Source organism: Thunnus albacares, chromosome 3, assembly GCF_914725855.1.
Source record: "Thunnus albacares chromosome 3, fThuAlb1.1, whole genome shotgun sequence".
Lineage (NCBI taxonomy): Eukaryota > Metazoa > Chordata > Actinopteri > Scombriformes > Scombridae > Thunnus > Thunnus albacares.
Window position 1 is genome coordinate 5,214,891 of NC_058108.1, and position 140,919 is coordinate 5,355,809.

A 140,919-nucleotide genomic window follows, 5' to 3' on the forward strand; every position below is an offset into this window, starting at 1 on the left:
ATCAACACGGGGAAATGCCACTGGGCCGATAACCAGCCAGCCTTGTAAACCAATCTATAACCAATGGCCAATTTAAAACACGTGTTATTGGCTATTTTACGACAGGTCCGCTCCTCTACTTGACTGAGATGTTTTGGTGTGTAACGAGGACCTTTTCAGGTTTAGACAGTAACACTTTCTGATTGACAGCTTGACAAATACAGAGGTGGCAGTAAGAGTTGAGACATAGTGTGGTTGTTTTATTTTCAGTGTGTATTTTAACTGTCGGAGAAAGTTACTTTTAAAAGTTACTTTTCCTTTTTACATTAAAGGGCCATTTCAAGAAATGTAAATCTTTTAAATATGAATATTTCTCTAGAGCTGCAACGTGTAGTCGATTAATCGATTAGTCAAATGACAGAAAAGTAATCATCAACTATTTTGTTAATAGTTTTTAAAGCAAAAATGTCAAGCATTCTCCAGCTCCAGCCAGTCATTTGTGAGGATTTCCTGCTTTTCTTAGTCTTGTGTGATAGTAGACTGAATGTTTTTGGACTTTCTTTTGGACTGTTGGTCTAACAAAACGGGCAATTTGAAGATGTCAACTTGGATTTTAGGAAACTGTGGCAGACTTCTTTCACTGCTTTCAGATGTTTTATAGAAGCAATGATTGACTGATAGATAATATATAATGATTGATGATAATGATAATGAAAAGAATCGTTGGATGCAGCTCTAATATAGTTTTGTGGTTTTAAGATATCTATCTATTTATGGTGCTCACAGCTTTGAAAAGTTAGTCATAAAAATAGTAGAAAGAAGGAGGATTTGCTAAATTAACACATGAAGTAAATAACAATCATTGATAGCCTTTATCTCGACCACTGATTTAGAAAAAAAGCATCTGTGCTACCTTTGTATTAATAGTGACACGTTGGTACAGCACATGCTGTTAACATGACGTGATGAAAAGACACAACTGAAAGGTCCGGCGCGTTCTCACAGTGCCGGTATTCACTGAGCAACTGAGGTTTTCGCAATTGGCTTCAAAATTTATGCCATAAAATTTCTGAGTGAGTGTGACAGGTAGTGATCAAAACCAGCTGCCAATTAACATAATGACTGAATCCATCACATTCAATTAGAGGGAGTCCATGAGCTGTCAATCCGGCTCTCGGACCGTTCGTTAAACAAAAACACAAGCGGGGTGATCACTTTAGAAGGCATGTCTCTGTCTTTGTGATCCTTATCTGACAGGACCTGTGTCGTATTTGAAGCATTCGGCCCTGACAGGTCCCACGGATAAACTGCCGTATGAAAGGGGTCACCTCAACCTCTGGAATCCATCGTCAGCTTTCTGTCTTGCACAACTGACAAATGGTTTCAAACAGAATTCAGGGAGCTTTACAGAGGTATTCCCTGATGTGTGTCTGCAGAAAGTGCAAGACAAACGTAGAAAGGAACAGAGAAACAGAAAAAAAAAAAAATTAGATAGAAGAGAAAAATCTGAGTGAGATAAATGAACCAAAACAAAACAAAGAACGAGAAGCACTTTCCCTCAGTCGCCTCCTTGCTCTGGCAAAGGGCCTACTGTAATCCCCCGGAGGAGCAGCTATCTGGCAGGAGTTTGCTCCATGGTCAGTGTCTTTAACCCCAGATGATAACACTTAGCCCGGCCATAAAGAATAGGACCCTTTAACTGATCCATTAGCGTCCAATCCCCGAGAGTGGACCCGCTGGTGTCTACTGAAACTTACCAGGAAGCCTTGAAGGAAAACAGCATGGCAGACATGCACCGAGATCAAAGACAAACCCACCCCTCCTCCTCCTCCCTCCCTCACCTCCTCCTCCTCCCCCCTTCAGCTCTCTGTCTCTCTATCTCTCCTTCTCTTCCTCCGTCCAAGAGTATGTCCACACTCTAAAGTCATTTCTTATGAAAAATTCAATTTAATTCATCTCTCATAAGAAATACACATATGCTGTATATCTGTAGTGTTTGTCTTGATGTGTGCACTTATTTGGTCAAAATTGTAAAAAGAAGAAATTGAACGTCAGTGTTGACGCTGGATATTTGATTGGTGCAATTTCTATGTAGGCAGACACTAAAAATAGTAAATGGTCATAAAAATATTTTTTGTATATGTGTGTATGTAACGGTTTTCAAGATATCTTATTGTTCTGCCGATCATGAAAATGCTTATATGTGTCGTTTTGGAACGTAATGACAACATGTAGCATGTATAAGTCATTTCTGTTGTCTAACAACAGAAACTGAAAACTATGTAAATGAGAGAAATATTGAGTTTGATTGTATTAAACACAGTTTTAGGTGATCAAAGAGAGCAAGATGTTAACTGTTCAGTTTTGTTGTTTCAGTCAGATATTTAGACAGATGTTCTTTGTTCAGGTGTTTTAATGTGGGCAGAGATTAACCTGGAAACACTAGTGTGATAGTTTTTATAGTGTTTTAAAATTTAACCAGCTTAATGTGGATGCAGTCTAAACCTCCTCCTCAAATGCCTTTCCTGCTTTATCTTGCTGAAACTGCCCCTCCTCTCCTCTCCCGTCCCGTCTCTTTTCTCCTTGAACTTCCTCCTCGGGAACCTTTCCTCCCTTTCTCCTATCGGCATCCTTTCGTCTCCCTCTCCTCTCTCCTCTATCATCAAAACCTCTTCCTTTCCCTCCCTCTCTCTGTCTCCACCCTGACATCCTCCCCCCCTCCGCGCTCTGTCTCTCTCCTCTTAAACTTTTCCTCCCTCTCTTTACTACCAACATCCCCCTGTCTTCCTCCCCCAGTGTTTTCAATTTAGCGCCACTATGAACCAGTTCAGATTGTAACGGTATCAATTAGTCAGCGACTCCAGCACGTTTATTTAATGGGCCTGGGAGTGAGCTTTGGTGATTTACAGGCTGTGAGGGAGATGTAAGGGAGAGATGTGCAGACATGGGCTGATATGGGTTTTTTAAGTCTGTGGGAACTGAGCCTATATGTAGTGTGTACCTTGAGGATTCGGTCCTGCGGTTTAAGGTCCCTGTAGTAATGCGGTGAAACCTCCATAAGATGAAAAGATCTGCAGAGGAAAAGAAGAAATGCAAAGGAAAGAGAAAATGTTTGAGATTTTCTGGAGGGCCTAATGCCTCTTTTCATATGTATTGGGTTTCAACCGCAGCCTTTTTTGTGCTTGAGCTGCATTCTTCTGATTCGCTATGAAAATGCTTTAAGACAAAGAACAGAAGGTATAAATGTTGTTGATTTTGGATTTTGATTTCAAAGAAACACCACAACACTGTTTAAAAACTGCCAACATGATGTACCTTGCATTTTTGGGTTTGTTTTGTTGTTCGGTGTATTTTTCTTACTAATCAAATGTTGATTGTGTGATGGCATATGAAGGTATTTCTAGTGCAGCGATAAATAAACTAAAACAACAGTAAATGGTTTGATTTTGTTTGGCTTTTGGCAAATACCACAATCATTTCTCTACTTCAATAGTTGATCATTTAATTCTGCTACAAGACATGTTGTATTTTATCTAAGTTCATACAAAACCCGAACACACCTTAAAGACTTCTCCTTTGCACAGATGAACTCATTTTAACCCTTTTTGATTTTGTTTATTTCTTTATATGTTGTATTTATTTATTTATTTATTGCATATGTTTTCCAGTGACTTAAAAGCACAAAGGAAGTTGCACAGCAGCGCACGTGAAACACATGCAAGAAATCACCTGCTAAAAGTTTGAACACATTTTGCACGGATTCTGAGCAAAGTTACAAAACTTTGGCGAAAGAAAATGCCACCTTATCAGTGTGTGTCTTTTCAACAATGTTAAAATTCTGAAGAGAGCACATTATGTAGTCACACTGTCATGAATAATTTGTCTTTTCTGTCCACTTGAAGGTGAAGTGGGTGGAAGCAACATGCTGATGTCTACCCTGCTGGAAATAAAAACTCTTTGGCAGGTTCCTAAACTCATCTTTTATTCAGTGTCTTCCCTTTATAAATATGCCAACTTTTGCACCTCGTATGCATCACTTTTTTTTTTTTCATGGTCATTTTGAATTTGTGCATAAATACATGTGAATAAACACTTTCCTTCAGAGGGCTGATTTTTACTTAAAGAGCAGACATGAGAACAACCCGCGTGTATTCTATGTGTTCGCATATCAACATGCATTAATACACACACACACACATACACACACACACACACACACACACACACACACACACATTTTCCAGTGATAGGATCTCTTTACACTCACAGGTGTTACTCATTGCCCTCTTGCAGACGGTAATTGTTAAACACCAACGGGTCAGCGTTTACACACGTTGTTGTCATACCTGGAGATGTGAGATTTATTAAAAAGATGGAGTGTGTTTCGGTCTAACAGCGCAGGGAGCATGTGGCTTCTTATCATCTGATATGTAACACATCAGTGCCTCTTCTGTCCTTTATTCAGGTGCACAAAGGCCTCAGTTTGGCACCGCCCCCCCCTCTTCCCCCACAGACAGGGAGAGAGAAGCACTGGGTCCCAGTTCAATACAACTGTGTATTATTACTGTAAAGTAAAAACACTACACACACATGTTGACACTGTTTTGTACAAATAGGAAATGATAGAAGAAAAAATAAAATGATGAGATGATGATGAAGTGCTTGTACTTACTGAGTTAAAGGAATAGTTGAACATTTTTGGGAAATATTCTTATTTGCTTTCTTACCAATAAAATGAGATGAGAAAATCAATGCCACTCTCATATCTGCCTGTTACATATGAAGCTAGAGCCAGGAGGTGGTTAGCTTAGCTTAGAATAAAGACTGGAAGCAGATGAAACCAGTAAAAAAAAGTAAAAGTAAAAACTTTGCATACCAGCACCTCTAAAGAACACTTTCTCTAATTTCATACACAAACAAAAACATAAACAAGACAGTTTGTAGAAATGACTGCGTATATATTGAGTGTAACTATTTCTTGGCAAACGACCAGGAGCTGTCACTTCCAGAGACTTGTCGTCAAGGTGAGGTTGCCGAGCAACCAGCGGAGATGCAGCACAGAAGTTTTGGGCAGATATCAAGATTGTTGTTTGTCAAGAAAACAGTCAGAGCAGTAACTCCGCAGAGCTTAGCTAGCTGGCTACTTCTTATCAAACGTTCAGCAAGAAAACAAATTAGTGTATTTCCAAAAATGTTGAGCTATTCCTTTAACTGCTGAGTTCCCAGAATACATCGATAAAAAGAAGTCAAATGGGGCGAGAAACAGATGATCACCAAGGTTTTCAACAAATCTCAGGCCAAAAACTTATTAGGAAGAGAAAACAAAGAGGAATGGTAAAAGTATGACCTAAACTGTGTGTTGTAAACATCAATCACAGTTTACAGACAACTTTGACCTTCCGTACTTGCCATAGTTTTGCGTGCACACAGTCTTCTTGCACGATTAGTTATTATTACCATCATTTTTTTGTGTGCTCACTTTAGTTTTACCTCCAAATAAAGTGGCTTAGATAATCTGGCTAAACTGTTGGCCTGTATACAACCTGACTGTCTGACTGCTTGTGTTGTTTGCCATGTCAGACGACGATGTGGCAATGTTGTCCAAAACTACAACCAAATAAGTTATAATAAACCAGAAATATCTTTTAGGTATACTTAACATAAGTATAGTTAGTTATTTTCATTTTTCGAGGGTTGAAATTCTACATACTCAGAACACGGTTAGAATTAGTATGTGGTCAGTAGCTAGGACAGCGGGTCAAGTGTGTGTATGTGTGTGTGTGTGTGTGTGTGTGTGTGTGTGTGTGTGTGTGTGAAACAGAGCGGGGGACCAGTCTGTTATGGGAGAACCAGAGAAGGGTTTGTTGGCTTGTTGGCACACACAGCCAATGGCCTGTCGCCTGTCACTGAGCCCCCGTCGTGTCTCTCAGTGTCTTCCTCTTAATTACCCATCATTCCTCTCGCGGCAAGGCCCCTCACAAATTACAGCGCATTGTCCCCCGCCGATCGGCCTGTCATCACACGGCTCCACGTTTCAGAGCACGGCTCATTGTGGACGGAGAGCAGAGCTGGGGGGCCGGGGAGTGACTCACACACACACACACACACACACACACACACACACACACACACACACACACACACACATATGCAACAAAACCATTAGTGTATGCACATTCACACACACACATACACATACACACACATACACACACACACAGGCCTGGCCCATTAGCTCTGGTGCCAGCTGACTCTGTGACCCAGACGGTTTTCTGCCATGTCAGCAGGACCAAATGACAGTGCTATGGTAGTAATACCCTCACACACGCACACACACACAAACACACAATAGCTGAGCAGAGAGAAAGTGTGTGTGTGTGTGTGCGTCTCGGTGGAGAATTAGACATCTTCTCTGTCGATCAGTTGAATGACTGCGTCGCCCACGGAGATGAGCGGAGAAGAAGAAGTGACCTCCTGTTTGTCTCGTCAGGCTGAGAGCAGGACGCTCCTCAAAAGGATGAAAAGTTTATATAATGCAGTAGATGCAAATGTTATATTTGAAAATCCAAGTGAGCGATATAGTGATACTCTATATGTTTCTTATTGTGAGTAAATCCCATGAAAAGACCAAAACCAACAATGCGTTTCTCAATAGTTTTAAAGACGTCTGTCTGGGGCATCTTCATCCCTCCTGAAAAATATACTTTCATTTTTAAAAAAAGGTCCAGTAATTCCCTAAAACATGTGGTCACTGGAGTTTATGGCAAATGCTACTCAAATATGGGTAAACAGTATGTTTGTCGGGGACTATTTTTGGCTGTGGATTAATACACATTTGGCGCTCTAGTGAATATTTACAACAGCAGGACTCAAAATAAACTACAATGCTCTTTTTCATTGTAATGAAGGAACATGTCACCCGGCGCAACTGTGCGGCTCACTGATGTGTTTTTAATAGTTTTCGGAACAATGGAGCTCTGTGTCACAAAGGAATCATTTATTAGCAGGCTTTAGTAGGATGTTAATAGTTTTAGAAAAAGATTTTATTCAATTCATCGAAAACTATTAATAATATCCAAGGTGTCAATATATAAGTATTTTTTACACTGAAAGTTTATCGGCTACTGGAAAAACTTGAAAATATAGAAATCTTTAAGATGATCATATATTATCAGTCTGTTTATACGTCTAATATTTTGTGTTACAGTACCTTTAACTTCCTTGTTTTGATCACATACTGAATTGGATTTTTTTTTTTACACATTAAGCTCCTTTTTTCTACTGAACTTTCGTTTTATTTTTTGCTGAGACAATCTTTTTGACTAATATGCTCCTCTTTATTCTCTTTAAAGTTGTTCTCTCCTCCAGCTCACCTTGACCAGTTCACAGACGCAGTGAGGAGGCTGATTGTGGCGACACCGTCCTTCAACTTCACTGCAGCTCTGTTTGTCTCGCAGGAGGAACTATAGCTGCTGCTCCGAGTCTGTGCGTCTGCCAAGTCGTTGCATCAGCCAGACATTAAAAACCTATTGAAAAACAAACACGTAGTAAACTTTAATTGTAGGCATTCGCCTTGGGTATGAGGGCTCACAATTTTACTGGTTCTCTCTCTTATTACCTAAAATGCAGGCAAAACACTAATTAATAATCACTAGCATATGCTGCGCAAAGTGTGGAATTCTTTTACTGTGGCATTAGGTGCAAATGAGATTAAAAGTGCAGTAATGGCTGTTCAGACCCTCCATCCAATATGTTTGTTTTAAACAGCACCTCTGACAGCCAGTTTTTCTTGAAAATATTGAAACAACTTTACTTGTATTTAATATTCTAAATCACATTCAAATCTCCTAAGAAAACATGAAGCTCAAACTCTCTTTGGTAGAATATTGAGCTCAGTTTTTATATTAGTATTTGAGATTTTGTCCTATAGTGCTGCTAATATGATAAAAAAAAAAAAAAAGTGCCATGTGGATGAAGAATTTAGCACCCTGCAGCTCCCAAACAAATACCTCTTAATTATAAGCAATTGGCCCTCCTTCCCCACTGACCACTGACTGGGACACATGAAAGTAACTGTAAGAGTTGCAGTTTATGTGGAGGGGGGGGGGAGAGGAGGATGAATGTGACGCGGTTGTAAAAAATGAAAATGGAGGGCTCTCATTGAATACAATGACTTCCTTCCTCTCTCGCTCCTTGTATCGCCCAAGCTGGGGAAGACGGGGGGAAGAAAAAAAAAAATCTCCATTTGGCACTGATTAGGGAAGACGCAAATTTGAAGGAGGGGGTTTGGAGACCACAGGGGTTACACACATGTATCTGAGGCCACGACACTCCAGGCCCCCTCTAATTTAGATGTCTAAGAATTTGCTGTATGTGTTGCCTCATGCCAGTAAGTCTCAGCCTCACTGTAAATAAATGGCACAGGGCAGTGTGCAGTCACCCCCATTTGTAAGTCATTAAAATATTTTCTCTGTGACATATTAATTAGAGTGTTGGGTTTTTGTCTTCTCGCCTGCGCACGAGGAGTGTTGAAGTTCTCCATGTGTGCTCGGAAACGTGCGTACGTGTGTTTGTGTGTCGCTCCGTTCATGCTGCATCACGCACCAGACAGAGACAAGACTGTAACTCATCAGCTTATTTAAAACAAAGGCAAAGAGAAGGTCTCTATAAATGAAACAACAAAATATCTTGTTCATAACTGCGCACCAGAGCGACATATGTACTCTGATCTTTCAGATGGATGACATAATTCATCTGTTTTCTCATCTGACACCACTATGGTTAAAGTTTGGTTAGATTTAAGCATAAAAACGATGACAAGGATCATGAACATGATTAAAAGAAGTCAATATTTACTTTGTGGTTCTAACTTCACACGATTTCCTCCTTTACTGCTGACAGACGGGATCATGATTTCAATGGCCGCTTTAAGGCCATGGATCTTTTATTTATTTAGGCAACTATTCAGTATTACTTTCTTGAATTAGATGAAGGTCTAAAGGGAATGCTGATGCCTTTATTTATTTATTATTCTGATGGCCTAAAAGTAGTCAAACCCTAACATACAGAGACCCACTGTGTTTGTGTCTTTTATCTAAACAGGGAGTGTCACTGAGATTAAAATGTCTTTTTAAAGAAGAGACCTGTGCACAAGAACAAACATATATAAGCATAAACAAACACACATGTATGATACTGTGGTTCCACGTTAAGCTTTCAAAATGCTCGAGTATAGTGTTTTATAATAAGAATACAGAGGAAGGTGTTCATACAGATGCTGCGTGCTGTAAAGTAAAACTTTTTTTTATATGTATTCTATTATCAAGGTCACTCTGAGGAAAAAGCTGCTATTATATATTCACCTTTTCCTCGTCAGCATTTTTGCAAAAAAAGAAGGAAAAAAAAAAAAGTGAGCCAGAGCAGCAGGTTAAAGAGCAACACATGAATTAGAACAGCAAAGACAAATCAATTTCAGCTTTACTTATTATAACTGAAGCTAATTGAAAGTGAATTTGTGAATCTCCGAATCTCTTTCTGCGACTGATACAAACACAGCGTTGATTTCCCTCTGGCGTATCTTCTCCCTCTTCATGTGGATTATCTTTGTATCTCTTGGCTCGCTGGGAGAATTATGGCTCTAATAACTTTCATTCCCGGCCCCTGTAGCATCAGTAAAATGTTTACTACAAGAACGCAGAGAGGTCCTTTGGTGAAGCCATGCGTTCATTACAGAGCCTTTGACTCAATTCAATGTGTATAAATATATCCATTTCATTATGGAGGCCAGTCAAATATTTGTTTCAGCGGTTTTCCCCCCATATAATGTAAATTGCTGCAAGCTGTTGCACTTGGAAAATGTTTTCTCATAATGCTTTTCTCCCTTCACATAAATCACAGCTAAATGTTGCATTCAAATGACTACAGACAGGCAATTTATTCTTGGCTTCCCTCGTCCCCCTCGAGAGAGGCTTGTGGTAAGGGGTCGCTTCGGTTTTTAATAGCGACTGTCATTATTTGTTGACAGTTGTTCATCATCGTTTCCAAATTTATTGCGCTTTCTTGAAAGTATTTCTTTGTTTTTTCTGCAGTTATGACCAGTGTCAAATGAAGTGAGGGGTGAAAACATGTCAAGAATTAGGCCACTGTGAGGCAATGAGCACATGACATGACATCTTTTTTTTTTTCAAATATTTATGGTGTAGTTTGGGGGGGTAGGAAGGGGCTGTTTTGCTAAGAATCTTACTTAAGAGATACTCTCATAAATATCAATAACTTTTTTTTTTACGTTAGTTTCTTGTCTCACATTTGGCTTCCATGCTGCACCCACGAAACCAGACCAAGAGATCTGGAATACCACCTCAAATCGACAGAGACGTTTTCACTCCCTTTTTTAAAGGAGTATAACTTAAATGATATATCATCTCTGGGCAGCAAGAGAAGCCAGAGGTGTATAGAAATCGTACAGTTTCAGTTTGAGTGAATACTGCTGCAGCTGAGCAGCTCCGTGTCAGCTTTAACCGGATCTCAGCGGGTTTGCTGACAGTTGGCTCGGTCAGTAAGTGGCCTTCAGTCGCCCACTGAGGGATTTTGGGGAATCTGTCAGCAGTGGCAATCAAAGTTAATCCTGCAAAAATCTGCATTTTAGCAGCCTGTTAACTGAAGTCCCTACATGATAATGACAATGTAGAGCAAAAGCGCTGTTGATAGCGTGAGTTGAGCCTGTAGAGAGTGTAACCACCTCTGAAGCTGGGCGTAGCGGAGTAGACCCACCTGTCAGCCTAATGATGGAATTACTGTTAATACAAGCTGCCAACTGGGAAAAGACCTTCATGTCATGCTTCTTGTGGTAATTACACGTAGGATATGAGGGATTTTCTGCAGGCTCTGTGTAACAGCCACAGCAGCAGACTAATATTGTGAGTAATAGCTGAACTAATAACCTTTCTCTCATTTCTCATTTAGCTTCACATTCCCTTAAACCGTTTCCATAATTAAAACAATCAAAACAATTTGATTTTGGATTAAGTTTATTATCATTTTTGACATGCATACTTTCCAGATGACGCATATGCACATTTAGTTAATTTTGTATTCTCAACACTTAAGTGCTGTTATCTCTACCGACAGGTTCAGACTACACAATATTTTTGTTTGATAAGATGTTACTGTGTCAAATTAGGTGATTATAGAGTCATAAATTCTCGCCGTGACTTGGCTGAGAGACATGACATTACATGCTGGTACCTGGCCAATCATATCCAATCAGTTGTCAGCCCACTATGATACACCACACGGGATAAAATGATCTGTTTTTCCACCCGATGTCCATTTTCGCCCTACGTCTGTCGGGTCAGGCTATTAGTGGGCTGATAGCATGTAGTTTGAACTTGACATAAGTTGCACTAATACCATTACTTCAGGTGATGTCATACCTACACATGGGCCCTGGCAGTCAATTTTGTAAGTTTCATTTATAATTTAAAAAATTTTTTTGAAGCAAACTGTCTATGTAGTGTTTATTTGTTCTGTGGTTAAAATAGTTATTGTGTTTAATCCAAGTTGAGTTAAATGGTTTGGTCAGCCAGTATACATGTTCCCCTGGTGTGTCATCAGTGAGGTCTGTTTTGTCTTTGTTGACTTCCTTTAGGGCCCGATTCAGTTAGTTACCACACCTTTTGGGTAAATAAAAACACGCTTTTTAAAAAAATCTATCACAGTCTGATATCTCCATCACTGACGCAGGACACAGTCTCCCTGCACATATCAAAAGTATGCATCTAAACTTCTGACATCTTAACATTTTTAACATTTATGAGTTTTACTGCAGTGGAGAGATGTCACTTAGCGGCTGTGCCAGCATTATCATATGACATGACATACAAAAATGTCACATAAATAAATGGCTGTTTGGTTTTGGAGCACGTGTGACGGTTTAGAAATGTTTCTGGGCTGTGATGGCTTTTTTCAGGAAGTCCAGATACTCTGGAACTTGTCAAGGATTAGGAACTTGTTGGGGGTTGTGAGATGTTGCCAGGGCTCCCAGAATTTCTAGCCGCGCCCCTGTTCATATACCTCAAAACTGTCCCCCGGATAAATGAAATTAAAGCTATGCAAACTTAAATTGCCCAATTTGAAAGATTATGGCGATGGGAGAGCTGACAGTAAGTCGTAATTCAGTTTCATCATGAAAAGTTGGCTGAAAGAGGCTCAGAGTGAGATCAGTTTGTAAAGTGTGTTTAAAGCAAAGCAGCGGTTTGTTAACTAATTATGCTGGAATGAAAACCTGGAAAGAGACACGTTTGTTTACATGGGATCACCTGGTCCTTGTGTATTTTCATTTACAGGTTTACTTTAGAGTTTCTTGGCAAACTACTGTGAAGTCTTCACTTAAAACATGTTTATTGTCATTGAGAGTCAGTTCTTGTAGCTACAGCAGGGTTGTTGCAGTGATGATTGGTTGTGGCAAACAAAGGGGTTTGAAAACATGGCAACGACGACGCGTAATGAAATTAACGCTGTGTCTGATCTCACTCCCTCATTCATTCATTCACTATTCCCTACACAGTAAAAAGCCAATAGTTAACCCTATAGTGAGCAGTAAATTGAGATTTCAGACGCTGATGAATCTTTTAACATCTATCAAATAAAATGTGAGAAAGTAAGCTTCTATTTTATGGACTGTTTCATCAGCTGAAAGAGGAATCGAGGAGAATCGACAGTCGGTGCTGCAGTACAGTGAAGCAAATGAGTAACTCAATATGAACATTGTGTTCCTTTAATTAAATGATGGAATTCCAAACATGCTTTGTGTGTCAACACGGACCCCAGCAGAGAGCTGAGATGAAGTCACCCAGAGGGAGAGAAAGACAGGTCAGTGAGGACATCCTGAAATAAAAGAGGAGAGAGAGAAATACCCTAAACTGAGAGGGAGACGCTCAAACACTCCGTCACGTAGCGTTTCTCATGTTGATGTTTTAAGACAGAGATAGCAAAAGTGTATCAGCACATAGGAGCAGAACTCTTAAATAAGATGAAAATGATTTTATTGAGTGATGCAAGTTACAGACAGGAGTATTGTCTTCTGTAGGGGGGAGGGGGGGTTAAGGTTTATTTGAATTTGAGGATATAAAACTTCCAGCATCTAGAAGGATAAGGCTGGCAATCTTCTATACATTTCTTATTTTATTGTCAACAAATCTCATGAAAAGACCAAAACACACACTGCATTCATTTGTCTCTCAGCACTTTCTGAGTTTCCCGGCCTGCCTGTAGCTCTCAGTCCCAAACACATCGAGTCCTACCAGATAAATCTATAAATCTTTAAAAAACTGTTCTTAGATTTAAAGTTTCATTAAAGAAAAAAAAGTGTAATAATTTCCACAATTAGCTGGACACTTAAACTTACTCAAACAGGAGTAAATACTGCATTTGTTGGGAACTATTTTCAGCTGCGGATAAATACACACTGTTGAGTATTTACAGCAGCAGGACAATATGTGTGTTTGTGTGTGTGTGTGTGTGTGTGTGTGGGATAGACATAAAATAAACTACAGTGTTCATTATGATGAAGGAACATGTCACCCAGTGCAACAGTCTGGCTCACTGATGTTTTTCTAACAGACAACAGTGGAGCTCTGGCACAGAGTGTGAGACAGACAACACTTATTAGTGAGATCAATTCATTGTTGGTTTTAGTCTTTTCATGGAATTTGCTGACACTAAGAAAAATATAAATATCACCAGACTCATCATTTAAAACGTACGAACATTTCAGCAATGAGATTTCATCTTGTTTGTTTTAGTGCTCCGCTATGATATGAACATGCTATAATTATCAGTGATTACAATGAACAGTAGGCTCACAGACAGTAGCCTATATACATCTTCATAAAACTCCTGATACCACAGCGCTGGTATTACATGACACAGAAACCAGACCTCTTGTCTGGAAACTTTCAGAAGTCATGTTGATTGAAAAACAAATGTACTGTTTGGTAAACCCCCCTCGGTTTTAGTAACTGTTTGACATTAATTTTGTTTTATACTCTGTGTTCGGTCTCAGATCTCAGACTCAAACTGCATTTCTGCTGCATCATACTCTACATTTCCCCTGCAGATGTGCGTTTGCTGATAATTCATCCCTTGCTACATCTTAGCCGGCCGAGTCATGGATTCAATAGATCCCCATTAATCACGCGGTGACCTTCCTCTCCACTAGGCCCATCTAAGGCTCATTCATCCCCATTTGCCATGCAGCTCTGCGGGTCGATAATTGGCAAAGCAAAACACAAATTAAACCCAATTTGGATGGTTTCAACTTGAAGCTTAGCAGAGACAGCCGGGCTCAAGCTGAACTGGAGTTCACTCCACTCTGGTCCTCTCTGCCTGTCTGAGGCTTCAGCGGGAGGGGACCGCAAAACCTAAATCAAACCAGTCTGTTCTCTGTGTGTTTGTGTTTGCATGTATGTGTGTGTGTGTGAGAGAGAGAGAGAGAAAGAGGAAAAAAGTGTGTGTGTGTGTGTGTGTGTGTAGAGCATGCAACAGTGCACTTCTCCCTGCAATGCCATCACTAATAGAAACCAACTTCCAGCATTCAAACTCCATTTGTCTCATTAACCTATTAGCTTAAAGTTTAATTGCAGGATGTCGTAAAATGATTTGGTCTATGAGTAATGACAATATTTCGGCTCCGTAATGGCCAGAACAAAGCAAACTAAAGCTAAGCAAAGCAGAGCGGGTTGTTTTTCTTCCTCATGGCATGTCTGGGCTGCAGCTTTGGGCCTTTACCTTGCTGTGTCGGTCGGATAATTGTTTACTGGTGAGGTTTTTGTTGCATGAGGGCAACATCACGGCAGGATAAAAAGCTAATGACTAATTTCATGGCTACTGAGTCATTTTAAAAAGACCATCATGAGGATCAGCTTTAAAGAGCAACTGTGACTAATCCAATAGCAGGTATTCAAGGTATGGTCAACAAGGTATAATCCCCTAGTAAAGTGAGAGAAAAAAAGAGAAGCATTATGATGTCTCCACTCATCAGATTTTTAGTTACTTTAATGGATTTTAAGAAAACATAATCCACTTAAATTCTGTTTATCAAACTAGTGGTTCAAAATAAGCAGAGAGGGGATGCAGCCTGGTGCCACATTCCTCTCTGCAACCATGGGAGATGACCCCTAGGTGGCGGTGTATCTCACGAAACCTCCACCTCTGTTGCAACAACATCACTCCAATTACAAAACCTCTTCAATTGTGCTCACTTTTATTTGCTCTGCGGGCAACGAAACTGGATGACAGTACGTCCGAACACTCGATAAGTTATGATCAGCTGCCCCGGCTCTCGCTCCCGCCCTCTAAACAGCAGCTTGATAGGATCTGTGAGGCGCGCTGGGCATGTATAGTGTTACTCTCATCAAAGGGGACTGAATGGGGGTGAATGGAGGATGATGTGTGTACTGCCTCTGCTTAGTGGAGGCATTTCCAGCTGGCGCCAGGGCAGAGGAAACCCACTGAGACACACAACAACACACACAGACACAGGGGTCAGCCTGGATTCACCCTCCTCCTCCTCCTCTCCTCCTCCTCCTCCTCCTCCTCCTCCTCCACCTCCAGGCCTCTTGGCCTCCACCGGCTCCTCTTCTCCAACTCAAACCCTCACCCCCTGCCTTCCCTTCCCAGGCCCGGCCGCCTCTCATCTGCTCCTTCTCTTATGCTCATCCTTTTTCTTCTTCTGCTTTTCCTCCCGTTTTTTCTCTTTTTTTTTCTTCCTCACCAGCCCTGGTTCCATCTTATGTCAAGCGAATTTTAAGCAAACTTTTGAAATGACACAAAACAAGACAAGGAGGAAGAAAACGCGAATGAGGTGCGTTTCCATCGACTGGTTTGGAGCAAATAAACTAGGCTACGCAAAGCATAGTTTGGTCAGAAGTTAGCAGTATAGGCTGTTTACACATGACGGTAATAAACAGGATAGAACCTTGGCCGTCTATGAGATAAAAATGAAGAGAGGTCTTAGGGAATTTGTTTCAATTGGGCAGGTTATAATTGTTCTTTCATGTCAGCTAGTATTGGCCATGTGTTTGCACGTTCTGGGAATATCAAGGAAGACATTGACAGTGGAAACAGCTGACCAGTCATGTGAGTTAAATGTTCCCTTTGGAGAGCTTATTTGGCAAAGGTGTTTCCATCTCCCATTTAGCACATTAAGTCTTTTTCGAAAAAAAGGCTTTTTTTGCAAAACTGAGGAAGTTTTTTGGAATTTTTCTGTTTCCATCAACCTTTTCTGATACTTCAAAATGCACATCTTTTTTCTTTTTATCTGTTTCATTTGGTTTTATTTTCTTTTTGTAAAGCACTTTGTAACATTGTTAAGAAAGTGCTATATAAATAAAGTTTATCATTATTATAATGATTATTCAAGATATGTTGATGGAAACACGGTTACTCTCTGTTATGTCCAGGCTCATATTTACCAAACTAATAATTACACTGAAGATTTCTCTAAAGTTCAAGAAAGTTTTTATCAAGACGCTTAATCCTACTTGTAGAGAACAAGAGTAACATTAACAGCAACGCTCAAGCGATCACATGATTGATCTCATGTATGTTCTGTGCAGGAACAGCCAATCAGAGACAAGGATTTCCCTACATCTGCCATATTGTCCTTTTTACACAGTTTTGTGTTTTTCTAGAAATAAAAAAATAAAAAACACAACACCCCACCCCCAACAAAAAATAAGTTTATTTTAATTATAAATTAATTATTTAGATTATTTATCTTGCTGTGAAATCCTTGATATTACTACAAGCTATTAACATGTAGAATTAAGAACAATCTAATATACTTACACGTATAAGGATGCAGTAATTGGAATTTGGCTTAAATGGAAACAAAATGAAAAAAAAACTGAAGGAAATAAATCCTGCTGCATCAGATAAATCATATAATAAGGAGATTTAAGCGCCGCACTGACACGTGCAGAGAGTGAAGATGTACTGACAGTGACTGCTAACAAAATCCATATACAGTAAGCATTATTCTTGTTGTTTGCACTCCCCGATAAAAGCAAAGAAAAAGAGAGAGTGGTGTAAGATATCGAATGTTAAAACTATCATGTTCACAGTACGTATTGCTTCAGCTAACATAGTATGTATCATGTTTAATGATCTGCTGAGAGAACATGTCTCAGAAGGTGTATTCAGTCATCTACTCTTAGACCTCGAGAGCTCTCTTAAATCTAAGAGCCTTTTTAAGTTGTATGAAATTTTATAGCTAGCCTTTATTCTTTACAAGAGTAAAAGTGACATTTTTAAAGTGACTTTAAACTTTTATCTTTCACTTTTTTTATTTGTGTTTTCCATTGTGTTGAAACGCTGACACTGTGTCAGAGGGAGCTGCGCAATCTTAACGCCTCCTGTGTGATCAGCCACAGGAAAAAGAAAAACAGGAAGACGGTACTTGCATCACCATACAACCTCCCTCCTTCTGTCCAAGATTTGAGTGACATCAGGGTTCGGAGGAATTCGATTCTGGGGGGATGTTAACGGCTAAATGACTCTTGGCACGGCTCTCCCTCACAATCTTCAGGGGGAATGCTGGGGAAGAGGAGGTGGGGGTGGGAGGGGGGACGACGACTCTGAATGGTCAGGACAAATTAAAAAGCCAACCTGCTATTTTACTGTTCAGATCTGTTGGTGCTATAAAGCAGGGAAACGGGGCTGGCAGCCTTTATGTGACTACTCGGGTGATTTTACGTGATTTTCCCCCGGCCCTGAATCTAAGCCTCTTTGGCACAACATGCTATGCCTTGACCAAGCATGGGCTCTGTAAATGCCCTAATAAATATTTTTAGCACTTTATTTAGTTCCATGCCCTGGGCCAACAGCATCTAAAGTATGTCACCCAGTAACAGTGGGGAGAAAAAAAAAAAAAACAACCCTAAAGGCTAAACAGGGCGTAATGTAGATTTAATTAACAAGCTAAGCATGGGCACACACACACACACACACACACACACACACACAACCTTCAAGCCACACATCCCTGGGTTTAGAGCAATGGTGTGAAAATATGTGAGTGTAAATGAGATGCAGACAGGCTCACAGCAGTGAACAGAGAGACAGAGAGAGAGAGAGGATGTGGCTTGGCTTTGAATTGCTAAACTAAACTTTTGAGGAGATGGAAGGAATCATATTTTGAATTCTGTGCATACTGATCATCTCTGAGCAACAGAGTGTAAAAGGAGCTGTAGGTTTTTCTTCAGCTGGTAATTTAGGATTAGATCTTTTAGACTCTGAATAACAAATGTGTCACAAACACACGCGTGTGAGTGAGTCTTCCCTCCTGTGTAGCTCAAGCAGAGGTGGAAAAAGTATTCAAATCCTTTACTTGAGATTAAAGTAGCAACACCAGATTGTAAAAAAAAAAAAAATACACCGTTACTGTACAACTAAAAGTTCAATGTGCTTATGGCAAAATGTGAGAATCAAAAGTAAAATGAACAATTCTGCAGAATGGTCCCTGTCACTGTTATACTGGTAACAGTTTATAATCCTGGGTGTGGAAGGAATCAGGAATTAACTGATAACTGCTGATCTTTGGTTTGACATTAAGGAACTAATTGTGATTCTCAGTAAAAATGTTAGTAGCTATTTGTTTGTTCTGTAGTTTGATGTTTCACTTTACTCAAGGAGGCACAAAAAAGTCATATTTAAATCATCAAAAATGAACGAGTAGTTGTTAGTTTTTTGTCACTCCGTGGCCGATTCAACATTAATCAGCACCGCCTGAATAAAGTTGTCAGTATGTTGATTCACTGATATCTGTGAGCCATTTATCACATAAAGTCCCATTAACATAGCGTCTCAGTTTTCAAGTAACTTATCAATATTTACTATATGTGACACAGTTCAGAGTTATTGAGGAACTGCTTAAAAAATGTTTTAATTATCAGGCTGTTCCTGATTTGTTCCTGACTCAGTATCTCACATATCTCACTGTGTAATCATGATATTATGAAATACAGTAGTGTTTTATTATTATTAATGATGCATAAATGTGCAAGAAGCATTTAAAGTTTTGGCAGGTCAAAGCAGAGCTCATTTGATTTGTTTTATATACAATATGTTGGGTAACTGAAATACTACGATAATGCATCATATTTTACAAGGTGTAATATTTGTTGTTTGTTGAAACTTATTCTGCAAAGTCGACGGAGTAAATGTTGTGGAGTAAAAAAGTATGATATTTCCCTCTGATAAGCGAAGACGTAAAGTCTAGCTCAAACTTCAGTTCATGCAATAGTTCCTGGATAAAAACACCTAATGGCAAAGTTTCATCGTTCTCTGTGAACCATTAATTCAGGTCATTAGAGGCGATGAATCTAAATCAACGGGGCTCGTTGTGAATGAGAAAACTCAACACTTCAGTCATTTTATTTCTGTCCAGTCGGTGACATCAGAGCAGATGTGTCTGATGTAAATGTTTGGCACCTGAACCTCGAGGACAAGCTGTGCTGTGATCTCACCTTCTTCCTACTCGCATGAAGAGTTTTGTTCCAAAACAAGACATTTCGTCATTTGAAAAAAAAAGTGTTTGAGCAACAAAAAGAGAGGAGAAAGGTAGGTCAACAAATCACAAAAGGCCCATCAGAGAATTGTGGGTAATATGTTTGCTCCCTTTTAAAATGAATATACATATGATGAATCGGGGAAAAAAGATTTGAAAACACAACTTTTCCATTTGAAAGACACCAAATAATCACACAGATAAATAGTCTGTTAATGAAATAAATAGAAAAACGTGAAGAAGCTTTTAGGTTGTACATTATAATCACTAATCCTATCTACTGCAGCTACTCATACATTCATATAAGGGTCATGATGAGCGTTACATTACCTCCGTGGTTCTACTGTACATGTTCTTTTCCTGTACAAGAGCGTTACAGAATACTTACAGTGACATAAATCAAAAACAGGACGTAGTAACAAAACTTGGATGGAACATAATTGGTTAGTTTTTACAGTCAGTTTGCACATATGAACATACAGCATCATTAAAATGTCGATTTTTTTTTTGTAGTAATACATTAAACGCTCTCAAGTTTTATCCATCGTTACAGGAAGTAGTTCACATCATATGTAATAAGTCTTCAAATGATTTACAGCAGCTTCGGAAAGTATTCAAACCCCTTTACTTTATATAGATAGATACATTTAATTTAAAATTGATTGCTTTTTTGGAATTATACACACAATTATCTATAATGAGAATGCAAAAAAAAACTTCCAGAGATTTAAAGTTTTGATTTTTGATAGTTTGATATTTTCCAGAGCAACTGTGTGAGTCTGTTTTAAAACAAGTGCAACAGAGCTGCACTCTTGAGATAATAAGATGCCAAATCAACTCATTTCAGCAAACTTAAAATGGTCAATTATAGTTCCTCGTCTTAATGGTTAAGCTGTCAGCACGCTCACTGATGATTTCATACATTCCCTGGAATAGACAGCGAGATAACGAGGTGCAGCGATGAGGAGAAACTCGCAGTAATCTCATTAAAACCTGTTATCTTCACTTCTCACTCCGTGCTCTCGCCTTGCTTCTCTTCTCTCACCTCCAACTTTCTCAGACAAGAACTGAGACAAGTACGCAAGTCATGCAGTTTGTACAACGCGCACACACACACACACACACTGCACATAGATGCGTATATACTCTACGTACATGTGCACTCATATGTATGTAAGCATTTACAGTGTACAGTTGTTCTACACGGGTGTATACACACATACAGAATGCAGATGGCAGAGTTTAGTCATGACTCAGTAACACTGTAAAAGTCAGGCACATTCTCCCACACTTTAATAACATTCCTGCCTTTAACCGCAGCAAGTCACCACACACACACATATATATATCCTCACACATACACACACTGCCACAGCTGGGTCTTTACTTGTATTAAATATTAACAGAATATAACTGGATTGAAGTTGAGTAAACTTGTGGTTTACGTTGCTGATTCCAGATTTTGGCAGATATTCAGACATATTTAAGGTTCTGACGCACCAGTATAGGTTTCTGTGGATTGTCTGGGGGAAGAAAAAAACATCCTGAACACACACAGACACACACACACACACACACACACCAACACACACAAAAATAACCTACGCTACCTCCCATCATGCTTTTCTATCAGCAACCTTCACTCCTCTCCCTCCAGCGCTCCTTTGAGTGGCTCGCTGCCTTGTTTGGCCATCTCAGCCTCCTTCAGAGCGCTGATGACTGGTAACCATGGCGATGGCAGCTCAGGCCCAGTCCTCTTGACCTGATTGAGGTGGCTGAGGGCGGCGTACAGCCCGGCGTTGGTGCTGCCGCGGACACCCGGCTCCTGCTGCTGCTCTGTGTAGTACATCTCCAGAGCTGCCGGGGTGCAGTGCTTCTGCTGTTAGAACAGAAAGTATGATTAATTATTATTATGATTATGAATAGTGATTTATAGACTTGTAAATGAACAAGTTATGAAGTGCAGTTCATGAAACCAAATACATGCATTTAATATTTTTATGCACTGTGAGTCTTTGTTGAAGAAATGATCAATATGTTGATGATGCACATTAACATAAACTGTCTCTCTTGAAGTGTTTTTTCAAACCTACAGTAATGTTAGTCTGTCTAAAAGTCTGGCAGTAATGTTAGATTGTATTCTGTAACTTGTAGTTATTGACGCAGACACTGCATGTGCACTGCGGGCTGTATTTACATATAAATGTATCTGATAACGGTGCTGTTTGTCTGTATTAATTGATCCACAGGGTACGAAATGGTTCTTTCATAGTCAGAGTTCATGATCCAACACACCTGTCCATGAGTGCGTTTACATGTACATTAGTATCTTAGTTTTGATCATATTGATGTTTACATGGAACATGAGAAACCTTCTTATTCATATGTTTACATGATCAAACAGCAGGCAGGTTTCTGATCGTTTGGCTGCAGGTGTGTCCTGATTCCTAAACATCTTATCTTCATGCATATCCTAAACATCTTCATCTTCATGAAATATACATCTTCATGTATATTTCTGAACTGACTGAGTTTCCTCAATGATCGAGAATGAACACAGTTTGGTTTCTGGCTGTCTGAACTGGATTTAGCCTCTCCATCTCCTCACTGGTAACTGAAAACAGCAGCGATGACTGACTTTCTCCTTTCAGCATGTTGATCATCACTCAACATCATTTACCATCATATTTTTTGTATAACTGACGAACTACTATGTAATTTTAGTTGATGACACACATGGCAGAGAGTTATTAGAAACCTGGATAAGGTCACAATATCTTGGATTCTATTAGAGTACTTCAAATAGTTTCTGAAACCAGGATTAGGTGTTAATAATCATAGCTGGGATACTCCAGGATACTCGTGCACATGTAAACACACTCCATAAGAAGTTCTTGAAACTAGCCCTGCTCATGAAGTGACTCTAAATCCAAGTAGCTGGTCGGAGTCGGCCGAGTTAAAGTGTCACATCACAAGAAGGACGAGTACAACAAGCACAAAACAGTAACCACCATGTACTACTGCGTTTGCAGTGACAGCTGTTAGGCAAAACTACAGGATGTGCGTTGGAAAAATGATGACATCCGAGCCCTGACACGCTTTCAGGGAGATTAGAGGGTTGGAAGTGGCTGCACCAAATTAAAATATTTGACAGAATAATTTTACATTTTCTCACTTGAGTCTAGATTATTCTGTCAAATTACCATTTCCAAGGCCAAGAAAAAAACTTTCAAGCTCAAATCAAGAAGTGCACCAGAGGATAATGCAGGGTTTGGAAAACTTTTGGATGCACACTGCTGGAAAAAATATTATATCTATAAAAAGTAAATGAAACAAGTTTATAGAGAAATCATGGACAGAAATGCACAGTAGAGCAAAAAGTAAAACAACAGAAGTACTGTAAGTGCAGGGAAGCAGAAAGCATTTTGGGTCACCAACTGGATTTCATTTCTGAAGCGTTACGATTCTTAAAATACAACAAAAATGCAAAGAAGAAATTAGCACCAAAGCCTCACAAATTCTTCAAAGTTTGTGCAATAAAGTTTTAGTTTCAGGTCACAGGTTTTAAGTTCCTGAAATTAAAAAACTGGCAAAATGTGTGTATACACAACCTTTATCAGTAGAAAATGGTGTCTAAACACTGTACAAACAAGCATTTATCTTGATGTTTATTAAGAAGTGTAGGATGCACTGTTTGAGGACAGAGAAATACACATCCTTACATACAATAAATCTTAATGGAACTTTACTAACATGCGCAGCAAATGTTTCTACAAATCAGATCAGGGGAGTAAAAATGCCTCCTGAAGTATTAAGTTCCTCTTAATCACTGAGCACACACTTAGTTAAAGATTTATATTACTAATAGGCCACAGCTGCCAGGCTCAGCTCAGAGAAGAAAAGTCAATTTAGTTTAGTTTACTTCACATGTGCTTTTTGAGGAGAGAAAAGTCGTGTATCATGAGACACTGTGGGTGAATTAAGTCAAACAAACTGAACGTCCACCCTGATGTTATGTTTGGGGAAGAGCACTCTGAGTTGTGTTGACCTCACAAGAGTTTCCCTTCAAGGATCCACTACCTGACCTTCCCTCACAGTGAGGAGTTGCACATCTCAAAAGCACAGCAGTGACTACGCCGCCCTCCATCCTCCATCCTCACTCCTCTTTTTATGTCTCCAACAACGCATTAGCAGGAAAAAATGCTGAAAGCAACTGTAACCGGCAAAAACTTCAAAAGCCTTGCCGGAAGGCCCCCTCCCTCCCTCCTTCCCTTCCTTGCTTCCCCCCTCACTGTTAAGCCTTTAATCACAGTTTAGTCACGCTCAGCCCTAATTAAAGACCCCTCCGATTCACAGGCGGGCATCCCAATCTCTGCCTGACCAGAAAGCAGGCTGCGTCGCTCCCTCTCCCTTCTTTCCTCTCCCACTCTCTCATTTTCTTCTGCGAGACAGGCTCTTTAACTAACATGCGTGGCAGCGCCGGCTCGGTACACGATGCCTCCAAGGTGTTGTTGGGAGATAATGAGTTTGGGTTTCCAGCTCCAGTGTTCAGAGAATCCTGCTCAAGTGACTGATGTGAGGGTGTGCCGAGAAACAAAGCACCAGATGAGCAGCATTGTAGACCGTGTTAAGTACCATTTGAGTGGGTGTCGCACAGACTGCTTTGGACTGGATAATGCAATAAGTAGTCTTTGATATCCAAGGACAAGACTCTGATATGAGCTGTTTCTACTGATCTCTGCTATGGGCATATTTACATTTCCTTTCTGCCTCTAAGTCATGTAAATCCACATGTTTATGTATCTGTATGTACATGGATGTGCAGACACATGCTTGAGTGTGTGTTTATGCAGAATCAGTTTTCTGCAAGGACAGTGAACATGTATTTGCTACGCTGATTTTTGGGTCAGTGGTTAAGGCTAGGGTTAGATTAAGTCTCCAGAAAATGAATGTAAGTCTATGTAATGTCCCCAAAGGTGACCTAGGTCAATGTGTGTGTGTGTGTTTGTGTGTGTGTGTGTGTGTGTGTCGTCTACCTTAAGGATGAAACCCTCTGGGCAGGTAAGTTGGTCATACCACATGGCTTTGTACATGAGTAGGAGGAGCAGGCTGGTCAGAAAGGCCAAAGTGATGAGGATCAGACCTGTGATCTGGGCGATAACACACACACACATGTATATACATTAAATGATAATAATCAATATTTTTCTTAATTTCAGCAAATCACCATGAACAAAGATCAAAACTGACATTGTTTCAGTCCGTTTCTCAATACTCTTATAACCCATCAGGTTGTTTTTGTACCTTAACTTTCTCTGAAACATCACTGTAGAAGTTGATATTCAGCTTCTTGATGTTGGGCACGTACAACTTGTTCTTCTTCTGCTGCAGCTGGTACTGTGTCGATGTCTTCACAATGACCTGAGACAACATACTGTCAATGTGACTCTGCGGGAAAAACAGCTCAGATTTCCTTACTAGCCATTATTTGTTATACATTACAGTTGATGGATGGTGTTGTGTTCGGTGTATCTACTGAAAACACTATTTTGCATGTCTAAAAATACATGAGCGTCATTTGCAAAAGCAGCCAGTTTTAATCGATGCCTTAAAAAGACATTTGGGAGCTGCAAAGTGGTTTTTATGGTAATGTTTCACCACCATCTGATCAGTCTGTGGAACATCCTGTGCTGTTGAGTATATCATCCAACCAAAATATGATTCTCAGGGCTTTCTTGTTGCATTATGTATTCAAAGAGGTGCTTAGATAGTATGGGCTGGTGCCAAGGTTTTAACCTGTGATGGCAGGTAAGGGAAGGTAAATACAGCAGCCTCAGTGTTGGAACTTTTGCTGAGAAGGTAAGTACGCCCACATGAATTTTAATGCTGTTTGTCCACACGTGTTCTGCAGTGAGCCGTAATGTGTTGGCCATGACTGTAATGCTGTAATGCATGGTGTGTTGTGGCCAGCGCGTGCTACTTGGAAACACAGTATTTTAGAGAAAAACAAACATAAACAGGCACATAAACAGATTCACAAACACAGACATAATAGGCCTTGCGTACCTTTTCTGCGAATGGCTGCTGGAGCTGATTGACCTCCAGGGGTGTGATTAGGGGGATGTTATCAAAGCCGTCGTCCGCAGACGGCTGTTTCTCCTGCTTATCAGAGAGATTGCTGCCCAGCTTCACCATGGCTGCTCGCCTGCCTGAAAATTCCTGGACAGATCTGGGCAGCGGGGACAGACAGCTCAGGTCAGACTGACTCTGATGGTGTGCTTTGTAAACAAATGTGACTGCGCTGCTGGTAGCTCACAAAAGAAGATGTAGAAGAGGACAGTGTGATGAGAAAAAACAGGACAGGACAAGAGTGATACAGATTGTACCAAAACAAGCAGAGAATTAAAATTTAAGAAATCTCTCTGTCAAAACATTTAGCCTGGTAAATTGAATAAAACACAATAAAAACATGATAGGAAAACCACAACTTTGAGCATAGCCTGTTCTGACATGCATTTTCTGAGTTTCTGAAAGATGCATTAAAGGAATAGTTCAACAATTTGGGAAATGCACTTGTTTGATTCCTTACTGAGGGTTAGATGAGAGGATGGATATCACTCACATGTCTGTGAAGCTACAGCAGCAGCCGGTTAGCTTAGCTTAGCACAAAGACTGGAAACAGAGGGAAACAGCTAGCTTGGCTCTGTAAAAAGTAACATAATCTGACTACCAGCAGCTCTAAAGCTCAATAATAGCTTAATTAACACATATTTTTTATTTGTTTAATCCCTACAAAATCTAAAGTGTAAAGACAACAATTTGCCATTTTACGGGGAGTTCAGTGCCAGACTATTTCTTGACTGGGAGCAGTAACTCTAACTAAATGCTTCCACCCAAGTCCAGCACATAACCAGTATACAACCACAACCTGTCATTCTACTCTTATGTGTTTGATAACACAGATTACACAAACGAGATATGGATCAATAGTGAGCTTTAGAGGTGCTGGTAAGCAGATTTTGTCACCTTTAGAGAGAATCAGGCTAGCTGTTTCCCCCTGTTTCTAGCGTTTGTGCTAAGCTACGCTAACCTGCTGCAGGCTGTAGCTTCATATTTGCCATTCAGACCAGAGAGTTGTATCATCTATTATTTGTGTTCTCTCTCAGTAAGAACGCATGTAAGTGTATTTCCCAAAAAGTCGAACTATTCCTTTAATAATCGCTAATTAACTGCTGAATAATTACATGACGTTATGGTTAGTGGAATTATAATTATGTGGGTTAAAGTGGGGGCGTATGTAAATGACTTCAGACTGTTTTTGCAACTATCCTCACAGGGAAAGTCGGCTTTCTTCCTGTTTATCAAATCAACAGTCTAGAGTAATCACATTTCATAACTACTGCGTGTGATTCATCATATATATATATATCTCAGATGCATCTCCTCCTTCAAGCTCTTCTTTTTAATATTTATGACGATTCTATTTTCTCTCCTCGATCAAACGATCATCTAAATGTGGAGGGAAGAGGTGAGGAGCCACTTATCTCATTCACACAGTGCAACAGAACACCTTCCCCAGCCAAAGACCCCACGGGCCCACTGACGCCAATGACTCACAATGATGATACACGCCAAAGGGGGGGCTACAGTTTTTATGTTCCAGGAGAAGTCTCTGATGTGCAGGAAATGTGTTTCTGGTAATGGAGATACTGGGTCATTAGCAAAGGCCTACTGGACACATCTACTGAGGATAAATAATATTTTCTGTTGATTGAGAAACTCTAACACACCATCAATTGTAGGATTTCAACCAACAACAGCCGTACACACAGGCGGCCTTCAACACTGGTGCAAAGTAATCACCTCTAAATGATGGAAAAGACGAAGATGCACATCTGCTTTTATATTACAAGCAGTTAAAGATCAGCATTTGTCAGGTGGTTCAAAGGATCTTGAATGAGTTTTTTACTCAAGGCTACATATCCGGTATCCTTGGTGTCTGTGCATGTGGGTGGATAAAGTGATCATCTGTGCTGACCACCATTTTCATCCCCACAGTTGGAGAGAAGTGTGGGAACGATGAATCATCCCGAATCTGTGATTAACAAATGAGCCGAGTGTTGCTGTCAAACACTCACTGTTCCCACACTCTGACAGAAAACACGCCGAGCGAATGGAAGAGCTGCAAACGACAGCTTTTAAATGCACAGTGACATCTTACAAACAATAGCCTCTATATGAAAAATGTAACTATGAGAATGATGATTGATTTAACATATTTTGACATATAATTATCCACAGACGGGACAGGGAAGACACAGCTTCCAAAAGGTGAATACGAGCGGTGTTATGAATAGGAAAGAGTGGGCTGTTTGCTGCCTGTGCCTCTCAAGTTCTTCAGGGTTCACTGGTCATGCATATCTGAACTTGCTGCATTGAAGACTGCTGCGACAAGACATACAGGCAGTGTAACCAGGAATCAGAGACACATCTACAGTAACAGCCTGTCCATGTGAAATAGAGAAAAAGATTGATTTTCCATTAAATTATAGGTCTGAATTATGTGTTATTCCAGCTGCTAAAGCCTGTTTTCTTGCCTCTTAAATCCCATGGTGCACCTTTTCTATTTAATGAGGACTATCCACTTCTTCTTAATGAGTTGTGGACTCTACTTAATGTTGCCAAAAGCCATAAAGGACAATTAATAGATAGGTATTTAACTGTAGCCTTTATGTGGAGGTAGAGCAAATTATAACACAGCCTGTCAGGGAGACAGTCCCAGTAACAACAGAATAAAGATTCATTCATTCTCCACAGCAGATTAATCATAATGAATTACCTGCACTACAAATCACAACCATGTGAAGAAACATGTCTCATATAGCGAGATATTCCGCAGAGGAGCTCCAGCATTTTACCCGCAAACACATCACTATCTTAAAAAAATCAGTCGGCTTCAGTCCCAGAAATATGAAAGCAGAAAAGAGAAGAAGAACTTACGGTGGTTTTCTCTGTTCTCCGGTCGCCTGTAGATGGGATCGGACCCCACTGATGCTGACGGGCACTCGGTGTGACCGCCGGTTGCCGTGGTGATGTGTGATTCACGGCAGGACTGCGCATGTAATTCAGCCTGAAGCGGCTCCGTCCTCCGGAGGAAGCTGCAGCTCAGTGTGAATGCGCATCTTAGCGCGGCTCACTGGGATCGTTGTGGCTGATCAGGAAATTGCGTTTGTCTGTGGAAAATAATCATATTTCGTGTTTATGTGCGTGTTTGTCATCAGTGTGCTGCTCACTGCGGTGGGCCTACAAACAGGGTCATATAATGTCTGGCTTGTCTTCGGATGGAAACACGCAAGACTCTGGATTTTAAAGCACAGTTAATTAATGGCTGCTAAGTATTTCAGCGTGCTTTGCATTTATAGTTTAGTGGAAAGAAATGACAAATGATAGGATCAATAAAATGCAAACCAATTAAGGGCATAATTATCTATAACATGCAAAACAACATGGAGGCTACCTCTACCCCAAACTGAAAATACACTCAAACTCAAATCTGAGCCACTTATTCTGTTTTTAGAGTGATTTGAAGGTATTTTGGTATTTATACTTTTACTTAATTAGATAACTTCTTTTATATATATAAAGTTTAAACTAGGAACGTTCCCAACATGTCCTTTAAATTTCCTCTTAACCTGTCTCCAGGTAAGCATTTTCCCATATTACAGATGAGCTGCAACTGACAATTATTTTCATTATCAAGAAAATTGTGAAAAATGTTGATCACAGTTTCCCAAAGCTTAAGATGCAACCTGAAGTGTCTTGTTTTGTCCCAACCAACAGTCCACAACCCAAATATTCAGTTTACTATCATATACAACTAAAGAAACCAGAAAATATTCACATTTGACAAGCTGAAACAAAAGAGTTTTAGCATTTTTCCTTAAAAAAAAAAAGATTCAAAACGATTAATTGATTATCAAAATAGTTGGTGATTAGTTTTCGATCGACTAATCAATCGACATCTAGGATACTCGGGCACTGAACTTAAGTTTTAACGTACTTGTGCATGACTTTAGTATTTTCATTAAAGCTAATTTTACTCAGAGTGAAATATTGTTATATAAATATTCTCCACTGGATGTATCTGACAGGTGTAGTTAGTTATTCTACACACAAAAAAATCATATAATGATATAAAATGTGATAGAATATTAAATGAAATTCTACCAAAAAATATATAAAGTGGTTATTTTAGCTCCAGCTAAAACTTAAATGTATTATACTTACACATAAATGCATAAAACAATCCAATAAAATAACTCTCTATTAATACTTTTACTACCTTAATGACTTTTTCTGCTAAGTATGGATTCACTACTCTCACTTGTAACAGTTTTTTTGTTTGTTTTTTTGAGGTATTTCTACACTTACTGAAGTAAAATATCTCAAAGGTTGTTCCTCACCACACATCAGTGGAGAATTCTTGATGTCTTGTGTATCATTATGAGCACATTACATATTACTAGCCTCAAATATTTTGCATCTTCGAGTATGTTGGGATCTTCTTCACTAGAATATAAAAAAATGCTCCGAGGCTGCAGAGCAAGATTCTGTTAAGATGGACAGAAGGTCAAAGGTCACTGGACATGGTGTAGCTTGCTTGCCTTACTAACAGATATCCTGTAACCTGAGGAATCTTCAAAGACATATTCAAACATTTGTGTATTTCTGGGTTTATTTACTCTTGAATCAAAGGTGTCTTGCTGTGAGGATCAGCGAGGTAGAGCAGCGTTCTGAAGGGTTTCTGATCCACGATGATCTGCTTCACCTCTCTCGGTGAAGGTGAGGGAGGAGGTGATGCATATGTAGGGGTGAGTTTTGAGTATTCTTTCATACGTGTGTGTGTTTGAGAGAGAAAGAAGAGAGCGATGGGTCCCAGAAAGAGTGGGAAGAAGGAGCCAGGCTCAACTGCAGATTTATATCAACCTTTTCATGGAAAGAGGACTCATGCTGTTTCCTTCTTTGGCCATGCCTGACTGTATGAATGCATTACGCCTTTAGGGGAGCACTCGTCCAAAAATCAGCTCTGAACCCCCCTCGCCCCCCTGCCAACCCATCAATTGGGCCTACATTTATTATTTTGACCTTTCCTTTGCAGGGGAGCCACATCAAAGTGGATCCTCAACTCTTCCCTCTGTAAGGAGACGGAGGTGTCATCCTCACAGTGTGAGAGGCAGACTGCCGGCCTGCGCTGGTTTTTGTTGTCAGTGGAGAAGAGAGACGGAGTCTGGGTCAGCATAATTAAAATGAGAATCAATTAGGCTGCGGTGTGTGGAAGAGAAACTGGGTGAAATGTGGTGTGTTAATGTGTGGGCATCCATGTGTGTCCCTTTGTGTGTGTTCGGGAGTTTATAACCTTTTTCACACATTCACAAGAACATAATAAACTCATTTTATTTATACATTTCCCACTATAAACTAAATATATACTTTAACTTACTTTAAAATATAGTTTTGTTTGCACCATGGTAATATTATTCTGTTTTATATTCCGACCTGAAAATATCTACAAAACACCAGCTGAGTTGATTTTCAAATTTGTTCCATTCAACACATTAAAGAACAAATTATCCTGCTATAAAACACTTTGGATCAACTGTGTTGTGTCTAAATTGCTATATAAATAAAGTGGAGTTGATAGTCCAACCAATTACTTGTTTTTGAGTCAGACATTGTCATGGTAATGGTAATTTTAGGACCTTTTAGCAACTTTCTTATAGCTTTAGGGGTCAAAAAAGTTTTTTTCTAGAGTGTATATTGAGATAAATAAAATATAAATTGGTTACACTTGACAAACAGATTCGTGACATTTGAAGCATATGGGAGAAAACTATCTACAAACTATCAAAAAAAAAAAAAGAAAAGTTATATCCCTTCAACACAAATATTAAATGATTTCACTTTTCACTCAACCGGTGTATCTGATGATATTGTTAAAAGTGATTCTTTAAATTTTATCACAAACATGTTTTTAATTTAAACGGAATCAAAAGTTTACCGAGATGTTCGCACTGAAGTAACACTTAAGAAGTTACAGTTCAGCTAAACTGTGGATTAAAAGCTTTTGTGCAGTTTTATTTGAGACAGAGCAGTGATGATGTGGTTACAAGAAAAAGAAGAATGGTGTTCGCCATAAACAAGACAACCGCAGTGCTTCTTTGTGTCTCCAACAGTTTCTCATGACCATTAAATATGGTTGATAAAATTCTGTATGAAAACCAGACATTTAAATAACATCCTATGAAAAGTGACAAGCCTGTTTTCTTAAGAAAATATAACCGTAAGATTGTATTTATGTCTAATTACAACAAAGATATAATTTTCATCAGCTTTAGGTCACTTTGGTCTTGTTAGTTATTTTGGTTAGAGTGAAGTTTTGGTCATGTTTTTACTTATTATACTTAAAATGCCCTGAAGTAATGTCTGCTCTTCTCAGTAAATATCAAATGGAAAACACTTATTTTCATACAAACAGTTACATATTTTCTATGAGAGATGGCTGATCCATCAACTTCTTGTAATTTCACTGTTATAAAATGCCCAGTAATCATTCTTTTCTAACCAAAACCAGCTATAGTTCAACTCAGACCCTCATTTCCAGACTTCAGCTGAAGACCAAATGAATAACACAGTAAATAAAGGTGACCTAAAGCACATTTTAGTTTTCTCCAGCCTTGATATTAGGGACACAGGACGAGATCTGCAGCAGATTACATTCAGACTAAGATGGAATCCTGCACGTAGCAGCCGCTCAGTTCTCCAACCTTCAGTCTCCTCCGTCCTGCCCAGCAGAGCCCTGACTGTCTGTGTCCTCCCTCTTTGACTGAAAACTCATCTTCTGGACGACATCGCCCTCTTCCACAGAGCAATTTAACCTCTCTAAAAATACCCCATCTGTCTTTTTCCCTGAGATTAATACCGTTCCCTTCTCAGCAGTCACTGCAATATTAGAAGGACACCAAGGCCAGAAGCTATTGCTTTTCTTATTTTAGGCTGCTAGTTATTGTTTGGGGTAAGAGAATTAGGGGTTATTTTGTAGCAACTATAATTCTGTATAAAAGCATGCAAGCATTAATGCCTAAAATAAAATCATATGGTAGTAAAAAGGAAAAAAAACAAGACCTAAATCAACCTAAATCAGTAAAGTAGGACACTTGTTATATAAAGTAAGGCGTATTCTGAATAACATACGATATAACCATAGAGTCAATATTATCTATTAGCATTGTTTCCATACTAAGAAACAAAAGTATTCATGCTTTTCCAGGTAATCCCAATATGTTTGCATTAAATTACCAGTAATTATTAAATAATGTTTGTTTGTTTGTTTGTTTCAAGTATGGATCTTAATCATCACACTTTTATATAATAAACAATATATATTCATATTTGAGCTCAGTAAAACACAATTAAATTCTGACTGATTTGCTCTCCACATCTTGTCTGCTGCACAGGTCGTAATTCTCCTCGAAATGTGAAAAGCAATAACAGATTTCATTTCTAAAAAAAGTACTCAGAACAGGACAGAACAGTGCAAGTTATTAGTGTGGGCAGTCCAGGTGATGTAAAGAGGTTAAAAATATTGCAAGAAACATAAGATTATAAAAGGTTTTCAAACATAAAACATAGCAAATTGGCTGATAGAATTAAGTAATTTTAAGAATGCTTCTTTAAATATTGTGTTCATGTGTCTTTAAAAGCTTTTCCATGCTCTCTATAAGATGTTTTTAAATTGGATGTCTTTTTAAGACGGTGATTTCTAGAAGCGGTAAGTGCACTAAGTCATCAAAGATATTTTAGATGAGTGTTGACCGCTTTACCAACAGTGCCATCTAGTGTCTGATTAACCACACGACCACTGAGTTTCTGCTCCAGGAGTCAGTAAAGGTTTGGCTCTGCAGCACTGATGGGTTTCAGACAGAGAAGCTGCAGCACAAACAGCATCACTGCAAACTTTCAGTTCAAACCACCGAGTCTGATGCATTACTGAGTCAGTTAGTGTTCATCATCAACAGATGGCAGCAACACATCAGTGAAGAACGCCTTCATTGTATAACCGGACACTGTCAATACAAAATCTGTTGATGTAACAATAAATCATGTTGATAGATGGTGATGAACATATGATACAGATTATGGTTTATTGTACTACAGAACAGTAAAGTAAATGTATCTTAATCATTTTAAGAACTGAACTGACAAATTAGATGATGATAAACTCACTTATTTCAACAAACTCATTGTGTGCCAATAGCTTACGAACTCTCTTTATATACCAAATTAATCACCTGTCACAGCCAACAATCAGAGAAACAGATTGACGTTTATTGGGCTTGATAAAATGGGGAAAGTCTGAAAAGAAATCAACAGCGCTGATAAATAAAGATGTATTATTAAAGGGTAGGCTTGCTATGTTTTTCAACCTTTTTAAGATGCTTTTTTTAACATATTTGAGCGCAGTACAATCTTACCATAGCTTCAGCTTTGTGGATCCTACCATCCCGCTGCAGCTTCTCACAGGACTCAACACTTAAATTCAGACATCTTTAGATGTTCTACATGATTCTTTCTATTAGGTTTCCAGTGTGGATGTAACCAAAAGACTGTGGAAAATATCCACTTTATGTGACTAACTCAAATGGCTAAAGCCTCATATTTATCATCAGATAAACTTTTAAATACATTTTGCTCAAAACAAGGACTGTGCATTTTGTCTTACCTTGAAAGTGTATTATGAAGAGATCTTCTAAAGGTCAGTATGAACAGGAGGAATGATTACAGCAAGAAAACTATTTGGGCACCTGACTATTGCTTTAAGACAGACTTGGAGAAATGTGAACCTAAGTAAAGGTCCTGCACTCAATTTAGCTTTGGTATATTCTGTATCAGTAAATACACTTGAGTTTTGTACAGTCTGAAGAACATTCATGGTTCAGAGTATAAAAATTAACCAGCATCAACCACCACTGATGGTTTGTTTATAATGTCCCCATTTATAGTTGCTAGTTTAAACCCATTTAATTAATGTTCATATTTTATATGATGGTGGTTGATTTTGGATGCAAAACAGCTGTAATTCCATCAGACAAATGTAATGTAGTAAAACTGATCGTAAAGTTATATTGATTACGGGAGTAATTTTAGCTTTGTATAAATATTATGTAGCCGGTGACCTCAATGTTAAGTTCCACTGTATTTTGCATCATCTAGGACCATCATCATCATCATCATCAAACCCATCAGTATCTTAGGGGAAACATAGAAAAACAAGTTAATAGATGGCTGTGTCAAGCACCTGAGGGGCATGTTACACAAGTGAATTCCAGTCAAAGGTGTTAATAAACAAACACACCCTTTAACATCAACACATGATGCAACCATATTCCCTCTTCACATGTAAACCATGACCACAGCTGGGAAAGGAAACATGAATGTACTTGTATTTCAAAAGTAGGGAGCAGAAAATGAAAATATGTCACATGAAAACACACACACACACACACACACACACACACACACACACACACACACACACACACACACACACACACACACACAAGCAAGGTAGAGAGGACTAAATGCAATTTTCTGCTATCCGACAACTTGTTACTAAATTGTTGGAAAGTGGAACATTTGCATTCATGCATCGCTACAAAGAGTTCACACAGGAAGAAACTGGGAGTACAAGTGTATACTGACTGAATATGCCATTTAATTAATAGTGTCTAATGAACAAGATCAGCTTCTGATAAGGCATCAGTCCCTGAAATTGTCTTCTCAGCAGAGGATGCACAGTTTGCTACATTTTATCCTCACACAGTTTTTCTACCAACACCAAGGTAAAAGTAGTACAAACAGAAAATGTTAAAGTGATGATAGGTGGCTCTAAAGAACAGTAAAAAGGCCAAATATAGAGTATTTAAACCATTGTCTCACTAACAGAAGTATTAAGTATCTTCTCAGCTCAATTACATCAGCTTAATACAAACCTGCTGAAGCACACAAACACACAATAAAGCAAACACAATGGAAGCAACCGAGGCTGAGCTCCACATCCTGAACAAACTAACAGCAGGGCCCTAGACTGTGTTGTTACTATTGAGTCACAATCTTCCCACACTGACTTCCATATGTGTCATTAACATCCTGAGGCTACGGCATCTCTGGAAAAAGATAAACAGATAAACACCGACAAGTTCAAAATGGTTGCATGAGTATCCTGATTAACGCAGCTACCTAGAGCAAAGATATGTGTAAACTTTCACTCTCAGATACGTGCTGGTGCTGCTCTGAACTCTGGTTTCAAACTGTGGCTCCCTGGTTGGTGAGATCAGTTGAGGTACTAGTCAGCAAAAGTTGGGGATAAAGTGGTAGTAGATAGTCTGCACTATGAACATCCTCTTGTCTGTTTGAGGCCATATTTGGTGGTAAATCTTCCCTTGGCTGAAGCAATAAACCACACACTGTGTGTGTCTATGACTATTCAGGTTGGCTGAAATGTTGAGTCCAATTATCAATGTATAGTTGGGCACAACTATAATGATATTATCCAGGTAAGCAGAAGCAAACAGTCTAAGTAAAGTGTGGTGAATTGGCCTAAAGCTGTGACCATTGATAGTAGCGGATTTCAAATGAGCATTAACCCATAATCAAAACTCTCGTTGATACATTTACAACAATTTTCCGAGTCATTTCAGAACCACTGAAATCCACGCAGAGCCGCAGAGATGAGACCTGAGTGGATCCAGCATGGCTAAAACCCAGTGCTATAGTCCTCGTCCACCGCCAGTCCTGCTACAACAGTGAAATGTGAAGTAGCTTTTTTGCACTCAACCCCAGGGGTGGTTTAAAATTGGTGTTTGAGTGTCATTTGCCCTCACAAGGGAGAGAACAGGTCAGCATATGACTGCTGTAATGACTGTGCTGCTCTCTTACTCAATGGGAGACGGTCATAAAAATGTGAAGGCTAGTTGGCCAGTTTTGGAAACTTTAGGCTTTAACTTATGTCTATGGATTTCCCACAAAACCAGATTACAGACACTGATTTCCTCTAGGCTTTAAAAGGTTGATGCGGTACGACTGTGCGGTCCATGGTGAGCCACCATTAAGGTTTTCTGGAACATTCTGCACTGAAAAAAGGAAAGAAATGAGCTTTTAGCTTTATTATGTCTTTATCCCAGACAGCTTGAAACGTATGTAGGGAGTTAGACTTCTTATGGTCAAATAAATCTCTCTCTCCATCTAACCACAGACAAAATAATAGGCATGTCAATCCTCCTTTTGAGACTTTGTTTTTGGTCTGAAAGTAAGTCACAACGCATGTAACTGCAAAACCCAAACAGTACATCTGTGAAAGTGAGTTGTATTCGATAAGACTCTCCTCTATCTCCTCTAAAACTATAAGAAAGTTGCCCATTTCAGAGAAAACGTCTCCATCTGTTGCATGAAAGCAATATGTTGCATCATGTAGCCAGGTATGAAAAGGGAGGAGGGAAAAAGTAAGGGGGAGTTGAGGAAGAGGAGGGAGGCCGCAAGGGAGACGGAATAGGCTGACAATAGAGGGAGGAGGTAGAAGTATGAGGGTACAGATTCAGTGGACACAAGCCAGCGAAGAGAGGAGACGGTGATGAAGACGATGACTGGGGAGTTGAAGAGCAAGGAGTGCAGTCAGAGATAAATGAGCTGCAAAATGTTTCGTATGATCAGAGTGCTGCTTGAGCCCGGCAGGTTCAGACCATCATCTCTCCTCTAGGTGATGGAGGGTCTGGAAGAAGCTGAGCTCTGCTACCCTCATCTCCTGAACTCATCCTGCAGGGGCACGATGCCTCCTAGAACCAAGGCCGTCATCCTCTACGCCCTGCTCTCCTTCATCGCTATGCTCACTGTGACTCTTAACCTGCTGGTTATCATCTCCATCTCCCACTTTAGACAGCTTCACAGCCCCACCAACCTGATCCTCCTCTCCCTCGCCATCTCTGACTTCCTTGTTGGGCTGCTGGTGATGCCCATTGACACTATGCGTTTCATAGAGACTTGCTGGTTGCTCGGTGACCACATGTGTGCTGCGTCTTACGTTATCGGCTTCACTCTCACCTCAGCTTCGGTGGGAAACATGGTGCTCATATGCATCGATCGTTATGTTGCTATTTGTCATCCTCTGCAGTACCCCAACAAAATCACTCACAGCAGAGTTCAGGTGTCTGTGTGTCTGTGCTGGGCCTGTTCACTTTTCTATAATGGGCTGATTTTAACAGACCATTTTAGGGAGCCAGACAGGCATAACTCCTGCTATGGGGAGTGTTTGGTTGTGATTAGCCACGTCTCGGGAGCTGTCGACCTTGTGTTCACTTTTATCGGCCCCTGCGCTGTCATCCTAGTTCTGTACATGAGAGTGTTTGTTGTGGCGGTGTCTCAGGCTCGTGTCATGCAGTCTCATATTTCAGCTGTTCCCAACGGCACCATAAGAGTCACAGCAACGAAATCAGAGAAGAAAGCAGCCAGGACTCTGGGTATTGTGATTCTTGTGTTTCTGCTGTGTTTCTGTCCTTTTTACTATCCTTCACTTGCAGGACAGGACATGTCAAACGGTGCCCCATCTTGGGCTTTTGTGTCCTGGCTGTTGTTTTTTAATTCTTTTTTGAACCCACTGATATATGCTTTTTTCTACCCGTGGTTTAGAAAAGCTATCAAGTTCATTGTCACCCTGAAGATATTTGAGCAAGACTCCTCTCATGCAAATATACTTTAATGTCACTAAACACACGCATTGTAGAATTTACATGACCCATATTACCTAAAAAAAATCACTACGCTCATCAAAATTTAACTGCTGTTGGTCATGTTTTACTTTTTTGTTGTCATTTGTCCCAGTTTCTCTCTAATCAGCATCTTAGTCTGGCAGAAATTAGGACACAGCATACATGTACTATAGAGCTGAAATATTAAAGTCATTTATGAAGTAATAATGCCAAACATTTAATAATTTCAGCTTCTTAAATGTGAGAACTTGCTGCTTTTCTTTGTTTTTTGGACTATTTTTTATTGTCAAACAAAAAAAAAGGCTTTGAAGCTTTGAAAATTGTAATGGGCATTTTATAGTACAAAGTATTAATGATTAAAAGAGAAGATAATCATCAGATTTTGTAATAATGAAAACAGTTTTACTAAACAAGTTGACCCTCCCCATACAGTCTTTTCTTTAAAAACATTTAACACAGTATGTTGTTTACCTGTAATTCTGAACCTAGATGGACTTGAACAGACCGGCTGACACCGATGGGTTCAGGACGGGTGAAATTTTCTACTGAGTGGTTTTGGCTCTGTTTATGCTAACGTTTGCTAAATGTCATGAGCAGATAATTCACTTTTGATTTTAGCAAATGTGACTCAAACTGTTATTTTCTGAGTAGTTCAGTTTTAGAGAAAAAGCTCACACTTTATAACGTGATTCTACTCGAACTGTCAACAGAGGTGCCTTTTCACATTAGCTCAAAATTTTGCAAATGTTTAGGGAAGAGAATATGTTGTAAAAAAACATCACTCAGCATCATTAATGTGATTGATTAACACAGAAAATCAAGGTAATGTATGAATTGTGCGTGTAAGCATTTAGCAGCAAAACAAAACTAATGTCCAAACCATATCAACTTGAGGAGTAAAATGTTTAACGGCAGACTTTATGATATTTTATGTCTCCCCTAGTTTGGTTAAACTATTAATGTCCTTGTGATAATGAGGTTTGACTTCTGTCTTTTTAAATGTCTTTATCATCAGATCAAGAACTAGATCCTTGATCTGATGATAAAGACATGTCAGTGCGACACATTCTCATTTATTTTTGTAGAGAAAATGATTTTTGAAAACGATGATTGAAATTTATATTACTGTAGCAGGTTTATTACAAACTTTTGTTAAAATGATACTTAACAATTTCAACAAATAAAAAACACATTTGGTACTGAAGTCCTCATCTTCTGGAGTGAGATTTGGGCCGTCTGACTTCTGTAATGAACAGATCAAATAATATGTGAATTATACAAGGTTATTTTCTTGTTCTTGTCACTTGTCATTCACACATGAGAAGGAGACATATTTAGACATATTTAGCATTTATCTTACATAAATCAGACAATTCCAGCGGTATATCAATATATTGAAAAATTAAACATGCATAGTTTTCCTTGCAAAGTAAAATCTCTTTGGGATGGAGCTGGAAGGTTGTTTTTCATCAAGCATGCAGGAAAAAGATGGACTTTTAAAGTGCATCTGTGTGATTCCTGTAGGTGTAATATGTGCATGTATAAATAAACAATAAATACCAGGGATTTCATGCGGCCAGAAGTCATCACAAGCTGGACACCGTGGCTCTGATCTTCCTTTGAAGTATCTGGCCACACATGGGTTGTGTATTTTTATGCCACATGTAGGATTCTCACATATTTGGCACTAAAAAAAACAAAATATCAATCAGATCAGACTAATACTGTGAGCAAACTCGTTTAGAATAAATGTCTTATACACACACATTAGCTGGACTAAAGCAAAACTTACAGTCACCTTATACAAGACCAATGCAAATTTAACAGCTGCAGCTTAAATATCTCAGATAGTATTGCTATTTAAAGAGTAAATTATTGGTCATTTATATTCATGTACTCAAGAACAAGTCTAGTCGCTATAATCATAATTACTTTTGCTCCTCATGTGCTTATCTCCAGACGACTTCAAACAATAAAATTATTTAATTTATTTAATTCATTTCATTAAAACATCTGGTTTCAGACTCCTATAGTCACAACCAAAAACACAGATATCTATAATGTCACTGCCTTTCAATTACAAAAAATTGTATGGGATAGTGTCTTTAAGAAAAAATAGTTCTCACCAGTAAGGAATGGCTTGTCTACTTTATAGTAGTGATTGAAGGAAATGAGTAGTAGGCCCTGTTGACACCTGGCATTAACATGCGTCTTGGGTGATCTGATCACAAGTGGACAGTACAGTACTCTAAGTACAGGTGTGAACGCAACCGAGACGCATTGAGGACTTATTGAGATCCGATCACTCAGATCATATTCGGAGGTGGTCTGAGCCACATTTGGCCACATTCTTTTCGCAGTGTGAACGCGTCCTGGGCCACTTTGATGGACCGCCTACTCAACTGACGTCCTCTAGTTCCCAGCACACTAGGCACAGGAATTGAATTGCGGCCTCCCAAGCTGTGTTCAACTTGTTTGATTATAGGATAAACAAATGCATTATTTTGTTTTTCTGTTTTTCGTGTGAATTAAAAAAGCTGAAATCTTCCCCTAACCCGTTTTCCTCTTCAAATCGGCAATTGGATTAGAAATTAAACCAAAACCAGAAAATAACTTGCTGCACTGCTCAACATAATGAGCTCAGGATTTCTCAGGAGGACGACTGCTTTACTCCAGTTTCACTGTATGAACCTGGACTGTGTGTGTCACAGCTGATATATTGGATGTGTAGAACAAAGAACATTAATCACCATTAGATCCTCACTGATCCTGTCGACGTGTCGGGAGATTTAAATAATCAATAAAGTTATGCTGATGTTCCTCGTGCATAAATGTGCACAGTGTCTCTCAATGGGGAGACACAGCTGTGGGGAGACTGCTGCATATAACTCTGTATTTGTTTAATATATATATATATTAATAATATTATATATGTTAATGCCAGGTGTGAACAGGGCCTTAGAAAGTGTATAAATGACAGAACTTTACCCCTTTCAGGTATTTGAGGGGAACAAGGGGGACGTTACAAAGTTGATAATCAACAGAGAAACGTTTACCTGGAAAGCAATGTAATGACAGATGTGGCAGACTTTGACCTGGTCTTGATACATTGTGCGGATGTACGGTTCCATCTCAATGATACCTCTGGTGGACAAGGTGTATTCACCCCGTTTCTGTATGAATCAACAGAAATCAATCACAAACCATATAAATCAACAAAGTGGGAGCCAGATGTGGTCGGGTAACACAGTTAAGGGACATGAAATATATCATTTGAGGAGGAGATGTATGAATGTCATGTAAACTGTTCTGAGAAATGAATCTAGACTTTGTAGCAATTGTAGTATGATTAATTGTGTTGATTAATTTCTCATATTGCTTCTTGGTTCCAACAGCACATTTTGGATTTATGAATGTGACTTTTTTATTCTTGTTATAAATATTTTGCAGCTTTCACCAGATTGAATCACAAAACGTTTTTCTGCTTCAGTGACCAGTGGTGATCAGTAGTTAAATCTATTAATACAGTCCCCTTGAACTGAATATATTATATTATATATTATATCTTATAGCTTTCTGTCTGCACAGAGTGCCTGCAGTTAGCAGAAACTGGAGCAGAGAGCACATCACCAAAAATGTGAAATCCTGGTGGAGATGCTGTATTTTACCTCGCTGAGCCACTTGTCATGCACCAGTCGGTTCAAGAGGTGCTCTGTCTCGCTCTTCTTCAGCTTTTTGGACGTCAGGGTGTCAGCGCTATTCAGAATGTCAGTGGAGGAGGCCTTGCCAGTTTCAGAGCTCACGATCAGGTCCACCTGAATCAGACCAGCTGACATAAGTCATGACACAATTTCTACTAAGAAATACAGGTTTTAAAGCAGTTAATTTAACTCACCGTTTTCCTGAACAGCTCCAGCTCATTATCTGCATAATCTGATGACATTCTGGTGACATCAGTCTCAGCCATGTTGACCTGGACAAGAAATTGTAATTAATAATGCCTCCTGGTGGCTCAGCACTTCCCTTCTGACAGAGACAGGCTTTTTTGTTGTGAAATAATTGTGCCTCAGTCACTAAGTAGGACATAAACTTGACCGCACATGCCTGGCACTGCAATAAACATCACTAACCAAAGCGTAGTGCTGGTGACCGTTGTCTTCAGACATTCCTTTTCTAATCTGCATGAACATGGGCTGCAGCTTTGAGTTGATGGTATCAATGAAGTCATCCAGTCTGTCAGGAACATGCTGTGCTGCAAGAAGAAGACACAGGTTGTTAGTCTAAGGAATTGGCCAAATCCTTTGCATATGATTTTTATTCTTCTGTTCATCCTTCATTATGATGACCACAATTTCTACCTTCTTTACCATTTAATGAATCAATCGTAAAGTCAATTATCAGGCTATAAAACATGAAATATTGAGTTATTCTGGATTAATGATTTCAGTAACTGTCTATATGAACAGGATGTAAAATGACTCACTGTTGTGTGTTTCACAACAACGCTGATAGAGTGTCCTTGCCCCTTGTTCATCAACGATGCCATTGACCATCATGGTTTGTAAGAATCTTCGATGGCTGTCATCCATCTGTCGTGACATGGCTGCAGACTGACCTAAACACAAAGAACAAACTTCAACTTCAACAACTATATGGAGAAATGGTTCTTTAAGTAAAGCAATGTTAAATGAGACAGATGAATACCACACTCTGTAAGAGTGGTGCTGGCCTGCAATCTCTGCTGTCACAGCTATCAAAGTGACCTTAAAATACTATGTACTACTATTGAAATCTACGGTTAGCTTTTGGAAGCTCTCACCTATCTGAAGGGCTGGCTAATGAAGCCCTCATTACTAGATTGAACCACGCTGCAGGATGTCCAGTAAGAGACAGAGAGATGGAGTTTAAGTTCAGTACTTTATAGTCAGGCTTCTTCACCACATACAGAACATCTCATACACACACACACACACAGACTAGTAATTTCCAGTGCAATAATGTGGCTCTGGAATGAAAATATTAAACATTGTTGAATATGCATATATCATATACACATATATAAATGCATACATATAGCTATGAATATGTACATAATTACAGATCCACACGTATATGAATATTTAAGTTAAGGCACAGTTATGATAATATAATAATAATTTAATGCAAAAGAGAGAACGTAAAAAATAGGAAATCTCAATCTCCCTACTATCAAATATCAACTGCGCATGCGTGGATGAGTCGCGGCAGAAAAGTTTTGAAACTTCCACACAGTATCAATAAACAGTGTGACATGCTTCAGTAACATCTCGGGAATGAACGAGGCAGTGCTAGTAAACAAACACTTCACTTAATATAACATATGCGCAGCAATTACCAGCTCCGTTGACACACAACGTTGGCTATCGACGTAGTATGATACGATTAACACTACAGGTTTCTACAGAGCTAACATCAACAGTTAGCTAGCAACAACAGCAGATCCTGTATTTTACACGACATACGATATATCACTTTACGCACAAATGACAAGAATTGAACACTCACAGTTTTATACACGCACAACACGTTGGGATATTTCCAGCATCCGAAAGAATAACGTGTCCGTCATCGGTAAGTTTCCGTCTCTGTTTCCTTACTATCAGGATGCTTCTATTGTGTATCGTTTTTGCGTCCGTTTAGATGAAACCCATGGCCACGCCCACTTCCGTATGACGAAAGCCTCGACGGAAGCCTCGACGGCTGCGTTCCCATGGATACCGCGTACACGCGGGTCCCGCGAAATATGACAGCTCCAGCAAAGAACTTACATTGTAAAAGGGTGAAAGCTAATTGGTCGTCAACATCAGCACACTGCAGAGGAGGTACGCCTCCGCCATTTTGGACTGAAGGCCACTACCATAATATCAAAGACCTTAATGACGCCAATAAAACTACAAACCAGCATGAAGACTTGATGAACAAGGAGCAAGGACATGCTATCTGCGATGTTGTGAAACACACAACAGTGAGTCATTTTAGATCCTGTACATATAAACCGTTACTGACATCATTAATCCAGAATAACTCAGAGAGCACCCCAGTATCAGGACACTGGATTCATAACAGGTCAAGGCCTATTTCTCATCCCTGATGAGATCCCTGAATCAAAAGAGTAGCACTGCCCCTTTAGCTCTTAGCAATGTTTTTTTTAGATAATTTTCACCTTCTGAAGTTCAACAAAATGTTTTTATGTTTTTAAATTTCTTGATTCTGGGAATATTTTCAGTTTTAGAGCCTGATAATTGACCTTATGATTGATTCGTTAAATGGTAAAGGAGGTAGAAATTGTCTTCATCACAAGGAGGACTTAAAACAGGAGGTGAAAACAGAAGAATAAAAATCACATGCAAAGGATTTGGACAATTCCTTAGATTAACAATCTGTGTTAGAATTTAGACCAAGAAAGACCATCCCTGAGATACTCAAAAGAAAAGCCAGTTATTTAAAAGACTTAGAGAACTAATGAGGGCAGGATATAGTATTATTTTATGTGCTGATATCAATACTGTAACTGAAGAGAAAGACCGTGTCAGCAGTTCTGTGTTTAAACTGAGTTCAGAGGGTAACACTTTATAATCTGTGAAGAAGCAAATTTACCTGATGTGTATGGAGCCATTAAACCCTCATACAGCTCAAATTTCACTTTTTTGGTAAAATAAGAAAAGATGAGGTGTTTCAGGCCATCAAACAGTTAAATGTGGGGAATAGCCCCGGTCCAAACGGCCCACACACTGAGTTTGATCAGTTTTATATTGATGAAGTCTTAAACCTGCTCACATCTATGTATAATGAAGGTTTGCATTGAGGCTGTATGGGAGACTCCTTTTATTGAGGTGTTTTGTGTTTATTGGTGACGATTCTGATGAAGATAATTACAGACATCTGACAATTATGAATACTGACTATAAAATATTTTCTAACATAATTATGAACAGACTAAATCATATTTTAGATGAAATTATAGATAAACAACAAATGTGCAATCAAAGGATGGGTGATGTGTTTTAAGAGAAATGATACACAAATCTAAGGAAGCAAAAGATTTTTACATTAATGGTCTTGATGTAAAACAAGCACTTGATTATATTTCCAGAGATTATCTCTGGTCAATAATGAAAGCATATGTCTTTCCTGATGGTTTTATTCAAATGATCAGATGTCTGTATGCTAAATCAATTGTTTGTGTAAATGTAAACAGCTGAAACACAACTGAAAAACAAGCTGCTCTATACATTCTAGCAAAAAATCCTTTAATCAAAAGCATCAACTCAGATGGCTGGATTACTATAAAATTACTATTACTATTAAAAATCAAGCTGAGATGGATATTTTAAACAGTCACTTACATCTGTATGAACAAGCTTCTGGAGCAGAAACTAAATCATGCCAAAATGGAGGAGTTTGGATTGGAGGAGAGAGTGACAGACAAAATATTAACATTCAAATCAAACAAGAAAGTCTGAGAATCTGTAACTGAGACTGTGGTGAAAGAAACTGGAAGAAAAATTGTGTGAAATTAAAGATGATGTGCAGAAATGGGAAAACAAAGATACTAATTACAATCAAGAATAAATATATTCAAAACCTTCATCCTGTCCAAACTCTTCTTTCTGGCTAACATTCCTTCCTCCAGCCAACAAAATGATAACTAAAAGAAATAAACAATGTGTCAACTTAAGTTAGGGAACAACCAGAACTAGAACTATTATATAAAAACAAAATGTTTCTGCTCCCTCCATGTGGAGAGGGAAGAGCCAGACATTGTCCCAAGTATAAACTAATATATGGAGATTGTATTACACAGCACTAACATTTACAAATCGGAATGGTCTATATGGTGGAAATTACCTACAAGCACTCAAGAATAAAACAGACAAAGCATTTGACGAGTTTGAAGAAATTATGTAATTAAGAAATATAATGTACATTACATTTCAGAGAGAGATTTACTTAGTTATGGAGGTCAGGAAAGATTAACCACTCTCTCACCGGACTCAAAATTCAGTCACTTCTTATAGTTTACAGCAAGGCACATGTCTTACAATGATTGGCTGTCTGAAATGATATGATGCCCTCCTCCCATAATCAGAATTATGGTACATATTGCAAATACATCATTATGTAAGACACCTTATTTCAGCAATGTGTTTTTCACAGTGAACCTATCAGAGCATATACCACTAAGTTAAGTTTTTCACACCCGGCCTGGTCTCAGGGGACTCTTATCTACTTACACTCAGTAGAGCATGAAACCAAGTCCAACACACATGTGCAGTTCATGCAGTCTGACGGGGGTCATGACATGTAGTCTTAACAGCAAAATCAGAACAAGACATAAATGAAAAATCCATAATACTTAATACTACTTCAAGTAAAATGATTTTTTTTAAAAAAGATTAATGATTTTAAATACGGTGGGTTAATTAACTGAGGTGATTATAAAATATAATTATCTCAGAGAGCATTAGGGATGTTCGGTGGTTTATTTCTGTTAACAGACATCCTATCAAAGCTGTTGGTTAATGGAGTTGTTATAGAACAACAAAAGAATGTCCCATGATTTATTGTAATGATGATGATGATGATGATGAAGATGAGACACAGCAACACCTCCTGATGGACTGTTACAGAGCTCAGGAGGTCTGGTCTATACTACAAGGCCTTGGACGGGTTTTTAATCTGAACTATAACCCTGTCATGTGTGGTCTGCGGGAAGAAAAGATGCCTTCCAAACAAATGGAACTGTTCCAACTGGTCATCAGTATAGTGTGCGTTAAACTGTGGAAAACCAGTTGTGCCAAGGCCATCAAGCGGACTGTGATCAAAAGCAACATGGTCATTAAACATATGCTTGTGGACCTCAGAAGGAGGAGAACTTTGGATAGGGCTAAAAAGCTTCCTTGGCACGTGCTGGATCTTTAATCTGAGGATCCAACATGCATTCAATGAGGCATTTCCAGACTGACCTGAATAGACGCTGAACTCTCTGCACTTTATTCACTCAGCATTTTATCTGCTCATTGCATTTGTGATTTGTGTCTTATGTATGTTTTTGGGGGGGTTGTAAATTGTGAACTTTGTTAAAAAAAATTGTCAAAGGAAGATAAGTGAATGATTGCAGTTTGGCACTTTATTGCTTGATATATTGTATTTGTATTTCAGTAAAGATTCTCTTTTCAAAATGAAGAAGAAGAAGAAGAAGAGGAAGAAGACCAACCTCTCCAAACTGCTGTCAGCCATTCACACTTTTGGGAAATCCAGCAACCTGACCAGCAGAGGGGCTGCCACATTAAGGCGGGCTGCCAGATGTCAAGGTCATGATGTCATGGTGGTTCCAACAGCACATTTTAGATTTATGAATGTGACTTTTTAAATTCTTGTTATAAATATTTTGCAGCTTTCACAAAACATTTTTCTGCTTCAGTGACCAGTGGTGATCAGTAGTTAAATCTATTAATACAGTACCCTTGAACTGAATATATTATATTATATATTATATCTTATAGCTTTCTGTCTGCACAGAGTGCCTGCAGTTAGCAGAAACTGGAGCAGAGAGCACATCACCAAAAATGTGAAATCCTGGTAGAGATGCTGTATTTTACCTCGCTGAGCCACTTGTCATGCACCAGTCGGTTCAAGAGGTGCTCTGTCTCACTCTTCTTCAGCTTTTTGGACATCAGGGTGTCAGCGCTATTCAGAATGTCAGTGGAGGAGGCCTTGCCAGTTTCAGAGCTCACAATCAGGTCCACCTGAATCAGACCAGCTGACATAAATCATGACACAATTTCTACTAAGAAATACAGGTTTTAAATCAGCTCAGCAGCTCTGATTTCTGCTGATACATGTCACATTGTTACCTCAGTGAATTATTGGTTTCATTGATTGTTTGTTGCACCACTGAAAACCAGTCTGATGTGGATAGTTTGAGTTTTGCTCACTCATGTGCATTTGAGACGGTGAGCAAAGAGTGAAGATGAAAGAAAGATGTAACGAATGATCCTTTTGAAAATAAAAAGAGTTGATCTGTTAAAAGAGGACAACACTGATTTCTTTCAGGTTTCTGAATATTTTCAGGCACAAAGAGGCAAATCACTTCCATATATTTCTGAGTTATCCCTCTGTGGCTCCATTTGGGACAAAAATCCATCGCCTACTGGAACTTTCAAAAAAGCATATTTTCAGTTTTAAGTTGATGTACCTGAGTAAGGAGGAGCAACTTCAATGGAGGAAGAGGGCTAAATACTTAGTAAGAGTGCTACTGATGGTTTGTAAGAAATCCTTAACTCAGAAATGGATGAAGAAAGAAATATCAAGTGTTGATGAATGGACTGACCTGGTGTAAAATATTTATGTAATGGAGGGAATTACTTAGAACTTAAGAACCCAGAAGGATACATTTGTTGAGAACTGGACAAAACTTATTTTGATTTCATTTTCAGACTTTGCTCAAGTATGCATTGAATATTTCATGCTTTCTTTTTTTCCTCATATTTAAAAGGTCTTCATACAGTGTTGAATTTGTTCATTATGTTCATTCTTACTCTTTAACAGTCCAAAAATATAAATATTGTCAGGGACAAGTAATATAGTAAACTCAAATCGTATGTTTTCAACTTCATTTGTGGTGGAATTGTATTGGCATGTATATTTTAGAAGGTCCTTCTAGTATTCTGTCCAAATTCATTTATCAATTAATTGCAGGAACAAAATATTAGAAACACCTCATGATACAATGCAATCCAATACATGACCACAAACTAAAGACTCAAAAATAGAGTTGCATCAACAGTTCTCTGACACAGTGTTAAAAAATGCTTTGGACAACAGTGTCAACAAAATACATGTCAGAGAATAACGTTTTATCGTATTAAATTGCTGTATGCTGTAAACTCACCACTTCTAAAAAAGAAGGTAGAAGATAACATTCACTCGGGGCCTGACGGGCCCCTCTCCTCCCTTCACCCGGAAATCGATTCCCTTTCGCCATCATGGAGGATCTTCCAATCCCTTAAATGTACCTTGAGCCGAGAGAGGAGAGGAGGCTTTTGGAGCCACATATGTATGCTATGCCAAAGTTTGTTTGGTTTTTTTACCAGATGGCAACACCCCTTTGATCAATGTGTTTATTGATTGGTTATTGATTGGTTATCAGATCAGCTGACCGATCTGACCGGACAGTAAACAGTCAGGCTGTTATACAGCAGATCAAACCACCTGTGGAACAGGAATGACGGCACCAACAACAGCTTTTCATATTTATTCATAAAATAAAAATGACTGAATCATGAATCAATCATAAAAAAAAAAACACTCTTGTAATTTTATTTTCTTCATAAGCCAAAAGGCTTCGTTTCTTCTTTTCTGTTTCAAGAATGTCTCACAGCTGCGTGTCTCCTATAAAATCATCATGGACCTGAAAAGACTAAATAAGCAATATTTTATTTAAACATATTCTGCAGGCTACAGCTGTTTTTGTTGATCCTTTACGTCCGATCTGTTCTTTCAGTAATTAACGGGTTTAAATTGTCTATTTGTGTCTCATTCTGCGACAGCCAGGCGCTGCTATAGATCTATAATCAAATAATAAAACATTGGTGCAGTTATCAAGTGTTTTCCTTCCAGCTATCACTATGTAGAAATTATTAAGTAACAGTCAAGTGTTAATTGTACATTAACTTTAGCGCATTGCTGCCCTCTATTGTTTGTTTTTGATGATCCTTTTGACAATTATTTCTATTTTATTATTTAGTCCAATACTGTGCAGATATTCCAGCAGTTTCTTTATTTTAGTCCAGTTGAGTAAGGTGCGCAGAGGCTGCTACCAGGTCTCTTAACAGTTTCCTACATTTAAGTGAGCATTTGTTGCACTGGATGAGGATGTGTCTTACTGTCTCTGAGTCTCCACACTCACATTCGCCATCCAGGTGCTTCCCAATCAGAGACAGTCCACTTCTAAGACCACAATCCCTAAGCCTCAACCTGGTCCTGACAACTGGATCTTTTCTTTTGCAGGCAAACTTGCTTTTTCCACAGTTTTTAAAGTAAGACCTCCCCTTCTTTTCTTTGCCCATGTATTCTGCCTCATTTCTTTGACTGACTTGTTTAGATTTTAGTTGGTTTCCAAAGTTTGTTTTGGCCTTTCTCGCTCTTCCCTGAATTTAAACTAATTACTCTCAAATGTCCCCATGAGACACGTTGCTGAATATTACTGGTATAGGAGTGTTTTCTGGGGAAAGATGTGAAACTTCAGCTTTGAAGGGGATAAAGATGTGCAGTAGTGTTATATTCAGTGTAAGTAATGGTAGTTTCTTGCTTGTTATGAGATTAAAGATGGTTTAACTTTAAGGTCAGTGTGCTAACAGTGATTGTCAAACAGCACATAAAACAACCAATATTTATTCTAAATGCTTTATTACTCTAACAAATTAAATAAGAACATATAATACAAGATGTCTGAGTCTTTGATTACAATATAGCCTATTATTAACATTATTTAAATACAGTATCCAATGTCATCAAGTTTTACTGCAGCATTTAACTACTAATCCTCAACTTTATCCCATATCTTCTGAGGCGCTTAAAATTAAGATGGTGTCAGATAATAGTCGGGTTAATATAATAGTGCTCATCAGGGCAAAGTGGAGATCAGTGTGTTTACATGCACATGAATAACTTGAATGCTAAACACTACAGATAGTGTGAATAAACCGTTAACATGGTTTACGGTACTCTGATTTCTCTGATAACCTGAGTTTGACTGGTCAATGGCTGAAATGTGTGGTGACCTGCGGGGAACATTTTACCAGTGTCCCACAAAATAAAGGAAAAATAAAAAGGCTTTCATTGGTGTTTGTTTTCTGTACTAATACATTGATCTGAAATCATTAACCATGTCAGCTTGAAGAGAGTACATAAATGGTTACAGTGATATCAGAGTACTGCGTTTAAACAAATTATTCATGTTCAGGCAAACACACTGATATTCAGACTGTGTCCATTACATTGCTTAAATCCCACTCACCAACTTGATAAAGTATAAACCACATTCTGCAGACAGTATGCAGAATTTTAAACAGCCAAAATTAGAGGTCTCCTGACAATACTGCCCTGTCCTTGTTTTTTTGTTAAATCCCAAATTTGTTTTGTTTTTTTAATTCCGAATGAAGAATGCCTTAGATAGATCATTTTGACTTATTGATAAGACACTGCCATTACTAAGACTCATCTTGTTCAAGACTTGTAAATGTCTAGAACAACCTTTCCAATGTAAACAGGAGATTAAAGGAGCAGTGCATAAGTTGTTCTTCTGCCTGGGGACTTTCTGGGATAACAAAACAAGGATTAGACAATGATCTCAGAGACGGGAAGTACAGACACCGACGTTAGCATTTTAACAATCATCCTATAGTGACATTTACTTGCTCACTGCATGGAAAATGTAAGATTGGGAATACTGTCCTACGCATTTTGTACTTTCTTCCCATGTGTTCACATTACCTACCACTCTGATCAAGTGCACTCAACGTGAAATGAATCCTTGAAAGAAACGAAACTCTTTGTCAGCACTGTCGAGTCAAAACTGGACAAACAGCATGTGCAATAGAAATTATCCACAATGTGATCAATCCTCAGTAATGTGGCTGGAACAGCTAAGTGTGTGTCACTCCCACATCTGGTCTCCTGCCGTGACTCAATAGCTTTGTCCATCTTGTTCACACACACGATCCAACTTAAAACAGCTTTTTAGCCCAGATCTGAGCACAATGGGCTTCTTTTTTTCAGCCCACCGTGACCATCACTGTCTTCCCATTTCTCCAAAGTGCCCATTGTTGACTCAGTGTGCTTTTTGTCCATTCCACTGTCTTCAACCTTTTAGTTGGCAGCAGTTGGCTGAGAAAACACCCCAAACCTGAGGACCAAAAACATGGCGTGAGGAGAAGAAGAATGAAAAGACGACTATGACAAGATGGTTTTCCTTGTTAACACTTCCCTCCGTAAAGAGACTGTTACAGTCTTGTGTTTTTTGTTCAGTTATTACTCTTATACCATTTTTCCATTACGTGGTACTGGCTCAACTCAACTCAACTCACTTTACTTTTTTGGATTTCTTTTTCCATTACAGATAGCACCCCCTCAATGTAGAGCGGGGTTTGCAGGGATGGTCGTTGCTGATTGGTCAAACACACACAGAGCAGCTGCTGTGTGTCTGTGCCGCTTCACTCTTAAAACAAGGAAGTACTCTCGTATCAATTTCGGACCAGTTTAGGACAAGGGAAAGACATTTCTCTTTGTTTGTTAACATTAAAAGTTAAGCTTTGTAGTCGGCTTCCTGTCTCGTTTTAAAAAAGATGAGAGAAAAAGAGAGAGAGAGAGACAGCACAGCAGTGGTCAAGCGAGGAGAGGTAGTGATAGGAGAGAGAGAGACAGAGAGAGAGAGTGTGGTGGTCGAGCGAGGACAGAGAGTTGCGGTAGAGAGAAGCAGTATGAGAGAAATTACTGACCAATCAGTGGTCTGCAGTGTTTTCAAGTCACATTTTCGCATCAGCTCGCTTGGAACCTTGACGGAAGTGATACCAAAAACAGGAGGTACCAGGTCCTAACCACAACTGTGGCCAGATGGAAAACCAAAAAGGCGAGTTGAGTCGAGTCGAGTTTGGCCAGTACCATGTAGAGAAAAAGGGGATTTAAAACTGTTTGTGTGGTTGTACCTTGTGTTCTAGTGGCTGGTGGGAAACTGTTCATGTCTATTGATGGACTGTTGCAACTTCTCCTCTTTGGCCCTTCGGCTGTGGCAAAGCTGTGGAATAACACAACAACAGTTCATCTTTCTTCTCATCATGTACTTCTGATAACATTCAGACTCGATAAAGACACTATATCAAGATTATCTTCACACAAATAATGCACTTCTGGCCTCTCACCGTTCTCTTCTCCATGAAGCTGGTCAGGAATTCGTCTATGTCGGTGCGTCCCTCCAGAAAGTTTTCAGCTGTCTCCTCTGACTCCTCCTCAGCCTGATGTGCTGCCACCTTCAACCGAGCCTGCAGAGTGCTTAGACTGCAGCTCTAGTGGAGGATAGAAGACGCAGAAGTGTGAGTGAGAGAGAAAGAGTCTCTGTTCAATTTCATGTTCAAACATGTTCAGAGTGGTTTCTTTTAATATTTGCCTCCTACAGTTTGCTTCATTTGGCAGGGTATTGTAAAACAATGAAATCAGGCTGTCTCCATTATTTTCTGGATCTTTAGATAATAAACTGAGTATCTTTGGGTTATGGACTGTTGATTGGGAAAAAAACAAGACATCTTAGGTTGCATCTTGGGCTTTGAGGATCACTGAGTGACACTTTTCACCATTTTCTGACATTATTAAGACCAAATGACTATTCAATTAATCAAGAAAATAATTGACCATAATCGTTAGTTGCAGCTCTATTTACAACTCTGGATGCAGCCTTAAGGTGTCTTGCGTTATTTGTGCGAATTTGACCACTGAACCGTTTGTGTTTTGTTTGTGTACCAACTGTACAGATGTTAGCTGTAAGCTAGCTAGCAACAAACATCTGTGTGTGCCTTTGTGTTTGTGTTCAGCTCTGACTGATCTCCCGACTCAGGAGAAACTCTCTCTCTCTCTCTCTCTCATCTCTGTTCGGTAATGAAAAGTTGAAACATTTTCAAGTTGAGTGGACGTCTCAGTTCACGCAATCATGCCACCACTAAAATTCACTTTGCGTTTTGTCTGAACACACAGTAAGTCTTCCTCCTGTTTCAACTGCAGTGTGGCTCCTTAGGAATAAAAGCATAATCAATAACAGGAAAAGATCCCCAAAACTCGAGGGATTATGTGTAGCAGGAGAACAAAATATTGACATCTGGTTGCTGGTTAAGTTGGGACTGATTCAGCTATTTCTTCAATTGTTATGTTAGACACTGAGCATTAAATCATGTTTAAGTGACAGGGACTAAAACCGTTCTTGTTCTTGGCTTCTATAATTCAATAAATTACTCACTCCATTTCATTTCCGTGTAGCCTCTTACCTCACTGAGCTCATGTTGTCTTTGCATCTTCGTCTCAAAGGCTGACTTCATCTGAGTCAGCTGCTCGTACTGTCGACGGACAAAAACACAGATCATGAGCTGCTACAGAATGGCATGAATTGGTTAGTTGTGTGTGCGTGTGTCGAGAGAAAGATAGAGAGAGTGCAAGAGATGGGAAGTCATAACTGACCTTGTAAAGCATTTCTTGTCTTTTTCCTTCCAGCTGCGGCTCCATCTGGAGGTTTTTCTCTGTGAATCACAGAAAAAGATATTCAGGTCTTTGTAAATCTCAACTCATTCATGAATCAAAGCCTGCAGTCCAGGGACAGGAGAGGAACTTACTAGCCATATCCACTATGTTGGTGACCAGCTCTTCTTTATCATTGGTGACCTGTTTGAGTTGTGGCAAACTCACAAAGAACTCCAGTAAGACGTCCTCGTTTTCAGACATATCTGACAACTGGGTCAGACTGGTGTGAAGTGCAGCAGAGGGTGAACACACAGGTAGAAATAAAGAAGTTGGTAAGAGAACAAGACAGTAAAGACATTGATCATAGGTACAAAAGACTATTTCCCTTATCCCAATCATTCATTATAACCCTTAAACAATGTCTCGTCACATTTTAAGTTGACAATATGTTGGAATACTTTACTTTAAGTCACACAGTTCAGGGAAAGACTCAGGAATCTCAGGCATCTTGTACATGTGTCCATTCAGTCCAGCCTGAAAAGAGACAGAGATAAAGTAAGCCAGTCGTATTCATCAAGTAAACACTCTGAACGTGACTGATCAGCTGCTAGAAAAGATATCTAAACTAATTGCTGCTTTTTTTTTTTTTTTTTGAAGCACTGGAGCTTTAAATTAAATGCATGACAAGCTATTTACAAAGCAACACAGATATATATTTTATTTCACTTATTAAAAACTTAAAGCTCACATCATGGTCCTCTGTGTGTTTATGCACAGAACGGATGTTACTGTTACACTTGTGCGTGTTATCCATCATCAGCGTACCTGTGAGTCTCCAGTAGGTACAGGCAACGGTAGGTCAGTAATGAGTCCATATGGGACCGGAGCTCGAGGAGGCCCGTGGACACTATCGACCCCTGGGTGAGACATGGGAGCCGGAGCTTGAGAAGGAGCCGGGGGCGGTGTCTGACTTGGGCCCACATGGCGAGGACCGTAGTGGAAAGCCTGAGTGGGGTAAGGAGCCATGCCTGATGGCTTGTACATACTGCTGTGGTAAAAAAGGAGAGGAAATAAGATTATAACACTAAAGCACAACAAACATATAAAATATGATTTTAAAAGAAAAATAAAATATTGAAAGAAAATGTTTTTTCTAAAGATGGGTTTTTGTTTTTTTTAATTATTTTATTCTGATCTTATTTTAATAGTTTTATTCACCATTATTACTTTATTCTCCATCTTCATTGTAGGTAAGTTAAGACACAGCTAAACAGAACTACCCAGTGAATATTGGCGAAATCATACATAAGCCTCAGACATGAAGAAAAGTTACAAAGTATTACCCCAAATTTCAACACTAGCAAGCTGAGGTGGACAAAACACAGAAGAGTAAAATGATTAAAATGATTAGCTTAATTTTACATCCTTATAATAAACCCAAATTGGCCCCGATACCTATACGAGTCAAGTCAAGTTTATTTATACAACACATTTCATACGACAGGCGTAAACTGTGTGTTTACTATACAGATTGGAGCTGTGTGCTATCTCGCAGGATTTTCTGCATTAAAGCTAAGGGAAATGGAATCTATAATGACACAACTGTCAAGCCTGTATACAGTGCATGAAAAGAGAGTAGACTCACTATGGAAAGCCAGAGGCACCAGTAGACATCAAGGCAGGAGGACTTTTCCAGAACTCGTCCAGCAGACTCTGAATGACCTTACCCAGATCTGAGTGCATCCCAAACTGCAACATACACAACAAGAAAAACACTGAGAGTAAGAATAACATAGCTGATAAAACTACAGCATGATCTAACAAAAGAACTTCAATAAAAGAAGTGGATTGTCTTTATGGAGAGCAAAGAAGCAGGAAAAAGAATAAAACAAGTTGGTGTTGCTACAGTTGACAAACTACATTTACAAGCACAAAGAAAACAGGCTTTTGAGAGAAATTTGGACAATGACTTGATTATTGTAAATCCATGTTTGGATACAGCTGGTCACGAATGAGACTTCTCTCACATCTGTTATGAACTAAGGCTGTAATATTTGATTATTTACATGGATACTAATATCTTTGTTTGTGCATGATAACAACATATCTTCGTTTCAGATCCCAGATAAGCCCTTACCTTTATACAAACAAATGCTTGACAGACAAAGATGATCAGAAACCCTCATAATGGTGGAATTGTGAATACAGGGAGATGAATAAACAAACCATTTTTCTCCCTACTCAAAAGGTCAGAGTATCTCGCCTGATGACACAGTGAGAGAGGCTCTGCACTGAGAGAGTTTTTCTTTGTTATTTGCATGTGTCTGAATCTTGCAAATAACGTACCATTCAGCTGTGGAAACCACCTTACTCTGACTTACGCAGTTCTGTTTCGTTTTGAATCAGACGGGAGATTTAATTACTGTGGTTTCAGTTATGAGGAATCATGTTTCTTTTCATCCGATCATGCCGCTGCAGCGCCGATACTTGCCCTGTGCTGTGTTTTACTTATTGTGTTTCTCTTAATCTTTTACATTGAGTAAAGAAACCATGTTCAGTAAATTATGCTATTGTCAACAACGGTGTAAACACTCAGCCAGTAGGATGATGTCACTGAATGTCAGCAAAGATATCTCTGCCCATCTCTAACACGTGTTGTATAACTATAATACTGACTATTTTACAACATAAGAATAAAAACTCCCTTGCCATGAACACAACAAATGAATTTGGTGTTGGTGGTTTTCTTCAATGTTTAAGGCTGCAGGCGCAGGTTGTGAACATTAACAAGGCTTGCCACTAAAAACTGTGGCATTTCTGCCTTCTCAGCCAACAAAAGGGGATTATACATATTTTGGTTGTGGGTATTACCTCTCAATTTGCAAAACTGAAGGGTAAATGTAATAATATTCAGTAAGGGAATAGAAAGGATTTGTATTCAATAAGTGGATATGAATTTGATAAAATGCCATCGAACCCATCCCCATTTGGGAACCACAAGCTTAATCAAATAACGGACTGAGCAGCTTCTTACATTACTGATGAGGGGGCTTGTGATCATGGTGCCATTATTGCTGTCGACTAAATGGTGACCAACAGGAGGGTAGACACTGACCACCGGCTTCTCCTGAGGAAACTGAGGAGGCAGCAGACTAGAAGAAAGACACATTTTGACAGCTTTAGTTTAAAGGAATCCCTGTAACAGAATATACAACAGGATACAATATACGTGATAAGCAGTATATTCATAGTGTGAAGTGGTATTATGGTAGTGTAATATCTTATTTTCCAGATATAGCCAAGCTGCACTTCTGTGCAGCTTCAGAAGTGATAAAAGTGCAAGCCAGCACTACTGGATAGAATTGTGATATAAGGTGCTTGATTTGACCAACAGCTCTTGTGAGCATAACCATTTTTACTAGTTCATGCTGTGGCTACTGAAGCTAAAAGAGACATATTGTTTTGGTTCCTAACTGGACATTCAGCCTGTGAAAAAATAAGCATTTAAATCTAGTTTCTAGTGTAACGTACAGCAGCAGAATCGTGTTTTTGTTGCACTAAATGTGCTTTTATGTGTCGTGTGTGGCAATGATGTGTTCAGACTGTCATTGGCTTCTCGTTCAGGCTGGTATCACAATTGTAGTGCGTCACCACTACTGTAATTTGATTATTTCTGCTGTCTGTAATTTGTGATTTGATAATACACACACTTCAATCCTCACGTTCTTATTATCTTATTACTTGTGATTAATACACATCTACATGTTTGTTTGGAAGAGGGAAGAAAGCAAACTATAAACCACCTATAGTACGCAGTTCAACCTTATGTGAAATTATCATTCCATGTTTTTGTAATTTAAACTATACAAGTATATTACATATAAATCAGTGGCTGAGCTACAGACTGACTGTGAAGCCAGTCCGCTGCTTGCTTTTGATACTGTGACGCTGTGATTGTATGTGCAAATATGAACTCACATGTTAACACTAATGGTGGAGTTGTTGACTGTGAATGGTATCCTGTACTCAACATCCTTCTGGATCTCTGCAAGGCTGTTGAGAGACAAAAACACAGGAATGTCATGATCTGTAATCTTGCATCTGTCGTCATGTTCAGCACATTTAGAAAATGTATTGTATATCTAAATGTTTATGAAAATTCTCCTAGCTTAGAGGGAGACATAAAGGTATAAAGAGGTGATGTATTTGATGTCTGTTCTGAACCACCAACTCTACTTCTTAACAAAACAACAAAACCAAAGTGTGACTGAAAATTTATTGTAACTTTTAAGGGTTAAGGGGTTTATGCAGCATATGTCGTGTCATGAAACAGAACACAACTTTTCAGGCATGAGGAAAGGCAAGTAATTTATGGTAGACTGGCAGTTAAAGGCTGAGGAACAGGTGTCAGCAATGATTTCATTGACTGCAGTGTATACTGTACAGTCTGTAAGTTTAATTGCTGTTCTTTCCTCACAGATGTATTACAATTTACAAAAGCATGTACTTATATGAAGCTGTGTCAATATTATGGCACAATAAAGAAATGAGCCTATGAGTGTATGTAAGTGTTTCAGTACTTATATCTGAACTTGTAAGGAAACATGAGTAGAAGAAATATGACTACTAAGAAAACATGTGCTGTCAATGTTACACCATGTGACATTCACATAGTATTATGCAATACCTGTAATGCTATACTCTTCACTACAAAGATATTGGTCCCAAAAACAATAGCAGATTTTTAACCAATCTGTACCTTACACAATATGCCTAATAAATAATTTACTCCTACAAATCTCTGATACCTCCTGTTCAGAGGTGCAACTATAGACATGATATGATATTTTTGCTTTCCTGTCAAGATGCCCTGACATTTCACCTACTCCTGTACACATGGTTCGGATTCTTTTCCCATCCACTTATTCATCAACATCATTGCCATGAGCAGCATTCACCACACCACGTAAGGCCTCTGAAAGAAACCAGCTGCATTTCCGTAAGAAAACGCACATAACTTCCAGTGTTTAATCAGAATTCGTTGTCAACACTCAGACAGCAAACTTTACATCTGGAGGGAGACGGCTGTGGATGAATACATCTGGCTGCCAAGAAATGAACTAAGATAACCGTCTGTTTATGCAGGCCGTTAATGACTAACTGACTAGAAAGAACAAATTGACACTGAGACGACAGAGCTCCTTAGTAAACAAAGGCTAATACTTTAATCTCCATATCTAATTAGCTGGCTCCTTCTAAAACTACATGCACGACAAGTTGGCGTGACAAACACTGGAATGATCACAGGACAAGGCCTGTCAGCTACAACTTGTGTCATCAACCCTAAAAATAGAAACCGTAACTGTCACTGGCTGACTTGATTAGCTAGCTAGCAAACACAGCTCACCAGCAAATCACATCTAGTTAGCTACGAGGCAATGTTAGCAAACATTAGCCGCTCAACGTCAACATTGGCTCTTCTCTAAGCACAATGTTCAGCAGGTTCATGTGCAAGCCTGTCACTCGTAGGTTTTCTTCATGTTTACGTCATAATCGGGGAAAATGTGAACAACGAGACTGTAAGCTACTTCTTAGACTGTCTGTTAACGGTTAGCTGGGTGGCTAGCTAGGCTAGGTAAACATGTTGTTTATGTTAGAGGAGTTAACATGTTCCTAAAAATTGACGTCAACAAAGTGACCAAAAACCGGTTGTGAGCCGTTGCGGAACATGAAAAACAATGTGGACCAGCTCATGAGTAGCGCCGGGGTATGGTGGTCGGTAACCAGGTTGCCGTTCACTCTACCTGGGGTGAGCCGCTTTCAGTGACTCGATCTGCCGCTGTCTTTGTTGCTGTAGGCTGTTGAGAGGAGGGAGAGGTCCGGAGCCTTTGGAAAGGGGGAAAAGCCAGTTCATCCTCTCCTGGCGAAACAACAGACTGAACTTGGTGACAGAATCTAAAGGCCGACTTCAGACGAAAACGAAACGGAAGAGAAAGTGTGAATGACCAGCACAAGGAGTGCAGCTTTGTGGAGCTAACGGCTGTTAGCTGGTTTACTGACGACTCGGTTTGTTGTTCACACGCGGTTTACTTTGTAGTTACGTTACAAAGTCGGAGGGCATGTCCTTATGTGTCCAATAAAATGTCGATTCTGCTCTATCTCCACGAGTTTGTATGAAATTGTACCGCTGACATTAATATTGCTGAAGCGAGAGATAATTATGGCTAAAGGAAGACAACAACCTTGCGAATAAGCAGTAGGAGCTTGATCAACTTATTTGCGTATTACGTCACATATCAAGTATACGTGGTACGCAACTTCCTGTTTCGTTTTTTTCTGGTTAAAAAATTCTTTAGGGCTGCACTACAACGTGATTTAGTGGTATTGTATTGTATATATGCATTAGATTCGTTTAAAACCACATTATTTTATTTATTCTTTATGCACATTTAGAGCAGAAACGATTAGTCGTCATCTATAGTCGTTTGACAGAAAAATAATAATAAACTAAAGAAAATGCCCTGAATACATCCATGTTTTCTCACAAAAACTTTAATTCTTGTATTCTTATCTACAAAATCCTAGATTGTACGATAAAAGCTATGTGCCTTACACTGCAGTCGAAGAGATTCAACATGTAGTTTAGCACATTAATGGCACTGAGAATAACTGCTGACAAAGTGTAGTAGGATATAACATTGGGCTTTGGTTTATTTTTGTGTTAGAAATAAAAGAGTGTATTAGGGTTGAATGGAAACTTCAACCCTGCAAAACATAAGTACACAACAGCAAAGTCAGGAGAGTGAAACGTATCGTAGGCACTAGCTGAGTGACTCAACACTTCTTTCAGGGAGCGAAGGATGACTGAACCTGCTGCATATAGACTTTTGCCACAGTCTGACCATCCACAGCTGAGTAAAGGTAAAAAAAACAGAAGTCAATAGATGTCAATCAAGCACAGCCTGTACAGTGATAACACCTGTGTGGGTGTTTCATTGACTAGGGAGGGCCTTTGAAACGATCTGACTTTTTCACAGCAGACATATCGACATGTCACAATAGGAAAAGCACAGCTGGAAACAATACAATGAATGATGGTTGAGTTTCATGTATCTGCGTTGATTCCAGGGTCCTGCCACGGTGCATACTGGGGAACTGAGCCATTGTTAATGTTGTTAGTGACACCTGTATTTTTCTGCTGTGAAAGCAGCCATTTATCCTCCAAATTTGCTATAATCATCACTCAAGTTTGAGGTTAATTATGTTATTGAATTATGTCTACAAAATACACAATATCCCAGGCTAAATATTTAGCATAATTTTTTCATTACAGGTTATTTGGCATACATTTTTCACTTCAAGTTTTACTGTTTTCAATTGTTCTTACAATACATAAAAGACATCACATTTTCAGAAATATCATAACTCTTACTGTACAATTAAAATGCCCTCAAGTAACATTGACCAGCCAAGATATTCCCTGCATAGAAAAAAAAATTAGATTAAGGGCTGAGGTCACAGTTTAGATAATATTAATAATGGAAAACAAATCATATAGAGATTCCTATTAAAATAAATCACCTCAATTTCTCTTTATTACTGTAAGCACTCTGATCATATACTCCTGTAACTTCAAATGTCTATTTGAAGTTACAGGAGAACTATTTATTCTATTCATTTAATACTCATATTATTAGACTTGTATTTTCACACTTTTCTGCAAACCACTCTGATCATATTCCCTTCCTCAATACTCCACTAGGAAGCAAAGAACGGTCATCAATGACAGAAAACATATGAAGTGAATCATTATTCTCTATCCGCTTCACGCTCAGAAGGGAATATCACGTCTCATCATCGTAGTTAGCGAGACCAAACACTTTAGAAACACATTTCTCAAGTCAGAAACTATAGAAATGATCCCTGAAAGTATAGTCTTAATTTGACTGTGTGTGAAAACTACATCTAATTCACTACAGTGTGAGTCTCACTCAAGGTTGCTGTCTGCCATCAACAAGCTCCTCCTGTTGCTGCGTCTCATCCAGTCATATGTGTTTATGTAAATGTCAAAGTATTACACAGCCAATCAATGCAGACCTCTGACAGCACAGCTGTGATACAGTTTAGTTTTAGTGCTGTAGTCTGCTGGTCGACTAGTCGATTAGTTGGTCGATATGCTCTCGTCCGACTAAATTCTCATTGGTCGAATAATCTCTGCGTTATTTTCATAAGGAGAAAAGTGCTACATCAACAGCTTTCCAGGATTAATCCATTATTTCCTGCGGCCGGAGGGACAGACTAACAAATTACCTGTGAAAACAACGGGGGTGTATTCAAAACACCCCCGTTGTTTTCACAACTTTGAACTCACTCAACCTAATGGAGACTGCTGGGTCTAACTGTACTCAACGTTTACTGAATCTGTGTTTCTCCATAATGATAACAACGAGAACCCCCGCCAGGCCAAAAAATATATTTTTTAATATTTGATTTCCGAATTAATATCCATTCATTCGGAAATTGACAGCGTTTGGGAGTCTCTGTGCAGCGCTGTTCCGGTACAGGAGTCAACCTCTGTCGTTGCCTGGGAAACTATTGGTAGCGTGGCTCCGTTAAGGAGCATGTTTGCGTAGCGAGTGGGAAAGAGCGAGAGGCAGAGAAGTGACGGTGGATGCGAGCGGGGCAGAGGAAAAGGTTAGTAGTAAGTTGTCAGTACAGTACAGTCAGTTAATAAATGCTAAAAAGTCACGTCTGTTGTTTCCCCAAATGCTGGAAAAGTAAAGGGGGTTAGCTCCAAAGTTAGCAACAATGGGTTAGCATAACCTGAAGACACGAAACAGAGAAATACAGAACAGAGAAATGTGTGGCTGCCGAGTTTACTGTGCACTCTGTCCCGTTACCACCCCACGCACACGCACACACGCGACTAATCGATTAGTTGAAGATTATGTACGATTTTAGTCAACTAAGATTTTCTTTGATTGACTACAGCCCTAATTTGTTTTATCACTAACACTTCTAACTAATCAGACACTACTTTCCTCAATGCAGAGAGCCTGAGTGACAAGCTGCAATATTTATCAGTAATTAATCTTCAAACTTAACTTTATGAATTTTATATTCTCACACTTTTCTGCAAACCACTCTGATAAATGGAAAATAGTTGATTGCCAAAAAATGTCAATTGACAAACAATTTACTTGACTAGTTGATTCAGCACTAAAAGTTATTCACCCATAGATGAGCAATTTACTCTGACAGCAGAGATGTGATACAGAGATAAAGAAAATGCTTGTAGAAAAGTAACAAAATAAGTACAGAGGAAAGTAAGAAAAGAAAAGTTATTCAAAGATCACAAAGTTACACAGCCTATATTTAGTGAAAACTCAAAATACTGGCAAGACAACATCCTCTCTTGTCTAACTGATTATCAAAAATTTTGACTTTAATTTTCAGCAACTGACAGACAATATGTTTAACTCTTTAATAAAATACTGAACTTATCTAAAAATAAGAACACAAAATCTTCTTCCCTCACTATGAAAACTATATAAAGTCCTGCAACTTTGAAATACCTAACTATTTATTCTACTTGTTTAATACTCAAATTGCTAGGCTTGTATTTTCACACTTTTCTGCAAACCACTCTGATCATATTCCCTTCCTCAATGCTCCACGAGGAAGCAAAGAACGGTCATCAATGACAGAAAACGTATGAAATGAATCATTATTCTCTATCCGCTTCACGCTCAGAAGGGAATATCACGTCTCATCATCGTGGTTAGCGAGACCAAACACTTTAGAAACACATTTCTCAAGTCAGAAACTATAGAAATGATCCCTGAAAGTATAGTCTTAACGTATCAACGGGTGAAAACAGGACCCCATCTACAGGAGAGCCGTTCACACTCAGGGTTCATCTCTGACGTCACACATGAACATATACATATATATCCAAAACCACCAGTAAATGAGTAGTAAACAAAGTCAATTATAAATCATGATAATAGCATGTTAATCTTGACCTAAGGGTTTTCATTTACTTATAGTACAATTTCACAAGACCCAGAATGCTTTGCGAAAGCAGTCCCAGGCGTCATTGTATTTTATTTAATTATTGGTTTTTAAAAAAATAACAGTACCAGAGTCGACTCTGATCTTTGGCCGGATTGTTTCAACAGTGTGATTAAACAAACGCGAACATTTCTCTGTATATTAGGAGTGCTTATTTTGCGTTTACACGAGATGTATGTGTGCTGAAAGCACCCAGATAAAGAAGCAGCTTGTATAAAAGAAACAAAGTATGTGGGAACTTAAGAAAAGCAAGTTGTTAATTGTTCAAAGATTACAAAGTTACACAAACTATATTTGGTCACTAACTGATTGATAATCAAAGGTTTGACTTTTATTCCTGTCAAATGACAATATGTTTGACTATTTGTTTTAGGGCTGTAGTCTGCTGGTCGACTGGTTGATTAGTTGGTCGATATGCTCTCGTCCGACTAAATGCTCATTGGTCGAATAATCTCCATGTTATTTTCATAAGGAGAAAAGTGCTACATCAACAGCTTTCCAGGATTAATCCATTATTTCCTGCGGCCGGAGGGACAGACCAACAAATTACCTGTGAAAACTCGGGTGTATTCAAAACACCCCCGTTGTTTTCAAAACTTTGAACTCACCCAACCTAATGGAGACTGCTGGGTCTAACTGTACTCAACGTTTACTGAATCTGTGTTTCTCCGTAATGATAACAATGATCAATCTTCAAACTTAACTTTACGAATTTTATATTCTCACACTTTTCTGCAAACCACTCTGATCATATTCCCTTCCTCAATGCTCCACGAGGAAGCAAAGAACGGTCATCAATGACAGACAACATATGAAGTGAATCATTATTCTCTGTCAGCTTCACGCTCAGAAGGAAATATCACTGCTCATCATCGTGGTTAGCGAGACCAAACACTTTAGAAACACATTTCTCAAGTCAGAAACTATAGAAATGATCCCTGAAAGTATAGTCTTAATTTGACTGTGTGTGAAAACTACATCTCATTCACTACAGTGTGAGTCTCACTCAAGGTTGCTGCCTGCCATCAACAAGCTCCTCCTGTTGCTGCGTCTCGTCCAGTCATATGTGTTTATGTAAATGTCAAAGTATTACACAGCCAATCAATGCAGACCTCTGACAGCACAGCTGTGATACAGAGAGCACGCTGACTGGAGGAAGGCAGCAAATCCACACGTTTCAGAGGCTGGAAACAAAGAATAATTGGTATGTGTGATAAATGGAAAATAGTTGATTGCCAAAAAATGTGTCTTTTATTTCTGTCAATTGACAAACAATTTACTTGACTAGTTGATTCAGCACTAAAAGTTATTCACCCATAGATGAGCAATTTACTCTGACAGCAGAGATGTGATACAGAGATAAAGAAAATGCTTGTATAAAAGTAACAAAATAAGTTCAGAGGAAAGTAAGAAAAGTTATTCAAAGATCACAAAGTTACACAGCCTATATTTAGTGAAAACTCAAAATACTGGCAAGACAACATCCTCTCTTGTCTAACTGATTATCAAAAATTTTGACTTTAATTTTCAGCAACTGACAGACAATATGTTTAACTCTTTAATAAAATACTGAACTTATCTAAAAATAAGAACACAAAATCATCTTCCCTCAATATGAAAACAATATATAAACTCCTGCAACTTCAAATGCTTATTTATTTATTCTATTCATTTACTACTTATATTACGAGGCTTGTATTTTCACACTTTTCTGCAAACCACTCTGATCATATTCCCTTCCTCAATACTCCACTAGGAAGCAAAGAACGGTCATCAATGACAGACAACATATGAAGTGAATCATTATTCTCTGTCAGCTTCACGCTCAGAAGGAAATATCACTGCTCATCATCGTGGTTAGCGAGACCAAACACTTTAGAAACACATTTCTCAAGTCAGAAACTATAGAAATGATCCCTGAAAGTATAGTCTTAATTTGACTGTGTGTGAAAACTACATCTCATTCACTTCAGTGTTTGTCTCACTCAAGGTTGCTGCCTGCCATCAACAAGCTCCTCCTGTTGCTGCGTCTCGTCCAGTCATATGTGTTTATGTAAATGTCAAAGTATTGCACAGCCAATCAATGCAGACCTCTGACAGCACAGCTGTGATACAGAGAGCACGCTGACTAGAGGAAGGCAGCACCCAGATAAAGAAGCAGCTTGTATAAAAGAAACAAAGTATGTGGGAACTTAAGAAAAGCAAGTTGTTAATTGTTCAAAGATTACAAAGTTACACAAACTATATTTGGTCACTAACTGATTGATAATCAAAGGTTTGACTTTTATTCCTGTCAAATGACAATATGATTGACTATTTCTTTTATCACTAACACTTCTAACTAACCAGACACTTCTTTCATCAACGCAGAGACCCCGAATAACAAGCTGCAATATTTATCAGTAATTAATCTTCAAACTTAATTTTATGAATTTTATATTCTCACACTTTTCTGCAAACCACTCTGATCATATTCCCTTCCTCAATACTCCACTAGGAAGCAAAGAACGGTCATCAATGACAGACAACATATGAAGTGAATCATTATTCTCTGTCAGCTTCACGCTCAGAAGGAAATATCACTGCTCATCATCGAGGTTAGCGAGACCAAACACTTTAGAAACACATTTCTCAAGTCAGAAACTATAGAAATGATCCCTGAAAGTATAGTCTTAATTTGACTGTGTGTGAAAACTACATCTCATTCACTACAGTGTGAGTCTCACTCAAGGTTGCTGCCTGCCATCAACAAGCTCCTCCTGTTGCTGCGTCTCGTCCAGTCATATGTGTTTATGTAAATGTCAAAGTATTGCACAGCCAATCAATGCAGACCTCTGACAGCACAGCTGTGATACAGAGAGCACGCTGACTAGAGGAAGGCAGCAAATCCACACGTTTCAGAGGCTGGAAACAAAGAATAATTGGTATGTGTGATAAATGGAAAATAGTTGATTGCCAAAAAATGTGTCTTTTATTTCTGTCAATTGACAAACAATTTACTTGACTAGTTCATTCAGCACTAAAAGTTATTCACCCATAGATGAGCAATTTACTCTGACAGCAGAGATGTGATACAGAGATAAAGAAAATGCTTGTAGAAAAGTAACAAAATAAGTACAGGGGAAAGTAAGAAAAGAAAAGTTATTCAAAGATCACAAAGTTACACAGCCTATATTTAGTGAAAAGTCAAAACACTGGCAAGACAACATCCTCTCTTGTCTAACTGATTATCAAAAATTTTGACTTTAATTTTCAGCAACTGACAGACAATATGTTTGACTGTTTAATAAAATACTAAACTTATCTAAAAATAAGAACACAAAATCTTCTTCCCTCACTATGAAAACAATATATAAACTCCTGCAACTTTGAAATACCTAACTATTTATTCTACTTGTTTAATACTCATATTGCTAGGCTTGTATTTTCACACTTTTCTGCAAACCACTCTGATCATATTCCCTTCCTCAATGCTCCTCGAGGAAGCAAAGAACGGTCATCAATGACAGAAAACGTATGAAATGAATCATTATTCTCTATCCGCTTCACGCTCAGAAGGGAATATCACGTCTCATCATCGTGGTTAGCGAGACCAAACACTTTAGAAACACATTTCTCAAGTCAGAAACTATAGAAATGATCCCTGAAAGTATAGTCTTAACGTATCAACGGGTGAAAACAGGACCCCATCTACAGGAGAGCCGTTCACACTCAGGGTTCATCTCTGACGTCACACATGAACATATACATATATATCCAAAACCACCAGTAAATGAGTAGTAAACAAAGTCAATTATAAATCATGATAATAGCATGTTAATCTTGACCTAAGGGTTTTCATTTACTTATAGTACAATTTCACAAGACCCAGAATGCTTTGCGAAAGCAGTCACAGGCGTCATTGTATTTTATTTAATTATTGGTTTTTTAAAAAATAACAGTACCAGAGTCGACTCTGATCTTTGGCCGGAATATTTCAACAGTGTGATTAAACAAACGCGAACATTTCTCTGGATATTAGGAGTGCTTATTTTGCGTTTACACGAGATGTATGTGCGCTGAAACGGTGCGTCATTTATAATGTTCCTGATAGGAACTCGGAAGGAAGTATAGTTCCCGTTTACAACTCCCATCGCCAGAGCCAGAAGACGTTAATTGTAAGGAGTTACAAAAGCTGCAATAACAGAGTTTAAACATTGACCAGATTTTATACAACAGACACACCAGAGAAATAGTCTGAAATAGACAAGAAAACCCTCCTGTCTGTGGTTTAGCCGTTTGACCAGCAGTTGGCTCTGTCGGACACGCGATGGCAGCATTGTAACAATGATTTCACCAACCAGAGCCCACACTTGACAACAAACAAACTTTCCACAATGGAATAAATAACCAAAATGTCTATTTGTCTATCGACGTTGTAATGGTGCCGTTGGAACCGATAATAACTGATAGAAACACTCAAACGACCGCACTTTCAAGAAAAGTAAATTGTTTCGACTGACGTCACCGTAACGGTAATTAAGTGTTCGACGTTATTTGCCCTAAAAAAACAGGTTATGTTCGTTTTCCTGCCTCTTTAGTTTGAAAAACGACCTATAAACTAAAGCAAACACACATTATTATGAATACAATGGGCAGAACTGTGCAGGAGAAGACTTACCTGATAGTATCCCGGTTGCTAAATTACGTTAATACGTAAACCCTTAAAGTTAGCTAGCATTTTCACGCGCAGAGCCTCAACAATCTCCTCTGGTGTCAAATAACTTTTTTCTTGATGCCAACATTAAGAAAAACAACTTACCAATGTTACATCTGTGTGTATATGTATTTTTTTTAGCTCGCAGAAAGATTCAAAGACTTTAACGCTAAAATCAAGGTGTAGCAGGTCCGTCTTGCCAATTAAAAAGTGGTTGCGTAAGAGATGTCGTTGCGCATGCTCAAGTGACACCACGGATTTCACGTCCTCTTAAAATAGTTTATTCATGCATGAAAATTCATTCACCAGCTCTACTGATGTGACAAATACATGACTTATTCCAAACATAATGAAAATAATTTACATTATGAGAAATAACTTGGCAAAACCCCACCTTTAATTACACATCTAGACTTATTCCTTCATTTCAACATATTGAAATTATATTCCATATTTCACACTGAGACATCCACAATTTATATTCAATAACTCATAATATATTACAACATTAAAGATATAGTACATATAATGTAATCATTGCACGTTAGTTTTTTTTGCTGTCAAAAACTACCCAGTGCTGGTAAAATTGTTGAATGAGAAAGGGAATGGATAGAAGGCACCTATGTGGATATAGTATGTCGTACATGCACCTAAGACACTCAAACACAAAATAGGTCAAGACATTGAGGATTCAGTTATGTAAAAATATGGAAATGACAAAAATAAATTGCATCACCCTCTCTTGTCTTCGTGTTCTGTGCTGTCACATCCAGGTCAAAGACACCCCAAGTGTTGTAGTAATATTAGGATAATGTAACATTAATAACTGTGGCAATTGTGTTTATATACTTAGTGCAGTAAAAAAGCATTTAAAGTAACAAAAGCTATACTGGCTATATGAGATAAAAACATATTTAAATGAAAAAGGACAGATGATGGGACCAAGGTGAATACAACACATATTCATAATACTTTAATTCAATAAATTTTAGTGTATGTGAATATATTATTTTACAATAGTTTTATCAATTACATGTAGATCTCTTCATAACTAGCAGATTTCGGTAATATAGTTACTGTTGTGCTCTTTAAGTTTTTACAGTTTGTAGTGAAGCAGCTCAGCTATTAATGTGAAATGAGTGATTATTCTACCCCTCCCAAAAAATTCAGAGCATTTTGATGAAGTACATAATCATGTCATTCACTGAGTGAAAACACTGCAAACATTTCTTATTGTTTGTACATATATTATATTAATTATTAATATTAATACTTTGCATTTTTAGGCAGGTCAGATTAAGTAAGTGATTGTGACTAAACATGTCATTACTTCACCCAAAAAGGTAATAGATTTATTCAAAATTTAAAAAAATCATTATTTGTAGTTCTACTGTTGTGGAGGTGCCATCCATAGACAGTTAAGTTTTATTCTAATCTGGTTTTATTGTGTTTTAATACCCTGTAATCATACTTGGGATGATTGGCAGCAGGTGACTGAGAAAACAGGAACCAAAAGAGGAATGATGTTGCTCATAATCAGCATCAAGAACATCAGTCAGCTGTGTGCAGACATGCTTGTAATTGTTATCAGCTTCAGAGGTCTAAAGGACTTTTATATATAAAAGTCAGAGCTTAATTTGATTTATTTCATCATTAGAGGTGTTTTTTAATCATCTTCCTCCATGCTTTTTCTCCTCCTCTACAGGTTCTCCTTGTACCTCCTCAAGAGCTTGTGCACTTGTTTCTTGGCCTCAGAGCGAACACACCTGGAGAAGGACGTGTGGTGTTGGCCCTTCACCTGGTAAACACAGAGCAAAGAGAGGCACAGTCATGTTGGGGGCTACAAGTCAGCTCTTTTTAACTATGATTTGTACTATAACCACAGTGACAAAGAAACATTCCAGTCAATAGTCAATCAGTCAACAGCTATTCAGGGGTATATTTCCTTTATCTTGCAACTTTTACTGGGTGAAAGTGTTGAAATGGGAAAAAAAACTTTTCAAAAGTTCACAAATACTTGGCACGTGATTTTGTGCTGTGCACACATTCTGGATTATCCAAAATGAAAACATTCAGGAACCAACTGTTGCAACACTGTAAACCTACTGGCACACTGTGTATGACCTTGATATATGACAGTTTACAGGATGTACAAGCAGTACATAATTAAATCTAGATGTATTTCCTCAATGAGGTGCATATTATGAAAATCACATTTATCATTTAACTTTCACTTTACTGTTATAAAATGTTTACCAACCAACTTAACTCAGATTTATTCATTCTATTAAGGCACTGCTGTAAGACCAGGTTTTGAGTTAAAACACTGTATGTTTATGGTGGGACAGGTGAATCTGTGATGTCAGAGATGTCAAATTTTAAGTTAAATTCCCCTTTCCTGTAAATATTTGCAGAAGACACAACAGTGTTACCTGTAGGTTGTAGATTAGTGGCATTGTTGTACTGTCATAATGCAAGTTTATCATAACAGGCCACATTTACAGTAATGGTGCAAATGATACAGTAAATATAATATTCTATATCAAATGTCAAAGATATTTTCATTTTCAAATAATTTCATTCTAACATAAAAATGAATTAACTTCATGGGCATCATCTAACATCCTCTCTTGTTGTTGGTTGTTATGGTTGTTGGTGATACTTATCTGCTTGCCAGCTCCTTTTTCAGACAGGATTTAAAGGAAGTGGCGCGTTCCACAGCTTTATAGCCCTGAGAGATTTGTAGAAAGTCGCCATGGCAGAGAAAAAAAGAGGGAGAAAGAAAGGAAAACAAATGGGAAAGAAGAAGAAAGTATAGTGTTGTAACGCAAGTGAGGTTGGTATGATGGAAGCACAGATGAGCGTAGCAGAAAGATCGAGGATGCAGGCAAAGCAAAGAGGGAGGGAGAGAGAGAAAGAGATCGTAAGAGAGAACATTGTTAATAAGCCAAGAATGCGAGGCCAAGACAGCGTCCAAAGAAGACCATGCGGTCATATACAGAATAACTTTTAGCTTCACTGTTGTGCAATGTTAGTGAAGTTTGCAACATATCAAGCAAGTAGAAAATGAGGCTCTGTACTGTGCTGCTGTATCACAAAACACCACTAGAGGGCAGTGTCCATCCTCCGGAAGAATACTGTAACGTTGATTAAAGGTGATTTCCAGTTCGGTTGGGAGTTTTTCATCAGTTCAAGTAATTCATTGAAGTTGTTACCAGACTCTGTCAGCTTAGATGGCCAAAATCAAACACAACTTTAGCAATATTGTGTGCCATTTAGAATGTTTTACATCCCTATTTAACTGAAATTTCACTGAAGGTCTTTTATCAGCTTTATATTCTTTACAACCTAAATGTGTTGTATGGATTTTATTCTACTCTGTGTAAAGTCATTTTCTTTGTGTTGTTTCCATTTTGGCTACATTTTTAATTTCTTGTATTTAATTTCTTTTATTTTTCTTCTGCAGTGGCAGAAGGTTCAATGATAGCCTCAGATTTTTAGAACAGATATTTGGCTCTCAAACAAATCGTGACAAGTCATCCGAATAAAACACACTACCAAAGTGTCTGTTGTGTTTGCAGACTTGACCTGGAAATCAGATGTTTTTTTTGTTCATGCTTCACAAAAGATGATTACTTATACTGGGAATTTCACCAGGACAATAGAGGGGATGTGATTAGATCATCCTGAACAGAACGACGTAGGCTCCTTTTCATAGATAACTTTAAAGGAAAAATTCACGGCTGTGAATATGATGATTTCTTAAAACTAGCTTACCTATGCAGTAGAAATCTGCAATTATTTTTTAAATTGATGCACGTCTCGTCCAATCAGCTACTGACTGACTTGACTGATGGTATGTTCATGACTATGAGCGCTTTATCTCTACTAGCATTAATCTTTCAGTTTCTCTCGCACACAGTTCCTCACCCTGGCTCCTCTGTGCAGCCGGTCCTTCATTATGCCAATGAACTCCTTGTATGAAAGCTGGTCGTCGTGATCTACATCAAAGATCTTGAAGATAGTGTGGACCAGGTGACGTGTCAGCTTTAGACCTGTGGCCACATACACGGCCCTCGCAAACTCATCTGGTAGGAGTAAAACAAAGTAGAACATTTTTCTAGCTTTCTGCCCACCAAGCTGGAGGAGAAAACACGTGTGTCTAAGCAGAAACCTCGTGAGACCGTAGTTGCTCTCTTCCTACCTTGTCCGATCGAGCGAGAAGCAAAATTGTACATCTGCATGGCGATGGCGAAGTCCTCGAGGTTGTTGAGAAACTGGAAGAAGGATCTGAACTCATCAAAGGTGATTCCCTGAAACACCAGGAGAAACCACACATGAGGCAAGAACACTATAACCAGTCAGGAAAATTACTGAGGGGGAAAAATATTGATGAAATTGCCGTACTCGGGGAAAAAAAGAAGCTAGTAAACGAGAGTAATGATTGTTTCAGCACAGACTGCCATCCAAAGTGACCTTGACAGACGTGCATACAACATTCCTCGAGGCACATCAGCTCTGTGACCTGAAATATTAACTAACCAAAACCAAAAAAATGTAAAAAACAACTGACCATACTACTGACCACTAACAGAGAGACTTCATGAAACGGGTCTATTAATGACATAAGAGGTCATTAATGACAGGATTGTGTGCACATGATATGAAAAATACAAAAAGCAGCCTTCTTGCAGTATTTTACAATCCTATAGGAGCTGCACACAGCAATAATGCCGAAGCCATTCAACATGTAGCTGACTGTTCAAATGGCAGGTGGTTGTACACTGTAGATAAGACAATGTAACCCAAGGATGATTTTCTTTATATGAGCTTTATATATGCTTACAATGAAATTAATGACAAAAGCTCATGTGAACAAACTTCAAGTCTAGGATTCTTTTGTTTATGCAAAACCACCACATGCTCTTTGCTTTGAATCAAAGACAGACGTATGATGGCTAGATATATAAGAGACACAGTGAAAAAAAAAAAAGATCATAACAAATACGAAAATGTAGTCTATGTAGCTTTACATGAGTAAATCCAGGTTAAAATACACAGATAAATAGGTGTAATTAGGTGTTTATCTGTGTGTGCTAACCTCTCCAACCCTCATATGGAGAAAGAAAGGATGGCGTGCTAACTGGGTAGCGGGATAGACTGACAGATTGTAACTGCAGGTTAGATGTATTGTACGAGGCAGAGACCAACCTCCTGCTTCTTCCACAGCATGAAAAGGAAAAAAAAGGGAAGGACAGAAACAGAACCTGGTTGTATAAAGACTACAGACAGACAGACACAGATAGATAGATAGATAGATAGATAGATAGATAGATAGATAGATAGATAGATAGATAGATAGATAGATAGATAGATAGATAGATAGACAGATAGATAGATGGATAGATAGATAGACGGGCACTGTCAAGTGTGTGTGTGTGTTTGTGTGTGTGTGTGTGTGTGTGTATGATCAAGTGAAGCAGTGGAGCACTGAAGTGTGGAAAGCCACAACAGCCTCAGGCAGAGACAGTGGTGGGAAATTACGGACGCTCTAGATGGCTGGAAGGGTTAGGAGCATCCGTAGAGGAAGAATAAATCAAACAGATGTATGAAGAGATGATTTAAAGAGGTATTTTTGTCATCTAAAGAAAAATTAATAATTCAAAAGATCACATTTTGGCAGCTTTGCATGTTTTTTTCCCCACATATTTTGCATTCATTTACATACTTTAATTTACTTATTCTGAAATGTCCAAAGTACAAGAGGAGCCTGTTTGAACCTGTTTGTTATGACTTCTCAATCTTTAAAGTAGCCATTAAAAAGTCCCTAAATGTATCTTAGTAAGTGTCAAGTAAGATTAACAGGGAAACTATAATGTTTGATAGCTCTTGCTGTCAATACGTTTGATATCAGTGACCCATTAAAGTTGACATCTATATATTTCTATTCAATCTACAAAGATGGCAGAACATCCAGTGTCATGGTTGAGATGTCTCACGTCATTGCTAGAAGTGCATACTATGGGGGATACTTACAGATGTTACTACAGATCTAAATGATCTCAGTCAATCTGATTTGCATGAAGAGCTGCTACATAAGATCTGATGTGGGACTGTCTGAAGAGCATCAGCACGTAAAAGAAACTCTTTCTGTTGCTCGACTTGGAAAGCTGAAAGACACTTTTAAAACATTTATTAAATAATTTCTGTAAAGAGAAAATATCACAGCCTAGGCCTACTTAATAAGTGTTATTGGCATTATCGATCATGGCGCACTGGACTGGACCTGCTGGGAGCCATTAAAAATCAGGAAAACAGGCAGGAGGGACCTTGGTACTTTAGTAAATAAGAAGAAACACAATTTAGCTGTTTAGCACCTAAAAAAGGGCGAAGGCAATCCACCCACAACATGGTCAGAATGAACTCAAAGTTACTGTTTTGAGACAGAGAAGGTTTTATGTACTATGCTGTGCGTATCCCTTCCTTACATGTATGTCCATGCGTTCCTCTACCAGTAAAAAATAGTGTGCATGCATGTGCTGTACCTTCTCATCAGGTATACACTGCCGGACGTTCTCCAGGTAGGCGCTGATGTTCTCCACATTGGTGAAGCGCAACAGGATTTTGGCAAAGTCTTCCTCACTGATAGTAGTCATCCCTTTAGAGTAGGTCAGAAACTCAATTTCCAACACCTCAGTCTGGAGGTTATCCATAAACCTGAAGAACAGAAAAGAAAAGAAAGGAGAAGAGATTTTACTCAAAGATTTCTCATAAGAAGCATGTTGGTATTTCAAGGTTTGGTTTATATTGTTCATAGCATTAGCAAACATTTTGTGCTCTTGCTCTTGTGTATTTTTAGTACCTGTAGAAGTCATCAAAGGTGAGCTCTGCCTTCCCTTTCTTTCCAAAGAAATGGACCAATAGGGTGGTGTCAATCGTTATACTCTCATCTGCTCGCTATGAATCATCAGACAGGGAGTCATGAGGGGGATAAGAGAGAAAATCAATGAGTTACTCATCAGAAACTTCAAGCATTTTGGTTGGAGGAGAAGCAGTGGGCAGGAGTCCATCAGCAATCCAACATGGTCACCGTGGTGCCAGGCTAGCGGGAAGCAGGTTTCTGCTGCACGTGTGCAAAACGTGCATTAAATGAGCAACGACAAAACTGTCAATCAAACAGACCAATACCGATCAGCTCAGACAAACAGTCAGCGGCCATCATGACATCAACGCACCAGTCTAGGCAGCAATAACGCTAAAGTTAAATCTCTCAGATCAGATAGGTGTTCATTTGAGTTATAGACACAATTTAGACATGGTGGAAACATTTCCCTGTCGAAGCATTCAGGAAGATATTTGCTGCGCAGATGGACAAGAAGGCATCTTCCTGTTGTATCACGGCAGTTGCATGTGGTAACCTGTGGTATTTGACAACTTTGATTTGGCCATCATGACCGAGTACTAAAATCAGATTAGAGTCGATTTTTAAATCTGAATGAAACTGAACTGAGTGATGCAAAGGTGTGTTTCTATTGACTGACTGGGGATTGCATGAGGAAAGAACATGAGTGGGATCAAATGACCAGACAGCAAAGATCTTCCTCATCATTGGCTCTTGAAAGCAATGTGAGATATTTTGTAGCCCTGACACTAATTATTTCTTGTATAGCTCAACTATCTCTTCATGCAGCCCAGACTGGCGAGGAGTGTTGCTGTAGCAGCGTGAAACACAGACCAACAGAGGCTGGTGAAGACATGAGAAGTGCTTAAGTAGCAGTACAAAGAAAAATACAGGGACACAATGACAAACAGAGTCATGCCTATACTCCGCTGAGGATGTGTAGACAAAGAGGGAAAGAACAGTTGACAAAGAGAAAGAGAAGAGGTGCGAGAAAGAGAGAGAGGAGGGTGAGAAGACTTGTGGAAGAACAATTAAGGACAAGACAGATAAACATACAGACACTTAGCTGGCGAACATACACAGACACATTAAAGCCACCACGTCCCATGCATTTCTCTGCAAATGCCACATTGACACACCCGAACAGAATATCAAATCACAAACAGCAGCGCTAAACAAAACCCACATGAGCACAAATGCAGAGAATGTGAGACGATTCCACCTTTTTCCGTCAACGGATGAGACTCTTGGGTGTCACCTTTGCCAGTTTTCTGGTGTTTCTTTCTCTTTCTTTTTTTTCTACACTTCTTGTTTACATATCCCTCTATCTTATCTTGCCTCTGGTGTTTGCAAGTATCTTCGCTCAATTATCCCATTTAACAGGCTTTGTGCTGTTTGTTCTCTTTGTTTGTGCTGTAATCTGTTGTTTAACACTTCTTTAATCCCTTACAAAAACCCCCTCTGGAGAAGAGGAAACAAGGTGACTTGGGATAGGTTTGGTGTGCCTTCGAGAGGACTGTGCATAATCGTTTGCGTGAATATATGTACGTATGCTAACATGTCTTATCTCAGAAAAAGGTGACTGTGCTTTTGAGCAGTTCCAGAAAAACTCAGCCAGTGCCAGGACAGAAAGAGAGGATGTCAAAATCCCATCTTTTTACTCTCTCTCTCGCTGCCATGCCCCACCCCGTCAATCCCCCCCTCCCCCCACCCTCTGTTCAATCCATGGCCATGCTAAAAGGTATATGCAGACATCAGATTGAGTGAAATCTCATGTCCCTCTAAGGAGGTGGAGCGTTTGTGCCATTTCCATCATCATCATCATCATCATCATCATAATTATCATCAGCAAGATGCCAGTCGTGGTTCTACCTCGAGGGTAAAATCCTAAAATCCAATGCGGGACAAGAAGAAAACGTCAAACAAGATGACACAGATTTTAAAGAAGAAAAGAAAAGGCGATGTTTGCTAAAGTCAAGGTGTTGTAGTTTTTGTTGTGCTTGTTTGGTGTGACACAGTGTGTATTAGGTCTGTCAATATAATATCATGATGGAGAGAAAACTTTGCATATTGATTCAGGTGAGAAGTAAGTTAAGGTTTCGCCTTTTTGGCTTGTCAAAGATGTGATATTAATCCTGCTGAAAAGTTTATATATTTCTATGAACTGTGAGCTTTAAATCGAAGAGTGATTTTTAACTTTCCAGATCATTTAATTTCATCACTTTCTAGAGGCCTGTAGAGATAAAACTACATTATTTTACAAGACAAGGCAAAGATAAATCTCCTACAAATAAACATTGTTTTATGGAGCAGAAAAATATTTTTGTTCTTCCTTCCAAACTTCCCCTCAGATTCATCTTGTCATCCTCTTGAGTGATGCTGACCCCGAGGTTGGGAACCTCTGGGATAGGCGTGTAGTTATCTAAAAGGTCAAATGGCAAAAGTCTATTAAATTCAGTTGAAACAGGTTGCGCAATCAGATTATAGGTCTCAGTTTTGGGCAATTACAGCTACCGATGCACATTATTCATATGCTCTCAGTGGATTAACTAACCAAAGTCCAAACAAAATGCCCTTTAGTAGATGCTGCTTTAATGGATGCAGATTGGTTACTCACAGGATTAAAAAATGTGTTCTGGGAAACGGACATTAAAAGAAAATCTTGTTTTAAGACCACACACAATGTAACATTAGTGACTCTCAACTTTTGGTCTGTTTGTGATTCACTTCGCAGTCTGGTCTTTTGGTCTCTGATTAGGGACAAAGGAAGATTTGCTTCATATAAACACTGACAAACTGAAACAATTACAGACGTATCATTTCAGCGTCTTGTTTTTCTCTGTCTCACTTATTTAAGGGTCTTTTCATTAAGCCTCTGATTATGGACAAACAGGACAAAAATACATTTTGCTCTTTTATCTTATAACTGACACATTACTTAAGTCTTTATGACACATGAGTGGTTCATACATCTAGACCAGGTGGTGTGTCTCTGCCTCTCTTCTCTCCTCTCTGGATTTCTCTCCTGTTCTTTTGCTAATATAAAACTGTTTAAGTTGCTGTTTTGCTCTTAAAACAAGAAAATCATTTTATATGCCATTAAAGAAATTCTTCTGGAATCTGATGGCTGTCTAATCTAATGTGCAATGAGTGGGTTCATGTGGTAAAAAACATAGTTAGAGAAGCCCAGTGTTATTTTTTACAACAACAATGTATCAATAACAATGTGTGAGAGGCGTTTATGGAGCTTTATAGCAAGTTTCAGCTCATTGTTTAGCTGTCCTGCCTGCAACTTTACTATTTTTCTCCACTCTCACTGCTCTCAGTGTCGTTTTCGGCCACTGCAGGCAGCTGTTTTTAGAGAAAAAGCTCTAAAATCCCACCTGCTCAGCACCAAATGGCAAACAGACACTATTAGGAACTAACTGGTGAACATGATGGAGCATTTAGCAGCTAAAGAGGCAGATATTTCCTCAGGAGTTGATTAGAGACCAAAAAAAGAGTTAAAGAGGAGTGAATATTGGACTTATTCAGAGGGTGACGAAACACGAATGAATGATATGTTGTTCTGTAACAGTTTGCTAACAAGTTTGCATTATCAAAAACGTGGTAAGTCAGTGTTGTGTTTACTATTTATTTACTTACTTAAGTGGCCAAAAAATAGTTATTGCAGGTTTAAAGTTTTTTTTAGTAAAAAGAGCCTGCTGCTGTTGAGAGCATTGAGACTGAACCAGAGAGTAAATCCAAAACAATGCACTAAAAGATATCTCTACAAGTGACTCCTTTCACATTACACATAGTTATTTGATATATTGCTAATATGAAAAGTGTACAGCTTTAATCATTAACCATTTTAAGATTTCTTATCCGAGCAGGCTTGGACTGGCATCGTAGGAAAACAGCCGGTATCGTTAACCTCGAACATGACACTAGAACTAGTGATTGTTTTGATTACAGCAACTATAACTTCTTTTTAAATCAAATGTTTAACCAGAGAAAACTTGACCTCACTGTACTGTGGTGTAATTTCACTCAAAAGTCAGTGCATAGATTTAAGCGGATGTATAGTGGCACAAATCGTCAAGAACTGAAAAATATTGGTATTAATATTTGTCCTTGAGGAACCTGTATCAGTCTAACCTCAGGTAGACATAATGCCAAACTGATCATAACAAGCTTATCATTCCTGGAAGTGTGGCAGCACTAGTGTGAGCTCATCATCCCCATGACGACGTAATGATTACCACGCCCACAGGGCACGAGCCGACACCTGGTGTATGCATGTGTCTATTTGTCCATGTACTTGTGTGTGTGTGTGTGTGTGTGTGTAAGCTTCAACAGACTTTGATCATGAAGCTGAAGGTAAAAACAGTAATTACTGATGTAAACACTAAACAGTCTTCCTCACCCTCCCTATCTGTGAGTAATACCTCGGAGGAAGAGCTCATTGTCTGTCTTTAGTCAAGTCAGTCAGACTGTCAGTCAGTCACACCTTACAGGGGTAAAAACAGCTCACCCTCCCTTTCCCTTCCCACGATTTGTTCTTCTTTCTCCCCACACCTCCCTCCTATTTTTTTTATCTCTTCTTTCTTCTTCTTCTCCCTCTCCTATCACTTCTTTCCCTGCTCTGATTACTCTGATTTCCTTTCTCCTCATACTACCCGTCAGTACCTCCTTCAGCTGACAAACATAGAGGTGATTTGGCCTTTCATTCCCTCCCTCCTGCTCTACCTGTCAGTCAGACCCTCCTTCGCCAGACAAAAGCAAAGAGGTATAATGGTGACTAATCTGTTGAGTAAACACATCTTTCTCTAAATACAACCTGCTTCTTTCTTTTCCCCCTGAATGTGCTTCCCAAAACCTTTTTTCTCTCCACACACTTTGTTCCTCAACATTTGTTCTCCCTGCTGACCTGTGGCATCTTCTTTGGGCCTCTCTCACCTCTTTGTTGTCTCTCTGATTTTATCTCTTCCTTTTTTTTCTTTCTTCACCCTCTGGTTTTCTACTTATCTGATCAAGCGTTCTTAAAGATTAGTTAAAATTCAGTGTTTTGTTTCTCTTCAGCCCGCTCCTTTTTCCTTCTATCGTGTCTGATATTTTGTTTAATCTTCTTCACTTTATCAATTTTCTATTTCCCTCACACTTTTAATATCCCTGTTTGTCCTCACCCCTCCTTCCCTCTCTGTCTGTTCTGTCCGTCTGACGTCCCGGCAGATGAAAGGCTCCTCCGTGTAAATACAAGGTCAGCCCCGACACACTTCACTGTCATTACCTCCACCTCAGCTTCCGCTGCCACCGCAGCACATAGCCTGTCATTAGCCTGGGAGCTAGCCTGCTAGCACTACGTTAGCTGTTATTAATCATTACCAGCACCTTCAAGCTGTTTTTTTCTATTGACGTTACGCTGTCTTGCACGTATGTTAGACATATCTGGAAGCCAATGAAAAAGTAGTAAAGACAAGATTTTTCAATTTAACACAAATTGCCAAAATTGCTATCTTACGAACTTGTTAAGTGATTCTTTTCATTCTATTAATTGTGCCCCAAAACACTTCATTGTGTGATAAGTAATATTTATGTCTAATCTTGTAAGCATTCACTTTTGAGGTTATGTTTAAAGGTATCACTATCATATATCATATTTTGAATTTCCAAATGTACATACTTTTGTAACTCAAAGTTTAGAAGCAATAGATTTCTTTACTCCAACAAAAATTATTCATCAATTCTATGTGATTCAAGAAGAGTGTTTGGTGCTATAATGATCAGGGTTTTTGTATGTGCTGTGCAGGAAGCATTCTTATTATTATACCGGTGTCATTACACAGGTTGTGGTGTAAACTGAGAATGATTTCACACCAAAGTTACAACACTAGCCACAACACGGCACAGATAACAAGGCACAGATACCCATACAGAAGCATAATGAAGAGACAAAAGGCAGGTGATAAGACTGAGAAACAGGTTATTAAGATACAAACGTTACAATATCTTTGATCTAACTAGCATCATTGGACAGATCTGTCACAGCAGTACAATAGATATAATTCTTTAGAAATAATAATCAACAAGAACAAATATAAAGAAGAAAGTTCTTGTTATATTTGTTCAAACAGGGATATGTGAGTGACATCATGAAATGGGTTATGATAGAAAGATTCTTCAAACATTTGGAGGAGACTCAGATTTCACATACAAATTTAGAAAGAGTGTCAAGTCGAGAAAGAGAGTTTATACTGCGTGATAATATCGTGTTGAGTGTGAGGAGTCTGAGCTCCTCCAAACAGGAATGATTTTACACGGGGGAAAGGGAAGGTAGTCTCTAGACTCTTAATGTGGTTTGTAAAAACAGAGTGATAGAAGTATAGCAGCTATTGAATAATCTAACTTCATGAGGCGAGGGAGTGGTGATGAAAACTAGAGATGCTGGGAGAGATAGGAAGGTACATCTGAACTAATGTGTGTACATCAGTATCAAGCCAACCCAGAATAAAAGAGTTAAGGGGATCATAACTTTTATAACAATCCCATACCGACAAACATTTTGGGTTTTTTAGCCATGAGGAATTTGAAATACAAAATAAAAAAAGGAATCTTTTGGTTTATGTGAAAATCGAGCAGTTCAGCCTGACTGACTCCATGTCTTCTTGCATTTCTGGTCTTATTCTGGCCAAGCTTGATGCAGCTATGTTACCCTGAACCTACTGGGATGATTGGAAGTTCTAACAGAGGGAAGGAGAGGATAAAGAAAGAGTGGAGGATGAATAATGGAGGGATGAAGCGACAGAGGACAGTTGGGTCTGTGTACCTCCGCCAGGTCAGAAAAGAGGACTTGACTGGCGCTTCGTCTCAGAACGTCCCAGTAACTCCGCGCCACAAACTCCTGACTGTCTTTTTTTAGCACCTGTAGGAGCGGTCAAGCAGGGCCAGGGTCAGTTCACTTCCAATTCTACTACTTCAGGAAGTAAACTTCAGCTTTCAATGATCACTTCATCAGTTCTCATGATATACAAACATACACATATACTGTATAATCACAAACAGTGTCACATATAGTAGCATATAGCATATATATAGTATACCAGATCAAGATTATTATGCTAGAATCAGGCCTTTACTGAACTAACAATGTGGGAACCACATTCATCCAAAATGGTTATGACGAATAGTGACAGATGTGGGAATTATTTGCTAACTCTATAGTGTAGTGAAATAGAAAAGCTGGCTAATGCAGCTTGGGAGAAAGATAATCAAAACCTCAAATGTTAAGAATTCATTTTCTGTCATCAAAACCATTTCATCTACAGCACTAATATTGATTTATGATGTTTGATTTCGCTGTAAATTCATCCACACTGGTAAACACCAAGCATAAACACTCATTAGTGTCAAACACAGCAGGAATGAAGGGAGGAAGGGTCAGATTATATACAAAAACTCTTCTTCTCTCCAAATCTAGATACATCTCAGATAAAGCAAAGGACATATTTGGAATATATGTTCTCTATATTTTTTAATCGCTGCTATAAGGCTCCTATATTCAAAGCACTAAACCTAGCCTTTCTTTACCATGCCTTTGCACTGATTCAGCATCACACACAAGTCAAATTTTGATCAAATCTGAATAAAAAATCTGTTTTTATCTAATCTCTGATCTCTCTGAAGCAAATACACAGTTCTTCCACCCAAAAGCAGGTTTTCCTGTGTTACTCATATGATAGTAAACCAGCTGAAAGTATTTCCGTCCCTGACACTATAAAAAGCTGACTTTTTTTTGAGCCGGTTCTGTTAAGAGTGTATTCTGCCTTCATTAAAGCCGACAGCGGTGCTGAGCTCCTGACCACCCACATCGTCTTTCTCTCCAGGGAGAACCAAGCAGCAGCCATTTTAACATGACCCTGCACCGCTCTTAACTTCACGGTGACAATGCAGCTATCCATCACGACGCTGACAGGATGAGGAGTGTGTGTGTGTGTGTGTGTGTGTGTGGGAGAGAGAGAGAAAGGAAGAGAGAGAGAGAATGAAAGCTCATAGTCTGAATAGAGATAAGTGGATGTTGCATTCAGTCACTGGACAGTACAAATCCTGCCTCGTTTTACATCTTCAGTAGAAAATCTTCATTACAACTCAGGATGGACAGACTTCCACCGTGTTTATCATTAATCCCAAGAGGAATTTACCTTTTTTCCCTTTAAATAAGATCGTAAAAATGTTTTTTTTCTAGACAATATATGTGTTCAAATCTCTCATATTTCATTATTACTTGCTAATTTTGATTTAATAGTTATTTCCAGCCTTTTATGTGATCATAACTTATTAACAGAATGGTGTTTTTTAATTCTTAACAGAATCGTAACAAGAGAATAAATCCTTCTTTTACATGAAATAATAAAATGGTTGTCAGTTTAATTTTGGATGCCAGCAAACTGATGTTCACCCATTACTACAAACTTTTGCTTTCTTTCTAATGGAAATGTGAATCTGCTCAGACAATGGAAGCAACTTTCTGTTTGTATCCTTCAATAAAAAATCCCTCCTAACAAAACTCCCCCCAACAGGAACAAACACAAATGACTAAACAAACAGCACGTGTCCTAAAACATGTCTAAAACGGACAGCGGCTGATTGTGTTTCCAGCTTTAGAGTGTCTCGAGTCATTTTAAATCACATCACTCTCTTTTTGCAAGAGTTCATCTCGCCTGACCCCTTAAATATATTACTCCTCTTCTGTCATCCCTCTCTCCATTCATCCCACCCTCTGCCATCATCCCTCGATCAATCACTCGGCTGAGCTGGCAGATGGACGCTGTCTTGAACAGTCTTTCTCTGCTGCCCTCCCTCTTTCCATCCATTCTTTCATCCACCCTTTCAAGCAGCGTACTACTGAGTACATTTAACTGACAACAGAGGATCAAGTGGACTGGGTCAGGGTCCAGCATGTGGGTGATGGGGGAATTAAACAGAGTCCCCAGAATGAAGCGAAATAGTCCAAACAAAATACTAAATTAGTGAAAACTAGGTAAAGTGAAGTTTGTATGATTAACCAGCCAGCAGGCTGTATCTCTATCTCCTCTATTTCTCTACCATATAATTGTAATTTATCAGAAACAGCATTTTTATGTGAATTGCAATGTATAAAAGGGGAAATTAAAGTAACAGTAAGACATTTGAAGATATATGCTTATTTGCTTTCTTGCTAAGAGTTAGGTTAGAAGATCAAGACCGCCATTATGTCTGTCCATAAGAATAAACCTTGATTAGCTTAGCTTAGCTTAGTTTAGCTTAGCCCCCCGCTTCCAGTCTCTTAGCATAGAGACTGGAAGTGGGGGGAAACAGCTAGCCTCGCTCTGTCCAAAGTTCCAGGCAACCAGAGCCCCGACAAAGAAATAGTCCAGTGTACAACCAAAGAAAAGGTAAAACTTGACGTTTTCACACTTCGGATTTCATACAAATTAAGCAAATTAGATATAATGTGTTAGTTGACGAGCTATAGAGGTGCTAGTAAGCAGATTTTGTTATCTTTGGACAGATCCATGCTAGCTGTAGCTATGCAAAGTTAAGCTAACTGTCTGCTGGCTGGAGCCATATTTTTACCATATAAACATGAGAGTGGTGTCTCACTTGACTGTCGGCAAGAAAGCTAATAAGCGTATCTAAAAAAAAATGTCAACCTATTCCTTTAACTGCAGTTCCCAATATTGTGAAACGCACACTAAGCTGAAAATGTCCAACGTTCAGAAGTGCTCCAAGAAATGTTCTTAAATATCTGTCTACTGTGAGTGCTTAACCTGTTGTCACCTTCATCTCATAGTCTTCATCATGGTTTTACTGCTCTTATAAAACTGCCTTTTTTTCAAATGAATAATTTTGAACCCAGCTGACACCTAGTTCTCTGTTCACCTTCCCATCCATTTCTTTGACCATCTAAAGAAGAGCAAAAAGGAGACTACGGGGTTTTCGGATACATACGCTGTTCATGGGGGCAACCTGATATCCATACAGCTGCATACTCTAACACACAGAGAGAGACATGAGAAAGAGAAAGAGGAGGACAGAGCATGCAATCAGAGAGGAGGGAGGAGAGAAGGTAAAAGACATGTTAGTACATGCAGTGAAAGAGGCTGTGGATACACTCTGCACAAGGATATCTCATTTTCAACGTATCTATGATTACATTTTAGAACAACACACATCTTGCATTACAACATCATTCTATTTTTTGCACTGCACCCAAAGATAATTTGTCAATCTAATAATTTATTTAATAATATGTCTTTTATTATTTAAGATTAATAGTAAATGTCATCTGTTGCACCTCCAGTGAGATGAGCAACAAATGTAAAATCTGTATCACTTTACCGTAAGATGTACGCGACTATAATGACTTAATGGTTTATATATAAGTTCATTACAGCTTTAAGAATCAGTAATATGTTATTACACAGAAATAAAATTAACTTTGACTTGCTGGGTTATCAGCCTTCATTCAAATTAAGCAAATATTACCTGCAAAATAACAATTAATTAATGACTTACTTACAATTCTAAATATAGCCCAGCCCATACTGAATTTTTGAAGTTGATACCCATATCTATATTTGAGATTAAAATTTTTTGATAAAGATATATCTGCATATTTTAATATTTTTAGTCCTCCTATTTTTTATTTAAGAATTGTGACAATCTGGTGGACAATCTATATACATAATGGCCTCATTGTTTCTAAATTACCTCAAACATATCGTCTGTACTGACATGCCTTGCTAGTTATTGGCCAACATGCTGATATATGTATAATAAGTTAATATTGACCTGGCCCGGACAAGTGTAGGCTTGATGGATTAATAAGCAGTTATCAAACCACACAAACAGTCATCAAGCCTGCAGATACAAACATAAAACACGTAACTGAAACATTAAGAAAGCAAGATGTTGTTCCTAAACTTTAATCACAGAAGTGTTGAAAAGGAAAAAACTCTTTTAAGAGTGTATCCAGTTTAACAAGTACACAGTATAAACAGAAGAGATACCACATCATCAAAAAAAAAACAGTTCCTGTAAGGCAGCATGCACACGGTTACATGATGGGTTTAGTTAACTCTAATACCTTTAAATACAGATAATTCACTTGAATGATGATGTGTCATTTTCAATACATCCACTTTTAGATGCCGTCTAGATCCATAACACCTTTCAGCTGTCGATCAAATGGCTTTTTATGGATTTATTTATTAGTTGTGTACTGTTAATGCAATGTTTATATTGTTTGTTGTCAGTATGAGGTGATTTGGTGGCAAATGAGTTTCACCATCGGGGATTAATAAAGCTGTCTAATCTAATTTAATCTGACCTTCAGCAACATTACAAATGAAACACGCGAGGTGTTGTGCCACATCACACTGTGGATGTATTAAAATGACATTTTAAGAGAAACTTTACAGCAATGTTTACTGTTCACAGTCCTAATATGAATAAATTATGTTAGCCTCAATAACACAAATACATTCTGGATCTTTAACTTCAAGTTTACCCCACTGATGATAGCGGCATTACTGAAGTCCACGTCTACGACTGATAACTCAAGGTCGTTGCTCTGTTGGTTGCATTCAGGGTATTTGGTAAAATAATTGTTTTTTTCATCCATCCTTGCACACACACACACACATTCGTTCTCTGTTACCAACTATCTTACCAACTGCGCTGATTTCTCAGCATCTCCTTTCCTCCCTTTCTTCTCATTTTTCTTCCGGAAGATCTCCTGAAGCTGTAATAAGAGAAAGAATGAAGATCACATTGACAATTTGAAGTCAGATTCAAAGCTCTGAGTTCAGAAAGTCAGTCAGTCTTTCATGTTGCTAAACCATGTGTATACTGACAACATGATCAAGAGAGTGTTGCTTTCCCAGTTTGACTTAAGTTAAATAATTGCAATAAGATACTTTTAGAACACGTATACTGAATCTGTATCGATATAAATTAAGTAAAAAAGCAGCTTCAGCTCAAAGCAGTGGGGATTTAAGTCAATTCTCATAAAATCAGATATGAACCAGATGCTGGAAAGTCAGACATCAGAGTGTTAACCGTGTTATATATTAGTGCTTACAGGTCAGATCTGGTTTAACATTCAACTGAAATATATATAATCAACTACACAACTAGCCAAAAAAAGCTAGAATGAGTGAGCTTTACAGAGAGACAAACTGAAACTAAATTTAATTTGGTATCATATATGGTGTCTATGCATTTACTTAGTTAAGTCTAGTAAAATCTGTCCCTCTTATCATCATATTTAGAATGACTACCCATGTTTATTATATGATGATAATGCAACATCTTGTGTATTAAAGTAAATTTCTCTACCAATGTTCCGCAAAATGTATTTTTCACCCAAAAAGTCACATGAATGCAGTTTTCGAGCTTTCGTCTGTAGCGCTGATCATCATGTCACTCTGATTGTCACTCTGACATTTAACAATGTAAACAACACTTCTCTGTTGGGGGTAAAAGATGATATTTAACGATGGCGTGTACATTCTGTCAAGGATGGATGGATTTTCTCTCAGTATTTGCGACTCACCACCATGAACTCCCTCTTGTCCACCATCTGGTTGCCGTCTGCATCAAACATATTGAAAGCAATCTTAAAGCCAGCATGGGGCTCTGGAGAACAGAGAGGAGAGCACATAGGGTGAGTGTGTGCATGTGTGTGTGCGTTAAAGGCCATTTTATATCCAGAAATAGCACGGTAAGAAGTGGCGTATAGGGCATAGGGAGAAGGAGCAGGTGGATAAATCTATACAACCTGTGTAAGAAAGGACAAGACGACATACATGTGAAATTGATTAATATTTAAACTAATGTAGGTGAAGGCACAGATGGTTTAGTTTGTGCAATTACTAACTGAATTTCATTAAATAATTACTTCAGTATGTATTTTCAAATAAAAACTACCCCTCATCTGTTTCCTGAATAGTTTTTGTCATGAATAATGGCTCTTATTTGATGTGGACGCACAATGGACGCAAAACTTCCTGTAAAGTTGACTTTTTCAAAGTGAGATATTTCTGTGACACTTTTTGATATCATAATCATTAACAGAAGAGAATAAACACTTCCTGATTTTGAGGGGAAACGCAGACATAAGTCAACTATTTTAAGGTGTATCACAAATATTTTAATATATGAAATACTTTCACCTACAGTGGTGAGTGAGCAGTGAGCGCTGAAGTTTTTTTTTGAGTAACATGTCCAACATTCCTGCCTATGTAAATAGTTTGAATAGGCAGTAAGTAAAGCTATCTTTTTTCTTATTCTTTCTGCCTCTCAGTGTCTATCTTACCCCAAGGGGAAGGGGAAAACCACCAGATTTGTGTCATAATTGCTTCTTGTTGAGTTCTGGGTGGGCCTTAGTATAGCCTTGGCTAACACCCAAAATAAGCGCCGAATACTGCTAGCGAGAGAACAATATTGAGGAAGCGGGGGAAAAAGAGAGAGAGATGGAGCTGGAATAATAAAGTAGAGGACAAGGTGAAGTGACAGGAGGGTGTGTAGAGAGACTGAATTGACTTACTTGTCAGGATGCAGAGCAGGAACAGGTACTCTGTATAAGAGATGATGCCTAGACACAGAGAGAGTTAAAGAAAAGGTCACATTCAACACACACACACACACAATGTTTACAGATGTTCAAAGACCGTGGGCCTCTTGAGAGAGAGAGAGAGAGACACACACACACACACACATAGACAAACACTCACAGTAACACACATAATCCTTCCTTTCATGAAGATAGCATCTTAAAATGTGTCTTCTTGAGCTGAGCTGCCAACAGCCATTTGGCCACACACCGTTTCTTTTTCTACACCCTAAGTGTCCAAAGTAAAGACGCAGGCCGGTATGGGGTGTGTGCGTGTGTACGCGTCTCTGTTTGGATAAGCACGTGAAAAATGTTTTAGGTGGTGATCCTTTCTTACCTCGGGCCCATTTAGGAATCTTTTTCGCTTTCTGTCTGATCGTTCAGATAGTTCAGGGTGACTCGCTTGAGTGTTTCGGGAGAGTGCTTTCCCGTGAGTGTGTGTGTGTGTGTGTGTGTGTGTGTGTGTGCAGGTGAACATGACACCAGCTAGAACCAGAGTGAGCCTTGTGTTTTCCTGATGCTTGACTGCTTTGTGTAAAGGAGCTGGTTTGGAACTGAATTCTCTTTACCCCATGTAGCCCGAGATGCACAAAGACCAAGAGATACACTCTGAAACGACTCGGGTTTCTGAAATACATTCTGCATATTTAAGTTCACATACTTTCAGTGATATACTACTGAAAAAAAGATGAACACTGGACCCCAGGTAGCAAATATCATGACGGAAACAAAAATAAGTTATACTATTACTTTACTCTTCTAACTTAACAAATTTTATATTATTACCTAATATTGTATATTCATAATATCTTTTTTAGCAATAAATCACTGTAAAGCATGAAGCCTCTTAGAAAAGGACCACTCATTTATGAGAAGAGGTCACAGGAATCAAACTAATTTCTGCGTCCCAACAGGTGACGTAGTCTCACTTTATGGTGATGCTGCAGCCTGCAGCTCCTTGTAGTTTTCAGCTGATTGTTTTAAGTATCCGGTCCACAACAATCCCCACAAAAAGCAGACATTCCCAGCTTGCAAGCTCACTCAAGTTCATGGTGAACTACCTGCCCGAAAAACAACAGCTGGTGAAGAAGGGTTAAGCATCACGCAACTAAAGAACCAGACATGTTTCTCAAGAGTTGGTGGACCAAACAAGAGCAAAAATGTACATAAATTTGGGAATTGTATCTTGTATCACAATAACTTAACAAGCTAATAGTATGTCAAATATGAGCCAAGTGAAGTGAAGTTATAATAACCATTATCTTTATATAATCAATAACAGTTCCTGACTCAGACAAAGCTCTTTAAGGAGACAAGAAAATCCTCCTTGTTTTATAAAGCTGCAATTACTTAATGATGCTTTAATAAAGCGATGGCATGAACATGAACAAATCATGTTAAAACTTGTCCAGGTCTGTTAGAGAAATGGTAACAATTCATCATGAGCGCATGTTGAGACAATTATAATGACATTACAATAGTCATAACAAACCATTATACATGGAATCTATGAATATGTCTCTTGTTAATGTGTGTTAGCACCTGTATTATATTTGCATTTGCAAAAATGTAGTGATGCTGTATTGATACTAAGATATGAGACTGTTAGTTGTAAATAATGCTTATTTACCACAGGTGAAAGATAACATATAAACTCATTATGCTGACAACATGGATTTAAATTTACTGTGAGCTGTAACTGTCTGTAATGTAAATACTACAGTATAAACCATGAACTCATCACAGTGCTGAATACGTGTGATGTTTATTCAGCAAGAAAGGTAAAAACATTACAGTGCCAGGTTACTGAATAACCCATTGTCAACAGACTGATATACTGTATAGCGTACTCAATACACACACACACACACACACATACACACACACACACACACACACAATCACACACAGTCAACTATGTTCAGGCAGCACTGTGCAATCCTTTGTCCAACATACAGCTCTGTCATTCTCAGAAATATGAAGCCATTCCAGAGATTTTAACTGTCCTTGCTCATCATGACATGGAAAAGAGAGCATATCCTGACATTAGTACACACACACACACACACACACACACACACACACACACACACACACACATGCATGGCATACATGAGGGACAGGACTGAAAGAAAGCTGAATTGAAAAAATGTGTGAGTGGGGTTTTGAAGTAAAAACAAATTAGTTTACATAAATGGGTTTTGATGCTGTGTGTGTGTGTGTGTGTGTGTGTGTGTGTGTGTGTGTGGTCTTCTCCTTCTCTCCATTTCTTTTTTCACTTAATCTCAATTTTTCTCTCATCATCCAAGTGATGACAAAAAGGAAGACGGCAGTGCTCCTGGACTCTGGTCCCTGAATGCAACACACACACTCACACACGCTAGGTACGAGGTGAGGAACGTACTCGTGTAATCACGGCAGAAGGAGAGAGAGGGATGCGTCACACACGGTGCGTTATATTTAGCATCTCCCAATTTGTGTGTGTGTAATTAACACTACGGGGACTTACTCCCAGACTGTGTGATTCCTACGTTACACACTCCTGAAGCAAATGCTTTAATTAGGGGGAGCATCTTTCCCTCTCTCTCTTTGGTGCTGTATAATTATTTGTTCTGTTCTCATATGCACTGAGTAAAGGAGAGGAGAGGAGAGGAGAGGAGAGGAGAGGAGAGGAGAGGAGAGGAGAGGAGAGGTATATTTTTAGTTTGGACAGCAGGTTGTTTGGCTGTAAGGTGGGACAGCATGGCACCAACCCCGGATTAGAGACACCTACAGTGACACACACAAGCTCACAAGTGTGACTACTATTTAGTTACACATCAGCAGGTAAGGCCTGCTATACACACACACACACACACAAGCAATCGTACTGGAAGGCTGCAAATAAAAGAAGTAACATTTGTAAAGCAGTGAAATAATATATATCTTAACAAAGGAAATTAGATTGTAATGGTTATCATAATCCACTGACATTCACTGACTTTGATATTATCTGACTACTATTTACTCTGTCTTGAAGTGTGTGTGCATTTGTATTAGTGAGTGCAAAGGTGTTCAAGGTGCCTTTGCTGCTTTTTTCCATGAGTGAGTGTGTGTGTGTGTGTGTGTGTGTGTGTGTGTGTGTGTGTGTGTGTGTGTGTGTGTGTGTGTGCGTGTGTGTACCTCGTTCTCTCAGGTTGCGGAATAGTTTGGACGATCCTCTCCACACTGGAGGAGTATCTAACAGAATCTTCTCCAGCTCCTGAAACAAAGAGGAAGGTGAAGAACAGCCAAAGAGCTCATTTCATTTATATAAACACACAATTCAAGGAATTGTAAACATTAAAGGTACCCGTGGAGTTTTTCACCCCTTGTGGCAAACGGAGTAACGTTTTATTCAGCAGTTTCCTTGTAATCTCTCGCTCTGCTAGCACGACAACGAGGGTGACGTGACGCACATTGCTGCTGACTACAGAGGACAGTAATGCAACTGTGTTGTGCATGCAAACCACACTTTTCCACCGATAAACAATTGGTAGCAGTGACACGCAGGGAGGACGGGGAAGAGAAAGACTGCTAGTTGATGTCAACATAGATGTAAAAAATTCAGTATTTGGTGGAAGAAAAATGCATTCAACACATTTATTTTGCCTCAAGGATACACACAATACCTTTGGTGAAAAACAATGAATGTAAACATAACTGTGTTTGTCTACAAGAAAACTCCAGAGGGTACCTTTAAGATCCTGTTAACCATAAACTAAAAGTCAATACCACTGACAGCAGCAAAGCTACAGCATAATTGAAGCAAAGCACCTTTGTGCTTTTGAGCTGGAGGGCTGAATCTGAAGCAACACATCCATAATATATTTGCTCTATTTAATATTGTATAGAAATGTTCACACACAATAAAGTGTGCAAAAAGCGAAGGGGTCTGACTGCTCTGCATAGTCTAATGCCACAGAAACAGATAGATATCCTCTACTTGACATATTGTCCTCTCAAAAATGACTCAATTATTCATTATTTGCTCATTTTGTCCACAGCAGCGATCTAGAAGATTTCAGGCCTGGCATCCAGTGTTAAAGACAGCATGAAGGCCAGGAGAGGCTGTCAACCGTCTCACTTCACATACACCGACCATGAATCCATTAATGATCTGCAATGCATGCACTAATGTAGAATCTTTACATTTACATAAAGAATCTCTTCAACAATCCTGGCAAAATCAAGATCCAAACTCTGCAAGCCTGCAACAGATGTAACATGCAACAGATGCCTGCAACATGGAGGAGCAGAAAAAAAAAAAAAAGAAGCATTTAAGAGTGTGTCTCCCACCTGTTTGGTCAGGGACCTCCAGGGCCTCTTGCCTGCCAGGGAAACGAGACAAAAGAGGAGAGAAAAAGAAGGGAAAGAGGAGAAGAGAGTTTGGGTGGGCTCTGTCAGATAGCATCTGTATGATCTAGAAATGGGTCTTAATGTGCCGGGTACAGTCACAACACACACACATACACACTAACACACACAGAGACACTCACTATATATACACTGTCATCATCACAGGCCCATTTGTACTGTCTAAAGTGCCCCGTGCTTGTCTTTGTAGTATGTGTAATGTCCCCGTAAAAGCACATACTACTTTTGTTCTGTTTTATACAACAAAGTTCATCTAATTCAACTTCAAAGGGGGCATTAGAGGATGTCGGCTGCTGAGAGGGTATGTGCGGCTGTATCGTATGTCAGTGAGCCAGGGTAGATGTAAATACACACATACAGGTGCACAGTTTGCACGCAATACAATCACACGTCCGCCGAAGAAAGGAGCGGCAGCTTTTTTCCGACGGGTTTGTGAAAAAGTTTTAGCAATTAACTCGACTTGTGCGGACATTTTTAAACCAGTTGTCATAAAGGAAATATTTAAGCTGATTGTCTAGGTTTAGATATTTACTGGTTTAAAAGAAAGGGTAAATGTGAGCAAATGGAATGTGGACGAGTCGAAGAGTGTGTGAGGAGCGTGTGTGTGTGTGTGTGTGTGTGTGTGTGACTAACATTAACCTCAGACTAAACAATAGCTCTAAAGCCATCTGCTTTGAGGCTGGCTGGCCAGGACTAATCTGTTACAACTGGCAGCAGGCTGACAGAAACAGCAAAGATGTGTTTAAAAACGGGGATTTTTAAGTGTTTTAAAACATGGTTGCAGTAAAAAAAAAAATGTAAAAAACATTTTTTTAAAAAGATGTTTTACACCTGACGCTGATATCAGAGTTGGGAAATCAAATTCAGATCCGAGATGGTGATCAACAGACTAAAAAAATCATCAAATTCAGTTGGTTATCAAATCTGTATGAGGACATTTTTACAACTAAATGTCAGTCTACTAAAATCATAATGTGGAAACATGGATATTATATAATGGTAACACAGCATGATGAAGTTTGTACTGTCACTTATATGTTGAGAGTTAATAACATGCATGAGATTCGATAGTTCACTAAAATAATAGTTGAGTAAAAGAGGAATTTGATGCAGGATGCCAAATATTTAAATAGCAGGTGTAAATGTCAAAATCAAATCAAAATGATATCCAAATACAATCCAGATATAAGCCACAAATTAATAACAGGTGGAAAAAGGGTCAATGTGACAAAGAGAGCTGACTAAGAGCTGATGCAAAGAGAATATTATTTAACTCAAAATAACAATCTTAAAACATTCTTTAACTGAATTTCAAAGACCTTTTGAGCCAAGGGAGCATGTTCCCAGCACAATATACAAGCAGCAACGATAATGAACTCTGGGCAGGTCTCGATTATCGAAACCGAGCCTATAAATGTTAGTATATTCTGTCCAAGGCCAGAAGATTTGAATGATACGTACTCCTTGGTTCGCTCATGGTGACCGACTCAATGAAGTTCTGTGGAGTCATGTACAGCTGCCCTTCGTACTCCACGGAGCTGAACATGCGGAAACGTTGCTCGTGGGACGACATGTACACCTCTCCTTCCTCGAAGTCGAACGGACGTGCCTGCAGACATAAAATGAAAACACAAAACAAAATACAGTTACTGTACTTTGAGGGATTCAAGGCAACATGAAGTGAAACTCCACGATAAATAAAATGCATTCTGGTTTCATCATTATACAGTACAGACAATGAGTGGATCATACTGTATCTGATGATCTGAATAATGAGGTATCAAAAATGTACTTTTACTATTTAACTGCCAGATTTGACATTCAGAACAGAAAACAGCACACACACAGGGAAAGGTGATTAATTTCTAAACGTGATGGTAGTTTAAACGTGACTTCCTGCTGTCATAGTTTTTTATAAAGAGAACTCTGTGCCCCTCATACAGACAGCAGGATCTAAACTGTAGCAAATCTTCACTGCTTTTGAACCTCTATAATGAGGAGATCCATCTATTCTTGGCACCAACTCTCTCCATTTAGCTCTCCGAGATTATAAATAGAGTCAGCACCTCTGGCGCAGTACAATAACACGAGAACAGGGGCACACACGAACACACACACACACACAAATACTTTGTCACTACTTTCTACTTGATTAGCATCTCTCTCTCTCTCTCTCTCTCTCTCTCTCTCTCTCTCACTCTGCAAGGAGCCAGGGCTTCAACTTGATTAACTGCAGTAGAGGGAGTTGCTACGCCAACAGATTGTGCTGCATGAAGCTGTGTAATTAGCAGAGAGGTTTCCAAATTTAAACCTGTTTGGCCGCAGGGCCCGGCGCACCGAGGTTCCTGCTCAGCTCAGCTAACATGCTAATGAGCACACAGATTCATTCATAAAGCTTTGATGCTGCCTTTCACCGAGGGAGCTTTTGAAGGCATGAATAGGAGATGAGTGCTCTTCTTCATAGGAATGCACTGTAATCAAGTGTAAGAGGAGAGACGCCCGTGGCTTTGACTCTCACTAATGAATGAAGTTTACAAAGTTCTGCGGAGGCAGCTAGGTTCACATGCCATGCTGCACAACATGATGTAGAAAGTAATGTAAGCTCCACTGGAAAAAAATCTGTTATTTGAAATTACGTGCAGAGTGATACACCGTGTTCTTGTAAGTGCCATGTAGCCACAAACAAACCTGTTCCTGTTGCCTCGTCTTGTTCTCCGGGCTGCACAGCAGATGCCCCAGGTGTTTTCCCCTCAGGGAACCCAATGTTCTCCATTCACAGCTGCAGCTCTTCAGTCCATCTCCTCTGTTTTCTCAGCCCTGAACTGTCTTGTGTGTTCCTCCTAACATCAGCTTCAGTTATTTCAGTTCAGTTCAATTACAGTGCAATCTAGCTGAGGTCCCATACAAACTGGCTCTTGTAGACGTCAGAGATTGCTAACACTGTTCATCAGCTCATTTTCTTTATTGCTAAGCATCAAACAATTTCATGTAGCAAGAGGCCGTTTTCTCTGTTGTGATATGAGTCTGAAGCTGAACCATGGGTATTCTAGCTGGCCCTTTAACAGTAGACGTCATTGCTTGAAGTTTTGCCAACGGCATCTTGTGTTTTCTTCAACAACAAATTCAGTCTCTCTCCTTCTTAGTGCAGAGAGTCTAACTGCCTGAGCTGAAGAGTTCCTCCAGCCAAAATGAGGACACAGCTGCCAGAATCAGTCAGCACATTCCCAAAGGGGTTCTGTGTCCCTTGAGGACAGCCTAGCGTCACTCTGGTAGAGCCAGCATCTCTCAGTTCCCACTCTATTATGGCCAGACTGCCAGATCAGCCAAGTCAACCATTTTAGTTTAGTTCTATATGGTCCTGTCTGTCTCATGCTTCTGGACCCGTTGCAGATGATAGATAAGCAGATCCCTAAGGTCAGACACACACCCCTGTTTCCTGGGAAAGTGGTTTTCTTGTACTTCGAGAATGTTTTCCAGCAAATCAGATGTTCTGTCCCTGCATTTCAGTTCTTCCAGTTTCTTTCAGCCTACTTCAACCAGATGGATTTTCCCATTCCCTCCTGACAAACTATTCTCTTCCCAGCCTGGCTGACTATCGAGCCAACTCTTCAGTCCAGTTCACTAAGCATCCTGTTCCCCAGTCAGATAGTCTTCCTGCCTCCGCCTGTATGCTAGCTTTCTAGCTAACTGGCTACCCTCATTCAATCCTTTGCTCCAGTGGGCAACTCCTCAATCCCTGGCAGTTGATTAAGAAGATGTCATTTAATTTTGAAGCAGTGTGCCTGTAGTCTGGCATGTTTTATCCTATTTACTACAAAATGCATTTACTTACCATTTGATTTCAGTGGGCCTGTACAAAACCAACATACAGAGGCCTGAAATCTGCTTTAGACACAGCAGTCAAAAGTTTGGACCCACCTTCCAGTGTGTCCGAACCTTTGAATGGTAATGTAGGTAATCCACCACAGTGAACATTTTGTGTTCTTTATTTTATTTAAAGCTTCATCATCATCATGTGCAAAGGCATTTGTGGTCCCAATATAAAACTCCTTGGCAATGTCTTCTAGAAATGCTCTGACATTAGAGCTGCAACTAAAGATAATCTCATTATCAATTAATCTGCTGATTATTTTCTTGAGTAATCGATTAGTTGTTTGGTCCATAAAATGTCAAAAAAATGTTGAAAAATGTCTATCTCTGTTTCCCAAAGCTGAAGATGACATCCTCAAATGTCTTCTTTTGTCCTGACCAACAGTCCACAACACAAAGATATACAGTTTACCATCATAGAAAACTAAATAAATCAGAAAATATTCACATTTAAGAAGCTGGAGCCAGAGAATTTGGAAATTTTCTTCTTAAAAAATGACTCATAACAATGAATCAATTATCAAAATAGTTGGCAATTAGTTAAATAGTTGGCAACTAATCGCTTGAATGACTAATCTTAACAGCTCTATCTGACATATAAGATGCTGAAAGGCATTGTATGCAGGAGCTGAGATTCAAAGCCAGAAATCAAACCAACATGTTTTTAAAGTAAATTAATAATTTTGAACACAGGAAAACTCAAACCTGAAACTCACAACTCAGGAACGCTGTGACTTTTAGAGTTTAGAATCTGATGATTAAAATCTTTTTTGAAAACTCTGACGTCTCTGGCTTGTGTTTGCATTTATAAACTGACAGTGGATTACCAGGTTCATCTCAGAAGATACTTGTTAGTTCAGTAGGGCAACGCTGTACTTTACCCGAGGGACCACAACAATGGTGATCAGGTGACCATTAATGATGCATTTCAAGTAACAACTAAAAAACTAGTAATTAATATGCACATAAAAAAGAAGTAATGATTAATGATTGTATTTGCCATTTAGTTCCTGATTGTAGAAACAATTAAATAATCATCAATCTTTATTTAATTTGCAAGTTAAAATAAATAATTATAAAAACAGGAAGTTACTCAGGTGCGTACTCAGCCAAAAAATAGTGCATCTATGTCAAAAAGAGATAATGACACAAAAAACCTTATTGAACCTTCCCTACCAAGCTACACAGTCCAAACCAAGTCCAAGTAAAAGTTAGTGATGCATATATTGTGTACATGTGTACACAGATATACTGTATGCATGAAAATAGTTCACAGATTTAAAGATATCTAGGTAGGGCTGCCATTTAACCAGTTTCATTACTTATTATACTGATTAAATTAACAAATTAATTAATTAATATTTTGTTCTATCAATCAACTGCTCAGTTAATCTACTAATTGTTTCAGCTCAGGCACCACTCATTAGGTACTGGAAATGGTCAGAAATAACTAAGTGTAGTACATTTCAAGTACTTTACTTAAGTATTTTTATTTTACGGTACTACATATTTTTACTCCACTATATTTCAGAGAGAATGTTGTCATTTTTACTCCACTACAATTACATGACAGCTACAATTTTACTTTATAGATTAAAAACTTTCATTCAAAAACATATAATCATCTCATGAATTTTGAACACTCTATCAAACTACATAGTTTCAATTTCAAAATGCTGTTTTAGTATTAATGTGTCAACAATAATAATAATACAATATAATTTAACATTATTTAACAATATAAACTTCTAAAAGGGACCCTTTTACTGAGAACCTTTACTTCTGATACTTTTAAGTATCTATATTTTCTATGATTCTATATATCTATATTTTTAACATGTGATATTGTTACATTTATTTAAGTAAAAGGTCTGAGTGCTTCTTTCACCACTGGGCACTGATTCATTAAATAGTATTTACCCACCTTTTCTCCAGTAACTTAAAATTATATGTTATTCATAAGCTAACATACAGGTTAAAAAAGGTTTTGCATTAAGTAAAGTTACTCATTTGTCCCATTGTCCATTAAGATTTTAAACAGCAGAAATTAAATGCTGTTGGTGGAACAATATATAGTCACAGAGCACTTCACAGATGGTGCACACTAGCATGTGCAATACTTAAGCCGTTGGCTGAACGTGCTGCAATATCCTGCGACAATGTGCAATACTGGTGCAAACTTGTTTCCCTGATTTTATAAGCTGTAGTGGTTGTTATCAACGGCATTGGTCTTGTTGTGATGTTGTGTGGTTTTATTGTGATGTGTGTTTTTTGTTTGTTTTGTTTTTGTATGAATGATACCAGCTTTTTTTTTTAAAACCAGTACCTGTCCACAGCTGTCTGACTACGTGACATTTAACATCCTCAACACTTTGTTGTCATTTCAGCACCAGCTCGAGCGGAGAGCGCCATCGCTGCATCTGCGCGCGCACATCGCCCAGCAGCCAAAGAGTGAGCAAACTGTTTCCACTGGGCGTGCTGGGAATGAATGACACCGTTTATCCGCCCGAGAGGAAAACATATAAACTGCCAGCCACATCATGAATACAGGACAGAAGAAGGCCCGTCTAACTGGGTCTAATCTTTGAGTAAAGAAATGCGAAACACTCAGTGGTCTCTCTCTCTCTCTCTCTCTCTCTCTCCCTCTCTCTCTCTCCTTCTCCCGGTGGTCGTTTGTCACCGAGGCCCTTATGTCAACATTGAGGAGGAGCACTGTATCTTTTCTTCAAGTAGCCTAACCAAGTCGCTACGTGTCACTACAGCCTCCATGCCACCGTCACCGATCACAGCCCCCCCAGTTTCAGTCGGACACCCACCTTCTCCTTGGCTTCAACGGTCGGGATGGACGGGAGCAGACCGTTGATGCGGTGCCTCCCCATCCTCTTCCTGCCTCCGCCGCTCGTCATATCGTTGTACAAGTAAAGAGCCACGGCGCCTCCGGTTGCAAGACACATCCCGACAGCCAGACACCTCCGTGTCCTTCCTACAGCGGCCGTCTGACCGCCGACAAACTCGTTTCTCGCCGCCGACCAGACGTTTATTCTACCTGCCAGCGCTGCCACTCTGCGGAAAGCGGCCATTGCTGCTGTTTCTGTTTCTGCTGCTGCGCTGCCGTGATTATAACTTTGCGGGCAGCAGCAAAACTATCGCGTTGCTTTCATCGCGAGATGTGCGGCCGGCCGCTCGGTTGATGCTGAGGCTGAGGGCAAAGTCCTGCACAGAGCAGAGCATGGATGAATCAGGTCTTATTAACCCTCATCCTAACAACATATTTAACATACAAACCGACTGAGGTCCCTGGGGACCCTAAGAATAAACTACTGCAAGAAACAACCATCATAGCAAAATGGTGACTTATTTCTTCTCAAAACATGATTAGTTATGTAATTAATGTTATCTAAAAAAAAAAAAAAAAAAAAAAAAAGATTATTATTATTTTTTATTTTATTTTATTTTATTTATTTTGAATTATTATTTTAGGAAAGTTACAGATAATTTGCATATTGTGTACAATGATAATATATACTTTTCTTTAATACAAATTGCAGCTTTTATCCCGAGTACAATCTTTCCACAGAATGCTCCTACCCCTGATAGTGTGTAATACTTTAAATTAGGACCCATGGCAAACATGAACTCAATAAATAGTTCCATCTATTAAAACTGTATAGATGGAATTGGGTGGGGTTCCTCAGGACGCCAATACATTGGTATTTTTTAAAAAGCACTAATTAAAACAGAAACAGAAAACAATGATATGAGGTCATTAGGAACAAAATGATTGTCAAATTCATTCAAAATTGGAATGATAGAATAAAAAAATTGTGAGATATGACAAAAAGTAAACCTCTGGGGTCTGTGGCTACTCCAGTTGGCAGCATTAAGGTTATACATCCATAGTACACTGAGTCAAAGTCAGTGATTAATTTGAACCACAGAGAATTATTAACAGTGATGTGGTCAAAGGTGAATCAGCCATCAGTTTATATTGTAGAATATATGCATAGAATTTCACTAATGATAAACTGGTAGCCTAAAATTGCATATAGTCTACTCATCAAATTTATATAAATCAATATAATCTAAAAAATTAAACTGATAAATTAATATCTAAAAGTGTAATTAATCAAGTGGAGATTTTTTTTTACTGTTGTTTTTATTCATTAACTGCTAGTGATAGAAGCTCATATTCAGATATTTTACTACTGTTAGTAAAAATTGTTGTCCTAATCAGCCAGAACAATGTAAAAACACTATTATAAGTAAAAGTCATACTATTCAATACTTAAATGTTTGTCAATCAAATTTGAAGTACAAATAAGGAAATATGATGAAGAAAATGTACATGAAATATAAAAAGTTGTCACTACCGCAAAAATGCCCCTGTCAGAATTATAATATTAAATATGATATTGTTGGAATATTTGGCTATTACTGATGTTACTGTGTAATCAGCATTTTCATGTTGTAACTGGTGAAAATTAAAGAACGCAAAGATGCAATCTATCTGATCTATAACAATACATCACATTTTAAATTGATATGTTGTTTTATACGAAGAACTTAATTTGTAATCACAGCTGTTGGATAAAAAGACAATATTTCCCTCTGAAATGTAGTGAAGTAGAGGTAGTATGATGGAAATACTCAAGTACAAGTACATCAAAAGTGTACTTAAGTACACTTGAGTAAATGTACTTTTCACCACCTCATAGGCTACTACCAAGACAAACTGCCAAACTGAAACACACATGCAAAATCTATCACATTCAAAAGCTACAGCATTTGTTAAAAGTCTACTATATCATGTTGGAATCGACATGAAAGACATCTCAGTTTACACGGGGAAAATTAAAACTGACCAATGATGTCAACATTTTGTCAATCTTCACTTTTCATTGAGGGTCAACGTGGTATCAAATGTCTAGTGGGAAGTACAGGATCAAAGCAGCCAATGGAGAGCAGATATCAAACGAATATCAAAGATGAACTCTCCATTTAAGTCTTTACATGTAGGACTAATGCTAACCTGATGGGGCTTTTCTCATGACTTTGATGCTGAGAGAATAAAGGAGAGAAGTCTAATAGATGGGCCTGTCACCTGTTCACACATGAAGCATGGTGGATCACTCTAACCTATAAGCTCCATTTAGCCAAAAGTTGAAAACAGATCAAACAAGGACTATCAAAACCTCTTGGTAGAAATAAACCCTTTTAAAGATTGAATATACCTATTAAGACCTTAATTTGTTCCTTTGGTTTCTATTTTGCCCACAACCCAAAGATTAGCTTGTTATGGTGACTAATCATAACAGTAGGTTCCCTAATTGGTTGATGATGACCTTTCAGAAGTTGAAAGTCCCCATTCAGTTTGGCTTATTTGACAAAGACTCCATTATCTAATCATTGTTTAATCAAATCTTTTTCAGCCATTTACATGTAATCAGGCCCCAGTCAGAGAAACATTAGATCCTGGACAACACCTTCATTTGACAGCAGTTTGTCCAATACAGGACAAAAGCATTTGCTGATTTTTGAACTCAAGGCCTATCTATGATGTAATAGTGGTAAGTTCTAAGTGTAATTTCTAAGTGGCAAATGGTAGAAATTATGATGAAAGTCTTCATTTTGATGGGGGCCCTCTGGATGCAGCTTTCAAAGACCGCTGGAGTCCCCCAGACTGGAAACAACTTGCATTAATAACCTCTAGGCTACTTATTCAGTTATTCCATTATCCAGGCATTCGATTAGGTTGTAATTTCTTTGTGTGTGTGTGTGTGTGTGTGTGGGTGGGTGGGTGGATGCAGGGTGGGGTAAGGATATAACCCTGGGGGCCTCCACCTCCTCCTTCTCCTCCTCCATACAGCAATGATGGCAACATGGTTGGTTTCACTCTCTGTCCCTGTCAGAAACAAAGCAGTAAACCAAGAAATTGTATTTTAAAGCAAACCATGTGACCCTGGGAACTGTTCACTTGCACCTTGTAAGTGCGCGTGGAAATGCGGCGTTGTAGTTGACATCTTCATTGTGGCCGGGTCGATATCCAATACATCAGGATCCGATCAGCCTGGAGGCGATTCCGATCAATCCTGTCTCCTTTAAAAAAAGTTCTTTTTGATGGTCATAAATACTAATGAACCGAGGGAAAAAGGGAGAAGGACGCACGCCACACACATAGATATCCTCTCAGTCTGTCTGTCTGTCTCACTTAAACACACACATACACACACAGAAAGAGAGAGAGAGAGAGAGAGTAAAAAAGACAGAGAACCACCACACAACATAATCACAATATATAAAAATATACACTCTTGTCTTTCTGTCACGCTAGAGAAATCGACATGAGTGCAAAATGACCTGCTTATAGCGACCACACACGCGCGCACACACAAACACACACACACACACACACACACACACCTCTGCACCTTCAACTCATTTATCAATGCGACTCCCGAGGGAGGGGGCAGCTGTGAGTGCGCGTGCGTTGTGTGCGCGAGCGCGTGTCTGTATAGCTGCCAAAATCAATGCCATATAGGCTACAACACGGGCCCCTGTGCCCCTGTTCAGAGAAAACCATTGTCCATATAAAGCATGTAGACCGCACATTTGACCCTATGTGGCCAAGCGACTCAGATCTGAGTGAGCAGTAAGCTATATGCATAAAGAAGATGTCATATTTGGTGAATGCTTCAAGTCAAAACCCCATATTTGGACTGGATGACTTCTGTTGGTAGCCCAATCTTGCATTATTAATTGACAATCCACAGTTTTATTAACATGCGACCACAATGCAAATAAACGTGAACAGACCAGACCAGCAATATCTTATCTTCATTTTTAAAGATTTTAAAGATTCATAAAAATAGGCTAATGTATGTATGATGTAAATCAAATTAAACCGAAAATCTCTATTCTGTGTTTTCTTGCATGTACGTGACATATTAAATGGTCAGCGGAATGTGTTCAAAGTTATGATCAATGAAAAGATGTATGCATGACAATTTATTTACATAAAGAATTAACAGTTACTGAGGGTTTTTTTTTTCTCAAGTCCTCCAAGTGTCAAGTGTCGGGGTATTTTCTAAGCCTGCAGTTCAAACAGGTATATTCCCTTCTTCAGGTTGTTATTGCCTGATCCCCTTACAAGATCCATCCACTTTGAAGCCTCTGTGTCTTTGATTCGTCTTTTAAGACCACAATTAAGGATATATGGGCTCCTGTTCAAAGCATCTTGGAAAGATCAATGACGGGATTGACAGTCAAGTGATGTCGTTTGCACAGGTGTGTGTGTGGGTGCGTGTGTGTGCAACTGTGTTTTTGTGTGTCTGTGCGGGCGCTGTAAACGTGCGGCTGGCTTACATAAAACGGGGGCCATAAATCAACAACCGAGTGCGAAAATTACGCAAATGGGGGCTTTCCTTCTCTCTCCGCCGCACCTGAGTCATTTCGAAATGGGGGGCGTGGGGCTGTAAAGCGTTTAGGGTAATGGCAATATCACTTTCATGCTGTTTGACATACACACACACACACACACACACACACACACACTCTCTCTCTCTCTCATTCGCTCCGTGTCCATCTCACACACAGGTTGCAGCTCTGAGTTGCGCACTCTCACAAACACTCGTGCAGTTTAAACTGGCCCGCTGAAGTGCCCATAAACACGCTGAGCTTCTTTTAATCCGTTAACTGCATGTCAGGCAAATTTCCATTAGTAGTTTTTAATTTCTTCTCTAAGTCCCTGCGCTCTCTCCACTGAAACTGAACATCAAAGGTGAGACAGGAGAACGACGAGCAGGGGGATGAAGGGGCTCCTTTTCAAACGGGAACAGAAATGCGCCATAAAGGGAGGAGATCGGGACGCATTTGCATAAAAGGCAACTCGGGGTGAATTTATATAGCTGAGGAGTATGTTATATAGATGTGGAGTGCAGTAGTACCGGTCTCATGCGCTTCATGCTGCTGCTGCTGCTGCTGCTGGAGGAGCTGAGAGAGCAGAGGGTACCGCAGAAATAAGAGGAAGAAGTGAATTGAGGAGGTAACGAGAAGGAGGAGAAAGAAAGAGAGAGAGAGAGAGAGAGAGAGAGAGAGAGAGAGAGAGAGAGAGAGAGAGAGAGAGAGAGAGAGAGAGGAAAACCCTGATGTGCACCGGAGCAAAGGGGAGTATCCCGAGGTGAAGAGGAGAGAGAGGGAGCGGACAGAGGAGAGGAGAGAGGGATAAATAGCAGAAGAGAGGAGGAGAAGGGACACGCGTTGCTGCAACCGGGATACCTGCATACATCACGATAACGCGGGAGTTTAACCAGATGACAGTCTAATTAACACTGCTGGAGACTGCGCCAAAACGCGCACTCATTGGGGATTTTTCTTTTTGTCCGCCCTCAGTCCAACTTTTCTTTTTCTCCGTTTCACCGGCTGACCCTTGCTCGCTGGTTCACATCGAGACTCTCTGCTCATCACTTGGATCTCGACTTGGATCTCCTGTGCTGTAAACCGGATCGGGTGTCTTATCTGTGATGGGGGCAGCAGCTGAGGTTGGGAGCTTCAACGGATTTCTGGACAGCTTTGGCCCCGCGGGTGGCGCTCCGGCTCCCGTTGGCTCTCATTTCGTTCTCACCCCAGCCGGGGCGGTGGACTCGGTGACCGGACTGATGATGGGGGGACAGGGGCAGCAGCAGGAGCACCTGGTGTCCGCGGAGAGGCTGTCCCGGAGCCTGGCCGACCTCAGCCATCTCAAGGGGATTCTGAGGCGGCGGCAGCTCTACTGCAGGACCGGCTTCCACCTGGAGATCCGTCCTGACGGCACCGTGCAGGGCACCAGGAAGGACCACAGCAGATTCGGTACAGACCTCTTTACAGTGTATTATTATTACATAACTCTTATTTTTATTTTCTACTAATATTAGCAGAAGTGATAGTAATAGCAGTAATATGAGTAGAATAGCAATTTACTATCCCAGTGTGGATGCTATAGGCTCTGTAACATGCTGACAGGTATCCTTATGGTGGAGGCACACACACACACACACACACACATTGAGAGAGAGAGAGTGTGTGTAATTAGTTTAATGTTTTCAACTTAATGTATTTGCATCATACTAGTGAAATATTTGATTTAAAAGGGCAAATAAGAGAAGGTGGTGTTGGTGGTTCAAACTCACGACATTGGGGGATCATCACTGCATCACCACCCACTGGTGCACCCACTTTATATAATCATGTAACCTATTAATATCGCATGATAATAAGCCATACAGACTACTATAATCAGATGCTTATAATATATGTAGCAGCCTACTACTACTGTGATGCCAGCTGCTGCTGCTGCTGTTGCTACACTAAGCTGTAGTCAGTATTGCCACCAGTAGATGTAATGCATCTAACGAAACTGAATTTATTTATTTTTGGAAAAAGCTTGCCAGGTGTGACAACAGGAGTATTTTATGTTTGCACATTTCTACCACATTTCCTCTTTGAGATTAGATTAAAAGCTTTTTCTTGAATTTACTGGCTAATCTTTAGTTATCAAGATAAACAGCTGCAGTTTACAGATCAAAAGTAGACCGCTCTGAGATTTATTTTACTGCTGCGAGGCTGTAGCACTTCTGGCACTTGATTCATTCCATTTGAGACTTGGATGTAACTTCACGCCAGAGGCCATACCAGACACCCAGCCTTGCTTGTCAGAGTCAGCTGGTTAAATGTACTGGACTTTCTTGTTTTGAGTGCAGGTGAAGTTTGGTCTGACAGTCAGCCTTCTTCATGTGCGGTTTGATTGGTAAATCTAAAGTATTGGACAAATGTGTGATATAGAAGGATATTGTACAGGTAGCAGTGGAGCTCTTAATCGTGGCAGATCTAAAGTCATATTGTGCACAGTACTTCAAAGATTCAATACATGTGTGCCATGAGATGGAGTTTGAATGTGTTTATGATGTGTCATTTTGGAAAAAAAGTGTCTGGATGTGATGTAATCTAATGTAATGTGTGTGTTGTTGCAGGTATTTTGGAGTTCATCAGTCTAGCAGTGGGACTGGTCAGCATCAGAGGGGTGGACAGTGGTCTCTACCTCGCCATGAACAGCAAGGGAGAACTGTACGGATCGGTGAGTACACATTATTGAACATGCATGAAACAGATGTGTCTTTCGAACTACGGCACACTCAACATGTCAGATGTATATCTCACTGCCAGCAGGTGGCACATTTTGCACCATAAAACTCACTTTTCCTCTTTCTTTTTCTTTCTGCAGGATAAGCTGTCAGCAGAATGTGTTTTTAGGGAGCAGTTTGAAGAAAACTGGTACAACACCTACTCCTCCAACATCTACCGGCACGGAGAAAAAGGTGCATTCTACTTTGTTGCTCTAAACAAAGATGGGACGTCCCGGGATGGAACAAGGTCGAGGCGGCATCAGAGGTTCACTCACTTCCTACCGAGGCCCGTAGACCCAGACAGGGTACCGGAGCTGTACAGGGACATACTAGGCCAGAGCTGAAACTGTAGGGGTGTTAACCCCTCAGAGTCAGTCTGAGCTGAAAAGCAATCCAAGTGCACCTAACCTCGACCCCCTTCTTTAGGGAGGTGGAAGATCTTGTGGATCTGGACAAAATGGGATCACATGAAGTGCACCAAATCCACACTCCCCACGGCTGGCATGGAGGAAAGAACCAGACCGGCCAGAGAGTTTGACTGAAAAGCACCAGGGATCTGGGAAGATGTGAAGACACTACCTGCTCCCCCAATACTGTCCCTTTATTGGCCTATGCAGAGGCCCTGGTGGCCAAACAGATGGATTTCCTTTGACTTTCCATTTCTTAAATCCAACTACCTACTGGTCAAAACTGCATGTTCAAGGGGACAAAAGTGTGGAACTTATAGTTGAGATTAACTACCAGCTGCTAGTACCTTTTTTTCTGCTCTGGCTGGTACGTCTTGTCATTTCCACTGTTTTCAGTAGGCCTTTTTATTTTATTCTAAACACTACTGTGGCTGCTAAGTAAACTATTTCTTAAAATGCATAATCCACTATACGGTGTGGCTGGTTTACACAAAAAGGTAGTTTCATGCACTGGAAAGGAGCCATGTTTGGTTTGGGAAAATGTTCTGAGAGCTGGTGCAATCACCTGTATTGAACTGACTGTTGTCCTGAAGTGGATGGACTCTGTTTGAAATCGCTCCAAAGACAGACGCTGCTCAGAAAATGTAACTTTTCTACAAAGTGCATGAGGAATAAGAGAAGAAGAACTGGTTCGATGGAGTTTTATATAGAGGACTTCTTCTGTGGTGTCCTGTGGCGGAATACTGTGTGTTCTGTTGGAACTCTAGAGACTCATTCTAGAACCCAGTGAAGGAATTCTGACTGCAGTCAAACACACGAAGCGACAACGACACCTTTTCAAACCTGTTGACAGATTTTATTCTTATTTATGAGGTTTTGTTTCCTAGGACATACAGTATATTTATTTCATATATTTATTTATTTTGAGAATATATTTTTACAGGTATGAGATAAAATAAAAATAAAAAAAAAAACAAGCCATGAGAGATTTCTTTGTGATTTTTCAATTTGTGTGTCATCATGGTGTTTTCTGCTATGTAGCATTCTCACAGACTGATTGAAGGATGTACTTTTCAAGTCAGTTTTTCCTGACTTTTTGTTCACAGTGTGGGACTTTAAAAGCATTGTATCTCTAGGATATAATTAGCTTCAAAATCAGTGATATGAGTGAGAGAAAAAAACATCCTTTCCCAGTCAAAAACAGCACAGTGCAGTTTTTAAACATGGTTAAAATGGCACTTGCACTCATAAAGTTGGGGGAAAGAGTGGTCCAAATTGATGCAACAGATGCCGAGACATCCCGGCATTGAGTCACACCCCAAAGCCCTGTATCCTACAATTTACAGCTTTCTGTTAAAAATGAGTTATCTCCAATCCCAAGCTAAGGCTGCTCAAGTGATGAGTCATTTTCTCAAACTTTGTAAAGCTCCTCCAAAGCCACGGAGAACATCATACAACTTTTCACAGACTGAGAAGTACTCCCTGCGACTAGGAAATTGACTCTGGCATGTAATATTGGTGAAGCGACCCTTTAATATAGTCATCCGTATCTCAAAGTACAAACAGCACAAACCTGCATATCGAATTCTCTCTATATCCATTTATGATCGATTGGCTGTCGGACTTGTCCTGGCTGATGATGTCCGTGAGGTCGGTCAGTGAAACAAAGCATTTCGCATCTTGTTTGTACTTTAATGCATCAAAGTCAAGCAGTATCATTGGCTGGCACATATTCCATTATTTCCAGCCAAGTCATCCATCTTTTGACTGTTTAGACAACTACTGTAGCTACAACTACCAATGTGTTGGTAAGCATTGTGCAAACACTCAGAGGAACATTTTAGCTTGATGATATAATTACAGGATGGATTGATTAAACAAATTATAAAGACTGGGTCTTCTGTACTGTTCTGCTGAGATATGGCTCAGTCCTACATTTATTAATACAAGTTGCTTCTTGTTTGAAGCTGTCACTGACAAGGACTGTGGAGCTACAATATGGTCACCTTGTTACAGGTTAGATATTGCTACAAGTGATGTGTCATTTGGTAGCTCACAACTCCAAACCAAGCCTATAGAAACAAAGCAAAAAGAGCAGATCCACATAAAAATAGATTGCTAGGTTGCATGCTGTACTTTCCCCACCCACTACAGCAGTACCAATAACTAAAGGACCGTTCTTTGAGATATATATTTTGCCACCATCCAGGGAGGCAAAGAGATCAGGCTCAATTACAGTTACACACAGCTGAAGCTGCAAACTGTCTTTAACTGCTGGACTTGGACTGACAGAATGAAATAACCATGACGCTACAAACTCCTCCATGCGTTATTAATGTCACATTCAAACGCATACCTCCAAATCATTCAAAGCCTTTCACACACACACACACACACACACACACACACACACACACACACACACACACACACAAATGAGTGTAATACTTCACATTAAGGTATGATTTTCTTGAATTCCTTAAAGAATGAGAAATGAGTTTCATTATTTTACTAAAAATTCATTTTAAGTGTTTCCATATCCTTCCTTTGTGCAGTTTCCATTGCTATTAATGAAAATCCATATTCTAAATATGTCACACACATGGACATGAAGGGAAGACAGTGGAAAAGAACAAGTGAGAGAGGGAGGTGACAAATATTTAAGAGTACGGTTCATCCAAAACAAATAGAGTGATGGGAGTAATGGGAAAGGAAGAGAAAAATAACATGAAGTCATCCGTGTAAAGAGTCAGCACGCGCTTCCTCTGACAGACACCACAATTAGACAAGTGACTGGCAGGCCGAGTGCTCTGCTGCACTCTTTCATCCTCCCCTTCATCATCCCGTTATCGCTCTCTTCATCCGCCTGTCTCGAGTGAGTCATCCCTTGTTCTTATGACACCTGAGATGTATTTGTCCAGATGTCACTCTGACATATACAAGAAATAGGTTAGACAGAAAGAGGAGTGATGGTGTTAGAAAATGATGCAGCAAGACAGAGAAAGACAGGTATGAGCGAGCGAGGTGTATGATAATTGTTTTGCAGTCTCTTGAAGACAAAGAACACAGCTTGATGGCAATGTGAACAGAATATTTTTCTGAGTTGAGGGTCGAAGTTCAGTCTTGATCCTGGAAACAGGTAGATGACAAAATCTACAAATCCAAGACATCTGGACAAACTCAATCTCCTGGTGGAGATATAATGAGAAACTCCAGGACAGCTACTAAAAAGACCTTGACTTGAGATTGTTTTGTCAATCTCGTTGTGTGTCTTTGTTTGTCAGTGTATCTTTAAGAACTATAATCATTCAACTGTAATCTAAAACTGGAGTGAAACTGGATTAAGCATAATTCAGTTACTAGAGCTCAGTTACTTGTCAATCTTTTGAATTACTGCTCACACAAGACTAGAGTTACATGAGGACCACATGTGATGCAGGAATTTACCCTCCATGCTATGTGTAGTCACCTTTATTCTACTTCGCACAGGCGAGGCACTCTAGCAGGCTCTATAGGCTTATGCGAGTGGAGTGTGACGCTTGGACCCCGCTTTGTGGCACCAACAGGACCTCACATCTGGCCTATGTTGGTCTGACACCAGTGGTGGAATGTAACTGAATACATTTACTTAAGTACTGTACTTAAAGGGGACATATTATGCTTTTTGTGATTTTCTATTATTTGCATACTGTTATGATTTCGGATGTGTATGTTAAACATTGTCAAAGTACCAAAACTTGAGGTTAATGTATGTAGAAATGCTCCCTGCGAGTCAAAAGCCCAGGCTGACAAGTTTACATTTCAAGTAAAAAATGAGAAAAAGTAGTAATACCACAATAGTTTGTTGCATGGTTTGTTGACGTAGCCTCTGAAACTGGTTGATGTCTCCTGAGGGGCATCTTCCAAGAGCTGGCCAATCAGAACAGAGTGGACTTCTTGGGGGGGATGGCCTCAAAGAGACGGGAGCTAAAACAGCCTGTTTCAGACAGAGGCTGAACTGAGGGGCTGCATAAAGGGCCTGTCCAAGAAAAAAAAAGGAGTTTTTTGAACTGTAAATCATGCAAAGATATTCCAGTACACTTGTAAATGTGCATAATATCCATCCATCCATCCATCCATCCATCCATCCATCCATCTATCCATTTTCCGCTGCTTATATGGGACCGGGTTGCAATGGCATCAGACCGAATAAGAAAAACCAGACATCCTTCACCCTGGCAACGCTCTTCAGCTCCTCCTGGAGGATCCCAAGGCATTCCCAGGCCAGAGGAGATGTGTAGTCCCTCAAGCGTGTTCTGGGTCTGACCCGGGGTCTCCTACCGGTTGGACATGCCTGGAACACCTCCATAAGGAGGCGTCCAGGATGCAACCAGGTGCCCAAACCACCTTAGTTGTGTTATTTTGATGCGAAGGAGCAGCAGCTCTACATCAAACCTCCCCTTGGATGTCCGAGTTCCTCACCCTATCTCTAAATCTGAGCCAAGATGCTCTTCGGAGGAAACTTATTTTGGCCACTTGTATTTGCAATCTTTTTCTTTCAGTCACTACCCAAAGCTCATGATCATAGGTAAATTGGACTGGTAAATTGAGAGCTTTGCCTTCTGGCTCAGGTCTTTCTTTACCTTGTTGTTGTGTCGATTGATTTTAGCACTGCTAATGAAGCTCTGCTAATTTTGTGAGGAACACATTTAATTTCCTGTAAATTCTTCACAATAAAAATCTCCTGTTATGTAATCATTTAAAAGCTTTTAATTTGTAGCAGTAAAGAAAGAAATGTTGGGTTTGCATCAGCGGTAACTTTACACTATGATGTGTGCTGCCCCTTGGCAGGCTTCTGGAAAGCTGACCAATCAGAACAGAGTGAGCAGAGTGAGGGGGTTCTTAAAGAGACAGGAGCCAAGAGACAGAGGCTGAACTGAGGAGTTGCATAAAGATGATAATATTTCTGCACTTTTACTAAAGTACAATCTGAATGCAGGACTTTTACTTGTAATGGAGTAAATTTTACATTGTTGTATTACTACTTTTAAGTAAAGGTTCTGAATACTTCTTCCACCACTGTCTGACACTGGGATACATCAGTTCAGATGGTAAGTGTCAGATTTGTCTTCAAACTGTCTCCAGCTGCATTTCACATCAAGGAGATTTTGCCATGGAGGTCGGTGCCTGCATACAGGCTCATCGGCTCGGCAACATGTTTCAGATAAGATTACAGAGCACTGCGGTTCACATCTGCCCAGTTGTGCAGGCAGGGGTGTAGCTACATTGTGTCTAGTTAAGACATGGTTCAGTGTGGGCATAATCCTCTGATAGGGGTACACAGTGTAGGATGAGAGGGAGAGGACATCAGAAAGACAGCTCCTGAGTACCAGCATATGTACACTGACTGAGCGTGTGTCTCAGATAGAGGGAGAGAGGAATGACTTGAAAGTTTGCAAGAAACAGGTGGGTTTCTGAGAAGAGGAATTACCAAAAGAAAACCTGTATGTGGGTTCTTAGTGTTGCTAGCCTGTCATGTTACAATCTTCCTTTGAAGTGTGTGTGTGTTGGGAAGGAGGGGGGGCATGTTTATGTGAGTCAAAGTGACTGCATAGATTCATGTCAGCACAACTTCTGTGTGTGTGTGTGTGGTGTGTGTGTATGTGTGTGTATGTGTGTGATCTGTAAATCTGTGTGAAGGTGAGCCAGGGGTTCTCCTGACTAGAGGGCTGTCTGACTGATGTGTGAAGGCTTGTGTGTGTTTTAGTGTGTGTGTGTGTGTGTGTGTGTGTGTGTGTAGTGCCCTGCCTCCACCCCCCTCTCCACTCTCTGTCTGTCCTCTGTGGGGTTTTCCATCGACTGGTGAGACTTCCACTGTTAGATCCAGCAGGTAATGGTCCATGATGAGATAACCAGAGCAGGAAAGAAGTAAAAAAAAAACCAACTTGTCATCTCTTCCTCACACCCCTGTGGTCTGTCTCTTTAGTGTGCTGTCCAGTAGAAATCCATAAAAATTACATATCTTCTCATGTTGGTGTCCAACAAGAAAATCCTCAAAACCTTTTGGCTTTAAATGTGTTGTGATAAAAGTTAAAAATGTCAAAGGAGGAATGGTTGTGTAATCATCTTCAGGTACCTTCAAAATTGACATTTTAGAGAATTTGTCAGTGTGAAAACAATTCAAACACTTTCCAGCCACTGTGCCTTTTATGTGCCTTGAAATGTGTGTGTGCATGTGTGTGTGGTTTTTTGTTTTCCTCAACAGGCAGGTGTAGAAGTCAGTGATCTCTGCTGGTACGTATCTACGACTGGCCAAGTCCACACAGGTGTTCTTCCTGCAGTCGTCAACACAGACACGCACACTCACACACACTTACGATATGCGCACACCGTCTGTCATCTCCTCTCTATGCGTGAGATTAGTGGTGCTGTGGGAGTGACTCAGCTGTGGTGAATTCAGACAAAAAAAAAAGTGTCCTTCCTAAATTCTCAGATGTATTAGACAGCTATGAACTCATCCAACTTTTGACTAACAAATGACTTAAGCTCTCTTAACTCTGACGTACCCACCGATGGCAACATGTTTCTCAGAACGTTAGCAGCAAAGCACTGTTCAAACCCACAGAAATTTCATATATATTTATTTTGAATATCCTAAAGTTTTCAAATGTACCAAATATGTCATGATGAATTCTGCCCTGCGTGCATCCTTCCATTGAAGTGCAACAGGAAAAGATCCCCTTTGTGGTAGGAAGAAACCAATTATGACTGTTGGTTAGAGACAAGGCACAAACCAAACACTCTCCAGTGTTGAAGTTGTATGCTTTGTACACCAAACTGTCCACCCTGATCTCCTCTCAAACAGTTTCCTCTATACTGGAACGCACGCTATGTCTACTTCTCAGGCCGAAACATTGGCCTGTGACATCTGCAGGATCCTGAAAATGCCTTTACAGATACAACAAGCTGTTGGATAACAGTTAAATATGAAGTTCTGATTTTCTACATAGGTTTGCATTGGAAATGCTAATCACAGAGTAAACCTACAGAAGTAGCAATGGAGGATACTTCCATTTTTGCTACTGAAAGAGTTCAGTCACTACATGCATTACCACAAGAGCTTGTTTTAAGATAGATAGCTACACTGTGCATAAATGTATTTCATAAAAATGTTGCACATTATTACAAATATGTAAAAAGAATACATCTTAAAAGAATAGAAAGTACAGTTGAAACAGTGTAAGGAAGCTGGTTCAAATTAAGGCAGTAAATTAACTCCGAAGACACAACAATAAACAGTCAAACCACATCACAGGCTAAAGTAAACCAAGTGTACCTGATCTACGTCCCCCAACACACTCACACCCTCCTGCTGTTTTTCTCTCGGTCTGTTTCAATGAAAGAGTGTTACCTGACATATTGCAGATGAAAGATTAACACCGGCGCACATATTTTCAACCCTGTTATCATCGACCGTTCTGAAGCAGTCGTTGAACATGTCGAGCAGAAGGCACAGCGCGGATTCCATGTCAAATACCCATCTAACCACTGTCTTCAGCTCATATCCACAAACCTTAAAACCACAAATTACACACAACATGGGTAGGACATGAAATTGGCCAGAGAATGAAAGCTAGTTCTGTCAGACACCAAGATATATAGATTACGGATTGCATGTTTTTTAAAAAATTTGTAATAACTGATATTCACTTCTGCTCAGTAGAAACCTTGTGTCTATAAAAAGCAGCATTTCAGGAATTTAGAATAATACCTTTTCTGACAAGATGATTATAACACTCACGATGCGTTTCAGATATTATACAATAGGTGTGAGATTAGGTGAAGATTTTCTTTGGCCCTGAGGTCACAACACTTTGCCAGCACATAAATCCCTTTTAAGTTGAGTAAACATATCAACAGACCGTAATTGATGCTGCAAAAGTTCTACATGAAATCAATGGCTTGTCTGTGGCTGCAAACAGTTTCTACCTTCTAACTTTAATTAGATTAGTTGACTGAATTATGCTTACGGGTGAATGTTTGCCAGGTAAAATTAACAACAAACTCAGCTGAACCTGCAGGTGCGAATTCACAGTAACAGGTTTTTTTTTTTTTGTTTTTTTAAACCTGTTCAGGAAACGCTCATTGTTTGGATGAACTCAAGCAGAATAACCACCTAATCTGGCAAAGCTGCATGTCCTCTGCCTGACAGTTTAAGTTCATTTCCTCCTTTGAACTAAGATGTGTGGAAATCTCTCATTGCAGACACTTTTTACTCATCCATCAAGATTTTTGTGTTACGTTTATTCGAAAATATGGTAAAATGAGTTCAAATTATCTTAAATATCTAATTAGAACATTATTAAAACAACTATTAGGCAATCCAGCTGCAGCAGCTCTGGTACTTTAACATCTTCTTCTCTTTTATTACAACACATTACTGGTACTAACTCAATGTTAAGTCCACACACATGTTTATCTCATCAGCATGCCGGTTGCACTTGAAATACAACTGTAGTTTAATGGCTGATCCCAAATACACTTTCCTGCTGTCGTAAATATTTAAAAATGTGGTATTCAAATGTGTATACACAGCTGAAAATATCTGCTCCTGTTTGAGTATCTTTAATTAAAACTACAGTGCAGTACAGTAGTACTTTTTTTTTTTTTTTTTTTTTTTTTTTTTTAAAGATTTACGACCTGGAGCTGAGTGCAAGGACATGGTGGGAAAGTCAGAAAGTATGAAGAGACAGACTAATGCATTGTATGTTTTAGAATTTTCCTTGGAATTGTTGACAGTAAGAAAAATATAGAATAACACTAGTTATACTTCTGATGAATAATGAAATCAATAAATATTGAATTATTATTTGGTCTGTGGTTTAGAAGCATCTGTGTCATTGCACTGAGAAAAAGTGTGAACTTTTCTGTCTGAATCAACATGTTTCTGAATTTTTCCTTTTAATACTCCTGTCATCCATGAACAAATAGCTCACCAGAGGTGTAACGACAGCTAGCGTGAGAGTGGAAGTGCAGAAAAAGAAGTATTGGGAACTGAACCAATAAGAAGTGTGGAGGAGGGATAGACAGGATTAGAGATGAGACAGCAGACACTTATTCCCTGGTGGTTCTCCACCCTTGTGGTGTAAAATCATTTATGTGGCTTATGGAGGACATGTTCGCTCAATGCTATGGATTCACAGACAAATTCACTCTTAAATTCTTAATAGCAGTGGAAACATCCATTAACTTGCCAGACAAAGACAGGAAAAGAGAGGGAGAGGGAGAGAGAGAGAGAGAGAGAGAGAGAGAGAGAGAGAGAGAGAGAGAGAGAGAGAAAACTTAGAGGAAGAAGAGAAAACTGTGATTTTAACCCACACATGTGCAGTATACAATATGTCAAAACATGTCCAATTCATGAATCATACATTTATTTAAAAGCTAGCACAACACACAACACGCAACAGTCATTCAATTGAATTCATCAAAAGAAAAAGATTGTGAAAGATAACGAGATGTGTAACATGCATGGCAGCATTTGTAAAGAAATATTTAAGGCTGATAGAACCTTCTCATCTACCACTACAGCCCCTGATACTTCATCATTTCTGTAACATTAAATATTCATGACTAAATGGGCAATAATCAAAGTTAAAATTCAGGAAATAAAACATCCTTATTATTCATTAAGACTTGAACAATGAAAAAGTCAGCTAATATGCTTTATGTGCTAGTTGGATTAGATTTGATTGGCAACATAAGAACCCAACAACCTCACAATTTTCACCACATTTCGATTGAAATTTTGCTAAATCCTCATTGGTGCACACAAGTATGCCAGCCTATGCCAGAGGAGTGGGACATTTGTCCATTGAATCTTGAGTGCAACACCTTAACCACTCAGCCATCCTGGTCATAACCAACACTTCATAGATCACGATAAAGCCTGTGAGATTTTCCATCATTATTTGTCCTTCTGGGTTATGGAAATCTTGCAGCTGCAAAAATGTTGTTGTTTTACAAAAAATATAGATCACAAACAATATAAAATTGACATATATCATCAGAAATATTTTGTATTCTTTAAAATAATGACTTCCCTCCTAAATTCTCACCTCTGGGGGTCACAACCCTCTGGACCCTCCTAAATACTCAGCAGACCCTGGATTCAATAATGGCCAAAGCTATATTTTTATTATCAGCCTTCACGGGTAGTCTAACACCACTCAGCCTCTGGGGGTACACACACACACACACATACACACACACACACACACACACACACACACACACTGGGTGGAAGTAATTAAAGCAAGTGGAGCTAAATTGAAGTATATTGAACTCATCTCTCACACGCTCCCGCTCTGTCGATAGATCACTCGCCAAGCGCTATCGACCGCTGCAAAGACTTCCCTCTGCAAAACACTCCTCTCTGCAGTGTGTGTGTGTGTGTGTTTGTGTGATGTGAGTGAGAGAAAAAGGGGGCAAAGAGGCAAGACAGGAGGCTTTAGAGAGAGAAAAAAAAAAAAAAGAGCGCGGCATAATTTGCAAAAGGTAATTTTAGAATTGCCCTTCATGCTGCTCTTTGTCTCTTAGTTTCTCTTCATCCCTCATTTCCTCTCTCTACCTCTGTTTTCCTCATCTTTTCCTGTCACCTCATGTGCCCTCCTCTCTCCCTCTAGCTCCTCTGTTTTCTCCTTTCTCTCTAAATCCCTTTATCCCTATCTATCTTGTGGGAGGGGTAATGATTTTAACTAAATGAGAGTCTTGCACTTCCCCACCCCACTAGATTAACGGATCAATGGAACAGCATTTGTGTGTTCGTCTGGGGGGTGGAGGGGGTGGCCTCTGTGTGTGTGTGTGTGTGTGTGCATGTGTGTGTTTGTGTATGTGTGTGTTTGCTCAGTCCACACAGACTGTATAGTCATCATATAGGCTATACCCAACATCCCAGGTGACACCGCATGGCAACCGAGGACAAAGCCCTACTGATGAGAAACGACAAGAAAAAAATGACAGCAGAGGTTTTCCAGAAACAGCAGGGGAGTAAGAAGCCATGGATTTTCTATCGAATATTCGGTAGGAATTCTCCACAAGGTCTCGACATGACAAATGTGTGTCAAACAAACCATCAATGGTGGAGGAGAAGAATGCCTCTGCTGCCTCTATTGAAATGCTTTTCCCCTCTGCTTGATGTGAATTCAATTGGAGTCGAATTGATTATATCCTATTTGTAATCAATCCTAAGTGGGTTTGCATCCACTGGCTCAGTCCTCCCACTGTGTGACTGAGCTGCTGCTCCACTAAAGCTTTTTTTTTCTCCACTTTCTGCATACATTCCTCTCTCTCTCTATGTTTTGGTTTTCTTGTGTTTGATATGATTGATAAAAATGTGTCAAATGGAAACATAACATTTTGGTAAGAGTTGTCAAGGATCTTTAAATGGTTGATTCACCCAAATCTCCAAACACATATTTTCCCTATCTTCCTTATCTCCCTATTCATTCCAATGAGACTTGTTTACTGAAGCGTACATCGAAAAGTTTCCAAGGCGTCCATGTTTTTGTTTTTCTCAGGCATGAATAACCTGAAAATAATTTACTGATGGGGCTCTTTCAGACATTTCACAAAATTTTATCGGACAAAAAACTCAAACTCTGATAAAACATTTTGGGGCGTTGTCATGCTCAGAAAAGATTATTCATCATTTTGCAGCCTTTTTTTTTTCTTTGGACAAATGTGTTTGTCATATGATCCTGCAATACCGACTCCGGCTAACCTGCTACATCAAAATCACCTCAAACTCCAGCACTTTTCTTGGTGTCTTGAGTTTTAAACTAAACAGCCCTGTGTTAAAACTCTGCATGGGGCTACATTGGTGGCGACGTGTTCCTATAGCTACCGGGGAGACATGAAACAGGATTTTGCAACTCTGGAAAGTTATCACAGCTGCAATCGTCTTGTCTTTCATTGTGACAATTGCAAAATAAACACAAGAGATACAGCAACCACGTCCAAAGTAATCCACCAGGAATGTGCTCTGGCATGTATTTGGTTAACCAACGCAGCGCCTTGCCAGATGACGCTATGCTGAAAGTTGAGCCAGGTTCAGCTTATTTGCAATTTTTTACCAATGAAAATGAATGAATGGGTGAAAGTGCTGCATATTTTTTAACACAGAGCTGAAAGGACAAGTGTGTAGAGTTTAGGTGGATCAATCGGCAGAAATGGAATATAATATTCATAATTATGTTTTCATTAGTGTATAATCACCTGAAACTAAGAATCATTGTGTTTTGATTACCTCACAATGAACCCTTTATATCTACATACGGAGCCCGCCATGTTGCACTGCCATGTTTCTACAGTGGCCCAGAATGGACAAACCAAACGCTGGCTCAAGAGAGAGGGCGTTTTTTTCGCAGGTTTTGCAGCCACCGTCGATTCTCCTGCGTGCTTGGAGGGGGAGGGTGAAGGGAGGGGTATTAATTTGGTTGCAATCCGCAACCTCACCGCTAGATGCCACTAAATCCTATAGACTGGTCCTTTAAGTTGGTCTGAATGCGGCCTAATGTTTAGTTGCCTACAGGTATGGTCACATCAGGTTTCAACATGTGTTTTGCTTTACCAGTGTGCATGGAACATGAACTGTACATGTGCGTCCATATGTGCATGATTTCTGTTCAGCGTGGAGGGCCTATCAAAGCGTGGTGGTTTCCTCCTGTTAGTGTGACAGCTCTTAAGCCTCATACATGAAAGACTGACAGGGAAGTTTTATTGCACCTTTACTCAGGGCAAGTGTGTGAGTGCATATGTGTGTGTGTGTGTGTGTGGTATTTTGTTCTCAGCCAGGAGAGGTGTAGACAGCGGTCAGGCTGAAGACGTGCCAGATTTTAAGAACAAAACATGACTTCCCAACAACGCAGCCCTCCACAGTGCTTTTATCTGTTGCTATTTCATGAAACATGTAGCTGTCAGTACAAACACAAAAGATTAATCCTTACACACAGACAGAGTTTGGCTGCTTGGCTGTTTGAATATTTCTGGATTAAAGCTTCTGACAGAGTGCAGTACATTGAATGCAACAATATCATGCCAAAATATAGATGCCAAATAATGGATTTTATTCTTAGCAAGGTGGAATCTGAAACAGTAGATTTTCATGAATATGTCAGAAACGAATGAAAAGAAAAGACAGGGTTGCCTGAGGAATTTTATAGAAGAGGTGGGCCACCTCACTTGAAATAAAGACCACTTCAACTTCAGGAGAAAAGAGCAGTGCTGTACCATACAGCAAATATATTTAATGAGGCTATTATTTAGGCAGACAACTACTGACTAAGGCTGAAATGTTTCAGGCTCTGGATGACTTGCCGCCTCTGGAAAACAGTTTCCTGGGGAAACCCTGACAGAAATCCTGAAAAGGTGGATTAACTGTTCAACATTGCCAAAAACGTCTAGCCTACATACTTTAACAACATTAATCATGTTCACATGAATACAAGTAACTTGAGTACTGGTGATTAACTTTAATCTTACACCTGCATTTGGTATCAAGTCAAACTTTCTGGCCCCTTCAGGGCAGCAGAAACAAGCTGTGAACAAAACACGCTGAACAAAACACTGACATATTTACCTCCCTTCCTTACCTTTACCACACCTTTTAAAAGGGACATATCATGTTTTTGTGTTTTTGTCATTTTTATACTGTTATAATATTGGATGCCTATATCAAACATCGTCAAAGGTCCAAAACTTGAAGTGAACATATGCAAGTCAAAAGCCCAGGGCTTCAGCCTGCTCTGAATGCTTCATTTGCAATGTTATATCCTGTCCTCCTCATGATGACGTCAGATTGTTTGCGCATGCCCAGAAATGGCCGTCTACTCTGATATTTCTGATCAGATTTGGGTTCAAACATGTACGGATGTATTTGAGAAGTTTCCATTTTGAGTAAAGAACAAAGAAAAAAAGTGAAATCCTACCACTGCTGTTTGTTTACATCGCCTCCTGAGCCTCCAAAATCTGCCGAGGAGCAGCTTCTTGAAGCTGGCCAATCAGAACAGAGTGGGCTCATCGGGAGGCCGGCCTTAAAGAGACAAGAGCTAAAACGGCCTGTTTCAGACAGAGGCTGAACTGAGGGGCTGCATTAAGAAACATTATAAGATACATAAGGAGTTTTTTGAACTGTAAACCATGCAAAGATACTCCACTGCAGCCCCTGAATAAAAATATGAACCTGGAAATGCGAAACGTCCCCTTTAAGTTGATAAGATGAATTTGTGAGCAAACAGTAGTCTATTTACACACCCAACAGGCATGGAGCAACATTAGAATTTATTTTGAGTGTTTATGTCCAGATAAATGTAAGTCCAGTATTCAGTCTTCTAGTAGCTCTGTTTAGCTCTCCACCCACTCCTGAGGGAAATATCTGGCTCTTTAGCAGCTAAATAGTCCAGCAGAGGGTAACACCAGTCTGGTGATAATTCTCTGTGGGTTTGTTATTGCGAGTGACCTCTCTCACGTTACCCATAGTTATGTGATCCATTATTGATACTGATATATATTAATTAAGTAATTTGCTTATTTACATAATTTGCGAGTCATGTCCAGGAGGCTGTTTGGTGCCTACATGCACACGTTCTGTTATGACATGTGTGTTTACTTCAGGTTCACTCATTGACCTTCAAGGTGCATCCAAAAGACTTCAAGATTACCATCGTAATATCAATAGGATTACTTGTTTAAGGTGTTTACATGACAAGAAATAACAACAAGGGAAGTATTGCCCAAATAAAATTATAGCGTGCATGTATAGCATGTATGTGCTGCATGTGGATGTATGCACACTAGTGGACACACAAGATTCCTGTTAAAACTCATGCAGCCTGTACTTATCGGTCATAGCTTAAGTACTACACGCAGGCACACACACAGAGAAGGTATTTGATCATGTCTTATTTTGCGGTTGTGTCACCACTGTCTCACCAATGATTTCTCTTTAAATGGAGAGAGACTTCAACAAAGAAATAGAGAAAGACAGACAGGGAGAGGTGTTTGCTTGTGATGACAGTATCCATACCTGAGGTGTTACGACATGTGGAGGTGACAGACAATATTTGGAAAAAGCAACCTTGTGTGTGTCTGTCAGTGCGTGTGCGTGTGGGTACAGCATATAATAGCAGCAGAGCTATGGAATGCTTGTCCTATACGTACTGTAGCAGCTGTGCTCATGAACAAATACAGACAGTAACTATGGCGATAGAAAGCATATGAAAAAGTGCACAAACCGCACACACACACATACACACACACACACACACACACACACACAGACACTTTGTTATCAGAAGATCAGGATATGAGTGATCACTGCCTTTCCAAGCCAGGGAGTTTCCTTCCCTCACTGAAGCTCTATTAAATTAGTGTGTGTGTGTGTGTGTGTGTGTGTGTGTGTGTGTGTGTGTGTGTGTTCTTACCACTTCCAAGCTGCTTTGACCTGCCAGGAGGTAAACAACATTGTCAGCTCAGGTTGTTCTTAGATATACCTCAATTACACACACTCATGAGTGCAGGCAAGCACATGCAAACACACAATTTTACACATTTACACATACATACACACACACATACACACACACACACACACTCTCTCTCCCTCTCGTTCTCTCCAGAGAGACAGTGTATCATATTTTCGATCTTCACTGACAAATCTTGGAAGCTAAAGAAAGCAGTGTTCACTCTTCAAGAGCCTCATTCAGTAATTCTGGCACTTGTCATGTCAGTACACAAAGCTGTAAATGACACTGTAAATCATGTGACTTCCACATTACAACTCAGATTTATTATCATCTGGAGGGGAGAGTAAACCCACCTGACAGATTTGGAGTAGTCAAAAGGCATTTTGTGTTCATCTTGACGGAGCTACATGTAGCCTCACAGCTTGTGCAACAACAAAAAAAAAAAGAAGGAAGCACATCCTGGGATATGGATCTTCTCATCCGACTAAATGAGATGAGCGTGTGAGCGGGCGGCAGTTCCTTTATTGAGAAATATTCTTATCAGACCTGTGTGTTATCTTCTTGCTGCACCAAGTGCAGGTGATTGGGACTGGATGAGGCATGACTGAGATCCATGTCTGGGAAGAAAAAAATGACACTTCAAAGATGAGCTTTAAAAACAGTTGAACAGTGAACAGTGAAATTTTTGATTTGAGGCATTATGAGGCACCATAACAAAATCTTTAATCGGCATTATGACATATAATTAAAATACTGTTATGTTCCTTTTTGTTAAAAGGTTAAAAGGGCTGAAATAGAGTTGCAGCATGAAACTTTGAGACTAATTTGTGATTTTGGGCTGTATGAACAAAACTGGCTTGACTTTAGACTGAAGTCACATCAAGGATTTGACTTGACTTCCTAAAGAAAAAAAAAAACATTCAAGACTCAAGTTTTGATGTGGTGAAACCCTGGAATTTACATCACCACACAATTTGAATATTTAATATGTATTATTTACTTCTTTGAATTGAAGGGACTCATTGTTAGTTATGTAAAAAAAACACATGTAATTAGCATTCAGAGCTAAAAGGGTTGACTTACAATCTAACTTGTGTCATCAACTCCAGACTTGACTTGGACATGCCCCTGTGGAATAACTATAACTGGGACTTTACTGTTAGACTTCTCGACAAAAAGTTTCCCACAAACTCCCTCTACACATGACAAATAAAAATGCTCCAAAAACGCTCCAGCTGCAATGCAGAAACTGTTGTATGTAGCACCGTCCTCATCATTTTGCTGTCCTTTCCACTGTCCTGCTCCAGCCTGGTTCTCACCTCACAGAGGCTGAATCCAGGCCGATCCTGCCCAGCTGTGGTGCGTTGAGCCTGCACATGTTTGGACATGTACGCTCCCTGAACATCCACAGAACTGGTGATTTATCTGAGTGTGACTTTTGTGTGCTTTAATTGCTGACAAGAAACACACACACACACACGCAGGCACATGCACAGACACAGTGACAGGTGGGGCTTGCATATACAGTGTGTGTGTGTGTGTGTGTGTGTGTGTGTGTGTGTGTGAGAGAGAGAGAGAGAGAGAGAGAGATAGAGAGAGACAACGTTCAGTCACTCTGTGTGTTTGTGAGTTTGCATGAGTGTTTGCATGAGAGTGTATGTGTCCCCATACTGATGCTTGAAGTCAGGTGGGCTGGCACATCTATGGTCCCCTTTGAAGGTGTGTTCATGTGCACGCATGCATACACACACACCCACACACACACACACACCCACACACACACATTGACCAGCTGTTTCTCTGTTCCACTGCTCTTTGATGTCTCTACTTTTTCCATCCTACCTTCAGCACTTGCATCTCTCTTTCTCTCTTTCTGTCACACATACACACACACACACACATAAACACATATGCGAGGCGCTGGTATACTCCATCAGATGTGCTTGTCGGATGGTCAAAGAGCACCTGAAACAATATATGTTTCTTGTCCATGCCCTCCAGAACGATGGTTATGACTGAATGGTGAAGGTTTAGGCACAAAATGAACTTGGTTAGCGTAAGGGAACGATTGTGGTTTAAGTTCAAATGACTTTGTTAAGGTTAGGGGGCCTATGTCATCATGGTTACAATAATAACCACTAACGTGGGAAATGGGGAACAAACATTGGTCACTTGTGTTAAAGTCCGACATTTTGTTGATCCATCAATCCAACCTGACCTCCTTCCTAACGGACTTGGCGCCATAACAATGAAACCCAACTTCAGTCAAAATTCCTTTGGCAACTCGAGGGCTTTGATTCTTGAATGTGCGTTTGTGTTGTTTTGTGGCTGATACTGGCGTTTTTCTTGGGAGGACAGTCTTGAATTGGGGGGAGGCTGCATCCTGTAACTGAAATCCTGACACACACCCATTTCATGAATGAATTTGCAGGTCATTTTTCATGCGTACGAATTAGTGCAACACAATGAAAACCCTCCAGGAAGATTGTCCATAAATGTGTGCTGTTATTACCATTTGAAGGCAAAATTTGAACTCTGCCTTCAAGTGTGGCTATACCGAACAACCCATAAACAGTTTTGCTTTCAAGGTTGGATGACTCGTTGCATGAACTAATCCTTTTTGAGTATACACCCACCTTAATCATTCGACTCTACGTCATCATCTCAGCTCACAAGATGCCAGACATTTGCCTGCAGAGGAAAATGATCTTAACAAATCATTTTGCCGACTATTGAATTGAAATTGTATTTACTCACAGTGTATTATTTATACTCTTTCGGTTCCAATGAAATTTAAATTTAATAATATGTAGTTTTGTTCTTTTTTCCTCTTCGTCTTGCTCACATTCACATAATTTGGGCTGCAACTAACAATTATTAATTGATTAATCATTTGGGGTGCGACGACCTAGAGCCCGAGGTGACGTCATCAAATGTCGTTTTTTTTTCGTCCAACCATCAGTCCGAAACCGAGAGAGATTCAATGCATTGATCGTATGATTCATGCATGATTCATTGCAAGACAAAGACAGACAGCAAACTCTCACATCTCACACACATGGACACACATACACACCATACATCTGTCTGTCTGTATGTCAGTCAGGTATGGTAATTATTGTTTAGATTCAGCCCTCTGCAGTAGGTATGTGTCTGCAGTAAGATGTAACAGAACAATGCAGATATCAACACATCTTTTCTTTCATAAATATCACTGCTGTTGTTGCGTGGGGGACGCCTTGGCGCTAAAACAGGGATCAGTTTCGCACTCACTCATACACACACATATAGTATTCTTTATGTTCGCTCTTTCAATAAGGATTTTTTTGTGTATCTCAACAGTATTTCAAGACTGATCTATCTGTATTAGTATTTCCACAAGGCCTCACTGAAGGCTAGAACAGCCTGGCCTTGTGTGTTTAACGCCTTGAACCAATTTTTCTCATTCTCTAGTTATTATTTTTTACTATGAGGCGCACTGGGCAGTTTTTGCACATGTTGACAATCACAAACAACGGCAAGAGATGAGTTTTCAGGGCCTCAATATGCAGATCAGTAAACTGCACACAGCTTGTTGATGTTAATAACACAAATACTTTGTGAGAGAGAAAAATGATTGAACAGCAGCAGCTAGAAATGCTTATATTAACTAGCAATATGCATATTTATTTCATCACTACATGTTGGCCAACTAGTAAATGTGCACCTACAATATTCTGTAACATTCAGTCAGGGGTCATTATTTTCAATATTGACTCGTTTTTACAGATAAATTCCCTTTTTTTAGCAGAGAGTAGAAAGTGAACAGGTCAGTTATATGAATAGTTTGATATTTTGGGAAACACACTCATTCATGCTCAGACTGAGCATCAATACATAAGTACAAAGTAATTTCATATTAAATAAATGAATTCAGTAATGTTGAGACTATAAATAAACAAAACTAAACAATTAATTCCTGAGAAGCGTTGCTCTGCTCATGTATTCCAAACGGCTGCATGGGAAAAAAGTGAATGTGTTGACTGCGGAGCCTCAAATCATCAAAAAGCTCTGTTTTTAACCCAACATTTTCCCATGTTGTAATCTTCTTCTAACCATCTTCCCTTCATCTTAGAGCCATTAAGACCTTCTAGTGTTACCTGGCCTGTCTGTGGTCCAACAGAGCCCCAGAGCCCCAGCCTTTGTCCAGGTCCCGGGCAGCAGGTGAATAGGATGCCCATGCGAGGGGCCTCTCAGCCCAGATACACCTGATACCTGCAGCTCATACCCCCCCCCAAACACCCACCCCACCCTCCAAAGTCCCCACTGGACCCCTAAAGCCCCCCAACTCCTCCTCCTCCTCTTGTCTGCCCGCCAGCTGGCTTTTTTACCTTCAGACACACAACAAGAATGAAGGATGTTATTGTTGACAGTGTGTGTATGTTATGTGTATGTTCTCAGTTCTGCCCTCTCTGTTTTTTCGTAGACCATCACAGTCTATGTGGGCTCTGCCCTGTTGTCTGAGCCTCATATCTGTGTGAACTCTGTGTTCACCTTTGAAGTTCTCTACCATGCATCTCTGCACCCCCTCAGCCCCTCCCCGTCTCTCCTCCACCGCTTTGATTCCCTTTCTTGTTACGGGGAGTTGGCTGATCCACAGATAATGCCACTCAGTGTCTTCTAGGCAACATGTCACTGAAAAAAAACATCAGCACACATGGTTCAGGTGCAGAGCAAATAAGAGAACTTTTTATCTTGTTTGTTCCTTGTTTTATTTATTTGTACATTTAGACATGTAAGTTAGTGCCAAATAGAAGTGCATACAGAAAATGGATGGATGAATGGTTTGTTTGCGCTGGATCATTGGTTGCGCTTCCTCCACAAACTGTCTATTGCTCTCACTTTTTACTGCATGTCACCAACGTGCTGAAATAGCGCAATTGGTTGGTTTGAAAGCACACAGGTGGATTAAAACAAGACCTCACATTTGCATGCTGATGATAGTTTGACTGGGCTGGGCAGTGAAACCTTTTCATTGCTTTTTACTACACTCACAAACAGTAGTAACCATTACAGGAGTTCCCGACTACACATCTGTCTTGTGTTGGTACAGCTATATCTTTTCCTTTTTGTATCTCCAGCCTGTTTTCCTCTAAGGAACATTCACACGGTCAAATGTATTTATTTCAGTTAATGTGTATTTAAAAGGTTTATTTTAAATACACATTAAAACATTATAAAATGTCCTCATACTTTAAAGAATAAGGCTATTTTCTATACTTTCCTTATTGTCAAAAAATCTCATTTACAGAGCCAAACCAACAATGAACTCATCCTACTTACAAGTATTGTGTGTATCCAAAGCCTGATATGGCTGCGATCCACATTTCCGTTCCATTTACAGAACTTTGCTAGCTTGTTGTGCTATATAACACAACCTCTTGACTTTGCATTGAATTATTTGAGAAATTCATGATGTAGTGTAAAGTCAAGAGGTTGCGATATGTAGCATACTAAGATAGTGAAGCAGAACTACTATCTGGCGACTGAAAACGTGATTGCTGTTATTAGTCTATGGAGCCGTTTCTAAACAAACTGATGTGTCTAAAACTGTTCATGGCGATTGAACATGTCGCCCAGTGCAACGGTGTGGCTAACTGACATGATTTTAATAACTTTTGGACAAAAATAGAATAAAATGAAAGATTTTTTGAAAGTTTTGAAGAGCCTTTCATGTACGTACACATTGGAAATGTAGATTAAAATTGTAGTTCCTCAACTCCAAATATTCAAAAAAAACTCCACAAACACAAAACAGCACATTTCCTGCAGCCAGCACCAAACATCTAACCAGTAACAGCACAGTTACGTGTATACATCTTTTAACTTGTTCACACCTTTTAGTAAAAACTGAAAGAGAAACGGATGACCTCTTGTTGCTTCAAGTGAGAGGCGTCATTGTTTATAATTGATCTGAATGCATCCACAAAAAACATGAACACACCCTGCTTGTGCTGTGAGTAATGGAAAGCTTTTCCTTTGTGTTTACACAGCAAATAACAGGCAAGTGACATAAACTTGGTAAACTTATGACACATTACTATAACTGGACACAAGAGACCCAATTGTCAGCTGAATGTATAAATAAATATGGTGTGTTTGGCCCCACTAGAGGCATGTTCAGCCTAAATAAGGAGAGTTGGCATCGCTTTCCAGGCTCAGACTAATAACTGGAAGGTAGAAAAGAAAAAAAAGAAGTAGATCGAGCGGCCAAGTGGGCCAAGCTCCAGAAAACCAACATTCCAAGTCTTGTCATTAATTGTTTTAATAACTAATCAATAAAAGTAAGCAAATAAATGTTCTTTATGCTGTCAGGATTTGCTAATTATCTCTTATCTCGCTTTATAAGGCTCTGTTTAAACTTAAATATATTCATTTTATTGGCTGTCGATAAGTTTCATTCGTGATTGATTCATTTAACTGTTTCCTGTTTCTACGTCCTGTAAATGTTTTATTTTTTGACCGATCATCAGAGAAAATCTGTATTGATTTTTCAACCCTGCATGCACTTAAACATCTAAAGTGTATGTGTGTGTGTGTACATGCATGTGCGTGTGCATACATGTGTCAGTGTGAATGCGTGTCTCTATGAGAAATGATAAATGGCTTATTTCGATCCCTCAGCTGTTGAGCCTGTTTATACAATCCAACGACTCGGGCTTTGTCAGCAGAAACAAATGATCTATTCAACACACACACACACACACACACAGTTTTGCAGCCTGGTCAGTGGTGAGTATGATGGATTGGACCTGAGGTGTGTCTTGTCTCTGTTATTGATAGGCAGGTATTGGAGTGGCAACATGAAATATTAATAGACTGAATCTAAACGCAGATCTGACAAGGAATGAGAAGGAGAAAGAGAAGGGCAAAGAGAGAGAGAGAGAGAGAGAGAGAGCGAGTGAGAGATGTTTGAAATGCAAAAATGCAATGACAGCAGCCATACCTGAGGCATGACACCATGTAGAAGTGATGAGTAGGATTAGAAAAGCACACATGTATATGTATATATGCGTCTAAGAATTTCAAATATGTCTGATATCTGTTTCTGTTAGTGGGACTTTATTATTTTTTTTCTTTTCTCAATGGAAATTCCCTCCATCTTTGATAAATTTCACACACACACACACAGACACACACAGTCACACTTCAGAGGACATTACATTCATTTATCCTAACCCTAACCATAACACTAAACTTACATTAACTTTAAACCAAGTCTTCACCCTAAAATTAATGATTTATATTAATGGGATTTGCTTTTTGTTCCCATAAGGAAGGCGAGTCCCCACAACATGAGGAATTCCCGGTACACACACACACACACACACACATCTCTCTCACTCCGTCTTTCTGTCACTCTAACCCACATCCTGTTGTGGTTCTTGTTCGCTCCTCCACTTTGATATCTGAGCACCGCTGACTTACGTGGACAGACAAAGCGCACCTTTGTCTTTGCCACACTGCATGAGTGTTTGTCATCATTTTTTTTTTTTTTTTTTTGCAATCTGTGTTTTTGCGTGTGTGTTTGAGTGAATGTACTATGATGATGAAGACACACACACACAAACCCAACAGTAATCCCTTGCCAAGGATTTGTCCTCAGTATTACACTTAACAGCAAAGACATCCGCCCGCTATTAGATGCAGAGAGGGCATATTATGCACAAGTTTGTGTGAGTATGTGTGTGTGTATTGACGCAGCACTGCAGCACAATCTATACTAATGATTTCCCATAGACACCTCAAGTTGATCTGGGAACCGGAGAGGATGGGAGGGATGGAGGGAGGGAGGGAGGGAAGTCAAAAGAGACGAATGAAGAGATGGAAGGAAAGAAAAAGGAAGAATCAGCACAGAGGAATAGACGATAAATACCAGTGGTGTGAATCCACAATTTACAGTTGAAACAACATTAGACTGCAGTTTTGTGGTTTTATTTTTAAATTTATTGATAATCTGGCACCACTTCCTAAAAAGGGGTTCGCAAATAGTAACTAAATACTTTGTTTATGAGTAATCGTTCATAAATCAATTAGTAATACTTAACTGATCAGTTATAATCCAGTAATAAGATGTGTTATAGGTTGCCAGGTTGTGAAAAAAAATATAATTTCTTTAAAACAAGTAACATAAATGTTAGTAAATGATCAATGAAAGATAATAAACCACCAACAATGTTCATAAAGTCATTAATAAAGCATCATCAGCCATCAGAAAAAGTCATTTGCAATTATAAATGTTAATAAATATTTAATAAATGGACGGAGGCCCTGATGCCTTGCAGTTAAAAAGACTAAGAGCTTTCAGCTGGAGAGATTTTTCACAAGCTGGAAAGTTCTTCTAAATGATTGTAAGTGATTGATAAAGCATAAATAAATAATTTATAAGCCATTAATAAACTAGTGTGCAGAACACACACACACACACATCTTTCCTGTCTAGGTGCTGAATCCAAAACTGTCGATTCTGCTTCCCAATCACACTGTAAAATATTTTTCTTCATTGCATTTAAGAGTCAAAGGTTTCCAGCCCGTACTGGCTCTTCATCAGGTACAGCAGCATCTCTGGAATGATTGCAGAATTTTCAACCAGCACTCTTGCCCTTGTTTTTTTGCAGATGATTTAGATAGCGTGAGTTTTTAAGATAACGCCCTCTGACCAGCACAAGCTTTATTTTGATCTTACATTCAGATTTATCATCTTTTCCTAGTTGATTGTCTTTCTTTGCTATTACTAAACTATATTGACTTCATACTCTTGATAGTATTTTCAGTGATTTTCTGTATATCTATATAATTCTTAACCGTTATTAAAGCCTTACACTTTTAACTTTTAAAGGGTGCCTTCTTAGAAAGTGGTACCAAGAATCAGCCTCCAATGTTAGTGAGCTTTGACTTGAAGGTGTGGTTCCTCAATGTATTGTTTACACGTCTGGCTCGTCATGTTCCCTTTGTCGTATTAAATATTTTTGCCATTATTGTGGCGGTTACTGGTGATGAATTCAGACATTTTCAGTCATCAGCGTTATTTCCTCTGGAGTGTTTTCATTGCATTGCTTTGAATATGAAGTCATGTTGGGTGTTTCTGCTGACACTTTCCCATTCACTTCAATGAAATCGTGTATCCAAACCTTTGACTGGTACTGTATGTGTAGGGTTTTTAAGTATGTGTGTGTATGTGTGTTTAAAAAACCTTGAACCTGCCCATTGGAATTTCCTCCAATCACCTCGCATTGTTCAGACTAACAGCAAGTCACAGACAACAAGGCAGGACAGAAACACTCCACACCCTTCAGGGCGTCTCGGAGGAACCATAAGCACTTCCAGGTCAAAAGGCCAGCAGGATGATCCCACGGGCAACGAGAGCAAATCGCTCACACACACACACACACACACACACAAAAGAAAATTCTTCTTCAACAGGTGATTATTCCACAAAAAATTACATCTACAAGTTACATATTTCTTTAAACAAGTGAATCCTTTTATAGAAAGAAAAGTAGCATCTTCCAGCGGGATGCACCTGTATTTGTTGAAGCTGTATTTTGTGTTGCTCATGTAAAGCCTAACGTCAGCCCGGTTGTCCTCTGAAGGACATTTTGACCTCTACTTTAATGATAATAAAAAAGTAGCTAGAGAGCATGAGAACAAATGAAATCATACATCTCTGTTTATCCTCCCTGCAGGTTTCCCACATCCACCAGAGGAAAATCACTTATAGTGAAGGAAGGATAAGAAAACAGAAACTGTCAGTGGGAGTGTTGAGACGAGGGAAAATGTCATTTTCCTTTCATTTTTTTTAATGATTTAACTTTCAGCCTCCGAGGTGACTAACACTTTTCATTTTAAGAAGATCCTGTATTGGCTGCCAAATTCTGACTAACACACTGACAAATCCCCCCTTAAGTACACTTAAATTGCCTCCGAAAACCACAAAATGACAATTGACCGTGGCAGAAATGTGGCTTCTCAAAGCTGCATTAATGAATTTTTGGCCACTAGGGGGCAGAAAAACACCAAAACAAGCTGACGGATAAACAGCCACCGTAATCGTATAAGGTTGTTATATTTATATGGTTGCAAAAAAAAAAAAAAAAAGCTGCTTTCACACCCAGCAGACACAGAACAATATTAGCATTCATTTATTTAATAATGTTTCTGGCCATCTGACAAGTCCAATATTCATTCTTCTCTCTGTTTTGTTCTCCACCAAATCTGGAGAAAAATACAATATCTGACTCTTTGACCCTGCCAAATGTTAGACTTTTTACCTTTGTCTTTCTGCAGCCAGACTAAACATACTCTGCAGCCATTAAACCAAGACAATAAGCTAAAAGAGGCAAAAAAAAAAAAAACAACCCTCCACAGAGCTGCACAGCTGAGCGAAATTTTGGTATTGGTAATGTTGCTGTGACATGGAAGTACTCAACCATGTCTGTGAAGGCTGACATCAATACATAAGTGTTTTCAAAAAGCTTTTGGAAGTGGAAAACAAGTGACTCAAAACGGAGAGTACGCTAAAGATATGTTTTGTATGGCCTGCGTGTGTGAGATGGGTTTTTTCACAGCACGGGTGTGAGAATAAGGTTTAAGGTGTTGCATTAAAGGAAACAACCATAGTGAGGGTTGTGACCCAAAGTCAGGCTACTGGTGAGATTGCAGAAAGACTGAGTGTGTTTATACATGAGTCTGAGCACTCACAGTCACATGACCCTGTTTTGTGCATTAGTCTGTCTTTCTTGCTCTCTCTCTCTTTCTCTCTCTCCCTCTGTGTGTGTGTGTGTGTGTGTGCATACAGTATGTTATCAAGAGGAAGCGATTATAACTTGGTCAGGGGGAAGCCTCCACTTCAGCTGCTATTGTCCAGCCCTTCCTGGTTGTTAGAGAGGAAGAAGTGACTCCATCACTGTCACAATTTTTTCTTGCTTTCCCGCTCACCCACTTTCATCTCCTCCACTTACGTCTCAACACTGATCTGTTTATTTTCATCTTTTCGCCCCAAAAGTTTCTCCATTTACTTCAGTGATGATGCTATAATAAAGTAAGCAGAAGGAAAATATTCACTCCCCAGTTTGGCTGATGTATAAAATGCAGATACAATGTAAATTCACAAGATTCCTTTTAGAAATACATTAGATTGCACCACAATTACCTCAGCACACACACACACACACACACACACACACACACACACACACACTTACACATGTAGATCTAAATTATGTTATGCTGCCATCTGTTGTCTGAGACACACCATGGCAGTGTGAGCAACAGCATCAGCAGTCTTTAAATAAATAAATAAATACATATATTTACTTTACAAATTCCCTTTATTGTGTGAATGTTATTTAGGTTATTTGGATGCTAGTTTATTATTATTATTATTATTATTATTATTATTATTATTATTACTCCCATATCAACAATGTATGCAAGTACAACGTGAAGTCTTCAGACTTTCTCTTGATTTTGTCTCTCCTGTATCATGACAAAATTAATGAAATGTGAACATATTTGCTATACTTTTTAATATAGACTAATGGAACAATTGTGCAGAACTGTGCAGGTCCCAGTAAACCAATTTAAACAAAGCACATTAGACACATGCACACCTGAACAAGAAGAAAAGAGACTAGAAGAAAAGAACAAGAAGAAAAGAGACTAAAGACACCAGAGTCTGCAGATGTATGATGGGAGAGGAAAGACGGGTGTGATTGTGATTATTGGTCATTTATAATTGAATATAATGAATAATATATTAAATTCATCACATTTAGTCTGTTAGCTTTCGTTCTACTGGGTGTAAAACATATCGGTCTCTCAATCATAAAGACTTTTGCTTGACCTAACTGGCGCGTGAGGGATGTTTTCTCACTTGATTGAAACGCTCACAGCTGCACGTGAACCAGAAGTGTCGTCACATCAATCACAGCTAATTAGATTCACCTGAGGCAGCTCTGCCACTTATAACCTGCCCGCGGAAAGTCTAATTAAGTTTTCATCCGTGTGAGTCAAGCGAAGAAGACCTGTCCAACATGCCCACCAAGAACATGACCGACGAGCGGCTCTCTAAGTTCAAAAACAAGGGGAAAGACCCAGCAGTAAGTTGACGGTTTGATTATTTGAAAGGCATGAATATGAATAATTTCAACGACAATACTTAACTCCATCTTGAACTGCTGCAGAAACTTCGAGAAAAAAGGATCTCAGAGTGCGTGGAGCTGCGTAAAGCTCACAAGAATGAAAACTTCTTGAAGAGGAGAAATATAACGCTGTCGTCTCTCCCGGACGAGGAGGCCCTTTCTCCTGACTACCTCAACGACGAGAAGGTCAGTTCACGGAAACCTCACGACTTAATTGAACAGGTGAAGCCTCTAATAAGTTGTCTGTCATTTAGGTTCCTTCTTTAACCATTGAAGACATCATTAACGCCGTGAACAGCAACTGCAAGGAGAGTCAAACCCGAGGTTGTCAAGCTGCCAGGTGAGCCACCTGGATCCATTTGGTGTCGAACTATTTAAGATAGTTGATTGCTCAACTAACAGACATTATCTGACATTACACATGTAACACATATAGCAAAATACCAATTTTCTTTCCATCTCAAATGTGATAACTATCTCTTTTCCCCTCAAATTTGGTATTTGGACTGTTGGCTGAAAAACATCAATTTGAAATTGTAATGGGCATTGTCAAGATTTTGACACTATAGAATACACATTGTTGATCAAAATTGTTATAGTTGCAGCCTTTGTTCTGTTATGGCCTTTTTGGGCACAAATGAAAGCCTAATAGATTATTCAACCAAATGTTTCATCCTCTCAAGCTAAATTATGAAGAGGAAAAACAACTAAATCACATTTTTCAACTGTTTCCTCTCATCACCTCCAGGAAGCTGCTTTCCCAAGAGCGTAACCCCCCTCTGAAGGAGATTATAGATGCTGGTCTGCTGACCCGCTTCGTGTCCTTCCTGGGTATGGATGATGAGCCAACTCTTCAGTTTGAAGCAGCTTGGGCTCTTACAAACATCGCCTCTGGAACGTCTTGGCATACACAACAGGTGTGAACATTGTGTTGAATGTCTAATGCATAATGTTTAATGAGGCAATGCCACTGGAACTTTGGTTTTCCCAGTAATGAGGTTTTAGTCTCAAGCTAACTAAATTAGGTTAGGGCTTGAAGGTTTTCAGGTTTCCATGGTGACAGAAAGGTCAAAGTTAATTATATATTTCTGTCCTCAGGTGGTGGAACATGGGGCTGTACCCATTTTCATTTCCTTGCTGGCGTCTCCGTTGTTGCACATAAGTGAACAGGCCGTCTGGGCTCTTGGGAACATTGCAGGTGAAATGCTAAATTAACTTAATATGACAGATTGACACCATGCAAGAGTTTAACTTTGAATTGATACAACTGAAGAAACAGGACACTGAATATATTCAGCAATATTTCCAAGAGGACAAAACTTCATGGCTGTCCATGTTGAGGACAACTGACTCTGAATCTGAGTCAAATGTGCATGTTTGTACTGTAAATTATAGAATTTCAATTCATTGTAAAATATCAGTTTCCAGCAAAGGCAATGATGGTGCTCATCATTCATAAGTTTAATGTTCATCAATCCCACTGCAGCTTGCCATATTAATTTCACAAACTAACGTGACAGGTGACGGTCCGGCTTATCGAGACATCCTGATCGACTGCAATGTCATCCCAGCCTTACTGGCCCGTATCTCTCCAGAAACACCAGTAAGTCACTTTTATAAGACTAGTTCTACACAAAGTCCTGTCTTTTTTTTTTTTTTTGTTTTTTTTTTTTAAAAAAAAAAAACAATGTCAGCTGCACAGCAGTTTGTGGCACCACATACTTGTGCAAGATGGTTACCTCAGCATGAAGGGTCCCACCCAGGTTATTTAAACTGCTCTAAAAAACTAATTTGACCAAACCTGACCCATGATATTGAACCTGAGGCCAATTTGGTAACTTGCAGGTGCAAGGGCTCTAAGCTCTGGTTAAGGAATCTAAATTGTGTTGCCCTATACTCATGTGTGTTTTTTTTTTTTTTTTTTTTAAATTTTGTTTTAAATCGTTCCAGGTTGGATATTTGCGTAACCTAACATGGACGTTGTCCAACTTGTGCCGAAATAAGAATCCCTTTCCACCCTTGTCTGCTGTTCAGCAGGTAATGAAACTGCTATAAAGCCTTGGTTCTCTACAGTATTAGGTTTGACACCTAGTGCTGCAGATGTACTGTAATCTATTGAGTACAGAAAGGTGCAAGATGACATTCATTCATTTTTTTTTTTTTTTTTTTTTTTTTTTTTTTTTTTAGATGCTTCCTTCTCTGATCCAGTTTCTCCATCTCGGTGATAAGGACATCTTGTCCGATGCATGCTGGGCGATCTCCTACCTCACAGACGGTGATAATGACCGTATTGATGTTGTGGTGAAAACTGGCATCGTCCCTCAGCTGGTGGAGCTCATGAGCCACAATGAGCTCAGTGTCATGGTAGTGTTGTCTCATTCAACCCCCTAAACTGTTCTCAAATACACAAAATGACCTGATTATTAAACATCTTGGGCTCAAAGCCTGTAACATATTCTAGTTTTAGGAAGTAACTTGACTACAAGTTAAAAGAGAATGCTAGTCCTGCACCTAGACCAGACTTTTCACATTCATCAGGGTGACTTTCTCAAAGCTTTGTCTTAAAGTTGGGTTGGGTTAGGTCAGACTGTTATCCACTGTCTTGTGAATTAATCCTATTTGCTTCTTGACCTCTTAACTTCCAGACCCCGGCTCTTCGCTCCATCGGGAACATAGTGAGCGGCTCAGACCTGCAGACCCAGACAGCAATTGATGCTGGCGTTCTGAACATCCTACCTCAACTAATGAGGCACCCAAAGGCCAGTGTGCAGAAGGAGGCAGCATGGGCATTGTCCAACATTGCAGCAGGACCCTGTCAGCAAATCCAACAGCTCATCACCTGCGGCATGCTCCCTCCTCTGGTAGAACTTCTCAGAAATGTGAGTATCACAATAGTAGCGGTGGTAGTAGGTAAGTTGCACCAGTGTAAAGGTTAATGATGGCTGAACTCCATTTAGCTACTTGAGTTTGCTGGCAAAACTGAGCATGCTGGTTCACTCATGGCTTAGAGGGACTCTTGAATACAACAGAGCCATCAGTATTGACTTTGTAGACAACATAGAGCCTCAGGAATGTAACATCCTCATCAGACTTCAAATCTGCTGAAGCATCTTCAAAAAGGTTTTCTGGACCTGTTCATAGCTAACAAATTAAATATTCCTAATGGATAACCTATCTAATTTCTGAAGGGTGACCTTCATAACAACACTAACTTGTGTTTGCTGGAGTTCTGGTACCTCGTTCTGAGTCTGCTGGTCTACATAGACTCAATGTCGAGGTTAGAAGCAGTCAAACTATGACATCTTTTCCAGGGAGACTTCAAGACTCAAAGGGAGGCTGTGTGGGCGGTGACAAACTTCACCAGTGGGGGCACCGTGGAGCAGGTGGTCCAGCTGGTGCAGACTGGAGCACTGGAGGCGATCATCAACCTGTTGCAAGTCAAAGATACAAAGGTCATTCTGGTTATACTGGATGCCATCAACAACATATTCATGGTGAGTGGAAACTTTACTTTCGACTCCAATTTGACCCAAAGCGGAACTTGATCACTTACTGTACATGACTTTTCAGGCGGCAGAGAAGCTAGGTGAGACTGAGAAACTGAGCCTGTTGGTTGAAGAGCTGGGAGGACTGGACCGTATCGAGATGCTCCAGAACCACGACAATGATACGGTGTACCAGGCTGCGCATAACCTCATAGAAAAGTACTTTGGTGATGTAAGTGGCTGGATGTGTGATACATGACCTACATTTGAGTGCATTCAAAGTTGGACAGCTTGTATGTAAACTGATTCATCATGTGGCTATACAACATTTCATTATTTGAAAAAAAGACATTTAAAGTTACTCTGTATCTCTGAAGATAAGGAAACCCTTATACTTATGACCCCTGTATGAAAAGTGCTGATCTGTTTGCTGAGAAAACAGAATTTTGACTTTTTTTTTTTTTCTTTCCAGGGTGAGATCAAGGAACTAAAGGTTGACTCTACAGGAGATGCATTTGTATTTTAAGCCCAAACATTTGTACAGTTGTATGTTTTAGTGTTCATGTTTAAAAGTCAATAAATAAATGTCATACAGTCCTTGCCTTGTTACTAGGAGTGTACTACAGCATATCTCGGTTAAATGTTAGTGGTGTAAACAAAATCGTACATACAGTGTAAGTGGTCATGTGTCTTATAAGGGCTGTGGCAGCCTGACGTCTCCTCTGGGCTTCAAGCTGTCTACTAGTCTCTGACCAGTAACCATGTTCTGGGGTTTAATGTCTTATTACATCTCTTGAAATTAGAATGTTTTAATTCTGAGATTAACAAAGTTTTTAAACTATTGGCAAAAGTTTTATTGCAACTGCCTGCACAATGAATGTTTGTGCTTATGCAACAAGTAAAACACACTTCAAAGGGTTGAAGTCCCAAGAGGCAATTTGTGAGCTGTGAAATCTGGATTGGACAAATTCAGTGCAGGATTACAAATT

The 140,919-nt window shown here is 39.3% G+C and overlaps 7 protein-coding genes and 6 non-coding genes across 19 annotated transcripts; 3 read left to right on the forward strand and 10 right to left on the reverse strand.

Annotated features, from left to right (window-relative positions):
* Window positions 1–19,738: 19,738 nt before the first annotated feature.
* On the reverse strand, window positions 19,739–28,658 carry caly (calcyon neuron-specific vesicular protein). Its single transcript, XM_044345774.1, has 5 exons — window positions 28,547–28,658; window positions 25,613–25,775; window positions 24,851–24,967; window positions 24,583–24,696; window positions 19,739–21,425 (listed from the first exon to the last, which is right to left on the reverse strand). Exons 2-5 carry the CDS (start codon window positions 25,739–25,741, stop codon window positions 21,186–21,188), a joined length of 600 nt encoding a protein of 199 aa, XP_044201709.1. The 5' UTR covers window positions 25,742–25,775; window positions 28,547–28,658; the 3' UTR covers window positions 19,739–21,185.
* Window positions 28,659–37,267: 8,609 nt separating this feature from the next.
* LOC122979670 (trace amine-associated receptor 13c-like) lies at window positions 37,268–39,131 on the forward strand. The gene has a single exon (XM_044347324.1). The coding sequence runs from the start codon at window positions 37,362–37,364 to the stop codon at window positions 38,352–38,354; it is 993 nt and encodes a 330-aa protein (XP_044203259.1). The 5' UTR covers window positions 37,268–37,361; the 3' UTR covers window positions 38,355–39,131.
* A 343-nt stretch (window positions 39,132–39,474) lies between these two features.
* On the reverse strand, window positions 39,475–44,068 carry nsmce1 (NSE1 homolog, SMC5-SMC6 complex component). The gene is made up of 8 exons (XM_044347325.1): window positions 43,909–44,068; window positions 42,848–42,979; window positions 42,495–42,616; window positions 42,260–42,337; window positions 42,033–42,179; window positions 41,421–41,537; window positions 39,925–40,051; window positions 39,475–39,607 (listed from the first exon to the last, which is right to left on the reverse strand). Exons 2-8 carry the CDS (start codon window positions 42,963–42,965, stop codon window positions 39,573–39,575), a joined length of 744 nt encoding a protein of 247 aa, XP_044203260.1. The 5' UTR covers window positions 42,966–42,979; window positions 43,909–44,068; the 3' UTR covers window positions 39,475–39,572.
* A 6,729-nt stretch (window positions 44,069–50,797) lies between these two features.
* vps37a (VPS37A subunit of ESCRT-I) lies at window positions 50,798–69,604 on the reverse strand. 2 transcript variants are annotated; one of them, XM_044345949.1, is made up of 13 exons: window positions 69,503–69,604; window positions 60,432–61,538; window positions 58,606–58,680; window positions 57,662–57,779; window positions 56,273–56,376; window positions 55,453–55,672; window positions 55,091–55,161; window positions 54,780–54,907; window positions 54,628–54,686; window positions 54,438–54,506; window positions 53,325–53,468; window positions 53,112–53,200; window positions 50,798–52,312 (listed from the first exon to the last, which is right to left on the reverse strand). In XM_044345949.1, the coding sequence occupies exons 2-12, from the start codon at window positions 60,539–60,541 to the stop codon at window positions 53,120–53,122; spliced, it is 1,179 nt and encodes a 392-aa protein (XP_044201884.1). In that variant the 5' UTR covers window positions 60,542–61,538; window positions 69,503–69,604; the 3' UTR covers window positions 50,798–52,312; window positions 53,112–53,119. The 2 variants fall into 2 exon arrangements, with proteins under 2 accessions (XP_044201884.1, XP_044201883.1); XM_044345948.1 differs by having other exon boundaries at window positions 55,453–55,675.
* Window positions 62,351–62,566, reverse strand: LOC122979866. Its single transcript, XR_006402944.1, has one exon. It is a non-coding gene; the product is annotated as a small nucleolar RNA U3 (small nucleolar RNA).
* Window positions 64,269–64,484, reverse strand: LOC122979877. Its single transcript, XR_006402954.1, has one exon. It is a non-coding gene; the product is annotated as a small nucleolar RNA U3 (small nucleolar RNA).
* On the reverse strand, window positions 65,440–65,655 carry LOC122979879. The gene has a single exon (XR_006402956.1). It is a non-coding gene; the product is annotated as a small nucleolar RNA U3 (small nucleolar RNA).
* LOC122979865 lies at window positions 66,419–66,634 on the reverse strand. The gene has a single exon (XR_006402943.1). It is a non-coding gene; the product is annotated as a small nucleolar RNA U3 (small nucleolar RNA).
* Window positions 67,160–67,375, reverse strand: LOC122979867. The gene has a single exon (XR_006402945.1). It is a non-coding gene; the product is annotated as a small nucleolar RNA U3 (small nucleolar RNA).
* On the reverse strand, window positions 68,145–68,360 carry LOC122979878. Its single transcript, XR_006402955.1, has one exon. It is a non-coding gene; the product is annotated as a small nucleolar RNA U3 (small nucleolar RNA).
* Window positions 69,605–69,655: 51 nt separating the features above from the next.
* Window positions 69,656–101,333, reverse strand: micu3a (mitochondrial calcium uptake family, member 3a). 6 transcript variants are annotated; one of them, XM_044345943.1, is made up of 15 exons: window positions 101,016–101,333; window positions 95,791–95,938; window positions 94,252–94,283; window positions 93,097–93,175; window positions 89,869–89,916; window positions 88,876–88,958; window positions 87,991–88,062; window positions 86,268–86,309; window positions 83,107–83,202; window positions 76,260–76,354; window positions 75,943–76,114; window positions 73,602–73,710; window positions 73,328–73,485; window positions 72,064–72,128; window positions 71,092–71,198 (listed from the first exon to the last, which is right to left on the reverse strand). In XM_044345943.1, the coding sequence occupies exons 1-15, from the start codon at window positions 101,277–101,279 to the stop codon at window positions 71,192–71,194; spliced, it is 1,470 nt and encodes a 489-aa protein (XP_044201878.1). In that variant the 5' UTR covers window positions 101,280–101,333; the 3' UTR covers window positions 71,092–71,191. The 6 variants fall into 6 exon arrangements, with proteins under 6 accessions (XP_044201877.1, XP_044201879.1, XP_044201881.1 ...); XM_044345942.1 differs by lacking the exon at window positions 72,064–72,128 and having other exon boundaries at window positions 69,656–71,195; XM_044345944.1 differs by lacking the exons at window positions 72,064–72,128; window positions 86,268–86,309 and having other exon boundaries at window positions 69,656–71,195.
* A 4,968-nt stretch (window positions 101,334–106,301) lies between these two features.
* LOC122978781 (fibroblast growth factor 20-like) lies at window positions 106,302–109,678 on the forward strand. Its single transcript, XM_044345773.1, has 3 exons — window positions 106,302–107,043; window positions 108,204–108,307; window positions 108,455–109,678. Exons 1-3 carry the CDS (start codon window positions 106,719–106,721, stop codon window positions 108,698–108,700), a joined length of 675 nt encoding a protein of 224 aa, XP_044201708.1. The 5' UTR covers window positions 106,302–106,718; the 3' UTR covers window positions 108,701–109,678.
* A 26,597-nt stretch (window positions 109,679–136,275) lies between these two features.
* Window positions 136,276–140,527, forward strand: kpna7 (karyopherin alpha 7 (importin alpha 8)). The gene is made up of 12 exons (XM_044346669.1): window positions 136,276–136,403; window positions 136,488–136,631; window positions 136,700–136,785; window positions 137,194–137,362; window positions 137,544–137,643; window positions 137,966–138,048; window positions 138,396–138,482; window positions 138,633–138,809; window positions 139,091–139,324; window positions 139,757–139,939; window positions 140,016–140,162; window positions 140,403–140,527. The coding sequence occupies exons 1-12, from the start codon at window positions 136,338–136,340 to the stop codon at window positions 140,454–140,456; spliced, it is 1,530 nt and encodes a 509-aa protein (XP_044202604.1). The 5' UTR covers window positions 136,276–136,337; the 3' UTR covers window positions 140,457–140,527.
* The last annotated feature ends 392 nt before the right edge of the window (window positions 140,528–140,919 follow it).

Excerpts from the sequence above, each read along its gene's own strand:
- caly (XM_044345774.1), bottom strand. The coding sequence starts at position 25,741 with ATGGTGAAGCTGGGCAGCAATCTCTCTGATAAGCAGGAGAAACAGCCG. Across the intron at positions 24,968-25,612 it reads AGCAGCCATTCGCAGAAAAG|GTCATTGTGAAGACATCGAC; the intron begins GTACGCAAGGCC and ends ATGTTGTCTCAG. Across the intron at positions 24,697-24,850 it reads ATGTTTCAGAGAAAGTTAAG|ATCACAGGTCTGATCCTCAT; the intron begins GTACAAAAACAA and ends GTTATCGCCCAG.
- LOC122979670 (XM_044347324.1), top strand. The coding sequence starts at position 37,362 with ATGGAGGGTCTGGAAGAAGCTGAGCTCTGCTACCCTCATCTCCTGAAC.
- nsmce1 (XM_044347325.1), bottom strand. The coding sequence starts at position 42,965 with ATGTCACGACAGATGGATGACAGCCATCGAAGATTCTTACAAACCATG. Across the intron at positions 42,617-42,847 it reads TTGTTGTGAAACACACAACA|CACAGCATGTTCCTGACAGA; the intron begins GTGAGTCATTTT and ends TTCTTCTTGCAG. Across the intron at positions 42,180-42,259 it reads TGGAGCTGTTCAGGAAAACG|GTGGACCTGATCGTGAGCTC; the intron begins GTGAGTTAAATT and ends GGTCTGATTCAG.
- vps37a (XM_044345948.1), bottom strand. The coding sequence starts at position 60,541 with ATGAACTGGCTTTTCCCCCTTTCCAAAGGCTCCGGACCTCTCCCTCCT. Across the intron at positions 57,780-58,605 it reads TCCACCATTAGTGTTAACAT|TCTGCTGCCTCCTCAGTTTC; the intron begins GTGAGTTCATAT and ends TCTTTCTTCTAG. Across the intron at positions 55,162-55,452 it reads TACCTACTGGAGACTCACAG|GCTGGACTGAATGGACACAT; the intron begins GTACGCTGATGA and ends GTCTCTTTTCAG.
- micu3a (XM_044345942.1), bottom strand. The coding sequence starts at position 101,279 with ATGGCCGCTTTCCGCAGAGTGGCAGCGCTGGCAGGTAGAATAAACGTC. Across the intron at positions 95,939-101,015 it reads CCGTTGAAGCCAAGGAGAAG|GCACGTCCGTTCGACTTCGA; the intron begins GTGGGTGTCCGA and ends TTATGTCTGCAG. Across the intron at positions 86,310-87,990 it reads CTGAGAAATCAGCGCAGTTG|AGTATGCAGCTGTATGGATA; the intron begins GTAAGATAGTTG and ends TCTGTGTGTTAG.
- LOC122978781 (XM_044345773.1), top strand. The coding sequence starts at position 106,719 with ATGGGGGCAGCAGCTGAGGTTGGGAGCTTCAACGGATTTCTGGACAGC. Across the intron at positions 107,044-108,203 it reads GAAGGACCACAGCAGATTCG|GTATTTTGGAGTTCATCAGT; the intron begins GTACAGACCTCT and ends GTGTTGTTGCAG. Across the intron at positions 108,308-108,454 it reads AGGGAGAACTGTACGGATCG|GATAAGCTGTCAGCAGAATG; the intron begins GTGAGTACACAT and ends TTCTTTCTGCAG.
- kpna7 (XM_044346669.1), top strand. The coding sequence starts at position 136,338 with ATGCCCACCAAGAACATGACCGACGAGCGGCTCTCTAAGTTCAAAAAC. Across the intron at positions 136,404-136,487 it reads ACAAGGGGAAAGACCCAGCA|AAACTTCGAGAAAAAAGGAT; the intron begins GTAAGTTGACGG and ends GAACTGCTGCAG. Across the intron at positions 139,325-139,756 it reads TGGTAGAACTTCTCAGAAAT|GGAGACTTCAAGACTCAAAG; the intron begins GTGAGTATCACA and ends CATCTTTTCCAG.